General features: G+C 52.1%; 2 protein-coding genes across 3 annotated transcripts; both read right to left on the bottom strand.

The window, feature by feature from the left end:
* Positions 1-12091: 12091 nt before the first annotated feature.
* STX7 (syntaxin 7) lies at positions 12092-58435 on the bottom strand. 2 transcript variants are annotated; one of them, XM_054174108.1, is made up of 10 exons: positions 58377-58435; positions 46175-46327; positions 27727-27796; positions 23938-24028; positions 22114-22251; positions 21558-21610; positions 20709-20799; positions 16937-17009; positions 15958-16040; positions 12092-13166 (listed from the first exon to the last, which is right to left on the bottom strand). In XM_054174108.1, the coding sequence occupies exons 2-10, from the start codon at positions 46254-46256 to the stop codon at positions 13074-13076; spliced, it is 774 nt and encodes a 257-aa protein (XP_054030083.1). In that variant the 5' UTR covers positions 46257-46327; positions 58377-58435; the 3' UTR covers positions 12092-13073. The 2 variants fall into 2 exon arrangements, with proteins under 2 accessions (XP_054030083.1, XP_054030082.1); XM_054174107.1 differs by lacking the exons at positions 12092-13166; positions 15958-16040 and having other exon boundaries at positions 16543-17009.
* Positions 58436-90361: 31926 nt separating this feature from the next.
* Positions 90362-91378, bottom strand: TAAR1 (trace amine associated receptor 1). Its single transcript, XM_009906419.2, has one exon. It carries the CDS (start codon positions 91361-91363, stop codon positions 90362-90364), a length of 1002 nt encoding a protein of 333 aa, XP_009904721.2. The 5' UTR covers positions 91364-91378.
* Between the last annotated feature and the right edge of the window lie 42195 nt (positions 91379-133573).

Raw genomic sequence — 133573 nt, 5'->3', positions numbered from 1 at the left:
TCTGTGGAGAGTTCAATTAAGTTCTAATCACAACACTAAGCCACTTGTGGAATGTATTTCACGAACGTGCACTAGAACATGGATATAAGTTGGTGATGCATTGGGTATTCATAATTTTTATCATTAATAAAATAATATTTTCATAATTCATATTTCATATTATTTAATAACCTCTTCATCACAGTGCTACAGGCTGGGGTCAGAGTGGCTGAGAGCAGCCAGGCAGAGAGGGACCTGGGGGTAGTGGTTGACAGCAACTGAACATGAGCCAGCGGTGTGCCCAGGTGTCCAAGAAGGCCAAGGGCATCCTGGCCTGCATCAGGAGCAGTGTGGCCAGCAGGAGCAGGGAAGTCCTTGTGCCCTGTGCTCAGCACTGGTTAGCCCACACCTTGAGTCCTGTGTCCAGTTCTGGGCTCCTCAGTTTAGGAAAGATGTTGAGATGCTGGAAGGTGTCCAGAGAAGGGCAACAAAGCTGGGGAGGGGTCTGGAGCACAGCCCTGGGAGGAGAGGCTGAGGGAGCTGGGGTTGCTTAGCCTGGAGAAGAGGAGGCTCAGGGGAGACCTTCTTGCTCTCTCCAACTCCCTGAAGGGAGGTTGTAGCCAGGTAGGGGTTGGTCTCTTCTCCCAGGCACCCAGCAGCAGAACAAGAAGACACAGTCTCAAGCTGTGCCAGGGGAGGTTTAGGATGGATGTTAGGAAGAAGTGCTTCATAGAGAGAGAGATTGGCCACTGGGCTGTGCTGCCCAGGGAGGTGGTGGAGTCCCCATCCCTGGAGGTGTTTAAGAAGAGCCTGGATGAGGCCCTTGGTGCCATGGTTTAGTTGATCAGATGGTGCTGGGTGAGAGGTTGGACTGGATGATCTCAAAGTTCTTTTCCAACCTGGCTAATTCTCTTCTGTTCTATTCTTAGAAAGCAAAGGGAGGATCCTGCAAGTGCAGCCCAGGAGCACACAGATTGGGTTCCTCTGGAGACAAGCCACAGGTTCTTTGCCTGATGCCTCTGTGCTTTGTCCCAGCCCTCTTCACTACCACAGCCTGCAGTGCAGGAGCTCCAGCCCTGTCTCACATCCCTCTAACATGAGGCAATCCAACTCAACAAGGCTCAGATCAGTCAGGAAGAGCAACCTGACAAGGAGCCTGCACACAGGATCAGCACCTGGGGCTCTCCCTGTGACCTGGCCTCCCACCACAACCACCAGTTTCAAACAGGAGCTGCTCAGCTGCTGCAGGTACCAGGGTGAGATGAATGCCAAGCACTGAGAGGACATCCCAGCAGCACCTCTGCCTTGTTTTCCCTTCAGGCTGTGCTTTGCTTCCCCAAGCCCCTACCTGTCACCAGATCCTGGAGCTGCTTGGCTCCTGTACTAACTGTAGGCAGACAGAGATCTATGGAAAGGGTTTCCAGCATGCAAGGAAAATACTGCTCTGCTCCTCTCTGTGTGAGCCTGAAGGCTCCCAGTGCATGCCAGACACCTGTGTGGAGAGCACCTACAAGTGGTCATTGTGCCCTAACTATGCAAGTGCCAAATCTTTCCAAGGCTTACAGGACAGGTATTTGGAGGAAGAGTCTGCTGAAGGCTGCAAGGCAGTCACTTGGCTCATTCTTCCCTTTTGTGCTCAAGCACATTGGTTGTAGCTCATGCATGGGCTCAAGCACATGCACCAATTCCTCTCTTTCTGTTTATCTTTCAGCCACACTTTGTGTGCCCCCTACATGATAGAAAGGTGGGCACAAAGGTAGATTTTTTTTCCCAATTACTCTTAAAGATTGTAATGATCAAACAGGCAGACAGGGCTCCCCAGTATCCAGCACCCCAGCATAGCAGCTGGGTGGTGTTTTGCCACTGGTGAGACAATGATGCTGATGATCAACAGCTGCACTCCATGTCCAAAGCAACACAGGCAGGGACCCAGCCCTTGTCCTCCCAGGCTGTGGCTGCCTCCTTCCTGGAGGTGTTCAAAGCCAGGCTGGATGAGGCCTTGAGCAAGCTGTGCTGGTGGGAGGTGTCCCTGCCCATGGCAGGGGGTTGGAACTGGATGACCTTGAAGGTCCCTTCCAACCCAACCCATTCTGTGATTCTAATAGTCACTCAGTCAAGCAGCTCTCACATCTAGCTCCCCATGATACATTGAACTGCCTCTGAATCAGATTGGCTGTGAGGAAGAAGTTGTTCCCCAGGAGGGTGGGGAGAGCCTGGCACAGGTTGCCCAGGGAGGTGGTGGAAGCCTCCTGCCTGGAGGTGTTTGCAGCCAGGCTGGAGGTGGCTGTGAGCAACCTGCTGTGGTGTGAGGTGTCCCTGCCCATGGCAGGAGGGTTGGGACTGGTTGAGCCTTGGGGTCCCTTCCAACCCTACTACACCTTTCTGGAACACCTCCAGGGATGGGGACTCCACCACCTCCTTGGGCAGCCTCTGCCAGTCCCTGACCACTCTTGCACCAAAGAAATTTTTCCTCCTCTCCATCCTAACCCTCCCCTGGCACAATTCCAGGCCATTTCCTCTCCTTCTATCACCTGAGACTAGGGAGCAGAGCCCAGTCCCCAGATCACTGCAGCCTCCTCTCAGGGACCTGTAGAGAGCAATGAGGTCTCCCTCAGCCTCCTCCAGGCTGAACACCCTCAGCTGCTCCTCACCAGGTCTGTCCTCCAGACCCTTCCCCAGCTCTGTTGCCCTTCTCTGGACCTGCTCCAGCCCTCAGTGTCCTTCTGGGAGTGAGAGACCCAAAACTCAACCCAGCACTCAAGGTGCAGCCTCACCAATGCCCTGTCCAGGGGTACAATCCCTGCCCTGCTCCTGCTGCCCACACCATTGCTGATCCAGGCCAGGCTGCTGGTGCCCTTCTTGCCCACCTGGGCACTGCTGGCTCACATTCAGCTGCTGTCACCCAGCACCCCCAGGGCCTTTCCTGCTGGGCACTTTCCAGCCCTCTGCCCCAAGCCTGGAGGGACCTCAACAGGCTGGACAGATGGGCAGAGTCCAAGGGCAGGAGATTGAACACATCCAAGTGCCAGGGGCTGCACATTGGCCACAGCAACCCCAGGCAGAGCTACAGGCTGGGGGCAGAGTGGCTGAGAGCAGCCAGGCAGAGAGGGACCTGGGGGTGCTGGTCGATGGTAGGCTGAACATGAGCCTGCAGTGTGCCCAGGCAGCCAAGAGGGCCAATGGCATCCTGGCCTGCAGCACGACGAGTGTGGCCAGCAGGAGCAGGGAGGTCATTCTGCCCCTGTACACTGCACTGGTTAGGCTGCACCTTGAGTCCTGTGTCCAGTTCTGGGCTCCTCAGTTTAGGAAGGAGGTTGAGCTGCTGGAAGGTGTCCAGAGAAGAGCAACAAAGTTGGTGAGGGGTTTGGAACACAGCCCTGTGAGGAGAGGCTGAGGGAGCTGGGGTTGCTTAGCCTGGAGAAGAGGAGGCTCAGGGTGACCTTATCACTCTCTACAACTACCTGAAGGGAGGTTGTAGACAGATGGATGTTGGTCTCTTCTCCCAGGCAGTCAGCACCAGAACAAGAGGACACAGTCTCAGGCTGTGCCAGGGGAGGTTTAGGTTGGATGTTAGGAAAAAGTTCTATACAGAGAGAGTGATTGCACATTGGGATGGGCTGCCTGGGGAGGTGGTGGAGTCACCATCACTGGAGGTGTTCAGGAGGAGACTTGATGGGGTGCTTGGTGTCATGGGTCAGTTGTTTAGGTGTTTAGGTTGATGGGTTGGATGCAATGATCTTGAAGGTCTCTTCCAACCTGCTCTATTCTTTGTATGTATTCTATGTATGTATGTATTTATGGGGTTGCTGTGACCCAAGTGCAGCACTCAGCCCTTGCCCTTGTTGAACCTCATCCCACTGACCTCCACTCATCCATTCAGCCTTTCCAGACCCCTTTGCAGAGGCTTCCTGCCCCCCAGCAGATCAACACTCCTGCCCAGCTTGGTGTCACCTGCAAACTGACTGAGGGAGCCCCAGATTCCCTCATCCAGGTCATTGACAGAGGCATTGTGCCTGTAAGAGCCATGGCTGCAGGGGGGGATTTGCTGCCAAGCCAGCAGAAGCATGCTTGGTGTGCCCAGCAGAGCCTGAGAGCTGCTCTCAGTGCTCATGAGGGAAAATACCCTGAACCAAACTGGAGACAGCTTCTGTGTCTGTGCAGCAGCACTGCTCCCAGAGCACTGCACTGCTCATAACACTCAGTCTCATAGCACATGAAATGTGCTCCAGCTGCTGCCTGAGGAAAGGAAATGAGGCAAGAGTTCTCATGTTGTGGAAAGACTGAGAGGCAGCTCCAGCCTGAGCTCACCTTTCCCAGGGGTCAGCAGCTGAGCTTTTAGAAGTCCCAAGGAACAGAAGCTTGAACATTCTGACAGAGCTTTTGCTCTGCCTTTCTTCCCCCTTGGCACTGGAGGCTGATCTGAAATGCTCAGGGGTGTGGGGAGACAGCCAGCCTCTGTAACCTGAACAGCAGTGGAGTTGAGAAGCTGTGGACAATGCCCCTAGGCAAGAGGGGAAGGAGAGCTGCAGCCCCTTTGGAATCTGCTGCTGCAGGACACTCTGCTCCCAGCTGCAGCAAACATCCTCTTGACTGGCACTGAGGAGAAACTCCTCAGGAGCAAGGAGAGGCAGCTCTCCTTCCTGAAGCACTTGTGAATGCCTGGTGGGGAGGACACCCTGCCAGTGGCCTGGGGCAGGCAGAGATAGTATCATAGTATCCCAGTATCAGTCAGGGTTGGAAGGGACCACAAGGATCATCCAGTCCCAACCCCCCTGCCATGGGCAGGGACACCCCACACTAGATCAGGCTGCCCAGAGCCTCATCCAGCCTGGGCTTAAACACCTCCAGGGACAGGGCCCAAACCACCTCCCTGGACAACCCATTCCAGGGCTTCACCACTCTCATGGGGAAGAACTTCCTCCTCACCTCCAGCCTGAATCTCCCCACCTCCAGCTTCATTCCATTCCCCCTAGTCCTATCACTACCTGAGATCCTGAGCAGTCCCTCTCCAGCCTTCTTGTAGCCCCCTGCAGATCCTGGAAGGCCACAATGAGGTCACCTTGGAGCCTTCTCTTCTCCAGACTGAACAGCCCCAACTCCCTCAGTCTGTCCTCACAGCAGAGCAGCTCCAGCCCTCTGCTCATCCTCCTGGCCCTTCTCTGGACACCTTCCTGATGAGAACAGAGACAGGGACGACAGCACTCAATATGAGTGATAGTAATCATCCAACTTTATTGTTCCACACTTCATTATTTATAGTCTTATACATAGTTAATTCTAGTCTAATTTAACACACACTATTGGTTTCTCTCTAAAAGGTTACATCATTGTTTTCACTACTCTGTGGAATTTCTCTACTCAGTCTAATTGCTCTTTTTCCCAGCTCTTTGCCTACTCCTTATCTTGTTTGCCTCCCTTCTCAGGGGCAGCTCGACTTCAGCATACCAAGCAATCAGAACTTTTCCACAACTCCTACTCCATTGCTATATTAATAACAGAAAATCCTTCAAGGCCTAATTTGCACAGGTGTTCCTGGGACCCATGTCCCCTCTTGCTCAAACCAATCCCCAACACCTTCCAGCACCTCCAGATCCCTCTTGCAATAGGGGCTCCAGGACTGGAGGCAGTACTCCAGGTGGGGTCTCAGCAGAGCTGAGCAGAGGGGGAGAATCCCCTCCCTGGCCCTGCTGGTCACACTTCTCTTGCTGCAGCCCAGGCTCTGGTTGGCTTTCTGGGCTGCAAGTGCACACTGAGAGCTCCTGGTGAGCTTCTCCTCCCCCAGCACCCCCAAGGCTCTCTCCTCAGGGCTGTTTTCCAGCCAGTCCCTGCCCAGCCTGGATTTGTGCCTGGGATTGCCTCCACCCAGCTGCAGGACCTTGCCCTTGGTCTTGTTGACCCTCCTGAGGTTGGCTTGTGCCCACCTCTCCAGCCTGTCCAGGTCCCTCTGGATGGCATCCCTTCCCTCCAGCTGTCTGCTGTTGAGGCAGACCCCTCCCCACCACGGGCAGGAATAAGAACTCGGACAAAGGGAAGGCAAAGGTGGAAAGTCTCAATGGGGAGCGGTGAGTGTGTGCAGAGAGCCAGCAGCACAGTGACAAAAGAGATCCCAAAGCAGACCCAGAAACATCCCATCCCCACCTCAGGGTACACCCAAGACCCCCCCAGGGCTCCTTCTTCCCCCCCCACTGCTAGGCTAGTCTCAGCTGGCCAGGTCTGAGACTGCCCTTCCCCCTTGCTTTGGGCCTAGCCAGGCCCAAGGCTGGGAGACATCTGCCCCAAGTTACCAGGTGGTGAAGAGGGAAGAAAGAGAAAGTGCCAGACCCCGTGCTGGATCTCATAGTGGTGCAGGGAATTAGGGGATGAAAATATCTGGTTTCCTGTGTCCACCCACTGGGCTGGACTTCTGGACACAGGCAGCACCCCCTGTAGCAGAGGGCACCCAGCCCAAACTGCTACAGATGGGATTCACAGCTGCAGCTTGGGCAGACACAGCTCTGTCAGCTTCCCTCGCAAAGACAAACAGCAGTGGCAATAAAGAGCTCCAAAGCAGAAGGGCTGGGGAGGTGGAAATGGCATTCCCTGGCTGCCTTCCTGTGTCTCCTCAGCCATTCCCCAGCAGTACTCTCTCCTCCCCTGCAGCTGCTGCTTCCTCCTGAGGCTGCAGAGAGAATTCTGTGCCTCCTCCTGCTCCTGATGTCAAGAGAAGCACAAAAAGATTCCTGCTTCCCATGGGTGAGAGGAAAAGGTTTTCTGGTTGCTCAAATGGAGCAGCAGCTGCTGCAGCTCACACCTGTGCTGAATAGCTGCTCACACACAGTTTGGCACATTTGAAGGGCAGGACTCGGGGCAAACTCTTTCTTCCTGCCTAAAGAGCCACAGGCTGGTGTTCTGCCACCAGGAACATTTGACAGCAAGGAATAAGCTGCAGCAGGGACATTTAGGTTGGACATCAGGAGGAAGTTCTGCACAGTGAGGGAGGTGAAAGGCTGGAAGAGGTTATCCAGAGAGCCATTCTGGCTCGCTAGCCGATCGGCACCTCTGCTTCGGGACAGCTCCGCTTGGTCTGTGAGCTTCCTGCTCGGCTCCTCGCCTTGCTGCCGGGGGTCTGCGGGTCGGGGGAGTGCTGGTAGGCAGGGGTGCCGGCGGGACCGTGCCCGCGGGAGCGGGAGCGGGAGCGGGAGCGGGAGCGGGAGCGGGAGCGGGAGCGGGAGCGGGAGCGGGAGCGGGAGCCTGCCGGCAGCCGCGGGAGCTTTCAATCCCGGCCGGGCTGTGCGCGGCGCCGCGTTGGCTGCAGAGCCACGTTGCACCATGGTAGAAAAACAGCATCTACCCAGACAGAGCTGTTTCATCAGCAAGCCGGAGTCCAGGCTGCCAGCTGCAGAGAGTGCTTCAGCCTGGCACTTGGAATAGAGGGGGAGGGAGAGGACGCCTGTGTCAGGTGTGAGCAGGTGAGCTTTCTCCTCAGCCTGGTGGCAGAGCTGACGGACAAAGTGGCCGAGCTGAAGGAGGAGGTGTCTAGGCTGAGGACAATAAGGGAAAGTGAAAGGGAGTTAGATTTGTGGGAGAAGGCTCTGCAGATCTCCCCTGCTGAGGGAAGGGCCCCTGGAAACGGAGAGGGATGGACACAGGTCCTTGCCAAGGGTGGCAAGAGAAATCCACCCCGGCCCTCTCCTCCTCCTCCGCTGCCCTTGCATAATAAGTATGAGGCCCTGCAGGCCAAGGGCAGTGGGGATGAGAGGGCTGAGGAGCAGCCATCCAGAGGGGAGACTAAGGCCAAGTGGTCCCCACCAGCTATAATGACCAGCTCCGGAGAGGAGCCTAAGGCCAAGCCTAAGGCCAAGCAGTCCCCACCAGCTATAACGACCAGCTCCACACAGAAAAGGAGAAGGGTTATAGTTGCTGGGGACTCTCTCCTGGGGGGTACTGAGGGACCCATATGTTGTCCCGACCCATCCCACAGGGAGCTCTGCTCCCTGCCCGGGGCGCGGGTCAGGGACATCACAAGGAGACTCCCAAAGCTGATCCAGCCTCTGACTCTTACCCTCTGCTGGTGATACAGGCTGGGAGTGATGAGATCGACAGGAAGGGCACCAGGGCGATTAAGAAGGAGTTCAGGGCCCTTGGACAATTGGTTGATGGGGCAGGAGCTCAAGTGGTGTTCTGCTCAGTTCCCTCAGTGGCAGGGGAGTACACTGAGAGGAACAGAACCCACACCATGAACAATTGGCTCAGGGGATGCTGCCAGCAGCGGAACTTTGGCTTCTTCGATCATGGGGCAACTTTTACAGCACCCAACCTGCTGGGTCCTGCTGGGGTGCAGTTATCTAGGAGGGGCAAGAGAGTCCTAGCACTAGAGTTGGCAGGGCTCATTAGGAAGGCTTTAAACTAGGTCTGAAGGGGGTGGGTGAGCCTCCCCCCAGCACAGCACAGCCTCGCCCCAGCACAGTGCAGCCTCTCCCCGGCACAGTGCAGCCTCTCCCCGGCACAGCGCAGCCTCTCCCCAGCACAGCCTCTCCCCGGCACAGTGCAGCCTCTCCCCGGCACAGCCTCTCCCCGGCACAGTGCAGCCTCTCCCCGGCACAGCCTCTCCCCGGCACAGTGCAGCCTCGTCCCAGCACAGCCTCCCTCCGGCACAGCGCAGCCTCTTCCCAGCACAGCCTCTCCCCGGCACAGCGCAGCCTCGTCCCAGCACAGCCTCTCCCCGGCACAGCCTCTTCCCAGCACAGCCTCTCCCCGGCACAGCGCAGCCTCGTCCCAGCACAGCCTCTCCCCGGCACAGCCTCTTCCCAGCACAGCCTCTCCCCGGCACAGCGCAGCCTCGTCCCAGCACAGCCTCTCCCCGGCACAGCCTCTTCCCAGCACAGCCTCTCCCCGGCACAGCGCAGCCTCGTCCCAGCACAGCCTCTCCCCGGCACAGCCTCTTCCCAGCACAGCCTCTCCCCGGCACAGCGCAGCCTCGTCCCAGCACAGCCTCTCCCCGGCACAGCCTCTCCCCAGCACAGCCTCCCCCCGGCACAGCGCAGCCTCGTCCCAGCACAGCCTCTCCCCGGCACAGCCTCTCCCCAGCACAGCCTCCCCCCGGCACAGTGCAGCCTCGTCCCAGCACAGCCTCCCCCCAGCACAGCGCAGCCTCTCCCCAGCACAGCCTCCCCCCGGCACAGTGCAGCCTCGTCACGGCACAGCCTCCCCCCAGCACAGTGCAGCCTCGTCCCAGCACAGCCTCCCCCCATCACAGCCTCGTCCCAGCACAGCCTCCCTCCAGCACAGTGCAGCCTCGTCCAAGCACAGCCTCCCCCCGGCACAGTGCAGCCTTGTCCCGGCACAGCCTCTCCCCGGCACAGCGCAGCCTCATCCCAGCACAGCCTCTCCCCGGCACAGCCTCTCCCCAGCACAGCCTCCCCCCGGCACAGCGCAGCCTCGTCCCAGCACAGTGCAGCCTCATCCCAGCACAGCCTCTCCCCAGCACAGCCTCCCCCCAGCACAGCGCAGCCTCTCCCCAGCACAGCCTCCCCCCGGCACAGTGCAGCCTCGTCCCAGCACAGCCTCCCCCCAGCACAGTGCAGCCTCGTCCCAGCACAGCCTCCCTCCGGCACAGTGCAGCCTCATCCCGGCACAGCCTCTCCCCAGCACAGTGCAGCCTTGTCCCGGCACAGCCTCTCCCCGGCACAGTGCAGCCTTGTCCCGGCACAGCCTCTCCCCGGAACAGCCTCATCCCAGCACAGCCTCTCCCCGGCACAGTGCAGCCTCGCCCTGGCACATCCTCTCCCCCGGCACAGCACAGCCTCCCCCCAGCACAGTGCAGCCTCGTCCCAGCACAGCCTCCCCCCAGCACAGTGCAGCCTCGTCCCAGTACAGCCTCCCTCCGGCACAGTGCAGCCTCGTCCCAGCACAGCCTCCCCCCAGCACAGCGCAGCCTCGTCCCAGCACAGCACAGCCTCTCCCCGGCACAGCCTCTCCCCAGCACAGTGCAGCCTCGTCCCGGCAAAGCCTCTCCCCGGCACAGTGCAGCCTCGTCCCAGCACAGCCTCCCCCCGGCACAGTGCAGCCTCGTCCCAGCACAGCCTCTCCCCGGCACAGCGCAGCCTCGTCCCGGCAAAGCCTCCCCCCGGCACAGTGCAGCCTCGTCCCGGCACAGCCTCCCCCCAGCACAGCGCAGCCTCGTCCCAGCACAGCGCAGCCTCGTCCCAGCACAGCCTCTCCCCAGCACAGTGCAGCCTCGTCCCAGCACAGCCTCCCCCCGGCACAGTGCAGCCTCGTCCCGGCACAGCCTCCCCCCAGCACAGCGCAGCCTCGTCCCAGCACAGCGCAGCCTCGTCCCAGCACAGCCTCCCCCCGGCACAGTGCAGCCTCGTCCCGGCACAGCCTCTCCCCAGCACAGCACAGCCTTTTCCCAGCACAGCCTCTGCCCAGCACAGCCTGATCCCATCACAGCCTCTCCCCCGGCACACCGCAGCCTCGTCCCGGCACAGCCTCTCCCCAGCGCAGTGCAGCCTCGTCCCGGCACAGCCTCTCCCCAGCACAGTGCAGCCTCGTCCCAGCACAGCCTCTCCCCAGCACAGCCTCATCCCGGCACAGTCTCTCCCCGGCACAGCCTCATCCCGGCACAGCCTCTCCCCGGCATAGCGCAGCCTCGTCCCGGCACAGCCTCTCCCCAGCACAGTGCAGCCTCGTCCCAGCACAGCCTCTCCCCAGCACAGCCTCATCCCGGCACAGTCTCTCCCCGGCACAGCCTCATCCCGGCACAGCCTCTCCCCGGCATAGCGCAGCCTCGTCCTGGCACAGCCACTCCCCAGCACAGTGCAGCCTCGTCCTGGCACAGCCTCTACCCGGCACAGCACAGCCTTGTCCTGGCGCAGCCTCTCCCCGGCACAGTGCAGCCTCGTCACGGCACAGCCTCCCCCCAGCACAGTGCAGCCTCGTCCCAGCACAGCCTCCCCCCATCACAGCCTCGTCCCAGCACAGCCTCCCTCCAGCACAGTGCAGCCTCGTCCAAGCACAGCCTCCCCCCGGCACAGCGCAGCCTCATCCCAGCACAGCCTCTCCCCGGCACAGCCTCTCCCCAGCACAGGGCAGCCTCGTCCCAGCACAGCCTCTCCCCAGCACAGCCCAGCCTCGCCCTGGCACAGCAGCACACGTGCAGACACTGCTGCTTTCTCCGGCCGGCATCGGTTCAAATGCACCTCGTGTGCTGGGGACGGCTGTGCAGGGGCCAAATGCACTTACTGAAGCCACTTAAGCCAGTGACCCAGCAGAGCTGATTTGTTTACAGGCATCTGTTAAAGGTTCTGATGCCCTGGCCGCTCTGCTGGGCGAGTTCTGGAGGGCCCTGCGTGGGCAGAGCCGGCAGGGTGCCCAAGTCTTCCTTTACAGATTAATTTGCTGTTTGCCTTTGCTGGTTTTTGCTAACGTTGTTTAGATTGCTACCTGTTCCTCCACCCTTGAGCATTTCCAGCCAGCAAAGAGGTTCTGTTAATGTTTCCTGGGGGATTTTTCAATGTCAGGGTTATGCATATTTTTATTAATCGTTCCACCAACTCTAAAACATCAACAACCATCACAGCTCTTCCCCTCCCCTGCCTCTGGAGCCCAAAGACAGCAGCAAAAGCTGCCTCCTTCCTGCACCATGGGTTGCCACTCTTCATGTGGCTGCTGCTGTGCTGAAGGAGTCGTAAAGGTCTAACCCTTGGCACCCAGTGCCAGCAGCCACCCAGAGCAGGCTGTCCTCTGAGCCTGGGCTCACACAGGCAGGAACGCAAGGCCCAGGAGAATCTTCATTACCCATGAGAAGCACAGAGCAGGAACAGAGGCTCTGTGCTGAGGAGCCAGCAGAGCTGACATTCTCTGGAGCTTTCAGAGGAGCTTCCCTGGTGTCTGAAGGCAGAGCTGATGTGCTGGTGAAGATAGGTTCTGAACAAAGGAACTGCCAGAATGGACTCTTTAAAAGACCTTTATTGTGGCTGCATGGTTACAATTGTCAAGTCCATTTATGCTTACAGTTAGCTTGTTCCCAGATGCTCACCCTGTAAGCAGTGCATTCCCTATCAGCCCAGTGTGCAAGAATTCAGAAACACAGAGAAGGGACTCCCCACCCGCAGGCTGGTCAGGTAGGTTAGCTCACCAAGGCCAGTTCAAAAGGCAAACAGATGAAGCCTTGTCACATTTGTAATGTACTGGTACAAAATGGCACAAAAGGGTATCACTCTGAAGGCAATGCCTTGGGCACCTCCTTTCAAACACTGCTGAGGATCACTGCAAGCTCTTTTCTTCAGCTGTGTGAAAGATCTCTCACAGCATTGGGGATGGGCATGCAAAACCAGTCACAGCAGTTCCAGAACATTGAAGTGCAGTTAGGAGCTGGGAATTTTTTCCCAGGAAACTGAAGAATTCAGTTCTCACCTAGCCAAGCTCACTGATGCACACTCGGGTGGGAAGATCCCAGAGGTGCAGACAGAACACAACAGCTCTCACTGCAGGAACTGAAGAGAACGATCCCCATTGTGCCATCAGCCACCCTGCCTTGGCAGCAGGCTTCCTGACATCGCCACACTCGATGCCAGCTACAGAGACATGAAGCAGCAACAAGATTTCAGGCAAACTGAAGGCTTGATTCAAAGGCTTCACTTGAAAAGACAGATCACAACCCACATGTTATTTTTGAGCCACCTGTACTGGCTGGGCAGGGGGATGGCAGCCAGAGATGAGAACATTTCTAACTTAAAAATCAGTTCTGAGATGTGACTCCATGGCCCCAGGCAGCCCTCCAGAAGTTTGCTTTGGAATCAACATTTAGCCCAGAAGATAATAACTCACCCTGCCAAAATGAATGATCAGGGTTTTGATTAGCCCCCTAAACCTTCACTTAAAGATAAAAACCTCTTCACAGAACAGTCTGTGACCTGGCTGAGGTAAGAGCACCCAGGAGGGCAGGCAGTGACACCGACAGCAGCACTGAGAACCTCACTTCTCAGGTGCCAACAAAAATGTCACATAAAAAGTGTGAAGAACAGAATCATTGTTTCACTCAGTTCCACAATCAGCAAACTGGGCACTTCCTTTCATCACTGACAGACCGATCCACCACCTCCTGCAGACACTTATCTCATAGATAACAAGACGATCAGCACCACCAGCAGCACTCCGACGCCCAGGATGGCCAGCAGGATGCACATCTTCTTGCGGGACTTTTGCTGCCAAGAGAGGAATAACCAAGGTGATCGGAGACTGCACCACCGCAGCAGAACACTCCTCAGGTGCTGACGCTGTCCCACTGCTCCTGAGTCTAAGTGAGCTCTGTTCTGACTCACAGGGCACAGGAAGTTGTGCAAGCAAACAGAAGAGCTGCATCACCCAGCAGGTGCTTCCATGGCTGTGTCATTCAGCAGGGTGAGCTCAGCGGCATAGCCTGACACCCACAGTGACTGGGGGCAGAGAGCAGTGACAGAGGAATGGATGAGAGAAAGACAACAGGAGAGAGCAAGTGGCCACAGACAGAGGACAATGGACAAGGAATCTGCACAGCAGAGGAGGTAGAAATGGTCTGCTAGGGAAAAAAAATCATTCCAAAATGGAATTGTTTCAGCTGCAGAAACCCTTTCAGATCACCCAGTCCAACCATTCTCTGACTGTACCAAGGCTGGTGCTAAACCACCACATCCGTGGCTCTGAAACACCTCCAGGGATGGGGATTCAGCCACCTCCCTAGGCAGCCTGGGCCACCATTTAATAACCCTTTCAAGGAAGAAGTTTCTTCTAATGTCCAACCTAAACCTCCCCAGGGACAACTTGCAGCCTCCTTTCAAGTAGCTGCAGAAAGCCAGAAGGTCTTCCTTAGGCTGAATACTCCCAGCTCCCTCAGCTGCTCCTCCCCAGCCCTGTTCTCCAGACCCTTCCCCAGCTTTGCTGTCCTTCTCTGGACCTGCTCCAGCCCTCAATGTCCTCCTTGAAGTCCTCAAAACCGAACCCAGGGCTCAAGGTGCAGCCTCAGCAGTGCCCTGTCCAGGGGCACAATCCCTGCCCTGCTCCTGCTGCCCACACCACTGCTGATCCAGGCCAGGCTGCTGGTGCCCTTCTTGCCCACCTGGGCACTGCTGGCTCACATTCAGCTGCTGTCACCCAGCACCCCCAGGGCCTTTCCTACCAGGCACTTTCCAGCCCTCTGCCCCAAGCCTGGAGCATTCATGGGGCTGCTGTGACCCAAGTGCAGGACCCAGCACCTGGCCTTGTTGAACCTCACACAGCTGACCTCAGGACATGGATCCAGCCTGGCCACAACTCTCTGCAGAGCCTCCTACCCTCCAGCAGATCAACACTGCCACCCAGTCTGGCATCATCTGCAGAATTACTGAGGGTGCCTCAGTCCCCTCACTCAGATCATGGATCAGGACACTGATCAGTACTGGCCCCAGCACTGAGCCCTGGGGAACAGCATCTGTGGCTGGCCACCAGCTGGATTTGACTCCATTCCACACCACTCTCTGTGCCCATCCAGCCAGCTCTTAACCCAGCAAAGCCTCCCCCCCCCCAAGCCATGAGCAGCCAGTGTCTGCAGGAGGATGCTGTGGGACACAGTGCCAAAGGCAAACCCCACCACAGCCTGCCCCTCACCCACCCAGCAGCTCACCAGAACAGAATACCAGGCTGGGAGGGACCTCAAGGCTCATCCAGTCCAACCTTTCAGGGTAAGCATACAACTGAAATGAGCTGGCCCAGCACCCTGGCAAGCTGGGCCTTGAAACTGCCTCATGTAGGCGAATCCAGCACCTACCTGGGGAGCGTTGCAGGACAGGAGGTTGCTCAAGCAGGACCTGCCCTTCATGAGCCCTAACTGACTGGGCCTGACCCCTGGTTGCCCCACACACAAAGGCTATCTAAAGACTACTCCTGTGTGCACAGGAGGGGCAGCAGACTGTGGGTTTAGACTTCTGGAGGAGGATTTTGCATCTATTCACAGAGTTATTTTCAAGTTGTGCTTGTCAAGTTCTCAGATAGAAGAAGGAAAAGAGCAAGACGTGATACAGCCCCAGATATGGAGATGTCTCTGCAATAGAAGTTAGGAGCACACCCAGAACTCCCACTTGTCCCATACAGGTCTGTAACTTGAGACAGCAGAGCACCCAAGACTAGCTGCTCTCCCTCTTTTTATCTGAAGATTTCCTTCACACTAGGAAGGAAATGAACCCCAGTGTTCCACAGGCCTGTGCTGACAATCAGTTCTTGGGATTACAGGCCACAGCTCCAGAAGCAAAGCTGTGCTCTGTCTGCTTCTTCAGTTCATGGATGCATCCACTCCTTGCTCCTTGCCACTTCTGAAATCAGCAGACAATCCTTCAGACATTCTGTCACTGATTTGATGTCCTGCCTGTCTCTAAGGATGATGAGGATTTAAAAAGGACTAACTCTGACTTAAGAGAGAAGATTTATTGCTAATAAGATTAATCAGATTCTTTCTAATAAGTTTCAGAACTGTTCTACAGAAGTGGCAGTTGAAGATCTCTGAAAGGCTTTTCAGAGAAGCTTGAAAGCTGCTTCTGGCACCAGCGCAGCAGTTACCAGAAGCTGGAGATTTATAGCTCTGAGAAGATTTCAGGCAGCAAGAATTGGTGTTGAGTGGCAGCATCTTCAGAAGACTTCCCTGCTCCTCCAGTGATCTTTAGAGTCCTGATCTCCACAATCAGGAACCTTTTACTTCCTGAGCTGAAAAAAGGAAGGGTTTGGGTTTGGGTTTTTTTTTAAATCAAGGTTTAACTGCAGGTGCTCTGCAGCTGCCTTGCTGATTTCACAGGGAACCCAAAGCTTCCAGAAGTCACTGCCTTTTGTTTTACACTGACCTAGAAATGCCACTGCAGCCTAACACCAACCTGTGGTAAGTCTGCAAGCCCTGAGGAAACTGACAGCCAAAGCTGAAGAGCAGCAGGAAGTGGGGATCAGGGCTGGTGAGGGAGGGCAGCCACTCCCCACTGGAGCTGGCATGGCCATTACCTGGTAGCTTGCTGCTCTGGAGAGCTGCTGGCTGGCTTGCTGCACGTGCCCCTCGGCGTGTTCCACGTTGGCCTCTATGCTGTCTTCATTTCAAAAGGAAGGAGGTCAAATTGTGGTTAGTCAGAACCCAGCCACTCAAATACACTTTAAGAGCAGGTCAGAGCTGCTTCCCATCTGCTGGGGACTTCACCAACACCCAAACACCTACACCTTGCACTGTGGAGCTTGGACCCTTCCTGCACCTCTGTGTGAACTCCTTTCAGAAGTGGCCAGGCCGTGAGTGGCAGAAGCCACACCAGGGCCAGCTCCTCTCAGCCCTGGGGCTGACCCTTGGACACCAACTTTCAGGAGCTCTATATTTTAAATTTCATTTCTCTCTCTTTTAATGTCAGTGTGAATTGTCTTCCAACTCCCAACCCTCTGCTCAGAATAAAAAAGTCCTAAGGCCTACAAGGTCAGAGGAATCAGACCCCCCGGAGAGGCACAACTCAGGGTGGCTTTCTCTCATCCTAACCAGAAGTTGGTTGGTTTTTCCAGAAAAAAATCTGAACAGGTTCTTGCCTAAGGCAGTAGAGGAAGCCCTGACAGTGTGTGCTGGACATAGACAAGAGCAGGGCCTAGCAGCAGGCTCAGGAAATACCTTTTCCAGTCACATTTTGTTCAAAGGATAAAGCTGTCTGCTTGCAGGGCAGAGCAGGAAGCTGTGCTGAAGCTGTGCTCTTTCATCAGCAGCCCCACACTAAGCCTCCCCAGATGGACTCTGAAAATGAGAGGAGGTTTGAAACTACATTTTCAACACACTTCCTTTGTGTATTCTCAGCTGCCTTGGCCAGGCTAGCCATGCTGAGGTTGCACTTGATTGGCTCTAGAATTCCCCTTGCCATCAGAGGAGTGCTTCCAGCAAAAGGCAGCTCTGGATTGCTGCTCTGTGGAGAAACAGGAGAAATAACAACCCTAAGATGCTCTGATGTGGACTTACCTATGACATCACCCTGCTCATGAATCATCATTCCCAGATCTTTGAAGATTTCGTTGATGTCCATGATATCTGCCTGCAAGAGAACAGTCATCCTGTGAGCAGACAACAAACCCCAGCATCTCTGAGACTGCTGCTGCTGCTCCTCCCATGGACACAGCCAGCACTGCTTACAGCCTTCAGCCCTTTGTCTGCAGGGGGCTTTCTGCTACTATGAGCCCATTTTTTTGCTTAAAGCTTTACATTTAGCCCAGTTCAGAGAATGGGTAGGCTTGGAAGGGACCTTAAAGATCATCCAGCTCCAACCCCCTGCCATGGGCAGGGACACCTCCCACCAGCACACCTTGCTCAAGGCCTCATCCAGCCTGGCCTTCAACACCTCCAGGCAGGGGACAGCCACAGCCTCCCTGGGCAGCCTGTGCCAGGCTCTCCCCACCCTCACTGGAAAGAATTCCTTCCTCATCTCCAGTTTCGTTCTGCCCTGCCATGTTTCAAACCACTGTCCCTCGTCCTGTCACCAGAGGTCCCTCCCCAGCTCTCCTGCAGTGGGGGTTCTCCAGCCCTCTGATCATCTTCGTGGCCTCCTCTGGACCACAGTTCCATCTCCTTCTTTTGTTTGGGACACCAGAACTGGAGGCAGTGCTCCAGCTGGGGTCTCATGAGGACAGGCAGAATCCCCTCCCTGTGCTGCTGCTCTCCCTGCTCTGGATGCAGCTCAGCACTCAGCTGGCTCTGGGCTGCCAGGGACCATTGCTGGCTCCTGGGGAGTTTGTCACCAACTGACACCCCCAAGGCCTTCTCTGCAGGGCTGCTCTCAGCCACTCCTCATCCAGCCTGGATTTGTGCCTGGGATTGCCCCAACCCAGCTGCAGGACCTTGCACTTGGCATTGTTGAACTTGAAGTTGGCTCCAGCTGGCCCAGGTTCCTCTGGATGAATCCCTTCTCTCCAGGGTGTCAACCAGGCCACTGAAGTTGGTGTCACCTGCAAACCTGCTGAGGCTGCCTTCATCCCACTGTCCATGCCACCCACAGAGCAGCACTGGTCCCAGGACTGACACACTTGTCACCACTCTTCATTTGGACACTGAGCCATTGACCACAACTCTCTGAGAGCAGTTCCTCATCCAGCCTGTGGCCACCCCCCGAGTCCATGCTTTCCCAGTTTGGTGACCAGGATGCCATGTGGGACAGCTGCACTTTACAGAAGTCCAGACAGATGCCATCAGTTGCTCTTCCCTTATCTACTGATGCTGTAGTTCCATCACAGAAAGCCACCAAGCTCATCAGGCAGGGTTTGCCCTTGCTGAAGCTGTGTTGGTTACCACCAGCTGCCTCCTGGTATTCCATGTGCCCCAGCATAGTCTTCAGGAGGATCTGCTCCCTTACCTTGCCAGGCACAGAGGTCAGACTGACAGGCCTGTGGTTCCCTGGGTTTCCCTTATCTCCCTTTTTGAAGGTGGGGGTGATGTTTCCCCTTTCTAGGCAGTGAGAACTTCATCAGTTTAATACAAGTATGTGCAGGCTGAGGGAGAGGCTGAGGTTGTTCAGCCTGGAGAAGAGAATCATAGAATCAATAAGGTTGGAAAGGACCTCAAAGATCATCAAGTCCAAAGGCTCTGGGGAGAGCTTACAGCAGCCTTCCAGTACCTGAAGGGGCTACAAGAAGGCTGCAGAGGGACTGTTGTCAAAGGCCTGCAGGGACAGCACCAGGGGCAATGGTTTGAAATGAGAGCAGAGCAGATGGAGATTGGATGTGAGGAACAAGTTCTGCACCAGGAGGCTGCTGGAGCACTGCAACAGGTTGCCCAGGGAGGGGGTTGAGGCTCCATCCCTGGAGATCTTCCAGGTGAGGCTGGACAGGGCTCTGGGCAACCTGATCCAGTGGAGGATGTCCCTGCTGAGTGCAGGGGGTTGGAGTGAATGACCTCTGAGCCTTTCCAACCCAAAGCCTTTGAAGATTTCAGCACCCTTGTTGAACACACATGTCCCACAAGCACCACAGCTCCCATGGTCAGGCTCCTGCACCTACATGACACTGTCCTGTCACCATCTGGCTAGGATGCAGTGACAAATGTCATGTGGGACTGTACATCTGATCTCTTCTCAGCCAGTGACTGACATCTTTAGTTCAAGTCACTGTAATTAAATAGGGTTGGTAAGGTGGAGATTATTGAAAAATGAGGGCTGTGACCAAGGGTGCAGAGCCCAGTTGGAGACCTGGAACCAGTGTGCTTCCTGGGGTCAGCACTGGGTCCAGGCTTGCTCAACATCTTCATCAACAACTGAATGAGGGTGTAGAGTGGACCCTCAGCCAGTTTGCTGATGATCCCAAACTGGGAGGAGTGGCTGACAGCCACCAGGCTGTGCTGCCATTCAGCCAGACCTGGGCAGCCTGGAGAGGTGGGCAGGGGGGAACCTCATGAAGGTCAAGTGTAGAGTCATGCACCTAGGGAGAACAAGCCCCTGCAGTAGCACAGGTGTGGGGTGACCTGCTGGGAAGCAGATCCATGGAGAAGAACCTGGGAGTGCCAGGAAGCTATCCATGGCATAGCAATGTGCCCTTGTGGCCAAGAGGGCAAATGGTTTCCTGGGATGTAGTAAGAAAAGTGTGGCCTCCCCCTCTATTCTGCTCTGCTGAGGCTGCACCAGGAGTATTGTGTCCAGTTCTGGGCTCCCCATTTTAAGAGGAAGGGGGACAGACTGGTCCAAGGGAGGCTATGAGAATGCTGAAGGGCCTGGAACATCTGTGTGAGGAGGAAAGGCTGAGAGCCCTGGCTGTTGAGCCTGGAGAAGAGAAGGCAGAGAGGGGATCTGATCAATGTCTATCAATATCAAGGGGTGGGGGTCAGGAAGGGGCCAGGCTCTGCTCAGTGGTGTCCTGGGATAGGACAAGGAGCTAGGGACACAAACTGGAACCCAGGAAGTTCCACCTCAGCATGAGAAGAAACTGTTTTGGTGTGAGGGTGCTGGAGGCCTGGAGCAGGCTGCCCAGAGAGGTTGTGGAGTCTCCTTTCAAATCCCACCTGGATGTGTTCCTGGGTGCCCTGCCCTGGGTGACCCTGCTCTGGCGGGAGAGCTGGACTCAATCTCTGGGGGTCCTTTCCACCCCCCACCATTCTGTGATGCTTAATTTACACACAGAATGGATTTTGCCACAGTTATCAGCAAGACTTCCTGACAAACTCCAATTCCAGCATCTTTCCTCATGGTAGAGATGTGGCTGGAACAATTTCCATGTGTCTTCAGAGAGGTCTCTTCATGTGCATGTGTCATCACGCTCAACATGCTTTAGTGTGCTTTACATCTTGGTTTCAAATGTTTTGAACTTTTGTCCCAGTCCTTGATTACAAAAGTTGGAATGAAACAGTCTCTGTGTTTTCAGAGCTGTTCCAAAGGCTGCTGCCAAAAGGAGGATGCTGACCAATAGACTGGGAACACCTGGGAGGAAAGGAATCATTTGGGTTCATGTCCAGCCACTGTCGAAGAGGTTGTGTTAGCTGACTGCTATGCTCTGTGTATGAGCTCTCTCTCATCCCAGAACTGAGCCTCTGAAGCCAAAGACAGCATCAAGCCCTCCACAAAGGGGACTTCTAATGCACGTATCACAGCTAAAGGCAACTTGCACTAGTTCTGGTTTGGAAGGAAAGAACCAATGGCAGCAAACCAACCCTAACTTCCCCAGGTAAATGCCTGCAGTCCATGCTGACACCACTCTCAAATGGATTCCTTTGGGAAGAAGGGAAGCCCATTCTGCCCTGGCATCCTGGCACTTACCTCCAGCTGCCTAATGGAAGACTCCCGCTCCTCGATGAGCCGCAGGTCATCCTCTGTGATGTCTTCATCCTGCACTTGTGCTTGGGCCTGACTATCAAAACAAACACCCAGAACTGAACAGGCAGGGTGAGAACTGACTGAGAATGAAAGACAGCTAAGTACATGCAGACACTTTACCCACAGTGCACATTTTCACCCTTGCCTGTGAAGCTAGCAGGGAAGGTCTAACAGTCCAACAGTCCCCACCTTTGCTCAAGGAAGCTGCTGCTGCAGCAGTGCTGCACACAGCACTGACCTAGCTGGCTGGAAATTCCAAGCATAAATACAAGGGCAAAGTCTCTTCTGAATTACAAGCTCTAAAGTTTACATCTGTCTGAGGCAGAGCAAGTTAGCCAACAAAAGAGTCTGAGACTGAGAAGCAGTTCTTTGAGCGCAGGAAAGCAACAGGAGATACCCCAGGAAACACTGGACCCTATCACAAGTCACCAGTTTGGCTCTGCTCATAGCTTGACTTTGCTTAAGTTTGGGTCTCAGAAAGCCCTAAAGCAGTTTTAAGGCAGCTTAAGGAGATAACTAAATGGCGGGGGGGGGGGGGGGGGGGGGGGGGAGGGGGGAGTGGGACAGAGGATGTGAATTGCAGCTTTAATCCCCACCTGTCCCACCAAAGCCTCTGCTCTGCACTTGCCCTGTGGAACACAGCCTGGCTACACCACCCAGCCCAGCCTCCTCCAGGAAAAGGCAAGGGATCAGAAACCCAGTAACAATCATTTACATCAGCAGCTGGCTTCCCTGCAGGCCACTGATTCTCATTCTGAGCTAGCTGAAGCCTTGTTAACACATTCAGCCTACCTGTCCCAGGAGACAAGTGTTCCTGCTTTGCTGCCGTCCTCAGGAGCACCGCCCTACATGAGCAGCGTTTAAAGACACAAAGAGAACGTTAGGGGGCTGGAAGCAGCACTGGCAGCATTTCTGCAAAGACTGAGTGTTACCAGGTTTAGAGTCAGACCAAAACATGATCTTACATGTTCCCATAACATGTTCCCAGCCTGATTTTGCTTTCTGCACACACAGAGCAAAACCATTGGGCTGGGTAACTGCCTGCTGAAAGGGACAGGTAAGGCAAGGGGTGCTTGGCACAGCTGCTGCACAGAAAGGACAAGCTCAACAGCCAAAGCTCCTCAGCACTTCTCCACTCTAAGACTGCACAGTAATCTGGCAAGTGTAACAGGGGCCAGGGGGTGGGAGCAAGTGCTGCAAAGTGAATTCAGCCTTTCCTATGAAATCCTGCTTCAGTGCCGCAGGGCTCATAGCGAGCTGCTGGGGAGCGGCGCTGTGGAGAGGTGAGGCACCAAGCACTGCCAGCAGCGCTGCAAACAGGGTCTGACAGCACACCTGTGAGACTTACAGACACCCTGGAGCTGGCTCTCACTCTGGCCACGAAGTCCTTTTCTTTCTCAGCAGCTTGTCTTTGGAGCCTTTGGAAGTTGGTCAGTGCTGAGGTGAACTCCCCCACCAGGCGGTCCTTCTGGATCTTCCTTTGGCGCTACAGGAGCAGGGGGCAGAAGAGAAGCAGCAGGACACTTCACATGGACTGACAGAAAGGTTGGGGACACACAGCCAGAAGGGGATTCACAGCCTCCCTCACAAGCTGGTACAAAGACGTGCTCTAACCTTTCAGGCTTCTTTGAAGATGTAGAGGAGTCAAGAGGAGATCCTCCACCATCTTTCCCAGGTGTCTACAGGACACCAAGCCTTCCTTCAAGCCTTCCTTCCACCTTCCTGAGAGGCTACCACCTGCCCCTCCCCAGCCTGTGATTCTGTATTTCATTGGCAGGCAGCTTTGATGAGGTGCTCATGATAAAAGCAGACAAATAAAACAGTAAAACATCTCACTGCCACCTTTTCAGTTCCAGTAACACAAAGCCATAACAAACCCCAAACATACTTTGCCTGAACTAGCAGCTACACACGGAGACCAAGCTGCAACACCTCCAGAAGTTTCCACCTTGCCAGAAGGAGCACATGTGGCTCCTGGTGTGCCATTTGGATTCAGTCCTTCTTAGGGACTCCTTGGGAAACTGCCACAGAGCGGGCAAGTTCTTAGTGGCAATAACCTGGGTTCATGTTTTCTGGGATGCTCCTTAGCTAGGCTAGGATAAGAAAACACAGGACAGCAGCCAGGAGTGAGCTAGTGACAGCAGTCGCTTCACACACGTTACAGTGGGAAGGGGGAACTTTAGCCTAGATCCTGACTGCAGAGACTGAAAATAAATGACAAGGAAAACAATGCTAAGGTCTGCAGAAGTCACTGGATTGCTAATGGGATACAGAGCAGAGGCAGGAACAGTTCTTGCTCTCTTTTCTTCTCCTGTCACTTCTGCTTGCAACTTCTCTCTCTCTCTTCTATGTTCTTGCCAGGGGATTTCTGTTTTGACTGCTGTGTGAGGTAGAGGGAAGGAGCGGGGGAGGGGGGGGAAGAAGTGAATGGTCCCCCTGTAGCTGTGCAGGAGGGTCTGAGGAGTTTCTATGTTGTTTATTGTATAGCTGTTGTACACATAGTGTATATTCTGTACATATTAATTGCATTGCATAGTTCTAGGTTGCAGTTTGCTTGTGAGTAGAGCTCCACTTGCTTCCAGCCCCAGCTGAGCTGTCTGCCAATTGCACCTGGGGGGATTTTCCTCCAAATCAGTTGGGGTGCAGTTCCAACCCACCACAACACATTACCTCCTGATGGGACTGATTTACACAGACCTGGGAAAGAAGCAGTCTGAAGACTGCACAAGTTGCTTTGGTAACAGCTCCTGCCCACTGCTCTTAAGAAAGGAAAAGCCTGTGGACAAGCCCTAGCACATCTGCTGACCTGTCTGATACACAAGAGATCTCTTGAGCATAACAAAATCTCACTTTCGACACAATTCCTTCCTGCTGGAATCAGTCCTGGGACACAGCCTGCAGGGTCAGACTCAGCATCACTGCAGGGGATCATAAGGTGCACAGCTACCCAAACCCAGGGGCAGGGTGCCTTGCTTTGAGTCCTGGCACTTCAAACTGCCTTATTGCTGATACATAACATTGACTTTGGAACGAGTCTGGGCTGCAACAAAATACTTTGAGGTTGTAAGAGTCCCCACAGAGCTAAGGCTCTCTGGGAGTCTGGTGTGGAGCAGGGGGGCAGGCCTGAAGCCATGCAAATCCCCCCCATGAGCCATGCCCTGTGGTTTCATACCTGTTCACTGGCTGCAGGCAGAGATCCAAACTCTTTGACATATTTGTCAGTTTCTTTGGCAAGCTGGTTGGTGTACTGCTGCTTCTGCTGCCTGGAAAAACAAATGCACAGTTTATTAGAGAGCAGTGAGTTCCTGTTTGAAGTCACTGGCTCAGGAGCACACAAGGCTTCTCTCAAGTGCATGAAGCCATCTTCATTCTCTTCTGCCCAGTGGCTGGGGAGATGTTCAATGCCAGGTTGGATGTGGCCTTGAGCAGCTGAGTCTAGCTGAGAGGTGTCCCTGCCCATGGCAGGAGGGTTGGAGTAGATGGTGTCTGAGGTCCCTTCCAACCTGGGCCACTCTCTGCAACCAGCTTCAGCCCCAAGCGCCTTCCTGAGTCGCTCAGCCACACGCCGTGCACGCAGAGCTGCAAATGTGTCTGGTGTCAGAGGTGTGGGCTCAGTTTGTGCATGAAAAGTCCTTTGAAATGATGACAAACAGATCAGCCTGGGGAAGTAAGGGGTCAGAAGGCAGAGGGAGGGAGGTAAGGCCATGATTTGCTAGTGAAGTTGAAAGATCAAGCCCCTGTGGCTCCTCACTGGTTGGGGACGCTTCAAGGCCTGTCTGCGGTGTGGGAGCACTCACCCGCACTCACCACTCACTGCGGGTGGCTGCCTTTGCTTTTGGCTAGGTCTGGTGGAACCCACTTGATGCTTCAGGAGCAGAAGGGTGGTGAGAGAGGGAAGAGCAGAGGTTTCCTTGTGGCTAGATACCAGCATGTGATGATTTTCTGTTTCTTATGACACGTGTGGTGCAAAGTGGCGCTTGAGTGGAGAGCAGGCAGCTTTCTGTTTCACTTTGCAGTTAAGTCTTGACTGCAAAGCTGTGACACCATGGGCTCCAGGCAGGTGCTGCAGGAGGTCTGTTCCCCAGGGGCACAGCATCATTACTCATCTTTATTTTCCTGTTCTTCTGTTTTTTCCTGTTTCCCTTATGTGCAGCAGTAAGTTTCCAGTTACTGTGGGGATCTGCACATGCTGTTTGTAGCCCTTCTGAGGCTGCCCACAGCTGGACACACAGAGTCCTCCTGAGTGCAGGATAACTGAGGCAAGGACCAAGTTCCTGCTGTGTTGGACGAACATCCAGTGGTGGCCTAACAGAACTGCAGTGCCCAGCCCACAAGAGGTCAGTTCCTGCTAAGCACATCCAAAGAGACCTCTTTTCCTTATGACCCAGCAGCTGCTGGGGTACCTGAAACCATCCCCATTCACTGGCAGCCTTAGCAGTGCTTTAAAAAGGAGAAAATAACACAAAGCCTTCCCTTCAGCTGGGGATTTCTGGTTGCATTTTTGTATGTTTGAGGAGTTTGTTGGTGGTTGTTGTTGTGTTTTTGGGGGGGTGTTTGGGTCTTGGTTTGGGTTTCTTTTAACTCTTTGCTTCTGATATTATCACACACTCCTTTACCAATCTTCACACTTTCTTCCTGAAGCAACTCAAATTCTTTACCTGCCTTTGCATCCTCCTCCTCTTCAGTGCATGTAGAAAAGTTTGATCTGGGAAGCTATTAGCCAACAATCAACACCAACACTGAAACCAGTCCAGATCCATACCAATGTGAAAGGGAAGACCAAACATCCAGACCAGAGCAGAAAGAGACAGCCTGACCTCTTTCATCTTTTATCAGTGATCTGGGTGAGGGCATTGAGGCAGCCTCAGTGAGCCTGCAGATGGCACCGAGCTGGGTGGCTCTGTCCCTCTGCTAGAGGGCAGAGAAGCCTCACAGCAGGGTCTGGGCAGGTGAGAGCCATGGGCCAAGGCTCAACAAGGCCAAGGGCCAGGTCCTGCCCCAGGGTCACAACAACCCCCTGGGGAGCTCCAGACCTGGGGAGGTGTGGTTGGAAAGCTGCAGCTTGCAGAGGGCCCTGGGGGTGTTGGGTGGCAGTCACTGCCCAGGAGCCAGCAGTGCCCAGGGGGCCAAGAAGGCCAATGGCCTCCTGGCTTGGGTCAGAAGCAGGGCCAGGAGGTGACCATCCCCCTGTGCTCAGCACTGGGGAGGCCACAGCTGCAGTGCTGTGCTCAGCTCTGGGCCCTCCCTGCAGGAAGGACACTGAGGGGCTGGAGCCTGTCCAGAGCAGGGCAGGCAGGCTGGAGAAGGGCCTGGAGCCCCTGGGCTAGAGGAGGGCTGAGGGAGCTGGGGGGGGTGAGGCTGGAGAAGAGGAGGCTGAGGGAGACCTCCTTGCTCTCTGCAGCTCCCTGCAGGGAGGTTGGAGTGAGGAGGGGGCAGCCTCTGCTCCTTGGTGCCAAGGGACAGGAGCAGAGGAGATGGCTCCAAGGTGCCCCAGGGCAGGCTCAGGCTGGATGTGAGGAAGTATTTCTGCCCTGGAAGGGCTCTCAGACATTGAAGAGGCTGCCCAGGGCAGTGCTGGAGTCCCCATCCCTGGGGGTGTTCCAGCAGCATGGAGCTGGTGCTTAGGGACCTGGTTTGGTGCTGAGCCTGCAGTGCTGGGGGGAGGGCTGGGCTGGGGGAGCTGGGAGGGCTCTGCCAGCTGGGTGGACTCTGGGATGGTGTGAACACTCAGGGGACTCACCATATAGATCACCTCCATACAGGGACTGCCATATGCCCTTCACAATATTCTCTATCCTGATCAGGTGTGAATTGATGTCTGCATCCTATTCATTGTATAAATTCACCTACCCACAGTCTCTGGTAGACTCACCTGTGGATTGCACCTGGCTGATGTTATGGCCTCTGACCTTAGGCTATCAGAAAGCCATCTGTCTGCTCACCCCTCATGGGTGTCACTGCCTTCGCTCCAGCACACAGCTCCTCCTGCTGTGCAGTGGCCACAGCACTGACCACACTGAAGGCTGCCACTTTCCTCACCCCAGGTTTAGAATGTGTGGCACATGTGCACTTCTGATGCTGAGCTCAGGGTGGGAAAGCAAGTGAATGGAAAAAGATGAAAAATGACATCCCACAGGTTCATTAGGTCATACTCTGAGGTGAAGAGCAGCTGCCTCTGCTGGTGCTGTGCTCAGGACAGCTCACCTGCAGGGGAATGAGCTAGAGGACAGCACCTGCCTTGGAGCCTTGTTGCACTGCTGGGTCCGGCAGATATCTCCTTCACTGCAGATTTCAGCAGTAACACGACCCTCTTCCCCTAACCAGGGCCACCTCTACCAAAAAAGCCCCAATGTGTTCATTCCCTGGTGGAACTCACCCAGACAGACCTGAAGAGCTGCCTGGGGCAGAGGTTTGCTTTCCAAACAGTGACCCTGATCTCTGCTTCTGACACTTCCTCTTTGCTGGCTGTCGCACAGGTTTTGTAGCTGCACCAACACAGAACCATAGAATGGTCTGGGTTGGAAGGGACCTCCAGAGGTCAGCCAGGGCAAGCCCCCTGCACTCAGCAGGGACATCCTCCACTAGATCAGGTTGCCCAAAGCCCTCTCCAGCCTCACATTGAACATCTCCAGGGATGGGACCTCAACCCCCTCCCTGGGCAACCTGTTGCAATGTTCCAGCAGCCTCCTGGTGCAGAACTTGTTCCTCACATCCAATCTCAATCTGCTCTGCTTTCATTTCAGACCATTGCCCCTGGGCCTGTCCCTGCAGGCAGTGTGCAGGGGCAAGCAGCTGATTCTCACTGACACCTGTCCAAGATGCATTTCAAAAAGCATATCTAGACAATCTTAGTTTCAAACATTTCTTTACATTTGCCTCTCTCAGCAAATTCAAACACTGCCCAGCAAACCCCACCTCAGCACCTCCCAGGAGCCTGTCTGCAAGGCTCTCAAGTACTCACAGCTGCAGCCTCAGCTCCGGCGTGTCCTGTGGGGTTCCCAGCTGGTGCAGCAGCCTTTGTATTTCAGCAGCTGTTGGTGAAGAGCAAGAGAAATTGGAATGGGGCACAGACCATTCCTGCTTCATTTGATTTGGTTTTGCTTGACAGTTCTAAAGCCATGGAAGCTGACAGAAACTGATGGAAGCTGACAGAAACTGATACTGCAAACTCTTCCAGCCTGCTACAAAGACTCCACGTAAGAAGTCCCAGAACTGGTGAAGAGTTTGCATCAAGCCAAGGACAAGCCCAGGGCTTCTTCACAGGCCAGGAAGGTGCTCACCTGTCTGGTTAGGAGCTGTCCATTCAAAGCTCCCTTAATAGTTTCACTCTAAAAAGGATAAACCAAGCCTTCAAAACCCAGTAATTGTAACATTAATTATTTTAATAAGCAGCACTCTGGTTCAGTCAGGCTTGACTCCTGTCACTCTGGAGCCTTTGAAACCTGCCAAGGCATCTTCATAGCCAAGCAGAGCCAGCTCATCACTGACAGACAGCAACAGCACTGCTGGCTGTGCAGCTCCTGAAGGCACCCAGGCAGGTCTGCAAGGTGGAGGTCCTTGCATGTCAAACTGTGGCACACAGCTATAAACCCCTGCTGCCTTCTAGCTCACCACATCTCCTAGGTTTGAATACAAGTGACAGCACCTGAGCCTGATTTTCAGTTCAATGTGTTTTGCTGTCACAGGAGAAGGCAAGAAGAGGAGTGGACAGAGACTTCACTGACATTCAGCAAAATCAGTACCCTCAGTGGCTTTTATCACAGCTTAATCCCCTCACATCTTCTAAAACAACAGAAAAAGCCCAAACATACACAAAATAACTCACTTTTGCTTGACCTCTGCTGGAAGCAGACCTCTCTTCCCTGTATATCTGTGGCACTCCCCATGCACACTTGTGTGCCACAGGGTAGGTCAGAGAGGTTCTTCTCCCCCTCTACTCTGCCCTGGTGAGGCCACATCTGGAATGTTGTGTCCAGTTCTGGAAGGGACTTCCAGAGATCTCCCAGTCCAAGCCCTGCCAGAGCAGGGCACCCAGGGCAGGGCACACAGAACACATCCAGGGGGGGCTGGAAAGGCTCCAGAGCAGGAGACTCCACAACCTCTCTGGGCAGCCTGCTCCAGGCTCCAGCACCCTCACAGGGACAAAGTTTCCCCTCCTGCTCCCCTGGCACCTCCTCTGCTCCAGCTTGCCCCCAGTGCCCCTTGTGCTGTCCTTGGCCATCCCTGAGCAGAGCCTGGCTCCAGCCCTGCACATCTTTATCCCCAGCCATGAGGGCAGCCCTCAGGCTGCTCTGCTCCCAGCTCCAAGCCCCAGCTCCCTCAGCCTGGGCTCACAGGAGATGTTCCACTGCCTGCAGCAGCTCTGTGCCTCTGGGATGGACTCTCTCAAGCAGTTCCCTGAGGTCCTTCTGGAGCTGAGGGGCCCAGAACTGGACACAAGATTCCAGCTGTGGCCTCATCAGGGCAGAGTAGAGGGGCAGGAGAACCTCTCTGACCTACTTACCATGGCCCTTGTAATGCACCCCAGGAGGCCCTTGGCTTTCTTGGCCACCAGGCCACATTGCTGGCTCAGGGGCATCCTTCTGTCCACCAGGGCCCTCAGGTCCCTCTCCTCTGCTCATCTCTCCAACAGCTCAGGCCCCAACCTCTCCTGCTCCCTGGTGTTCTTTCCCTTGCCCTAGCTGGGATTCCATTCCATTTCTCCCCCCCCCACCTCTCCAGCCTGTCCAGGTCGCACTGGATGGCAGCACAGCCTGAAGGGTGTCAGCTCCTAGTTTGGTGTCATCAGCAAACCTGCTGACAGTGCCTCTGTGCCCTCAGCCAGGTCACTGATGAATGTATTGCACAGCTCTGGTCCCAGTACTGACCCCTGAGGGACTCCACAGGCCCCCAGCTAGGCTCTGTATTCCTTCCCAGGCATTCTCCTGCCCGATGCAGGAGCAGAGGAGCTTGGTGACTCCCAGGTCCCTGTGCAGGCAGAACCCAACAAGCCCAACGCGAGCACAGGCAGCGGCTCCGCGGCCCCCAGTTCCAGTGCCCTGCTGCCACCTGCAGCTGCTTTCTCCAACTGCCAGTGCAGAAAGCCAGCCCAGACTCTCCTAGGAGCAAAGCCTGTACTTCAAACACCTGTGTTCCAAGCTCCACAGCTCTCTACCTTACTTCTAAACCTGAGCACAAGGAGGTAACTGAGGAGAAAGTAAAAGCCAGAAAGGCTGTGGAGTCGTTCCTGCGTGACCTGCCCTGTGTGATGCTGCTCTGGCAGGGATGGATGATCTCTAGAGGTCCCTTCCAACCCCACCATTCTGTGTCAGCTGTACAATTCCAGACAGAAGGAAGTTCATCCTAGGCCTTCTGATTATTCAGCTCAAGATTAAAACACATTTCACTAAGCAGTCTGTAAGTGAGCATCAAGACAGCAAAGTGCTTTCAAAACTCAAGGGGGGAAAAAATACCCAAGGAAACAAAAACCCTCAAGGACTGAACTGCCATCACTTCTTCTGGGCTTCCTGTAATTTTTCCACCTTAATCTTTCACACCAAGGATGTTATTGAGGAAAGAAATGGCATTTCTCTTCTCCATTTCCTGCCCAGCTGAGGCACGCTGCACTGCACAGTAAAAGATTGCTTAGCCAAGTAAGCAAGCAGAAAAAACACTGACCAGTGAAAGCCTATTTTGGCCAACAGGCTTTAGCAGCCCTCCTCAAGCTGTCTTCATAAAAAAGCCCAAAGCAAGTTGGTAGGAGCAGTGCAAAACAGAGAGCAGAGAAGCTGAGTCCACAGCTGCAGACTGGGGAGCTGAAGGCCACCCTCTGCTCCTCACAGGAACACAAACACACTGCAGAGAGCACAGGCAGAGCCAGGCACTTCTGGAGGGTCTGGCAGTTCTCATGGCCAGCCTGTGCTCACACAGACTTCTGACTGCAGCTGCTGCCCACTCAGACACCTGACACACCATCGGTGAAGGCTCCAGGGAGGCCCTAGAGCAGCCTTCCAGCAGCTGAAGGAGGCTACAAGAAGGCTGCAGAGGGACTGTTGTCAAAGGCCTGCAGGGACAGGACCAGGGGAAATGGTTTGGGATGACAGCAGAGCAGACTGAGATTGGATGTGAGGAACAAGTTCTGCACCAGGAGGCTGCTGGAACACTGCAACAGGTTGCCCAGGGAGGTGGCTGAGGCTCCATCCCTGGAGATATTTAAGGTGAGGCTGGACAGGGCTCTGGGCAACCTGATCCAGTGGAGGATGTCCCTGCTGAGTGCAGGGGGTTGGACTGGATGACCTCTGTAGGTCTCAACCCAGCCCATTCTGTGATTATCCAGTCACAAACCCACCTGGGGCAGGCATATGCCCAGACTCCTGGACTCAAGGCAGCTTTATTGATAAAAAGGCTTTCAGACACTGCCTGGATCACAGCAGCAAAGTGTCTCTTGCCCTTACACGTGCACATGAGGATCTTGGAGAAGCAAGGCTTGGCTTCAGAACTTCTTATACAAAGTAGGGTAGCCTCAGCCTCTCCTCCTGAAGGTTGGACTGTAGAACCTCTGCTGGCTCCTTCCACTGCCCCCTCTACTCAGCACTGGTGAGGCCACACCTTGAATACTGGCTTCAGCTTTGGGCCCCTCACTCCAAGCAGGACATTGAGGTATTGGAGCAGGTCCAGAGAAGAGCAACAATGTTGGGGAAGCATCTGGAGAACAGGGCTGGGGAGGAGCAGCTGAGGGAGCTGGGGGTGTTCAGTCTTCAGAAATGGAGGCTGAGGGAGACCTCATTGCTCTCTGCAGCTACCTCAAAGGAGGTGGGGGTTGGGGTCTTCTTTCATGCAGTATGAGACAGGACAAGAGGAAACAGCCTCAAGCTGTGCGGGGGGGGTCAGGTTGGACGTGGGTTAGTGGCAGTGGCTCAGCAGCAGGGGTGGGGCTGTGAGCTCTGGGGGAGTGCTTGGACTTGGAGATCTCTAAGGTCTCTTCCAACCTCAACAGTTCTGTGGTTCTGTGATCTGGGAAACAAGCCAGGAATAGAATAGAATAGAACAGAACAGAATAGAATAGACCAAACCAGGTTGGAAGAGACCTTCAAGATCATTGAGTCCAACCCATCAACCAATCCAACACCACCTAAACAACTGACCCATGGCACCAAGCACCCCATCAAGTCTCCTCCTGAACACCGCCAGTGATGGTGCCTCCACCACCTCCCTGGGCAGCACATTCCAATGGGCAATCACTCTCTCTGTGTAGAACTTCTTCCTAACATGCAGCCTAAACCTCCCCTGGCACAGCCTGAGACTGTGTCCTCTTGTTCTGGTGCTGGTTGCCTGGCAGAAGAGACCAACCCCCACCTGGCTACAACCTCCCTGCAGGGAGTTGTAGACAGCAATAAGGTCACCCCTGAGTCTCCTCTGCTGCAGGCTAAGCAACCCCAGCTTCCTCAGCCTCTCCTCACAGGGCTGTGTTCCAAGCCCCTCACCAACTTTGTTGCTCTTCTCTGGACTCGTTCCAGCAAGTCAACCTCCTTCCTAAACTGAGGGGCCCAGAACTGGACACAGGACTCAAGGTGTGGCCTAACCAGTGCAGTGTGCAGCACTGAAAAGGGAAAGCAAAACTGCTGCAAACCTGGGATTCCTTTTCATAAGAGCCCTCCAAGCTCTCAGCATTGCTGCTGCTGCTATTCATAAGGCACTGCCTCCTTCACCCCTCTGCAGGGGCTCCAGGTGGCACCAAGCCCCCCAGCAGCTACTCTGGTACCTTGTGATCCACCGGGAATGCTCGAGTGTCCTGGGGAGCCAAGGCCTTAGGCCCAGCTCACAAAGTCCTAGCTCTGCATTGTAAACATTCTGGGAACAGTCAGGGAGCAAAGATCAGGGCACAGTTTGATGGGTTCCTAGGTTTATGGTTTTCCCCTCCCCACTTCCTCCAGCTAAGGAACTCCAAGACAGCAGCAGTGTGACTGCCAGAGGTCCCTCTATCATTCTAGGCTTCACTGATGCCTAAGAGAACCTGACTGGTTTCATCCACTGCAGTGCCAAGTCTGACACCTGAGCTCAGGTGTCTTGGGTACACAAAGCTAGCTGCTGGACTTTGCTCAGGAGCTGCAGAAAGACACCATGTGCAGGTGGGCATTCTTCAGTCACCAGGGCATGGTGGCAGCCTCCACCAGAGGTGCACGAGCCCCTCAGCTGCCTCTGCACTGAGCAGCAGGGTGGATGTTTGCATATCGTGAAGCTCAGCTCCTTCAGGGCCCAGGCTGCACCCTGCAGGAGCAGCACCTTGGAGCTGGGGCCTGGCCATGAGCCACCACAGAGGCAAGTCCCCCTGGGGCACTGGGCAGCGCAGCGAGCAGGCAGCGCTGCTGTCTCACACACAAAGGAAGCTGACTTTTCCCACCTAAAATGAGTCTTGTCCTAGGAAGAAGCACTACCCTAGCACTGTATCAGCAAGGAGGTTTCACTTCCCTCCTGCTGTTCCTGACCCAGCTGTCACAAGGCACAGCTGAGGAGAGCTGTGAGGCCATTCTCCAGCAGTCCTATGTCCAGCAACAGCTCAGCCATGGTTAGTGATGAGCCAGAGACACCATTAAGGCCTAACCTGAATTCCTACAGAGAAAATCACTGAAGAGCCAGCTCCTGTTTACCTCTGCTAAGGCAAACAGTGGGCCCATTCCCAGGCAGTGCAAGTTCTCAAGTGAAGGAACCCCAGAAGCACAATAAAAACCCGTCAGTGTCTGTGTAAAAGGCCTCCTTTCTCCACAGCAGGGCCAGGGGTACTGAGAGTTACACTGTCAATACCTCCATTTTTACAGGGAGGAGCAGCTGAGAACTGTCCCTGCCAGACCTCCAATCCACACTGTTTGCTCCCTAAATAAACCCCTGTTTCCCACACTGGATCACACACTATCCTTGCTTAACAGCTGGCTTTTGGCTGCCTCGGACAGAAGACAGTTTCATCTCCTTCCTCCTCATCTTTCCTTGGTTTTCAGCCAGCTCTGCAAAGATGTTCCACCAGCACAGGTAAATCCACGCTGACACAGCTGCTGCTTCTGCTCCTTGATCATAAGGAATTTAAGATCACACAGGAAGTGTCAAACTTTAAATAAGTGAAGTGATGCAATGAAGACCGAAACATGAAACAGAATCACAGGACACAGAGCTGCTTTTGGGGCCTCCTCTGGACCCACTCCATCAGGTCCATGTCCTTCCTGTTCTTGCCTCTAAGAACACTGGAGCAAACAAAGTCCTCTTCAGCTGAGACTTGGCCATCACTTGACAGGTTGCATGCAGCACAGCATCGTTGCAGAAGAAGAATCTCCCAAGCATTGAGTAAAATGCTGATGTCTGAGCTAAGAGGAGGGAAATGAAGAGCAGACTGCAGAGCACCCACCCTGCCTGGCAGCACGGAGAAGTGCCCAAGCACCACATTCATCCCAAGCATGAGACAAGGGAGGTGGAGGATGGTCCTCTGAGCACCTACCTGTTACTCCAGGCACAGGAGAGCAGCTTTCCCTGTGCACCTACAGGCCCCTGCCCTTCCATCTCAACCTCTATTCTAATGAACACTAGGAAACCAAACAGTAAACCCCCAATGACCATGACCAGCTTTACACTGCATCAACACATAACCCATCCTAAGAAGGCCTGAACACAGAAGCATGAAATTTGGGGGGAAATGCCCGAAACATGCAGTGAGTGCTGTTTACTACCCTGTTGCTGCCAAGAGCCTCACTTGTATCACACAAGCCTGCATTACAGCCACCCAGCTGCAGTTCCCTTCAGTGCTCCAGTTCCAGTCAGTCCCACTCCACTGCCCAGTTTGATAAAGCTGCAGCCTGCTGTTTCCACAGCAGAAAAAGCCACCAGCAGCAGCAAACATCAAGGGCTGCCCTGCAGAGGGCAGGAACCAGCCAAGCAGGCAGGGCGAGTCTGATGAGACCTGCCCTGCAGAACAGCAAGGCCTTGGACCTTTGACAGGAAGAAGGAGCAGAGCTCTGCTCCAACCAGCAGCTTCAGCTGCTCCTGAATATGAACTGCAGTGCTGAGAGCCTCCCGTGCCTCTCTGTTTTACTTCAGAAGGGACACAGAGGGGTTAGCCACAGCCTGAGGTTCACAGGACTCAACCCTAAAAATGGCCATTTAAAGCCACTGATCCTCAGGTACCTTCGCAGCTCCTCAGCCCAAGCAGAACAAACAGCACGAGCAAAGCATTCCTCTGGGCACAGATGTAAAGCCTGCTCCATGTGAGGCTGACAGCTGTGGCTTCAGACAGCAAACAATGAGTGCAACACCCTCACAGTCAGCAGCCAGGAATGCTGCACCCAAGACCTCACCTTCGCTGCCACCAGTTGTGTGAAGGGATCTGCTGCTGCTCCCAGCTGAGCAAATGAGTCAGCGAGCAGCACTGCACTGCCAGGGAGTTGTGTGGAACCTAACCAGCTTCAGCCACTGCAGAGCAGCTCCTTGCAAGGGAATCATCTGTGAAAAAGGCACCAGCTCAAGCTGCTTTTGCCTGGGCACAAGACTGCCTCAGATCATCCACATGTGTCTTCCTTCTGCCCTTCAGCTGAGGGCACTTGACTCTATGGACAGCCGCTGCAGAGAACATTCCTGCATCACTCTTCCACAAAAGCTCTTCCTCACAGCAATCCAAAGGAGCTGGAATCAGTTCAGCAGACTGCAGCATTCTGTATGAGGTTAAGTGCCTCTTTGAAGCTACTACTGTAGTTCACACCCTCTAAAAGTAAGTAACCCCCAGTACCACAGTGCTGCCCACCTTGCCAATCCTGATCTAACCAGGACACTTTACCAGGGCAATCAAATCCAGGACAGCAGCCCAAAGGCCCCACAGGAAGAAAGCCTGGGGTTTGGAGAGCTCAGCTCATGAACACAGGAAGCCAGCTCAGGAGCTACCATGGCAAAGACATGAAACACATTGCAGTTTGGAGGACACAAACTGTCACTCTGGGGTCACCAACAACTGACCTGGGCTTATTCTGAGCCCTAACTGGAGTGCACAGCAGTTATACAGGAGATTTGAAGGAGGTATCTTGAGGAGAAGGCCTTGGGGGTGTCAGCTGGTGACAATCTCCCCAGGAGCCAGCCATGGTCCCTGGCAGCCCAGAGCCAGCTGAGTGCTGAGCTGCAGCCAGAGCAGGGAAAGCAGCAGCACAGGGAGGGGATTCTGCCCCTCTGCTCTGCTCTGTTGAAACCTCACCTGCAGCACAAGGACCTGGAGCTGTTGGAAAGGGTCCAGAGGAGGCCACAAAGACAGTCAGAGGGCTGGAGAACCTCCCCTATGGGGACAGGCTGGGGGAGTTGGGGCTATTCAGCCTGGAGAAGACTCCAGGGAGACCTTAGAGCAGCCTTCCTGAAGGGGCTGCAGGAGAGCTGGGGAAGGACTTTCGCCAAGGGCTGGGAGTGACAGGACAAGGGACAATGGCTTTGAGCTGGGAGAGGGGAGATAGAGACTGGAGAGGAGGAAGAAATTCTTGAACGTGAGGGTGGGGAGACCCTGGCACAGGTTGCCCAGGGAGGCTGTGCCTCCAGCAGAGATAAATCTCTGCAGCTCCTGTGCAATGCCATCCACACAGTTGCGTGTCATTTCCCACAGAACCAAAATGTTTTAAGAAGACAAAACAGAAAATTACCCAAACTCTGTGAATTCGTAAACAAATCTGAGGGACAATCCCCAAAACACAGCTGCTGCTTGAGAGAGCAGACCATGCAAATCAGTGTCACAGAAGGCATCCAGTCCCTGGAGGGCCCCAACAGGTGCTTAAAACCCCTAAACAACCACCAAAGCTTCATCCTAAATCAAAGAATCCTTCCTGACAACAGTAATAATAATCACAGAATCCTAGAATGTTTTGGATTGGAAGACAACTCCAAAGGTCATCCAGTCCTGCACCCAGCAAGGACATCCTCCACTGGATCAGGTTACTCAGAGCCTGTTTGAGCCTCAGCCACCTCCCTGAGCAACCTGTTGCAGTGTTCCAGCAGCCTGTTGGTTCAGAACTTGTTCCTCACATCCAATCTCCATCTGCTCTGCTCTCATTTCAAACCATTGCCCCTGGTCCTGTCCCTGCAGGCCTTTGGCAACAGTCCCAGCATGGATTTAGGAAGGGCAGGTCCTGCCTGACCAACCTGATCTCCTTCCATGCCCAGGTGACTGCCTGGTGGATGTGGGGCAGGCTGTGGATGGAGTCTACCTGGACCTCAGCAAGGCCTTTGACACTGTCCCCCACAGCAAGCTCCTGGCCAAGCTGTCAGCCCCTGGCTTGGACAGCAGCTCTCTGAGCTGGGTTAGGAACTGGCTGGAGGCTGAGCCCAGAGAGTGGTGGTGAATGGTGCCACAGCCAGCTGGCAGCCAGGCACCAGTGGTGTGCCCCAGGGAGCAGTGCTGGGCCCCAGCCTGTTCAATATCTTCATTGATGATCTGGAGGAGGGCATTGAGTCCATCAGCAGTGAATGTGCAGCTGACAGCAAGCTGGGGGCAGGAGAGCTCTGCAAAAGGACCTTGCCAGGCTGGGCAGATGGGCAGAGGCCAAGGGCAGGAGATTGAACACATCCAAGTGCCAGGGGCTGCACATTGGCCACAGCAACCCCAGGCAGTGCTACAGGCTGGGGGCAGAGTGGCTGAGAGCAGCCAGGCAGAGAGGGACCTGGGGGTGCTGGTTGATGGTAGGCTGAACATGAGCCTGCAGTGTGCCCAGGCAGCCAAGAGGGCCAATGGCATCCTGGCCTGCATCAGGAACAGTGTGGCCAGCAGGAGCAGGGAGGTCATTCTGCCCCTGTACACTGCACTGGTTAGGCTGCACCTTGAGTCCTGTGTCCAGTTCTGGGCTCCTCAGTTTAGGAAGGAGGTTGAGCTGCTGGAAGGTGTCCAGAGAAGGGCAACAAAGTTGGTGAGGGGCTTGGAACACAGCCCTGTGAGGAGAGGCTGAGGGAGCTGGGGTTGCTTAGCCTGCAGAAGAGGAGGCTCAGAGGTGACCTTATTGCTGTCTACAACTCCCTGGAGGGAGGTTGTAGTCAGGCAGAGGTTGGTCTCTTCTCCCAGGCAGCCAGCACCAGAACAAGAGGACACAGTCTCAGGCTGTGCCAGGGGAGGTTTAGGCTGGAGGTTAGGAGGAAGTTTTACACAGAGAGAGTGATTGCCCATTGGGATGGGCTGCCTGAGGAGGTGGTGGGGTCGCTGTCACTGGGGGTGTTCAGGGCGAGGCTTGATGGGGTGCTTGGTGCCATGGGTTAGTTGATTAGGTGGTGTTGGGTGATAGGTTGGAAGCGATGATCTTGAAGGGCTCTTCCAACCTGGTTTATTCTATTCTATTCTACTCTATTCTATTCTATTCTATTCTAGTCTACTCTATTCTAGTCTATTCTATTCTCTCTGCAGCCTTCTTGTAGCCCCTTCAGGTACTGGCAGGCTGCTATTAGGTCCCCCCAGAGCCTTCTCTTCTCCAGGCTGAACAACCCCATCTCCCTCATCTGTCTCTGCAGATGAACACAGCTCCCATTTGGCTCCCTCTTAGGAACAACTTTTTAAAACAAAGAGCTTTCCCTCCCTTTGCTACACACAGAGAATCAGCTCTTGAATAAGAAGACTACTCTTGGATTTCATAAAAACTGCTCCCCTTCATCTTCACAGTTCCAGGAAGCCTGAGATGCCCAGGGAGGTGCTTGAGCCACAGACCCTGGAAGCATCTAAAGGTTGTTTGGATGTGCTGCTTGGGGAGATGGTTTAGGGGTGAGCTTTGCAGGGTAGGATTAATGGTTGCACTTGATGATCCCAGGGGTCTCTTCCAACCTGAATGATGCAGTGAACATATTTCAAAGCTTTTAAATTGGGCTTTTTGCCTGGTTTACTTATTCTGCTTTCATCCTTCCATTTGTTGAAAGATCAGATCCCCTCTTGTACAATTTGCTCTTCAAGAGAAGAAGGGAAAAGAATAAGATCCCAAGGTGGGCTCATTGCTCTGCAAGGCATGGCCCGAGGAAGGTAAAGGAAGATGTCTGGCAGAAACACAGCTCTGTGAGCAGGCAGGGCTTGTTTTGTCACAAAGAAACATTCCAAGGAAATACTGGAGGGAGGCACTGAGATGTCTCCCGAGTTATTAACAGCTGCCATTAAGCTGCCACATAAATGAGAGTGCAGCCTATGAAACCCAGTTCTGGAACTAGTGCTCCTGCAGTAAACACCAATTCAGACACCTTGGTAACAGGTTCTCCACCTGCAAAGCCCAGACAGCTTGGAGCTGGCAGCACTCCTCACACTCTGCTCTCCACATTCAGACAATCACAGAACAGCAGGGGTTGGAAGGCACCTCTGCAGAGCATCCAGTCCAAGCCCCCTGTCAGAGCAAGGTCACCCAAAGTAAATCCCCCAAGAACACATCCAGGTAGGTTTTGAATGACTCCCAGGAAGGAGACTCTACAACCTCTCTGGGCAGCCTGCTCCAGGGCTCTACCCCCCTCAAAGCAAAGTGGGTTTTTTTGATTATATTTAGGTGGCAATTCCTGGGCTCTGGATTGTTTCCAATGTCCCTTGTCCTGTCACTGGACACCACTGAGAAGAACCTGGTTCCATTCTCCTGAAACTTGCCCTTTAGACATTTCTAAGCATTAATGAGATCCCCTCTCAGCCTCTTTAAAGCTCATCAGCCACAGCTATCTCAGCCTCCCCTCATCAGACTGATGTTCCAGGCCCCTCAGCATCTTTATGGCTCTCTTCTGGACTCTTTCTACTAGTTCCTTGTCCCTCCCTCGACCTGCTGACCACACTCTCCTTCATGAATCCCAGGATGGCCTTCTTGGCTGCCAGGGCAGATAGCTGGCTCATGGTGAGCCTCCCAGGTGCTTCCCCCCAGAGCTGCTCCTCACCTGTACTGGTGCAGGGATTATTCCTCCCCAGCTGCAGGAGTCTGTGCTTGTCCTGGTTGAAATTCACAGGTTTCCCCTTCCCCTGAGTCTCCAGCCTGTCCAGGTCTGGCTGGCTGCACAGCCTGATGGGGGGTCAGCCACCCCTCCCTCACCATCAAAGTGGCTGAGGGAACATTCTGACCCTGTTCTTCATATTCAGGCACCTTTAAATTAATATTTCAAAAGCCATCTAGATTTTATAATAGGTACAAGCTAGGCCCAGAACAAGAACTGCAGATTGCAGACAGACTGACATTCAAACCTTAATCATAAGTTCTGTTAAGACAGAAATTTAGCAGCTGCCTGAGCCACAGAGTTGCCAAAGCTCATGATACACTTCCCTGGTAGTATTATTGCAGCCTAAAGCTTTCCCAGATGTTTGCAGCTCTGTTTGTAACACAGCTGCAAAGCCAAACCAGCGAGGCACAGCTTTGCAGGCAGTGCTGAGCTTGCTGAAGCCCAGGACACAGCACTGCAGCCCATGCAAAGAGACAGGGTTCAGCTCCCCAGGTCCTATAGCACTGCTGCAAGTGAGCAACAATGGCAGCCTGGCTTGGGTCAGAAGCAGGGTGGGCAGCAGGGCCAGGAGGTGACCATTCCCCTGTGCTCAGCACTGGGGAGGCCACAGCTGCAGTGCTGTGCTCAGCTCTGGGCCCTCCCTGCAAGAAGGACACTGAGGGGCTGGAGCCTGTCCAGAGCAGGGCAGGCTCTGCCAGCTGGGTGGACTCTGGGATTCTTTGACTCTCTAAAGAACAACAGGAGTGGGGCTGAGAGCCAAACTCTCTCCTGCTTGAGGCCTGCCATTGAAAATGGGATTTCAAGAGTAGCCCTAAGTTTTGCAGTCCCAGCTGCTCAGTGGAACAGTTTTGACAAGAAACAGAAAAACCCTCCCCAGGCTAGTTCCTGAATCTCAGCTGATAAAACCTGAGCTTCAGGCTGAGGGAAGCAAGACTCCATTCCCTAGATGTTGCTGAGTGGTGAGATCACTGAGATCTGCAGACATGCTGGAAATGCAAACCAGAGCAGGGGTCTGTGTGAAAAGAATAGCTGAAAGCAGAGTCTGTGCCCAGAGAGCTCTGGGGTTTGGTATCCCTAACACAGCCAGGTATTCTCCTGCCTTACATTTCCAAGGGAGCTCAAGGTGCAGGCCAGCAGGGATGATGCTAGGTCAGTTGTATCTCCGAGGCCTTGAATGTTCTCTCACATCATAGAATCCCAAGATCCTCAGATCTTCCAGTTCCAACCCCCTGCCATGGCAGGGACACCTCCCACCAGCCCAGGTTGCTCAGGCCTCATCCAGCCTGGCAAGGGAGGAGGCATCCAGAACCTCCCTGGGCAACCTGTTCCAGGGTATCCCTCACTGTCGAGAATGTCTTCCACATCTCCAGTCTCAATCTCCCCTCTTCCAGTTCAAAGCCACTGTCCCTCAGCCTGTCATCACAAGGGCTCTCCACCAAAGAAACTCAAACATCCCACTGCAGACAGGGGCTCAAGCACACAGAAGCACTTTGCAACTCTCAACACATCTGCAACATTACAATCAATCTCATGACTGGATCAACAGGTCAACAGAATCCTTTCTTTGGAGTTAAAGGGGTGCTAAGCTAACCCAGCTGCTACCTGACACAAATAGAGGTCCTCTCCATCACCACAGAACACCCCAAACCAATCAGAACACCATCTTGCAGATGATTTAATTACTGGTGTGCTACGCCAGCACAGTGCTGAACTTTGCTTCTCAGTCAGTACCAGTGGGCCAGATGAGCAAGGGAAGAAGGGAGGTAAGGCTCACAAGTGTTACTACACCAGCAGCATCACACAACCACAGACCTGCTGAGGCTGGAAGAGACCTCTGAGATCCTCCAGTCCAAGCACTCCCCCAGAGCTCTCAGCCCCAGCCCTGCTGTGAGCCACTGCCACGACCCCACAGCCCTCAGCACCACATCCATGCAGCTCTGAATCCCCTCCAGGGATGGGGACTGCAGCACCTCCCTGGGCAGTCTGGGACAGTGCCTGAGAGCCCTTGCTGGGAGGAGATTGTTCCTGATATCCAACCTGAACCTCCCCTGGCACAGCCTGAGGCTGTTTCTCTTCTCCTGGCACTTGCTGCATGTGAGAAGAGACCAATCCCCACCTCACTACAACCTTCCTTCTGGGAGCTGTAGAGAGCAATGAGGTCTCCCTTCAGCCTCCTCCAGACTGAACAACCCCAGCTCCCTCATAGAACTTGTCTTCACAGCTCTCCACCAGCCTCACTGCCCTTCTCTGGACCCACTCCAGCACCCCAATACATGATGAAACGTGAGGTATTCCACGGCTCTGTTTTATCCTGTACAAGTTTGGCATATTAGAAACAGATCCAGCGTATTTGGAGAGTGTGCCACAGCCGGTCCTTGAAGGAAGCTGACCGCTCAGCCGGCTGCTTGCCCGCTGCTGGGGTGTGTGATGCAATCTCGGCAGCACAGTGCTGCTGAATGCAGCAAGTTCTTCTGGCCTCCTCCCACAAGTTAAAGGGCCAGCTCCTGCCTCCGGGGAGAGGCAGCTGCCTGCGACTGCTCTGTCTCTAGATCTCCGCAGCAGCACTGCCTGCTTGCATGTTAGCAGAAGTGTGAATTCCTTTTGAGCAAACTCCTGAAGGGTTTGCTGATCTGAAACAAACCCCTCTTCCTCTATTAATCTCACTCTGAAAACCAGAGTGTTTACACAGCTCTGGATTAACCAATAAAATTTCAGGTCTGGTGACACCCCTCACAAATTCCAAGCATTTCTGGACAAAAGAACCAAATGAATTCAAGTGCTTAGAAGGCATAAACAGATTTAGGGTTAGTCTCCCCCTCCCTCCCTAACCAAGGCCACAAAGTGCAGTCTAAGACAGCTGACCAGCAGCTGACCAGCTCTAGAGCTCCCAAAGCTTGCAGGTTTTCCCCCTTTGGCTTGGAAGTTCTTGCAGCTCACATCTTCCAACAGAAAGCTGGGCAGGTAATACCCAACAGAACAAAGCAGCCAGAAAACAGAGGGCTCAGGTCAGGGGACATGTTCAGCAAACCTGCAGGATCCAGACCAGAAGCAGAGCTGAATACAAGAGCCACTGAGTGCTACAGCTCAGGCAGGCTAACTGGAGAGGGGTGGAATCCACTTGGGTGCCTACCAGTCCTAGGAAAGTGTTTCACAGCAGGTTCTGAAGGCAAAGCTCTTTCTGAAGCCATGCAACACCCAGGACTAAGAGAGACCTGGACCTGGATCTTGGAAGGCCAGAAGGCCCTGACTACTGCTCAGACATCAGTCATCCAAACTCCAACGAGGGAAGGAAAGCAGGGCTGCAGGTAGCTTGTGCAGCATGTCTCCTGCTGTCTAAGCCTGGCCTTTAACATGCCTTGGGGTTGCTTAGCCTGGAGAAGAGGAGGCTCAGGGGAGATCATATTGCTCTCTACAACTACCTGAAGGGAGGTTGTAGCCAGGTGGGGGTTGGTCTCTTCTCCCAGGCAAGCAGCAGCAGAACAAGAGGACACAGTGTCAAGCTGTGCCAGGGGAGGTTTAGGCTGGATGTTAAGAGGAAGTTCTTCATGGAAAGAGTGATTTGCCATTGGAATGTGCTGCCCAGGGAGGTGGTAGAGTCACCATCACTGGGCGGGTTCAGGAGGAGACTTGATAGGGTACTTGGTGCCATGGTTTAGTTGATTCGGTGGTGTTGGATGATAGGTTGGATGCAATGATCTTGAAGGTCTCTTCCAACCTGGTCTATTCCATTCTATTCCTTGTTTGTCACAAGGGGAGGGGGACACAGGACACAGCAGAAGCAGAAGAGGAGCTGGAAGAGGAGGATCAGACTAAGGACTGGCCATGACTAGCATCAGATGGTTAATTCTGTTCAATGACTGCTTCACAGCACTCCAGCTTCAGCCACTGATTTCACTTTATGTTTTCACCTGACAACAGAGACTTTTTTGGGGTTTACTCCTTGGTTCCTCAGGGTCTGTGACAGCTTGCAGGTGCTTCTGCAGGACCAAGTCAAAGTCAGCTGCCATGAGACTGAAGGAATTCAGGCAGATTTTAGGAAATAAAAGCATAACAGCTTTACAGAACATCTCGGTCCAGAGAGGGAAAGAGCCTTAGTGCTTTTGAATATTCCCCTGTTGTGAAATGAGAGACACAAACCAGGCCACAGTATCAACAGCCAGACTATTGATTACATAAATAAAGTGGAAATACATAGAATAAACCAGGTTGGAAGAGACCTTCAAGATCATCGCGTCCAGCCCCTCAACCAATCCAACACCACCTAATGAACTAACCCATGGCACCAAGCACCCCATCAAGTCTCCTCCTGAACACCTCCAGTGATGGCGACCCCACCACCTCCCCAGGCAGCACATCCCAATGGACAATCACTCTCTCTGTGGAGAACTTCTTCCTAACATCCAACCTAAACCTCCCCTGGCGCAGGGGAGAAGGAGAAGGGGAGAGGGAGAAAATAGAGAGAAGAGAGAGAGAGAAGAGGAAAGGAATTATATTACCACCCCCCTCACCCCCCCAAGACAGTTTGAGTCTGTGGAGGAAAGGTGCTGCGGAGATGCTGGGTCTGTAAAAGGTGTTGAGGCTTTGGCTGGAGAAGAGATGTGGTCCTCTGGGCAGCCTCTTCAGCTCCATGAGTTGCAGCAGGTGGAACTTAGGACACGAAGTGAGGGTTCAGTCTGCTTCTCCCAGGCTCCAGGGCCGCTTTTCCCCGGGGCAGCATTGTCCCGGGCTTTTCCCTCCCAGCGGCATGCTCCTTCTCCTGTGTTTGCCTTCATCTCTCTTTTTCTTCTGCGTTTTTCTTCTTCCAAGCCAGTAGTGGCTCAAGTCTTTTATCCTTAGGTATGTGTCCAAGTATTGTCCCTCAGCAAATCAGGGGCCAGGCCTTAGGTAAATACCCAGGTATCATTCCCCAGGAACTCTTTCTGTGCATTCCTGTGTGTTTGGGCAGGGGTCTGGACGGAGGGAGGAGGCCTCCGCCTCCTCCTTCTCCACCTACATGCCCCCACACTCACTACACATCAGGAAACAGGTGGTGAAGCCATTGCCTCACCCTTTCCAGGGTACTTGATGGGTGGAGATTATCTTGTCCTGAAGGCGTGGTGGCTGGGTCCTGGGGCCATTGTTGTAGGCCAGCTGCAGTCAGTGTTCTCAGGATGCCATCGCAAGGTGATTTGCAGCCAGGATTGGTGGACAGGATTCCTACCTGATCTTTGCACCTTCCTTCCAGCTGCTCTGCCCAACACATATTGTCTGGGCAAGCAGCAAGTGATTTTATCTTTGTTGAGTCACACCAGGAGAGACAAGAGTCTCTCACACAGAGCCACTGTTAACTTCAGATTGAGGAAATACAACTCTGATGGACAGAGTTAAGGGGGGGGAGGGAAATCAGCATTTTTCTTCCTGTCTGTTGAGATATAAAGGATTATTTTCTCAGAGAAAATACAAAGTGAAGCTGAAAACCAGTAAAAACTTCCAACTGGTGCCACTAATCTGTGGCACAAATATCACCTCCTAAAATTTGTCTTAAACAACAGAGACCAAAGCTGTATGAAATCTGCCCTAGGCCAGAATTGATGTCCAAGCAGCCATTTGTGCATGCAGACTATGTCCTGCACAACAGAAAAACACAGCCCAAAGCCCAGCCACACGCTGCTCCTGGCTAGCTCCCTTCTGACAAGCAGAATGCTTGGTGTGATGTGTGAGCTCAGGCTGGATTTGCTTTCTGCATCACACACAATCACAGAATGCTAGGGGTTGGACGGGACCTCTGGAGGTCATCCAGTCCAACCCCCTGCCAGAGCAAGGTCACCCATGGCAAGTCACACAAGAATACATCCAGATGGGTTTTGAAAGTCTCCAGAGAAGGAGACTCCCCAGCCTCTCTGGGCAGCCTGCACCAGGGCTCAGCACCCTCACAGTGAAGAAGGCTTTCCTCATGTTCACACATATAGACACACATACTTATGAAAAACAGGGGGAAAGGGAAAAGGACTGAAAAGCTCAGCAGCCTATCTTAGCACTCACATGCCCACCCCAGCTGCGAGGTGGCACGAATCCAAGCACAAGCACATTCAACTGGCACCACCTTCCCTACACATCTAATGAACTTCCAAGGGCAAGCTGCAAGGCCACAGCTTCTGGCCCTGCTAAACACCTTGAGCTCCAGCAAATATTGATGCAATCCTTGGTCGGCAAACATCTCAGCCTGCCCTCTTAAGGTGCCACACAAGAGGCCAGAACAAAGCTGGCTTATTAGCAGCACCTTCAGAATGATTATTTGTTCAGTGAATGCAGTGATCATTACCTTCCCAGGACAGCTCCCACCTAACCCACACAGAGGAGTGGAGCTGCTCTGTGGGGTGCCAGAAACCTGGCAAATGAGCCAATAAAATCAGAGTGAATTCCCATGAATGAAAGCGAGCAGCTCAGCTCAGCTCAGCTGGGGGGCAGCACCATTACCAAGGGCAGTATGAGACATGCACAATGAGACTCACAGCTCTGGGTGATCTTCTGGATGTTGGAAGTGATGCGCTGGGCCAGCTGGTTGGGATCCCCGTGGCTCGCACCGTGCGACATGGCTGAGAAGGTTCACTGGCAAGGGCCTCCACGATGGCAACAGGGCAGACAGCCTCCACCTGCCCAGGAACCTAAACCCCCTCCCCAGAAAGCAGAGTTAGGGCTTGGCCATTGCTTTACAGTCTTCATCACTGTAATGAACAGCCAGGCAAAGATTAAAGCAAGCTCCATGCACTGCAGTGTGTCCTCCTCACAAACACAGCACCTCAGAAGGAATTTCAGGGAATGCTTCCTTGAAAAAAGTATTAAGTAAGAACAGGACACACTTCTGGAATCTCCTACAACCCTTACTAGTGAGATTCATGTTATTAAACACAGGCTAAGATCTGCAACATCACAGGAGCTCTGTCCTTTGCCCAGCCTGTTACTCACTTCCCTCACTGTAGAGCAGAAAAAGTTTGCACCTTCCTTTGGGTCAGATCAGAAGACAGCTGCACCTTTCACCTGTCAGTGCCCAAACCCCTGATGAATTACAGCCCCCCAAACTTACAAGGGTTATTGCCATCCATGTACCACCCACCCCCAGCAAAAACCCCAGCAGAGGCCACAAGATATCAGTGAGGGAGGCACCCAGCTCTGCCTGAATAGCTCTCACCTGTGCCAGTTTCAGTTCTGCTGTAGAGCCACAGAACTGCTGAGGCTGGAAGAAACCTCTGAGATCATGATCTCGCAATCCACCACTGCTGCTAAGCCACTGCCACAAAACCATGTCCCTCAGCACCATATCCACACATCCCTGCAGCACCTCCCTGGGCTGCCTGGGACAGTGCCTGAGAGCCCTTGCTGGGAAGAAATTGTTCCTAATGTCCAATCTGAACCTCCCCTGGCACAACTTTCATCTGAATTATCTGAATTGCCTCTTTATCCTGTTTCAGCTGCTGTCACTCTCAACATGAACTCGCACAAATACAGTTTAGGAGTGGGGTTTTTTCACCCAGAACTATCAAAGCTTATCCAACAAATGTCCACATCCAACCACACAAACACTCACAAGCACATCTGCCCTGAAAGCACACAAATACATTGTGTGGTATCTGCCTCTCAGGGGGGTCTGCTTTACACCCCTACAGATCAAGTTTCAGCACAAGCTCAGAGGTACTCTAAATCTAAGTTAGCAGGACACAGGCACCAAGCACCCCTGGCCACTCACTGGCTCTGCAGTCAAGAGTGCAGAACAGTCCAGCAGATCTGCAGCCAGCAGAGCCCCACAACTTCCTCCAGGCTGTGCTTAGGCTTAACATCTCCTTTCCAACCTCCTGCACATCACCTTCACAGCTTCAACATCTTACCCTCACCAGTTTCCCACAGTTCCAACAGGGCCTGGCCCAAACCATGTGCCTCCAAGCAATGCCACAGAAGCACAGAAAACAGAATGCATCCAGTTGGCAGAGCCCTCCCAGCTCCCCCAGCCCAGCCCTCCCCCCAGCACTGCAGGCTCAGCACCAAACCAGGTCCATAAGCACCAGCTCCATGCTGCTGGAACACCCCCAGGGATGGGGACTCCAGCACTGCCCTGGGCAGACCATTCCAATGGCTGAGAGCCCTCTCTGGCAAGAAATAGTTCCTAGCATCCAGCCTGAGCCTCCCCTGCTGCACCTTGAAACCATTGCCTCTGCTCCTGTCCCTTGGCACCAAGGAGCAGAGGCTGCTCCCTCCTCACTCCAACCTCCCTGCAGGGAGCTGCAGAGAGCAAGGAGGTCTCCCTCAGCCTCCTCTTCTCCAGCCTCAACCCCCCCAGCTCCCTCAGCCCTCCTCTAGCCCAGGGGCTCCAGGCCCTTCTCCAGCCTGCCTGCCCTGCTCTGGACAGGCTCCAGCCCCTCAGTGTCCTTCCTGCAGGGAGGGACCCAGTCCTCTCCTCCTCACCTCTCAGCTTCTGCTTAAGAAACACTGCTAAAAGCCAGTTTGAGGGAGAGAAAGAGTTAAATATTCAAAGAGAAAAGAAGGAAGTGGAAAGGCCAGCTGCTATCAAAGTGTGATAGCAGCTGTGCTGCAGTTTGCAAACTCAAGTCCTCAGGAACTCTTTAAAAAAAACTCCTTGTTGCCAAATTCTTTCCCCTTTGGCAGTGCCAGGATCACACAGCACAGCAGCACCCTGCTTCCTTTGTAGCCTAACTGCTTCACCTCTCTGTGGTAGGAAGTGACCTGCACTTGAGCTGCCAATTCTGCTCAGATCCATGACACATCCCACCAGGACTTCGTCGTGGCTCCAGCTGCAGAGGTCTGGCTCATCCCTGCTGCCTGTGCCAGACAAACAGCTGCCAAGCCCTGCAGGGCTCTGAAGTGCCTGCTCCACCAGGCTGCTAAACCTTGCTTGGAGGCTTTAGGCTGCCAAGAATCCCCTAGGAATGGGCAAGCTGGCTGCTGCTGAAGCAACAGGGAGTGGATCTGCATTCTTTCAGGTACCTGCTGCACCTCCCTACAGCACTGCTTCCTGTCCTTGTCTGTACCACAGGCAGATTTGGGTCATTCTGGGTCGCTGCCTGAAGTCTGGAGTCAGCCAGCCATTCTAAGCTCACCTGCTTCAAGGCTGGGAGAACAACCCTTGCTCCTTTTGGAAACTGCAGGCACTACTGCATGGAACTTCTGTGGTATGCCCACCCCCCTGCAAACTTGATAGCAAACAAGTAGCTCCATGCCGTGGTGTATTGGCCAATGAAAGTATTAGCTCAGCAGCAAACAGTGCAGGAAGGAAATGCAGAGAGCTCCTAAAAGGAGGCAGAACTGTGGGTATTGTTTCTTTCCAAAGCTGGGACTAGCTCTAGCCACACTGGTACCCACAGCACCAATGCTGGGTAAAAGTACTTTTTAGTTAAATATCAGATGGAATGTTAAAAGTTACACACTGATATGCAGCTGCAGGGGAGACGAGACAGCAAAAGAGCAAAGCACCTGTGCACAAGGGCTGCAGAACTGAAACTGCTTCAGGGCTGCTGCTTCTCCCTTCACATTTGCATTCAAACAGCTGCCTGTGACCATTCTCAGCAACAGAACTGCAGTCAGGAGGCACACCCCAGGTATTTCCTCCTGGTCCTGACAAAAGCAGTGACCGACTTCTTTTGTCTTCAACACTTCTAAGTTAACCTTCAGTGTCTTTAAAGGAGTTACAGAAGTACAGATTGTACAACTATCAGACATGGAGCTTCTCAAGCTGCTGGCTACAGAGCTGGGCAGCCCAACACAACACATCATGGGAGGATGCTCAGGTGACTAACTGAGAAGCCTACAGGCGCTATTCAGCTTTTCCTCTGCACACGCAGATCTCTCAGTACAATTCTTGGTACCCATACATATCGCAGTGAAGATTCACAGTAGCTCTGAAGGCCAGCAGTGTAAATTCACAGCTGGTTCGCTCCACACAAATTCTTCCACCAGCAATGCTGTGCCAGAGCATGTTAACCACAGAGGCTGTGGCCAGGATAAGTCACTAGACTGCAGAACAGATAGAGGGAGAGGTAAGTGGTCGGTCATCAGCGTTGGTCACCTCCCAGTCTTCACCACAAACTCTCAAAGCCAAGAAAAAACAAACTGAACAGCACCAAGAGAAGAAAACTTTTGCATTTGTTAACTTTTTTAGACAGGAGGTGTGAATTTCCTCCTCATTCCAGCTCTCACACAACAGGGGCACCTGAACCAAACCAACTCCTACTTCAACCCCACACTCCCTTTGCTTGTTAGCTGAGTTACTCACATGCCCCTGAAAACATACTGGCGCTCCATAGCCAAGCAGAAAAGGAACCCTACCACCAGCTTGTCTTCTAGAAAGGAGTTTGTCAGAGAAAAAGTCACTTTCCCTTTGCCTAATTCCAGTCTTATCACTGTCAAATGTAGACAAGAGAGTGGGAACCCAATAAAAGAGCAGCTGCTAAATGTCACTGAATGGTCTATCAGGACAAAAGGATGTGATGTGACAGCACACAGCACATCTTGGATCTCAGCAGCACCCACCTTAAATACCTTGCAGGCTGCAGGCAGCTGCAGTTAAAAAGCACCTGCTCTATTCTGCATGTTCTCGTTCAGGCACTCTGAGACTTTTCCTTCTATCAATGTATCCCACAGAGACTAGGACCAGAACCCTTCAGCAATATTTGTACTGTTCAAGCAACCTTTTAGCATGATCTAGACACAGATCCTTAACTTTCCAAAAGCAAAATGCAGCTGCTGCATTTCATAGAAATACTTGAAAATGTAAATCTGATCTGAATGAGGATTTTATGCCTTGAAATACCCAGGCCTGGGGCTTTCCTGTTACAGAAACAAAGCTTCTCCAAAACAGCCCCTAGCTGCGACTTCCTTTGCAATCTACTGCCAAAAAAGGGCAACAAGTCCTGCAGGCAGAGCGAAAACACAGGCAAAAATGACCAACTGCTGGAAAAACTAATGTGGCCAGTCACAATTTTCAGCACAAACACATTTCTTCCAGCAGCAGCCATGAGCAGTGAGACTGCAACGAAACAGTGCACCTGTCTCTCTCAGTAGGCTTTAAACCCAAAGAATGAGATGAGACAAGGCACACTTGTGGGATGCTTCTGGCACCTGCCAAAGACACCTACACCGCACAACCATCTTTGGACAGCAGCTGCTGATGACTTTTGCAGCACCTTGGCAAGAGGTGGAATCCCCTGCGTGGCAGGGTGAGCAGGCTGAGTGTGGCAAGGGGGAGCAGGCAGTGTGTGGCAGGGTGAGCAGGCTGAGTGTGGCAAGGGGGAGCAGGCAGTGTGTGGCAGGGTGAGCAGGCTGAGTGTGGCAAGGGGGAGCAGGCAGTGTGCGGCAGGGGAAGCAGGCTGAGTGTGGCAAGGGGGAGCAGGCAGTGTGTGGCAGGGGGAGCAGGCAGTGTGCGGCAGGGGGAGCAGGCTGAGCGTGGCAAGGGGGAGCAGGCTGAGCGTGGCAGGGGGAGCAGGCAGTGTGCGGCAGGGGGAGCAGGCTGAGCGTGGCAGGGGGAGCAGGCTGAGTGTGGCAGGGGGAGCAGGCTGAGCGTGGCAGGGGGAGCAGGCAGTGTGCGGCAGGGGGAGCAGGCTGAGCGTGGCAGGGGGAGCAGGCTGAGTGTGGCAGGGGGAGCAGGCTGAGCGTGGCAGGGGGAGCAGGCTGAGCGTGGCAGGGGGAGCAGGCTGAGTGTGGCAAGGGGAGCAGGCTGAGCGTGGCAGGGGGAGCAGGCAGTGTGCGGCAGGGGGAGCAGGCTGAGCGTGGCAGGGGGAGCAGGCTGAGTGTGGCAGGGGGAGCAGGCTGAGCGTGGCAGGGGGAGCAGGCTGAGTGTGGCAGGGGGAGCAGGCTGAGCGTGGCAGGGGGAGCAGGCAGTGTGCGGCAGGGGGAGCAGGCAGTGTGCGGCAGGGGGAGCAGACTGAGCGTGGCAGGGGGAGCAGGCTGAGTGTGGCAGGGGGAGCAGGCTGAGTGTGGCAGGGGGAGCAGGCAGGGCGCGGCAGGGGGAGCAGGCTGAGCGTGGCAGGGGGAGCAGGCTGAGCGTGGCAAGGGGGAGCAGGCTGAGTGTGGCAGGGGGAGCAAGCTGAGTGTGGCAGGGGGAGCAGGCTGAGCGTGGCAGGGGGAGCAGGCTGAGTGTGGCAGGGGGAGCAGGCAGGGCGCGGCAGGGGGAGCAGGCTGAGCGTGGCAGGGGGAGCAGGCTGAGCGTGGCAAGGGGGAGCAGGCTGAGTGTGGCAGGGGGAGCAAGCTGAGTGTGGCAGGGGGAGCAGGCTGAGCGTGGCAGGGGGAGCAGGCTGAGCGTGGCAGGGGGAGCAGGCAGTGTGCGGCAGGGGGAGAATACATAGAATACATAGAATAAACCAGGTTGGAAGAGACCTTCAAGATCATCGCGTCCAACCCATCAACCAATCCAACACCACCCAAGCAACTAACCCACGGCACCAAGTACCCCGTCAAGTCTTCTCCTAAAAACCTCCAGTGATGGTGACTCCACCACCTCCCCAGGCAGCCCATTCCAATGTGCAATCACTCTCTCTGTATAGAACTTTTTTCTAACATCCAGCCTGAACCTCCCCTGGCGCAGCCTGAGACTGTGTCCTCTTGTTCTGGTACTGCTTGCCTGGGAGAAGAGACCAACATCCGTCTGTCTACAACCTCCCTTCAGGTAGTTGTAGAGAGTAATAAGGTCACCCCTGAGTCTCCTCTTCTCCAGGCTAAGCAACCCCAGCTCCCTCAGCCTCTCCTCGTAGGGCTTATGTTCCAAACCCCTCACCAACTTTGTTGCTCTTCTCTGGACACCTTCCAGCAAGTCAACCTCCTTCCTAAACTGAGGGGCCCAGAACTGGACACAGTACTCGAGGTGCGGCCTAACCAGTGCAGTGTACAGGGGCAGAATGACCTCCCTGCTCCTGCTGGCCACACTGTTCCTGATGCAGGCCAGGATGCCATTGGCCCTCTTAGCTGCCTGGGCACACTGCAGGCTCATGTTCAGTCTACCGTCGACCAGCACCCCCAGGTCCCTCTCAGCCTGACTGCTCTCCAGCCACTCTGACCCCAGCCTGTAGCACTGCCTGGGGTTGCTGTGGCCAATGTGCAGAACCTGGCACTTGGATGTGTTAAATCTCATGCCGTTGGACTCTGCCCATCTGCCCAGCCTGTCGAGGTCCCTCTGCAGAGCCTCTCTACCCTCCAGCAGATCAACTCCTGCCCCCAGCTTGGTGTCGTCAGCAAATTTACTGATGATGGACTCGATGCCCTCGTCCAGATCATCAATAAAGATGTTAAAGAGCAAGGGGCCCAGCACTGATCCCTGGGGCACACCACTGGTGACTGGCTGCCAGCTGGATGTGGCACCATTCACTACCACTCTCTGGGCTCGGCCCAGGCAGTGTGCGGCAGGGGGAGCAGGCTGAGCGTGGCAGGGGGAGCAGGCAGTGTGCGGCAGGGGGAGCAGGCAGTGTGCGGCAGGGGGAGCAGGCTGAGCGTGGCAGGGGGAGCAGGCAGTGTGCGGCAGGGGGAGCAGGCAGTGTGCGGCAGGGGGAGCAGGCTGAGTGTGGCAAGGGGGAGCAGGCTGAGCGTGGCAGGGGGAGCAGGCAGTGTGCGGCAGGGGGAGCAGGCTGAGCGTGGCAGGGGGAGCAGCCAGTGTGCGGCAGGGGGAGCAGGCTGAGCGTGGCAGGGGGAGCAGGCAGTGTGCGGCAGGGGGAGCAGGCAGTGTGCGGCAGGGGGAGCAGGCTGAGCGTGGCAGGGGGAGCAGGCAGTGTGCGGCAGGGGGAGCAGGCTGAGCGTGGCAGGGGGAGCAGGCTGAGCGTGGCAAGGGGGAGCAGGCTCAATGCCATGGGCGATGGCTCTGCCACAGCACCTCAGGGATTCTCCCATCTGTGTCACAGCAGGTGACTGCTGACCTGCCAGCCCCACCTCTGTGCCTGGGAAGATCATGGAACAGATGCTTCTGAAAGCTACCCTGGAACACTTGGGGATTTGAACCAGCCAGCATGGTTTCAGCAAGGCCATGTGCTCCTGACCTAACCAGTGGCTTTCTACATCACTGGACAAGGGAAGGGCCATGGATGTCAACTATCTGGACTTCTGCAAGGCCTTTGATGTGGTCCTCCACAAGATCCTTCTCTCTAAACTGGAGAGATGTGGATTTGATAGGTGGACTATTCAGTGGATAAGGAATTGCCTGGATGGCCACGTGCAGAGGGCAGCTGGGTGACAAGTGGTGTCCCTCAGAAGTCTGCAACCAGTGCTGTTCAGTATCTTCATCAATGACACAGTGACATGCAGGGCACCCTGAGACAGTCTGCAGGCAACACCAAGCTGTGTGGAGTGGTCGATGTGCCAGAGGAACCTGGACAAGCAGAAGCAGGCCCAGGTGAACCTTAGAAGGTTCAACAAAGCAACCTGCAAGGTCCTGCACCTGTGTTGGGACAATCCTTGATAGCAGTCCAGGATGGGGTATGATGAAATTGAGAGCAGCTCTGCAGAGAAGGACTTGAGAAGCAGCCTGGGCTGCATCCAAAGCAGTGCAGCCAGCAGGTTGAGAGAGGGGATTCTGCCCCTCTGCTCTGTGCTGCTGAGATCTCACCTGCAGTGCTGTCTCTACCTCTGGAGCCCTCAACACAGGAAGGACCTGGACCAGCTGGAGCAAGCTCAGGGGAGGCCATGAAGATGATGAGAGGGCTGGAGCACCTCTGCTATGCAGACAGGCTGGGAGAGTTTGGGCTGTTCAGCCTGCAGAAGAGAAGGCTCCAGGGAGACCTTAGAGCAGTCTTCCAGTACCTGAAGAGGCTACAGGAGAGCTGGGGAGGGACTTTTGACAAGGGCTGGAAGTGACAGGACAAAGAACCATAGCTTGAAATTATAGTGGGGGAGACTGCACAGTGAGGGAGGTGGAACACTGAAACAGGTTAGCCAGAGAGGTTGTGGTGGCTTAAGGCCCATCCTGAGAACAAAGGGGAGAGGGCTTGCGGGTGCCTTGCCCTCCCTGCTGGGTGTTTTCCCCCTGGGAAACTCAGTCTGTTCCACTGCCCCCTCCCTGCCCAGCTAGGGTGTAAAAGGGAAGGCATTGGGGTCATTAGTTCTCCTTTTGGCTCCTGCCTCCCCTGGATGAGAGCTGCTGCGGCTGCCCTCCTGCTCCTCTGCCACGTGGTCGGGCCTGATCCTTCTCCCTGCTGCCTCTGTGCCTCTTCAGAGAGAGACTGGGTTTGTATTCTTCCTCTTTGTCCCCCTCCCATCCATCCTTGTCCCTTGCCCTTGTGAACCTTCCCTGTCATTGTTATATATTGTTTAAAGAGAACTCTTTACCTCCCTACCTCCAGGCCGACTCCAAGTTATTGTTTGGTGGATTTGCTCCTATCTTTTTTTTTTCCCCTCTGTGCTGGGACGCGGGGGGAGGGGGGGGTAAGGGGGCGGCGCCAGGGAGAGATTCTCAGCCTTGTCCCCATCTGAGCTCTTAACTCCCAGTTAAGGCTTAAACCACCACAGAGGTGATGAATGCCTGACCCCGGGACCATTCGAAGCCAGATCTGACAGGGCTCGGAGCAGCTTGGCCTGCTGGGAGATGTCCCTGCTGACTGCAGGGTGTTGGACTGGATGACCTTTGAAGGTCCCTTCAGGTTGGAATGCACTAGGTTGACTGCCTGATTCTACAACTTAGTAACACAAGTGAGTTATTACATGTCACTGTTTCCTTCACTGGGCTTCAGGGGGTAAAGTTCCTTCTTAGAGGCAGAGATCATATTCTTCACTTTGTGCTTTTATGGCTCCTAATGTGCTGGAGTCCTGGTTCACAAAGGCAGCTGGGGTCTTCCAGAATACAAAAGCAACTCTGAGCCAAAACAAACATGCAAACAAAATCCCAGTAAACGAAATCCTTCCTGTTTTCTTACAGGAACTACTAAAGATTCCAGTTTTTCCTTTATCATCTGCTTCAGGTAGACATCAAATTTAAATCTGTATGGGGTACAGAAAAGCAAGCAAGGTTTTATAGATTCATAGAACAGTTTGGCTTGGAAGGGACCTTAAGGATCATTCAGTTCCAACCCGCTGCCATTGGCAGGGACACCTCCCACCAGCCCAGCTTGCTCAAGGCCTCATCCAGCCTGGCCTTGCACACCTCCAGGAAGGGGACAGCCACAGCCTCCCTGGGCAACCTGTGCCAGAGTCTCCCCAGCCTCATTCTCAAGAATTTCTTCCTCATCTTCAGACTCAATCTCCCTTCTCACAGCTCAAAGCCATTGTCCCTTGTCCTGGCACTCCCAGCCCTTGTCAGAAGTCCCTCCCCAGCTCTCCTGGAGCCCGTTCAGGGACTGGAAGGCTGCTCTGAGGTCTCCCTGGAGCATTCTTTTGCCCAAGCTGAACAATCCAACTCCCTCAGCCTCTGATTCTCCAGCACTCTGATCATTTTCATGGCCTCCTCTGGACCCTCTCCAACAGCTCCAGGTCCTTTTTGTGCTGGGGGCCCCAGAGCTGAAGGCAGTGCTGCAGGTGGGGTCTGAGCATAGAATACATAGAATACATAGAATAAACCAGGTTGGAAGAGACCTTCAAGATCATCGTGTCCAACCCATCAACCAATCCAACACCACCTAATCAACTAACCCATGGCACCAAGCACCCCATCAAGCCTCACCCTGAACACCCCCAGTGACGGCGACCCCACCACCTCCTCAGGCAGCCCATCCCAATGGGCAATCACTCTCTCTGTGTAGAACTTCTTCCTAATCTCCAGCCTAAACCTCCCCTGGCACAGCCTGAGACTGTGTCCTCTTGTTCTGGTACTGGCTGCCTGGGAGAAGAGACCAACCTCTGCCTGACTACAACCTCCCTTCAGGGAGTTGTAGACAGCAATAAGGTCACCTCTGAGCCTCCTCTTCTGCAGGCTAAGCAACCCCAGCTCCCTCAGCCTCTCCTCACAGGGCTGTGTTCCAAGCCCCTCACCAACTTTGTTGCCCTTCTCTGGACACCTTCCAGCAAGTCAACCTCCTTCCTAAACTGAGGGGCCCAGAACTGGACACAGGACTCAAGGTGCAGCCTAACCAGTGCAGTGTACAGGGGCAGAATGACCTCCCTGCTCCTGCTGGCCACACTGTTCCTGATGCAGGCCAGGATGCCATTGGCCCTATTGGCTGCCTGGGCACACTGCAGGCTCATGTTCAGCCTACCATCAACCAGCACCCCCAGGTCCCTCTCTGCCTGGCTGCTCTCAGCCACTCTGCCCCCAGCCTGTAGCTCTGCCTGGGGCTGCTGTGGCCAATGTGCAGCCCCTGGCACTTGGATGTGTTCAATCTCCTGCCCTTGGACTCTGCCCATCTGCCCAGCCTGTTGAGGTCCCTCTGCAGAGCTCTCCTACCCCCCAGCAGATCAACTCCTGCCCCCAGCTTGGTGTTGTCAGCAGAGCAGAGCAGAGGGGCAGAATCCCCTCCCTGTGCTGCTGCTCTCCCTGCTCTGGATGCAGCTCAGCACTCAGCTGGCTCTGGGCTGCCAGTGCTATCTTTGCTCGAACACAGCAACGCCAACAGAAAAGATGTCTGATGGTAATTTTCTGCTCCACTCTGCCCAGTTTCCCCAGCCTTGCCACATCAGTCACACTGAACCACACCAAAAGAAACTTGCATTATCTAACAGCCAGAAGTAATTCTTGTAAAAGAAAAATAAATCATTATTAGATAGTGCTAGAGGTCAGTGTTCTATCCATGTTCCCTAGGAACAACTCTGTCAGACAAAGATGCAATTTGAAGTGGTGGCATTTCCAGCTGCCCAGTGTGGAAAATCACATTCCTGAAGCCTGAAATGCTGTTAGGCCTTAATGCATCTCCAGCACTCAGCATCTGTGGCTCAAAAATATGCCTGGCATGGTTTGATTCATCCTCATGAATGTCTGTAGCTGAAGGAAGCACACAGCTTTCAGAAACCTAACAGAACATCTTTGTTCTTGGGAAAAGCCTGAAGTAAGGGAATTACCTTTTCCAGGAGCACACAGGGGCCTGACAGTGAAGCAGGAAGAGAAATAGGATGGAGAGAGACTATTTCCAAAACCCTGCAGGGACAGGACCAGCGGCAATGGTTTGAAATGAGAGCTGGGCAGATTGGATGTTAAGACTCAGTGCCTTGCATTTCATCCGAAGCAGAGTGAAACCTTCCACTTCCTTCTACAGTTTACGAAGTGCCCACTTCTGAAACAGCAGCAAGTGATTCACCGGGAGAGGAGAGCAAACGCGAGGCCAGGGCTCGGCTGTCACCTCCCTCCGTGCTGCTCAAGGGCCCTGCTCGCCCCGGCTCGGCAGGAGCACGGAGGGCGTTTCATTGCGCTGAAGGCGAGGATCCGACCCTGCAGCTCGACATCAGCTCCTGTAAAACACCGGCTGCAGGCCCCGAGTTTCTGTTTAAGGCATCAGGGCCAGCGTCCACCCCAAAGCCATGGGGTCGGGGGTGCCCCGGCGAGGGGCGGCGGGGAATGAGGGTGGTGGTGACACAGCCGACTGCAGCCCTAGCCCACGGCCCGGCAGCCAGCCCCTGCCGCAGCCGCCCCGCTCGCCCCAGACAGGCACAGGACCGAGCCGGTAGCGGAGGCGGCTCCGACCCCAGGAAGGACTCACGGCTGCAGCCCCTCCAGCCGCCGCTGCCCCCCAGCGCCACCCTGCGCACCCTGCCCGCGGGCAGTGCTAACCCCTCCCAGCTCCCCAGCTGAGCGCCGGCCGCTCTTACCCGGCCTGGCGATCCTGCTGCCCCGGGCGCGGCAGGGACGGCAGCGGCAGACAGGGCGGGCAGGGGAAGGGCAGCCCCCTCCGCCCGCCCGCCCCGCCTCCGCCCGCCCGCCCCGCCTCCGCCCGCCCGCCCCGCCTCCGCCCGCCCGCCCCGCCTCCGCCCGCCCGCCCCGCCTCCGCCCGCCCGCCCCGCCTCCGCCCGCCCGCCCCGCCTCCGCCCGCCCGCCCCGCCTCCGCCCGCCCGCCCCGCCTCCGCCCGCCCGCCCCGCCTCCGCCCGCCCGCCCCGCCTCCGCCCGCCCGCCCCGCCTCCGCCCGCCCGCCCCGCCTCCGCCCGCCCGCCCGCCCGTGACGGCGGAGGCGTGGGGGAGGCGGAGCCGGACCGCGGCCGCACCCGGCGGCGTGGGTGAGCGGCAGGGGCGCGTTGTGCGCCGGCGACCCGCGGCTCCTGGGGGCCGGAGGGGCTGGAACCTGCGGGCGGCCACCTCCCTTCGGCCTCCCGGGGGCCGCAGCGTGTAGAGTGCGGCGTAGGGTAAACGGGCAATGGCCTCGGGAGAAGATGAGCAAGGGACCAATGCTGCAGAGCCAAACGTCGTGTTCTGCGCTGGAAGCACTGCCCTCAGCTTCAGTCGCTTTGTCTCCAAGTGAGAAAGGACACTCGGAAGGAAGTGCCGTGTTTAGAGCAGCCTTTGAACGAAGGGACTTGGGTTGGAGAAGCAGCCTCAGGAGATTTTATGAAGTTCAGCAAGGCTAGGTGCAAGGTCCTGCACCTGGGTCGGGGCAATCCTCGCTACCAATCCAGGCTGGGGGTGATGAGATTGAGAGCAGCCCTGCAGGGAAGGCCTTGGGGGTGCTGGGGGTAAGAAGCTGGGCAGGAGCCAGCAATGGGCACTGGCAGCGCAGAAGGCCAAGGGCAGCCTGGGCTGCATTCAAAGTAGTGTGGCCAGAGACGGAGAGAGAGGATCCTGCCCCTCTGCTCTGGGGAGACCTCACCTGCAGGGCTGTGTCCAGATATAGGACCCTGACACAAGAGACACCTGGACATGATGGAAAGGGTTCAGCCTGGAGAAAAGAAGGCTTTGGGGGGACCTTAGAACTGCATTTCATATCTGCAGGGGACCTGCAGGCAGGCTGGGTAGAGATTGTTCAGAAGAGGCTATGGGGATAGGACGAGAGGCAATGGTTTAAAGCTGGAGCAGGGCAGATTTAGGTTGGACATCAGGAGGAAGCTCTGCACAGTGAAGCTGGTGAGACACTGGAACAGGTTTCTCAGGGAGGTGGTTAAGGCCCCATCCCCGGAGAAATTAAAAGTCAGGCTTGATGTGGCCCAGAGCAACTTGCTCTAGTTGGAGGTGTCCCTGCTGACTACAGGGGTGTTGGCTGAGATGCCCTTCGAGGGTCCCTTCCATCCCAGTGCATGCTGATTCACACTATGTAGCTGAAAGAGGGGCAAGTGACACCAGGAACAACAGGACATGAGGGGTGCATTCACATGGCTGCCAGGAGCAGGCCTGCTGGAGAAGCAGGCCAGGCCAGGAGCACTGGGGAGGGATGACAGGGATGAGTCCCTTCAAGAGGAAAGGACAGGCCAGGTGCTCCCCAGAGCCCCAGGGCTGGGCTGCTGCAACTGCAGGATACCCCTGTGTGCATTAAATCCTGCAGGACACAGCCCTCCATTGCTGGGCACCTTGTCTCCTCCAGACAGGCCAGCCCTGCCCAAGGAAGGGCTGCAGAAACTGGGAAGTGCATATTGATATCTGCTTGAGGGCAGGAATGCTCTACAGAGGGAGCTGGCCAGGCTGGCTTGATGAGCTAAGGACAGTTGTATGACATTCAACACAGCCAGGTGCTGCGTCCTCCATTTGGCTCACAACAACCCCATGACTGCTCCAGACTTGGGGCAGAGTGGCTGGAAACTGCCCAGCAGAGACAGACCTGGGCGTGCTGGGTGACAGCAGCTGGGAAGGTGGCCAAGAAGGCCACAAGCATCCTGGCTTGGATCAGCAATGGTGTGGCCCGCAGGAACAGGGCAGTGATTGTCCCCCTGGACTGGGCACTGCTGATACCACACCTTGAGTCCAAGAAGGACATTGAAAGGCTGGAGCAGGTCCAGAGAAGGGCAACAAAGCTGGGGAAGGGTCTGGAGAACAAGCCTGGGGAGGAGCAGCTGAGGCAGCTAGGGGTATTTAGTCTGGAGAAAAGGAGGCTGAGAGGAGACCTCATTGCTCTCTACAGCTCCCTGAAAAGAGATTGGAGTGATGTGGGGGTTGGGCTCTTCTCCCTAGGAGTAAGTCAAAGGGTGAGAGGAAATGGCCTCCAACTCCACCAGGGGAGGTTTAGATTGGGTATTAGAAGAAACTTCTTCACTGAAAGGGTTATTAAACACTTGAACAGGTTGCCCAGGGAGGTGATTGAATCCCCATCCCTGGGGTGTTTACAAGACACAGAGGCTGAATATTAGGTTGAATATTAGGAAATATTAGGTTTAGGTGGAGATTAGGAAAAATGTCTTTGCTGCAGGAGTGGTCAGGGATTGGAACAGGCTGCCCAGGGAGGTGGTGGAGTCCCCACCCCTGGAGGTGTTAAGAAATGTGTGGCCATAGCACTTGGGGCCATGGTTTGGTAGCCATGGTGGGGTTGGGTTGCTGGTGGGACTGGGTGATCTCAGAGGGCTTTTCCATCCCAAACAGTTTTCTGATCCCCTGATGTCTGCAAGAGTTGGATGTTAATGCAGCCCAGCAAGAAGCACTCCTTCTTCCTGGCCCCATTTCTGACTCTGCCCTACCTTCCTGACTGCATTCCTGCCACCCACCTTTTGCTCCTGCCCTGGCACCTCCAGCAGGCACACAGGCCCAGCAGGGTGGGTAGCACAAGTGCCAGGGCTGCCAGTGACACAGTTTGAGGCACTCATTTCCCTGCAGCTTGCCCTGCCTATGTGCTGTGTGATGGAGTGAAGGGGAAGCAGCCTAGCCTGGCCTCATGTTCTTAGGAATATTCTGTCCCCAGGGCAGTGTCTAAGTGCTGTGTAGTTTACCTATAGACAGTTTCAATTCGCTGCTGCCACGCTGCACTTGTGTCTCTCTGACTTCAGACAGGGAAAGCACCATGCTGGCATTTGGTAGCAATGGCAAACTGCCTGTCAGAGCCTCCCGAGCAGCTGCTGCTGCTGCTGCACTGCACCACCAGGAAGCATTCCTGTGATGGCTGTCATCAGCTGCAGCTCCTGATTTAACTGAAGTCTCTGCTTCAGACCCAGATCCCATTCCCCCACAGTGCTGCACTTGTGATGGGTGGCAGTTCCCAGCCGGAACAAGCTTCTGGGTTACCTGTACTGCAGAGGGCTGCAGACCCTGATGGTTTGAAACAAAAACCTGTACTGACCCCTTGCCTGCAATTTAGGTTGCTGCTCACTGCATGCAGCTGTAGTTAGCATGGTGGTATATGTATCAAACAGAAAAAAGTCTGTTCCAAATACTGATAATGTTCCCTAAAATAACAACTTCTGTACAAATCTTGCTTTGTTTTTCTGTCTAGGTTTCAATGCCCACATCAGGCTTTCACCCACACTAGTGCTGACATTTTCGTTTCAGTTAAGTAGTACCTGCAAATACAACAGCTTTCTAACTTCAACCACAGCCTTTTTAAATGATAAAGATCCATAAAGGTGTCACAGAGCCCCCCCAACAGACAGCAACAGACACCTCAAAGTGTGGATTTCTTGTAATTACTTGGCACTCCTTCCAACAGTTAAATCATAGAACCACAGAATGTTAGGGGTTGGAAGGGACCTCTGGAGATCACCCAGTCCAACCCCCTGCCAGAGCAGGGTCACCCAGGGCAGGGCACACAGAACACATCCAGATGGGGCTGGAAAGGCTCCAGAGCAGGAGACTCCACAACCTCTCTGGGCAGCCTGCTCCAGGCCTCAGCAGCCTCACACCACAGAAGTTTCTCCTCGTGCTGAGGTGGAACTTCCTGGGTTCCAGTTTGTGTCCCTAGCTCCTTGTCCTATCTCAGGACACCACTGAGCAGAGCCTGGCCCCTTCCTGACCCCCACCCCTCAGATATTGGCAATCATTGATCAGATCCCTCTCAGCCTGCTCTTTTCCAGGCTAAGTCACAGGTTTGGATGTCAATTTGGAATCACAGACTCACACAGCATCATATCCTTGTGCACCACACCTAGATAGCTTTTAAATATATCCAAAGATGGGGACTGAATCACCTGCCTGGACAGTTTCTTAGGCTTGTTTCAGAGAGAGTACCAACAGTGCACTCGCACACTCCCTCCTGAAGGGACAACCTCCCATTTAGAGTACCCAGGATATAGACACTCACCAAAGGGGATGAGGGCTCCTTAGACAAGGTTCCAGTAAGGGGAGAGGATCCAACTGCCAGGCTGCTTGCTGTATGGGCACCAGCTCCAAATGACTCCACAGGGGCCTCCACTTAAACCCTACACTGAGAGTCCGCTGTGGTCAGTTCCTAATTAGATGGAGTTCTGGGTCCTCCAAACAACACAAAAGCAGGGTGAGAGCTTCTGGGTCCAGAGATGCCAGTTAGTGTATGATGGCATCAGTCTGATCTTCATCAGCTCTGGCAAATCTTGGCCCTTTGTCAGGCTTTAGTGTTTGTCAGGGCAGTCATACCTGCCACTGAAGGGCATAACAGGAGAAGGCAATACTGTGTGCAGGGAAATACTAAGAGAGGGAAAATAAGGAAATCTACTGACTTTGAGGTTAGCAGCTGGCTCTGATAGAGCCCAATAGAGCCTCATTTGGAAAATAAGGTCATTGTTGAGCAACCTCTTCATTGGTCTACAGCTCCTCCTCACTTCACAATTCATAATTACCTTAATTGCTTTTTGAAGCCTTGGAGAAAAAGAACAGATAAAGGAATTGTGACAGAATTTGGCTAGGTAAACCAGACATCAAAGGCAAGGGGAGAGAAAGGGAGTTCTAAAGATGAGGAAAACAAAATATCAGAAAATAGGGAAAGTGATCCTGGCTGCTCCAAGCTGTAGCAGATTTCCCTTCTCACTGCAGGCATAAGGCTTCATAAATGTCTCAGTTTAATATCACCAACGTTTTTTGGCCACTCTTTATTCAGGACATCCCTGAAAAGAACACCTAAGCTCACTTTCTCTTCTTCCAAACTTGTGCTTTAAAGATTTTAAGTACTGACATTTTTTCTGACTGAAGTCTTAAGACAAAAATGTTTTGAGATGATGTGGCGAGGGCACCTGTAATGGGTTGGGGCAGGTCCCCTCCCCACCACAGGCAGAAATAACGACTCAGGCAAACGGATTGCAAAAGTGATGAAAGTTTAAATAGGAAAACAATAACCAACAACAATGAAAGTTTTACAGAGACCCACAAGCACCATGACAAAGAGAGAGATCCCAGAACATACCCAAGAACATCCCATCCCCACCTGGGGGTACACCCAAACCCCCCCCAGGGCTCTTTCTTCCCCCCCCCCCCACCCAGCCTTGGGCCTGAGCAGGCCCAAGGGAGGCAGCTCACGCCATGTTACCTAGGCAGCAGCAGGGGACGAAAGAGAAAGTGAAGACCCCGCATGGCCTTTTTATAGGGGTGCAGGGCATTATGGGAATGGAATACCTGGTCCTTGTGACCACCCCCTGGGCTGGGCCCACCCCTTGGGACCTCCCAGGTGTGGCCTGCGCAGTGGCATCTGGGCCAGCACCCAGCCTAAACCACCACAGACCACCCCTTATTCCATACCATAATCCCTGCACCCAGAACATATCATCAAATTAGAACTCTTCTTATGACATATCTAGCAACAGTCCATGTCTTCTTCTGGGCGTCCTTCCACACAGTCTCTCATTCAGGCTCAAGCATCAGTCCATTCCAGTTGTTCTTCCTCATGTGATGGAACCTCCCAGCGACGCAGTCCTTCTCCTGCAGTGTGAATTCCTTGTGGACTCCTTGGGACATCCTGGTCACCTGGAAATACCTCACAACTTCTCAGCCAAGCCTTTATCTGCATTTACAGTTTCTCAGCGGCTTTTTCCACCCCTGGGGCAAGCCGGTCGGAGCAATCAGGCTCCACGACCGCTTTTTCCATCCCTCCAGGGAACCACAACCGACCGCTTCTGGCCAGTCCAAAGCTACACCAATGCACATCGCAGGCACATCGCCCCCCCATGGGGCGTTCACATACCGAGGCATCACCGCCTCCGGTTCACAGCCCTCCCCCGGAGGGGGAGGCTGCAGCACGGCTCGCTGAGAAGAGAGGAGGCGGAGCCAGGTGCTCGGCGCCGTTTTCAGAACATGCCCGAAAACACCAGGGAAAGATTTACAGCTGCCGCCGCCGCCTGAACGCAGCCCGGCTTGGGCGGTGCCGCCGCCGCCGCCTGAACGCGGCCCGGCCCGGCCCCCGCCGTCTCTGTCGCCGCGATGCAGAGTCCGAGTCACCTCCAGCAGTCGCTTGCCCGCTCGCCGCGGGTGTCCGCTCCCGCAGCGGCCGCGGGCCGACCACGCTCTGCTTGCCGCTGCCCCTCCTCCGCTCCCTGCCGCTCCGCAGAGAACGAGGAGAAGGCAGGTCTCGCCTTCTTAGGCTACTCGAGCATTTTTAAGCTACCCTGGGCAGAAAGTCACAGAAAAGAACCACCCCTCGCTGTTCCCAAGCAACAGCAGGGCCTTCCATGCCATTAGCCACGCACCAGCTATCCTTCTGCAGTCCACAGGAGTTCACACAGTCGCCCCGGCAACAAAACCTGAGCCCCAACTTCCCAAACCCAAACCGACGCCCAGAACTAAATTTAAACTCTCCATCTTTTGCAATCCGAGCTGCAGTTGGCCCCACGTTGGTGCGCCAAAATGTAATGGGTTGGGGCAGGTCCCCTCCCCACCACAGGCAGAAATAACGACTCAGGCAAACGGATTGCAAAAGTGATGAAAGTTTAAATAGGAAAACAATAACCAACAACAATGAAAGTTTTACAGAGACCCACAAGCACCATGACAAAGAGAGAGATCCCAGAACATACCCAAGAACATCCCATCCCCACCTGGGGGTACACCCAAACCCCCCCAGGGCTCTTTCTTCCCCCCCCCCCCACCCAGCCTTGGGCCTGAGCAGGCCCAAGGGAGGCAGCTCACGCCATGTTACCTAGGCAGCAGCAGGGGACGAAAGAGAAAGTGAAGACCCCGCATGGCCTTTTTATAGGGGAGCAGGGCATTATGGGAATGGAATACCTGGTCCTTGTGACCACCCCCTGGGCTGGGCCCACCCCTTGGGACCTCCCAGGTGTGGCCTGCGCAGTGGCATCTGGGCCAGCACCCAGCCTAAACCACCACAGCACCATATGCCCAGAACTATGCCCCAAATACTGAAAATTTGTCCCAACATGTTTGGCCACATCCCCCCTTCCACCCTCCTTTCCAGAGTGGGCACTCAGCCCAGAGCTGAGGGGCATGAAGGCCCAGGGTACCAGACAGACAGCAAAACCAACCCCAGCCTGCCTTCTGCCCCCATCCCATGGGATGCTCATGCTCCACCTAGTAAGGACATCATTCTGGCCTCACACTTTCTGTAGGCTAACGCTGGTTGTTTACAAGACTGCCCATCGGCCCAACCCAACGTTTTGCCCCCTTCCCCGCAGCCGCGGGAGGGAGAAGGAAAGCCACTGTCACCGTCTGGAGCTCCCACCTCCCCAGAACAGACCAGCCCAGGAGCCAACCCCAGTGCAAGCCGAGCAGGCTAGCGTGCCCTAGCCTAGCAACTTGCTTTGCTATAAACCAAAGACACAGTGTGTCCTTCCGTGCTTTGCTCTCGCCAGCACGCAGCAAGAAGCACCCGCGCCTGCCGCATGGCACCTTCTAGCTGAAGCCTCTGCTCTGTCTGTGGTGCACGCAAAGGCTCTCTGGAGAGAGTTGAGCAGCCGCAAGCGTTTTGTCGAGTCGCCATCTGATGGACAAGCAGTAGAATTGCACCCTTCAGTCAGTTAATTGACATTAATTCTGTAAATATTCTAATTGGGTCCAAATTGTACATCCTAAAGCAGTGATGGGGTTTATTTCACAATCGCGCACTAGTGTCTGCATGTAAACCAGTGGCCAACCGTTTGCTGATGATGGCAATCACCACAGGTTTATTTTTTATAATCCGTATGCCATCATTCACAACCTCTTCACCACAGATGACCCCAAGCTGTAGCTCAGTTGTACTAGCAGGGACTCTCAGAAAAGTCCCACAACTATGAGATGAAGAAAAGGGAAAAGATACCCTGCAGTGCATGCATTAAAACCCAGAGCTGTGCCAACAGTCGCTGCATGGCACTGGGGATCTGCTGTGCCGTGGCTTTCTTGTAGGGCCTGAGTCGACTGCCTACTGCATGCAGTGAACACACTCTGCTGCTTGGTTCAGTAGGCTCTGGGACACCTGCTGGACTCTTACTGTTAGCTCCATGCTCTCTGCAGCTGTCCATTCCTTCAGAGAACATGCAGCTCACTACAGCACAGAAGGACTTGTTTCAGAAGGCACCAAAATTCTGACCATCCTTCCAAACCAGGTATAGTTTTACAGACCATGAACAGAAAAAAGACAAACATCAGAGCTGTTCTTTGGCTGCTTGTTAGGGCTACTCAGTGCTGACTGCAGTTTAATTTTTTTTCTTTTTCTGATAAAATGTTCATATGAGTGAGACAGAAAATAACTCTCTTAGGAACAGTGTTACCATGCAGCTTGCTGCTGAACAGAGACAGCAACTCAATGGTCTTAAAGGTCTTTTCCACCCAAGACAATTCTGTGATGCTCTGTTCTGTGATTCCATGTTTGGTGGTGCTCTGAAATCTTTTTTTGAGTACAGGTCTACTGCCTGAGTTGAAAGTGTGAGATGTTAGATGAACCAGACAGGGAGGAGTCCCTCCGGTTGACTAATCCACCTCAGGGGCACTGCTGTGTGTTTGGCCTAATAGCTGTTTTCTGAGAAGATGCAGTGCACAGGCTCAGCTGCTGTTGAATCTCTGGAGATTTACATCATCTGCACCTCAGGTGCTCATGCAGCTAATGCCTCCTGGGACATTACTGACCTTCACCCATGGAGGCCTCCCCTGCCTTGGCCGCCCCCAAACCACATCTTTCACTCCAGCAGGCACCTCTGGACTTTCCCATAGCAGTGCCTATTTCTCCTGCAGGACAAGCTGACAGAGGGGATGGTACAGCAGCCCTCATTCCTTGATGGCCTGGTGGCACTTTGCTGATGCGGTGGAATGGTCTCTTTCAGCGTGGATATCACCAAGGCAAATATCCCTCAGCAAAGCCCTGGGGTTTACTCTCTGGGCAGGACTCAGCTTTTTAAAATGATCTTTTTAGTACTCAGTGGAAGTTTTCCTGGTGCTCAGATCATCCATTCTCATCACTCAGAAAGGAAACAGGAGAGCTGGTGACAAGTGACATGGAGAAGGCTGAGGTTCTCAATGACTTCCTTACCTCAGTCTTCACTGGCAAGGGCTCCAGCCACACTCCCAGAATAATGGAAGATAGTGGCAGGGACTGGAAGAAGGAACTGCCCATGGTGAGTAAAGATCAGGTTCATGATCATCTGAAGAACCTGAAAGTGTTCAAGGCCATGGGACTGTGATTAATGTGTGGTTATTATTAATATTTAATAAGTGAAATGATTAATAAAAATAGTAATAACTTTAGTAATAAAAAAAATCCCGTGGAAAATATTAATAAAATATATTTACTGGTTCAAAATATTTGGTTGTGGAACAGATATCTCACCAGCAGGAACAATTTAAACAGTATGAGCAAAAACCCAGAAACAACAAACAGAAACTTAAACTGTAATGTAAAAAGAGAAGCATATCGGCACCGTGCCGGCTGTGCCCACAGTGGGTGGGGGCTCTGAATTCTCTAGGGCAACAGACCTTGAACAGGTGCTTATAAAAATCAAATCTCCTGGATCACTCACTGCCAATCACTGCAGCGCAGTACGCTCAGCTGCAAGGTTTATAACCTACAGCTCCTGGCACCCTGCAGCACGTGCCGGGACTTAAACAAAGGCCATTCTGGCTCGCTAGCTGATCGGCACCGCTGCTTCAGGACAGCTCCGCTTGGTTTGTGAGCTTCCTGCTCGGCTCCTCGCCTTGCTTCCGGGGGTTTGCGGGTCAGGGGCGTCCTGGTGGGCTGGGATTGTTTAACCTGGAGAAAAGGAGGCTCAGGGGTGACCTCATTGCCCTCTACAAATACCTGAAGGGAGATTGTAGCCAGGCAGGGATTGGTCTCTTCTCCCAGGCAACCAGCACCAGAACAAGAGGACACAGTCTCAAGCTGAGCCAGGGGAGGTTTAGACTCGAGGTGAGGAGAAAGTTCTTCACTGAGCGAGTCGTTCGTCATTGGGATGTGCTGCCCAGGGAGGTGGTGGAGTCACCGTCCCTGGAGGTATTCCAGAGGGGATTGGATGTGGCACTTGGTGCCATGGTCTAGTCGTGAGCTCTGTGGAGACAGGTTGGACTTGATGATCCTTGGGGTCTCTTCCAACCTTAGTTATACTGTGAGACTGTGATACTGCAACAGTCGTGGTGTGCCTGCAGGCTGCAGGAGTAGTTTCACTTCCTGTTGGCTTCCGCAGCTTGCTTCTGAGGCACATACAGAGTTTATCTCTGAAGGCTGTTGGTCTCTTCTTCTAGTGTCAGGACACAGAAGGACAGGAAATGGGCTCAAGTTGTGTCAGCAGAGGCATGTCTTTTCCAACCCAAATGTTTCTGTGATTCTGTGATCCTGATCCATTATCACCACCCCCACAAAGATAAACCAATATCCCATTGCCCTTCCTGCACACATTACTCCTTGGAATCATTTTGCATTTTTTCCTTCTCTTGTCTTCTGAGCCTGGGAAAAGAGCTCAGTTCACCATAAAGAGAAGGTTCAACTGGTGCCAATGTAGGTCTGTGTGCTTTGGAACAAGGAGAGGTTGTGTATGAGCTTGGGAAGTAGGAGTGCTGTCATCACATAAGAAATGCCATCTGTGCTCAAGAACTTCCTTCTCTTTATCCTTCCTTCTTCAGGCCAAGCTACTGTACACAATGTCAGACTGAGCTTTTGCTGAGAGTACTCTGAAGTCCACTCATCCACCAGCCCAGAAGGACAGGTGTGGTATCTGATGGGGTTTGATCTGAAGTGAAGACATACAGAGCCAATATTTTCTTGTATTGGAACTGCTGTTCATAACCCCTGTGGTTGTTTAGGCTGGGTGCCTCCAAAAAAGAAGTCACAGAGTTGAGACCTCCAGGGTCCAGAGTGTCCAGCCCAGGGGGTAGGCACAGGAAATAGTGGATTGCTACCCATAAATCCTGCACCCTTATAAATCTGGCTGCAAAGTTATTTTCCCTCTCTTTCTTTCCTCTCTGTTCCTGTGGGGGAGAGATGCTCTCTTATCTGGTAGTGATGTAATGATAGAGGAGTATCCCACACCACTTTTTCTTTCCCTGAGCAATCTTGGCCTGTTTAGGCCAAGGGTAAAAAGGTGCAGGGGTAAAAATGTGCCAGGGTAAAAAGGCGTGTGTGTGTCAGGGGGAGCAGTTGAGCCCTGGGCAGCCTGAAACCAGCCTAGCAGTGGGGGGGTGGGGAGGTGGGGGGGGGGGGGGAAGATCCCTGGGGCTTTGGGTGAATCCCAGGTACAGAAAAGGGAAGTGCTGGGGTTTTGGTCTAGTGTAAAGGGACTTTGCTATGCTTAGTAGTTTTTGTTGTATAGGAATTGCATTTCCATTTCACCTTTCCATCACTACCCAATCCAGTTGTGTGAGCATTATTCTGCTGCCCCTTTGGGAGCAGCAGAGCAATCTGTCCTGCTCTGAACTAGGACAAGCTGAGATTTAAATTCCACTAAATGACCGTTGAATCTGAGCTTCTTAAAACAGACCCGAGGGTTTCAGAGCATTATGGACTGTCTTTTGGCCCTTTTGGGCCATCATTAGTGCCCCTCTGCTGTGAGTTTTTTTCTCACACCTTTCAAAAGAGTAAGTCTGGAGTCCTTAAATAGAGCATTATAGTATGAGAAGGCTGTGGGTTTACCAAGATGACCTGCACTAAGATGGTGAACCTGAACTTCAAATCTTCCATCACACACCCTGGTGATGTGTGATCAGCAATGGTGTGGCCAGCAGGAGTAGGGAAGTGATGATGCACCTCTACCAGGCACTGGTGAGGCCACAGCTTATATTCTGGCTTCAGTTTTGTTCCACTCACTCCAAGAAGGACATGGAGGGGCTGGAGCAGGTCCAGAGAAGGGCAACAGAGCTGGGGAAGGGTCTGGAGAACAGAGCTGGGGAGGAGCAGCTGAGGGACCTGGGAGTGTTTAGTGTGGAGAAGAGGAGGCTGAGGGAAGACCTCATTGCTCTCTACAGCTTCCTGAGGGGAGGCTGCAGTGAGGTGGGGGTTGGGCTCTTCTCTCTAGTCTCAGGAGATAGAAGGAGATTAAATGGCCTGGAATTGTGCCAGGGGAGGGTTAGGCTGGAGATTAGGAAACATTTCTTTACTGCAAGAGTGGTCAGGTATTGTCACGGGCTGCCCAGGGAGATGGTGGAGTTCCCACCCCTGGAGGTGTTCCAGAAACCTGTGGCCATGGCACATAGGGACATAGTTTAGTGGCCATGATGGTGGTTGCTGGTTGGACTGGGTGATCTGAGAGGGCTTTTCCAGCCAAAAGAGTTCTGTGATTCTATGACTCTACGTTACAAACATACAGCCTACAGTGCAGCCTCCTGCTCTCCCTTGTAGCAGTGGCCAGCCACCATCTCTAAGGAAGCCCTGTATGGCTGTTTTGTCCCTACTGCAAGGTGGTGCAGATGGTTAGAGAGTAAATACCCAATCCTGCTTGAAATTCTGCCAGGTGCAGTGCACTGCAGTGCCCATTGAAGACAGTGGCTCTCCACAGGATCTGGAATGCATTTTGTTTTCTCCCTATTTCCTGGAGAAACATCAGCATTTGGCCTTCAGTTCTGTCACCATGGAGAATTCTCACCACAGCCTCCTGGTTTTATGGAACTTCTTCTGGCTTCTTTCCTTGCTCTTTGTTCTTTTGCTCTGCCTTGTGCCCATTCAGCTGCTTATTTAGGACACTCCTAGCTGAGCATTTTAGAAGCATCTCCTCTTGGATTTACCTGTGGCAGCTACAAAAAGAGGAAATGAAGACAGAGACAGCTGGACCACTGGTGCCAGACCAGGCAGATGTCACTCACCAGTTTCCACTGAAGGAAGCAGAAATGGCCACTATAGTTGCAGACAGTTTCTTCCTTGCTGTGTCAGTGTGGGGCCTGCAGGACTGGAGGGGATGTTCTGGTTCAGTGCTGCTCCATGGGCATCAAATTCATAAGGTGGAGGATTAAAATCAAGCAGATTGTGGATTTGAGAAGGAGAAAAAAACACCATTAGTTCAGGAAGTGAATAAAATAAGGAATAAATTCAAATATTGTATCATCTGCTGTCTTTAAAATGCACAGCTCATAGATTTGTCTCTGGCTAGCACTGTCCTAACCCCCAATAAAATACTTTTCAGTTTAGCGATCTCATTATCCTTTTATTGCCTCCTCTCCCCGCCCCCCATTCATGTCACATATAAACTTACCAATATTATATCAATTAATTGATCAGTTTCTTTCAGTTTATTGATCTTGTTATATTTTATTGATCTTGTTATACATTTACTGTCTCATTTACCCCCCTTTATGGCAAATATGAAATCATTCATATCACAATAAAGATAAAAATCCCACTAGTTTGTCATTTTCAAAATATTCCATCTCAATTTTGTTTTCTGCCCAAACTTTTTGCTGAGTGCAGCCTCAAAGTGCAGATTTAAGTGAACTTGGTGTTTAGTGATACAGCAGAGCAATTGCAAAAGACAAGATGGAAGGAAAATACACAAAGAGGCTGACTGTAGCATGCTCTGGTTCAGTAGTTCTCTGCAGCAGAATTCATCACTAACGGTTGTCAAAGGTTGTTAAAGGCAGCCTGGAACACTGCAGTCTGGAGTTCTGGGCTCTCCAGTTCAAGAAGGACAGGGACTTGCTGGAGAGGGTGCTAAGGAGACTGGAACATCTCTGTGGTGAGGAAAGGCTGAGAGAATTGGGGCCATGTAGTCAGGAAAGGGAGGGGTCTGAGGGGGAAAATCATCAATGCTGATCAATAATTCAAGGGTGGGTGTCAGGAGGATGGGGCCAGGCTTTGTTCATTGGTGCCCAGAGACAGGACAAGGGGTAGAGAGCTGTGATGAAGAGGTTATTAAATAATATGAAATATGAATTATGAAAATATTATTTTATTAATGATAAAAATTATGAATACCCAATGCATCACCAACTTATATCCATGTTCTAGTGCACGTTCGTGAAATACATTCCACAAGTGGCTTAGTGTTGTGATTAGAACTTAATTGAACTCTCCACAGACCACTTCTGTATTTACAGACCGAAGGGTGCAGTTCCGCGGCTTGGCCACCAGATGGCGACCCGGCGGGACGCGGGCGGCTCCTGGCTGTCCACAGCAATGTTATAATCTCTCTGTACGCCAGCGCTTCCTCTGCTGGACGCGGACACTTGGAACTGAGTGCTAGGGGGTGGAAAGCACCTGGGAGATACTCTGTGGCTGTTGTTTGTGGCAAGGTGGAGGTCCGGCAGGCGACTGTGGCTGGGCTGGTTCCCAGTCGAGTTGGACGGCGGCGGCGGGTTACTGTCTCCTCTCTCCGCAGCAGTGCAGAGGGAATGATGGAGCCTGGGCTCAGCGCGGAAGCAGGTTCCCTGCAGGACTCGGTCCATTCCCTCCAGACAACAGGGATCGGTCCCGGTCGGGGTCGGCCCGTGGGGTCGGCCCTCGGAGTCGGCTCGCACGGCAGGGCCGGGCGACGGTTGCCGGCAGGCGGGCTCGGAGGACACGGCAGCAGTCAGGGCTGCGGGGTGGGCCCGGACACGGCGATTCTCGGGGCTGATGTAAACAGCCTCTGGCAGCGAATGCGGCTGCGGTAAGCGGCGGATTCTCCTTTGCTGGGCTTAAAGGAGCAGCGGGACGCGGAGCGGTCCCGGGTTCCGTGCAGTGTAGGCACGAACAGTGCTTTGGTCTTCCCTGAGGGTCACAGGGCTCAGAGCGGCACAGGCGGCGGCTCCTCTCCCGCCACGGTGGGGCTAGGCGTGTGGGGACTCGGTCTCGATCAAGTCCCTTCTCCCCGGCAGCTGGGCAGGTCTTACCCTCGGGGGTCGGTCCAGTCCTCCGGTGGCACGGTGGTAGGCTCTCCCGGTCGGTACGACTGGCTGTGGCGACGCTGCGCTCCTCGGGCTCAGCGAAGGTCCTCCCTCTGGAGGTGATCCTCACGACTGCTCCTCAGGATGCAGAGGCTTTCAGTATGTGTGCAGGTATGGCAGAAGCTAACAACAATCAGCTCAGTGGCAGAGGCTGCGGCTCGAGAGTTGTTCTCTCGAGCAAGCACAGAGACAAAGTGAAAGAGGGGGCAACTTGTTTACCAGCTGGGGTGGTACTTAGAGATTCCTGGAGGCTGGGTTTGACCAGTGGGCACTCTCATAAACAACTGGCTCCAGCCTAGAGAAAGCATGAAGCTAGAATTATGCCATGCTTGGTATTTGCACGAGCACTGCATGCGCTGGGTGCCTGCTGGCCTGGCTAATGCCTGGGCCTTTGTCTTCCTCCTGAAGAAGGGGGAACTTGTCCACACTTGTCCCCTCAGTTTAAGAAGGACATCGAGACACTTGAACGTGTCCAGAGAAGGGCAACAAGGCTGGGGAGAGGCCTTGAGCACAGCCCTATGAGGAGAGGCTGAGGGAGCTGGGATTGTTTAGCCTGGAGAAAAGAAGGATCAGGGGTGACCTAATTGCCCTCTACAACTACCTGAAAGGAGATTTTAGCCAGGAAGGGGTTGGTCTCTTCTCCCAGGCAACCAGCACCAGAACAAGAGGACACAGTCTCAAGCTGCACCAGGGGAGGTTTAGACTCGAGGTGAGGAGAAAGTTCTTCACTGAGCAAGTCGTTCGTCATTGGGATGTGCTGCCCAGGGAGGTGGTGGAGTCACCGTCCCTGGAGGTGTTCAAGAGGGGATTGGATGTGGCACTTGGTGCCATGGTCTAGTCATGAGGTCTGTGGAGACAGTTTGGACTCAATGATCCTTGGGGTCTCTTCTAAACTTAGTTATACTGTGATACTGTGATACACATGCTGGGGCAAGATCCAATATCTGGGTATAATGTGCCTTCACCACAAGAGCATAAACTTGAACATCAGAAGTTCCATCTAAACATGTTCCACCTGGCTGGAGAGCAGCACTGTGGTGAGGGACCTGGGGGTCTTGGTGGGCAAAAGGCTCAAGATGAGTGAAGAGTAAGCTGCAGGGGCAGAGAAAGCCACCAGGATGCTGGGGTGCATTGATAAGGGCATCACCAGCAGGGCCAAAGATGTCTTTGTCTCACTCTGCTCAGCGCTGGGCAGGCTGCACCTGGAGCACTGTGCACAGGTTTGGTCCCTGCTGTACAAGAAGGATGGGGACAGGCTGGAGAGGGTCCAGAGCAGGGCCACAGGAGTGACCGGAGGCCTGGCAGCCCTGCCTGTGAGGGAAGGCTGAGAGCGCTGGGCTTGTTGAGCCTGGAGAAGAGAAGGCTCAGGGGACACCTCCTAACCATGACCAAACACCTAGAGGGCAGCTCTCAGGAGAAGGGAGACTCCCTTTGAACAGAGTCCCACAGCAAAGACCAGGGCTGATGGGCACAGGTTGCTGCCAGAGAGATTCCAACTGGATGCCAGGAAAAAATAATCACCATTGTACTATGAAACACTGGAATAAACTCCCAGGGAGGTGCTGGGGTCCCCTGCATGGGACAGTTCCAAGGCTCACCTTGCCAGGGTGCTGGGCCAGCTCCTTTCTTATTCTTATTCAACCTGAAAGGTTGGACTGGATGAGCCTTGAGGTCTCTCCCAACCTGGTATTCTATGAATCCATGAATCTATGAACAAAAAATGGAATATTGAAATACAAGCCACCAAGCAGTCTGGCTTGGGAACAGCATCAAATGTCATTCAGCCATCTGGATGTGACACATGCAAAGCTGCTTTGTCACACTGGGCAGTGGCACAAACTGCGCAGAGGTAGCTGAGCTTTGGAGGAAAAGAGCAGGTTAAAACATAGCTCATTTTCTGCTGGTTGGAAGCACCTGCACAGCACTGACCTGCAGCTGGGCCACTGGGCCACTGGAACACTCACTTCTTGCAGTTCCCACCAGAGGAAGCAGGAGTGGCCATTTGTGTGCACACAATCTCTTCCTTGCTTGGTCAGTGTGGGGCCTGCAAGTCCAGAGGGGATGTTCTGATCATGCTGCCCCACGGGCACCACTCTCACGCTGTGGAAACTTGGCAAAGTGGCACTGCAGGTAGCATTACCTGAACGAGGTTCTGATTGCTTCTGAATTGCCACAACGAGGAATAAAAATCCCTTCTGTGCACTGGAACCTCCTGCATCATCAAATGAGAGCACACTCACACTGCTCACACAGCAGAGCAGCTGCCTGACAGCACCAGATCCTCACTTTGCTGTCTTGCCTGTGGGGCTGGAGCACTGAGGACAGACAGAAGAGGAGCTTTGCCCATGAAATCTCTGACAGATGTGGCAGAGTTTCTTGTTTATGTTTGATTTGCTCCCTTCCCAAAACATCAACCTCTCATTCTTCTGAAGGACTTCCCCCACCCTTGCAGGTGGCTGTTTAAGTGAGAGCTGCTTTGCACAGGCAGTGCAGCACGTGGGCAGTGGGGCAGCTGTTCAGATCCTGGCCCATCACACTCACAAATAGTTTTCAGTTACAGAAAAAGCAGGATGAGGTTGGTTTGCCATTGCTGCCTGGATTCCTGTCAGGACACTAAGGCAGCAGAGTGTTTCCAGCTATGAAAAGTGTTCTGGCTCCATCCTGCTCCCCTGGATCCTTTGGAACATTTGGCTAATGGACCAGGATGGCTGGGGTGCAATTTTTCAGACAATGATATCTAAATAGTTACCTCATGTGGCTCAAACATCAGAGTTCCCAATGGTCCTTGGACACAAGGCTTCTTCAGAGCGGTGGCCACGTGTCCCATGTCTGTGTGCATGACAGAGTATCTGGGAGATGTTTCCTGCAGAGGTCAGAATGCTGGGGCCTTGCCTGACACCTGGACCCAACAATTTTCAGGCCCAGGATCATAGAGTCACAGAATGGTTTGGGTTGGAAGGGGCCTTAAATATCATCCAGTTCAACCTCCCTGCCAGAGCAGCATCATCCATGGCAGGTCACACAGAACACATCCAGGTGGGTTTGGAAAGTCTCCAGAGAAGGAGACTCCACAACCTCTCTGGACAGCCTGCTCCAGGCAACCCCAGCTCCCTCAGCCTCTCCTCACAGGGCTGTGCTCCAGACCCCTCCCTAGCGTCGTTGCCTTTCTCTGGACACCTTCAAGTGTCTCAATGTCCTTCTTAAGTTGAGGAGCCCAGAACTAGACACAGGACTCAAGGTGTGGCATAACCAGTGCTGAGCACAGGGCAGAATTACTTCCCTGCTCCTGCTGGCCACACAAGAGCAGAGCAACCAGTCAAATCCCTTGAGCTATCTGAAGAGAGCAGAATGGGTCCTTTCTCAGCTCTATCTGCTGGAGATGGAGCTCTGCAGGAGGGTTTAACACTCACAAGTCTCCAAAAGACTCCAAATCCTAGCACGGGAACACAAGATAAAGTCAAGAGCTTGGATCAGTTACTAGGTGAAATGCAGCAAGTCAGAGGCAAGGTTCCCCTTGGCTTAAACAGGAACCAGCTGCAAGCTCTTATTTGTCTGAGATGAAATCTGGTAGCTGGAAGCTCTTATGAAATCCATTGCAAATATTTGAAACCAGTTAGAAGTAAGCAACTGCCTCTCAAATTAGCTAAATTATCTAACCTGCCTCTCATTCTGTTGTATCTGAATGGCTCAAACTGGCATGTGTTGTAAACTGAATTCTTTGGGACTTATGTAGTTTCTTATATTAGTAATTTTCAAGTGTTAGAAAAAGATACAAAGAAATTCCTCAGGTCCTTTCAGGTTGTAAATGCTCCTCAGAATTTATCTCTCTCTTCAGTTTTACAGTGTTGATCTTTTTTTAGCAGGAGAAACATTGCATGAGGTGCCCTCTGTCAGCTTTCTGGAGATTTCATTTAACCTACTGTTCACCCAAATGCTCACCTTAAGAGTCATAAATCAGCTGCCAAAACCCCCTTTCCCAAATTTCTGATGCTAAACTCACCTGCTGGGTGTTATGAAGCACTGGCATGAAGGCTTCTGCTGGAAATTGATTGTGATGTTACGGTGAGCAATACTCTTTCCTTTCCCCAGATGCAGACTTGGTTTCTGTCATTCATGTGCTAGTGCAGGCCTCTGTCCTAAGGGGGATGAAGCCCATGAGAAGTGCAGTTAGGACTCTACAATTTAGGAAAGCAAAATTCCAGCTCTTCAGGGAATTAGTAAATAGGACCCCATGAGAAATGGCCCTCAGGGACAAGGGAGCAGAACAGAGCTGGCAGATCCTTAAGGATGCTCTCTGTAGAGCACAAGAGATCTCAATCCCCACATGTAAGAAATTGGTCAGGAGGGCAAGAGACCACCATGGCTGAGCTGTGACCTGCTGGTCAAACTAAAGGGCAACTGGAGCTTGACAGGAAAAAAAAGGGGGCACAGGGATCCTGGGAAGAGTATAGGGACATTGCCTAGCTGTGTAGGGACAAGGTCAGGAAGGCCAAGGCACAGCTGGAACTGAACTTGGCAAGGGATGTAAAGAAAAACAAGAAAGGCTTCTACAGGTATAGAAACCAGGAAAGGAAGGGTAAGAAAGTGCAACCCCCTGGGGTTCCCTGTGGGGAACTTGTAGCAATGGAGGAGAAGGCTGAGACTCTCAACAAGTTTGGGGGTGTTTTATCCCCATGGCTCTCATGGCGATGGACCACAAGCTGGACACCAGGACAACATGGTCCCTCCTGCTGTAAGCTCAGACAAGGGGAGTGATCATCTGAGGCACCTGAGCATAACTCCAAGGGGCCTGACAAGATACATCCCAGAGTCCTGAGGGAATTAGCTGATGTAGTTGCCAGGCCACTCTCCATGATATTTGAACAGTCCTGGCAGTCACTTGGGGTCCCTGGGGACTGGAAGAAAGGAACATCACAGCCTGTGTTAACAAGGGGAGAAAGGAGTCCCTGGGAAATGCCAACCTGTCAGCCTCACCTCCATGCCTGGGAAGATCATGGAGCAAATCCTCCTGGATGCCAAGCTGAGGCACATGGAGGGCAGGGAGGGGATTCAAGACAGCCAGCATGGCTTTGCTAGGGACAAGGTCCTGCCTGATCAACCTTGGGGCTTTCTATGACACAGTGAACATGGCAGTGGATAAGGGATGGCCTCTGGATGTGATCTGTCTGGCTTCTGCAAGGCCTTTGACACAGCGCCCACAGCATCCTGCTGGCCAAGCTGGAGAGCTGTGGATTTGCTGGGTGGATGTTCAGTGGGTAAGGAACTGGCTGGGTGGTTGCATCCAGAGGCTGGTGCTCAGTGGCTTGAAGTGCAGATGGAGAGCAGTGACAGTGGTGTCCCTAAGGGGTCTGTACTGGGAGCTGTGCTGGTCAATATCTGTATCAATGACAGAGAGAGTGAGATTGAGAGCACCAGTAGCAGCGTGCAGATGGCACCAAGCTGAGTGGTGCTGTCCATGTGCCAGAGGGACAGGAGGGCATCCAGAGGGAGCTGGACAAGCTGCAGAGGTGCTGCCCAGGGGAACCTCATGAGGTTCAATGAGAGTTAAGTGCAGGATTCTGCACCTGGGCTGGAACAATCCTCGCTGGCAATCCAGACTGGGGGAGGAGGTGATGGAAAGCAGCCCTGAGGAATAGGACTTGGGGGTGCTGGTGGGGGAGAAGCTGTGTGAGCTTGCAGCACAGGCCAATGGCAGCCTGGGCTGCATCCACAGCAGCATTGCCAGCACAGCCAGAGAGGTAATACTGATGCTTTTCTCTGCTCTGGGGAGACCTCACCTGGAGTACTGTGTGCAGGTCTGGAACCCTCAGGATAGGAAGGATATGGAGCTGATGGAGAGGGTCCAGAGGAGGGACACAAAAATAGTCATGGGGTTGGAGGAGCTCTCCTACAAGGACAGGCTGAGGGAGTTGGGGGTGTTCAGCCTGCAGAACAGAAGGCTCTGGGGAGACTTTAGAGCAGCCTGCCAGTACCTGAAGAAGGCTGCTGAGAGACTGTTGCCAAAGGCCTGCAGGGACAGGACCAGAGGCAATGGTTTGAAATGAGAGCAGGGCAGATTGAGATTGGATGTGAGGAACAAGTTCTGCCCCAGGAGGCTGCTGGAACACTGCAAGAGGTTGCCCAGGGAGGTGGCTGAGGCTCCATCCCTGGAGATCTTCCAGATGAGGCTGGACAGGGCTCTGGGCAACCTGATCCAGTGGAGGATGTCCCTGCTGCCTGCAGGGGGTTGGACTGGATGAGCTTTGGAGGTGCCTTCTAACCCAAACTATTCTGTGATTTCTGTGATTCTAATTCTTCTAACTAAAAGGGAGTGGAGTGGGATTGAGTCTTGTCTCCTGTAACAGGCTGTGGCCCAGCTGCAGTAGCTACAAATGAGGATGCTGGTGAATATTTTCAAGGGGAAAAAAGATCCCTTTATTGATCAGTGGACAACTAGACCCATTTTTTTCACCTTTATTCCTAATAACCAGGTTTGGACTAAGAGCTAACTCAGAAATAGAAAGAAACACTCTTCTCCACAGCAATTTAACCCATCTAAAAGGAACTTGGGAAGCAGCTCAGTCCACTGACTTTTCCCAAGAGGTGTCACCTTGGGGTGAAAAAAATGCAGAAAGAGAGGATCAAAAGCTTAAACAGAATGCTTGGCAGGCAGCCTCATAGGTTAATGCTGCATACAGCTCTTGAAGTAGGCATTTCCCTGTTTTTCTACTGTCCTGCAAAACTCCAAGGTCAGTAAAGGCTCAGACTAATGACAGGTGGGAATTTATTTGTCTTGTGTGCCATTATCTTTGGGTCTCAGGAGATTTTCAGCTAAAAAGATGTGTATGATTTAGGGGTTTGCAGCAGCAGGAGGTGATCAAAGCCAAGCATCTCTATCCCTAAAGCCATTAGCTTTGTTTGCCCTTCACCCTCATGCACAGGGGAGCTATTCTGGTGATTAAAGGAATGAGTCATACCAAAATGAGTCTTTCAAAGGAGAGGATAAAGGTGAAGGGAAAAAGTTGTGGCTTTATATCAATTTTAGAGGCTAGTACAGTCTTTCACAGAATCATAGAAAGGTTTGGGTTAGAAGGCACCTCCAAAGCTCATCCAGTCCAACCCCCTGCAGGCAGCAGGGACATCCTCCACTGGATCAGGTTACCCAGAGCCCTGTCCAGCCTCATCTGGAAGATCTCCAGGGATGGAGCCTCAGCCACCTCCCTGGGCAACCTCTTGCAGTGTTCCAGCAGCCTCCTGGGGCAGAACTTGTTCCTCACATCCAATCTCCATCTGCTCTGCTCTCATTTCAAACTATTGCCCCTGGTCCTGTCCCTGCAGGCCTTTGGCAACAGTCCCTCTGCAGCCTTCTTGTAGCCCCTTCAGGTACTGGAAGGTCATTACTAGGTTTTCCCAGAGCCTTCTGTTCTGCAGGCTGAACACCCCCAACTCCCTCAGCCTGGCCTTGTAGCAGAGCTGCTCCAACTCCCTGATCATTTTCATAGTCCTCATCTGGACCCTTTCCAGCAGGTCCAGGTCATTCTTGTGTTGAGGGCCCCACAGCTGGACACAGCCCTGCAGGTGAGGTCTCCCCAGAGCAGAGGGGCAGGATCCCCTCTCTCCATCCCTGACCAGGCTGCCCTTGGCCCCCCAGCGCCCCCAAGTCCTTCTATGCAGGGCTGCTCTCAGCCTCATCACAGTATCACAGTATCATCCCCAGCCTGGACTGGTAGTGAGGGTTGTTCCAATTGTTCAGATTTTGTAATAATTACCATTTCTAATGAGATTTAGAAACTAAATATTTAACTGCCCCAAAGATGTTTGTCACCTGCTAACTGAATGGCTGCCACAGCCCTTTCTCTCATGGCAGCTCTGTCTGCAGCTTATGCAGGACCTACAGAATGGCTTCCCCACACATTACAGAAACTGATAAAAGGGAATGGGAATTCAGGTTAATCTGTCATCTGTGCTTGGGCAATCTATTTTGTATAAAGAATAGAAAAGGTAGTGTTTGTTTTGTTCCAAGAGAATAAAAGCGAGTTCTCTTGTTGTGAATAAGTGGAGTCCTGAGGTGATGCTCAGACTCAGTGGTGACCTTTCTGCAGGTGCATTACAGATGCATTACAAATCCCAGGGTAAATGGCTGCTGGGTAGCAGAGACTGGGTTTTATTGCATGTTATACACAGAGTGTGTGAGGAACAGGGCAGGAAATAAACATGGGTTTTAACATGGATTAAGAGAAAAGGAAGAAAATGTTAAGCAGCTTTACTTTTATGGCAGCATGTGGGAATAAAAAGCAAATCTCAGGGACTATCTACAACAGAATAATTTACAGACTCCAAAAGCTGTAGAATTGTGTCAGTGTGTGCAGCAGAAATATTGTACTCTTTGGGATCTGTCAGTGAGACAGCATGCCAATGTTGTCAATGAGGGCTGTGCAAGCTTCACTCACACATGCCTATATTAAAAGAAACTGCTAAAACATGAATCTGCAGAAATCCAGGCAGACACAGTTGTATCAGATAAAAAAAGCTCTGTGGGAGGAGGCTGTACCTGCAGAAAGCAGTGTCCTGTGTGCCTGACTACTGGCTCTCTTTCCAGTGTGGGCCAGGGAAGAGTTTGACACCTCACTTCTCAGCAGCATGCTAACAAAGAAACAGGAACAGAAACCTTTGCCAAACAGTTTAATTGCAAAACAATTAGAACAATTACAAAACAAGAGCATTAATTGCAGAGCAAGTAGTTTGATTACCAAACAAGGAGCTTAACTGGGCCAAAGCAGGACTGCAAAGGCCTTAGGATCTGTGAGAATATACAGAATACATAGAATAAACCAGGTTGGAAGAGACCTTCAAGATCATCGTGTCCAACCCATCAACCAATCCAACACCACCCAAACAACTAACCCATGGCACCAAGCACCCCATCAAATCTCCTCCTGAACACCTCCAATGACAGCAACTCCACCACCTCCCTGGGCAGCCCATCCCAATGTGCAATCACTCTCTCTGTGTAGAACTTTTTCCTAACATCCAACCTAAACCTCCCCTGGCACAGCCTGAGACTGTGTCCTCTTGTTCTGGTGCTGGCTGCCTGGGAGAAGAGACCAACATCCATCTGTCTACAACTTCCCTTCAGGGAGTTGTAGAGAGTAATAAGGTCACCCCTGAGTCTCCTCTGCTGCAGGCTGAGCAACCCCAGCTCCCTCAGCCTCTCCTCACAGGGCTGTGCTCCAAGCCCCTCACCAACTTTGTTGCCCTTCTCTGGACACCTTCCAGCAAGTCAACCTCCTTCCTAAATTGAGGGGCCCAGAACTGGACACAGGACTCAAGGTGCAGCCTAACCAGTGCAGTGTACAGGGGCAGAATGACCTCCCTGCTCCTGCTGGCCACACTCTTCCTGATGCAGGCCAGGATGCCATTGGCCCTCCTGGCTGCCTGGGCACACTGCAGGCTCATGTTCAGCCTACCATCAACCAGCACCCCCAGGTCCCTTTCCACCTGACTGCTCTCCAGCCACTCTGCCCCCAGCCTGTAGCTCTGCATGGGGTTGTTGTGGCCAATATGCAGAACCTGGCACTTGCATGTGTTCAATCTCCTGCCCTTGGCCTCTGCCCATCTGTCCAGCCTGTCGAGGTCCCTCTGCAGAGCCTCTCTACCCTCCAGCAGATCAACTCCTGCCCCCAGCTTGGTGTCGTCAGCAAATTTACTGATGATGGACTCAATGCCGTCCTCCAGATCATCAATAAAGATGTTAAAGAGCATGGGGCCCAGCACTGATCCCTGGGGCACACCACTGGTGCCTGGCTGCCAGCTGGCTGTGACACCATTCACCACCACTCTCTGGGCTCAGCCTCCAGCCAGTTCCTAACCCATCGCAGTGTGCTCCCATCCAAGCCATGGGCTGACAGCTTGGCCAGGAGTTTGCTGTGGGGAACGGTGTCAAAGGCCTTGCTGAGGTCCAGGTAGACTACATCCACAGCCTGCCCACATCCACCAGGCAGTCACCTGATCATAGGAGGAGATCAGGTTGGTCAGGCAGGACCTGCCCTTCCTAAACCCATGCTGGCTGGGCCTGATCCCTTGGCCATCCTCTAAGTGTTGTGTGATTGCACTCAGGATGACCTTTTCCATAATCTTGCCTGGCACTGAGCTCAGGCTGACAGGCCTGGAATTCCCTGGCTCATCCAACCTGCCCTGCTTGTGGATGGGCACCACCTTGGCAGCTTCCAGTCCTCTGGGACCTCTGCAGTGAGAGTGGCTTGGCAGCTCATCTGCCAGCTCTCTCAGCACCCTAGGATGGATCCCATCTGGTCCCATGGACTTGTGGGGATACAAGCGGCTGAGGAGAGCTCCAATCTCCTGCTCATGGAACACAGGGAAGCTATGCTGCTCCCTGGCTCCTTCTGCCAGCTCTGCAGGCCAGCTGTCTGGTAGACATTCTGTCCTGCTAGTAAAAATTGAGGCAAAGAAGGTGTTAAGTACCTCTGCCTTTTCCTCATCCTGTGATACAACATTTCCTTCCATGTCAACCAAGGAGTGGAGGTTGTCCCTGCCCTTCCTCTTGCTATTCAGGTATTTATAGAAGGACTTTTTGTTGTCCTTCACAGCAGAGGCCAGGCTAAGCTCCAAATGTGCTTTTGCCTCCCTAATTTTCTTCCTGCATGATTTGGCTACATCCTTAAACATTCCATGGGTTGCCTCCCCTTTCTTCCAAAGATGATACACCCTCTTTTTGTCCCTTAGTTCCTTCAGAAGCTCATTGCCCATCCAGGCTGTCTGCCCCAGGGCTCATCTCCGGCACATTGGCACAGCCTGTTCTGAGCCTTCATCAGTTCTTCCTTGAAGCAGGTCCAGCCCTCCTGGACCCCTTTATTTTTAAGGGCTTTTTTCCAAGGAACCCTCTGAATTATTTCCTTGAGCAACCTGAAGTCTGCCCTCTGGCAGTCCAGAGGGGAGGTCTTCTTGCTGCCCCTCTTAGCTTGGCTGAGGACTGAGAATTCAATTCTCTCCTGGTCACTGGCCCCTAAACAGCCTCCAAGCACCACATCCCCACCAGCCCTGCCCTGCTGGTGAAGAGGAGGTCAAGCAGAGCCTTGCCCCTGGCAGGCTTACTCAGCACCTGGGATAAGAAGCTGTCCTCCATGCATTCCAAGAACCTCCTGGACTGTCTCCTCTCTGCTGTGTTGAGTTCCCAGCAGATGTCAGGCAGGTTGAAGTCACCCATGAGAACAAGGTCAGGAGATCTTGAGACAGCCTTAAGCTGTCTATAGAATGCTTCGTCAACATCTTCCTCCTGGTTGGGTGGTCTAGAACATACTCCAACCAGGAAATGGCCCATATGAGGCACTGTTGTACTGTGAGAGCAGTGTGGAGGGCAGAAGTTTGTAGTCATCATTTTCACTGGTAAAACAGTTTAGGTTTGTTACTACAGTTCTGAGTTTTCTTACTGTTGTATTTCATCATTTCCATGTTCTTATTGATGGGCTGGAACTATTGGGTTCCACTCTTACTCCTCTGGGCTGACTTCAGTAAAGCAGAAAGCATGGCAATAGAGAGCAAAAAGCCCAAACTGTCTCTTCAAATTTCTTTCTTCTGTTGGGAACTTAAAGTTCAAAGGCTATAGGATGCATTCTGATTTCAGAGATCTCTCTTTGACTGACAGATAACTTTTGTTCAGTGTGCTGAGGGTGCTCAGTGTTTAATGGGAGTGGCTTTTCCTATGGGAAATAAGAATGTGAGATACCTCGGTGTAGCTTTTGGAGTCCCTACTGCCTAAGTTATCTGTGGGTCTGGTCTTGTGGGAGGTGAATTTGTTTCACAAATGGAACTGCACAGGCATCACACAGAAACATTTTACAGCACCATGCACTTGGCTGGAGTTCAAGTGGCAGCAGAAGCTGAAAAGATCTTACTAAAACCCTAACAAGTGGGAAATAAAATGTAATTGGAAAAAGCTGGTAGTGTAAGACTCAGTAAATATAATGGGAATTAAATGTCACAGAATCAGAGACCCTAGGAATGGCTGAGGCTGGAAGGGTACATTCTGCTCCATCACCCAGGCCATTAATGAAGATGTTGAACAGGAATGGTCCCAGTAATAACTGCTGGAGTGTGTCATGAGGTGCTGGGCTCCAACATGATCATGTGTCTATGATCACCCTCCCTCCAGGCCTGGCCATTCAGCCAGTTTCCAATCCCCTTCACTGTCTTCTCATCCAGCCCATACACCACCACCTTCTCTGTAAAGATCTCCTGGGAGGCAGTGCTGAAAGTCCCACGGAAGTCCAGGTGGGCCAACGACCACTGCTCTCCTCTCATTTACCAGGCCAGTTCTTTTGTCATAGAAGTTTATCAAATTTAGGTCATGTCAAATGGGAACAGACCAATCAAAGAGTGCCCACACACAGGCACAGCCATGTTCTGAGTTATGTCTTTAGATGCAGGAATGTGGAAGCAGTGTTGTAGATAACTAAGATGATCAGAAAAACTACAGAAGACATGAGAGGAAATGGCCTTGAGATGCTTCAGGGAAGGTTTAGGTTGGATATTAGGAAAAAATTTCTTCACCAAAAGGGTTCTCAGGCCCTGGCAGAGGCTGCCCAGGGAGGTGGTAGGTTCCCATCCCTGGAGGGGTTTAAAGTGTTTGAATGAGGAGCTCAGGGACATGGTCTAAGAGCTGTGTACAGGGAGATCTTAGGTCATGGTTGGACTCAATGACCTTAAGGGCTCTTCCAATCAGGTGACTGATTCTGTATCTATGTTTGACTGTATCTAGTATTTTCTTCCTTGTTGAATGGCTTTCAATGCATTGCAGGGGACAGAGTGTGTCCAGATACAGAATCTGGATGAGTTAACGATTGAAGGAAAGCCACCCTCTGCAATATCGACAGTTTGAGAGCTCCGTTTTTATGTTTGAGCAGAAAAATGTTCTCATGAGCTAATGGGCTGCATTTTTGGAAGAAATTTTCCTTGTGAGTGTTCCAGAAGTGTCTTGCTTGGGCAGCCTGTGTTCCTTCTCTTCCCATGTCCTGGCTGCATCTGCTGTCTGAGGGGAAGACCGCGAGACCTGGCTGCAAGCTGGGACCACTGTGCATAAAGCTATTGCAGGTGGCAGCCCACAGACTGCAGCACCATGTTACAGCCACCAAAAGAGTAGCTGCAGGCCCTGGGGCAGGGGGGACAGGCAGCAGGCCCTGACTCTGACACCTATGTAGGTCAGTTTTGTACAAAGCATGAGGGGAAGGTGACGTTGCAGATAGTGCTCACTGAATGTATAGGCACAGGTTGACTGGCCCCAGGTTTCCTTGCCTTTCACCATGCTAGAGTCATTGCTCTGCACAAGTTTGCAGGGAAGATGATCAGAGAGCTGGAGCAGCTCTACTACAAAGACAGGCTGGGAGAGCTGGGGGTATTCAGCCTAGAGGCCTCCCTGCAGGGGGGCTGGGCAAAGTGACCCCTGAGAGTCCTTTCCAACCTAATGATTCTGTTCTCATTCTGTGAAGTCACCCACCAGAGACTCCTTTGTGGTGCAAAAGGTAGCTCTCTGGGAAGTGCTTAATAAGGTCACTAATTAAAAGTGTTGATAAGGAATTTGGCAATACCCTTTGCATTTCATTTGCACAGTGAGACTTGGGAACTGCAGTAAGGTGCATTCTACTCCACCAGCTCTAACTCATCATCTGGTCAGACAGCAGCATGAGGCTCCCACAGTGTTCCTCCCAGTGTCCTCATAATTTGTCAGTCTTGAGTTCAAATGGAGTCCCCACTGGCCTTGTTAACACACCTCATCTGTACAACCCCTTCACAGTGAGAAACAACATTGTGCTACCTGTGATTAGAGCTAATGAGAGAAAGTAACCTGGGACTTCATTAAAGTTGCCCTGCTAGATGAGGCCTTCTGTAAACAGAAGGCAAGGAGGCTCTTTGGGACAGTGCTACCTTTGGGGCATGGGACAGCAGAGAAAAAGTTATTGCTGAAACTTTATGAGCTGGGCTGTGAACAAAGCTGATTTACATTGGAGGTTATTAACTACAAGGAAGACTGCCTTCCAGGTGTGGGTGAAGGTCACCAGCGGTCTGTGTGTGGAAGTCCCTTGTTACCTCTACAGAGACTAAATATTGGTGACATCTTTGTTAGCTTGCAGGAGAGTTGTTGTTGGTCTCTCCACTGAAAATTTCTGCTTCTGCTGTTTGCACTTATACTAAATAGATTGTGGTGATCTTGTGCAGCCACCATACTGGGATGCCCTCTGTACTGGTTTCAGCTGGGACAGGGTCAGTTTTCTTCACAGTAGTTGCAGGGTGCTATGCTTTGGATCTGTGATCACAGAATCACAGAACAGATCTGGCTGGAAGAGACCTCCAAGCTCATCCAGTCCAACCCTCCACCCAGCACTGCAGGGTCAACACTAAACCTTGAGCACCAGGTCCATGCTGCTTGAACACTCCCAGGGATGGTGATTCCAGCACTGCCCTGGGCAGCCTCTTCCAATGTCTGAGAGCCCTTCCAGTGCAGAAATAGTTCCTCAGATCCAGCCTGAGCCTCCCCTGGGGTAGCTGGAAACCATTTGTTCTGCTCCTGTTGCTTGACACCTCAAATCCTCAAAACATGTATTCTAGGGACTTGAAGAAAAAGAATCTTTGCAGGAACCTAAATGTAGCTGGTGAGATAAAATCCCCTGTGGAGGTGACTACTTTTCTACAGTGAGAGTGAAGTGTTACCAAGGACTAGAGCAAAGGCAATGCCTTGAGATATCTAAATTGAGGGCTGATGGCTATCAGCCTTCAGGAGTGCGACTCTGGATTTTATGCTTGTGAGTGGATTAGCTTTGCACTAGGGTCTAGGCACAGCTTGCAGGGGTGTGTGCTCTGCTTGGACTGAAGGCTATCTGGCATGCAAGTTGGCATTACTTTCCTTCAGAAACTCCTTGTGCAATAATGGCATAAAGATGCCAGAACAAGTTTTGAGGAGAAACTAAGCAGTTGAGAACTTTCCAGGTGTTCAGGGAGACAGTGATAAGAGGGAAGAAAAGCTTCTTCCCTGGCTTCCTGAAAGGACTATGTTAGTATACACTGAGCTTGCTATACTTGAAAAGCCTCAGGTGGGCAATGCTCCTCATAGGAGAGATCACTTCTTTCAGTCTGTAACACACCAGAAGGAAGGAGGTATCACCTGGGGGCACTACTGAAACTGCCACTTCAAGAGAGACATGCATGCAGTTCATTTCAGAAGGGAATATTGAGTGTACAGAAGATTAATTGAGTCAGGCCAGCCTCACTGGGAATGAAGGAAGAAGAGAATTATCCATGAATTTATCAGAAAGATAGATTTAATTACTCTTAATTTACTTTCTGTGAGGCAAGGTATCAAAGAAATCACATTGTCACAAGCAAGGCTTGTCCTCCTCAGCACAAGCTCTGATGTGGTGCACATTCCATCCTTCCTTTTGTATCACTTTGAAGAGAGCAAACTCACCAGATGGCAACGGAACAGAGAGAGAAGATCCTGCTGGAATGTGACATCATTCAGTTTTTAAGTCCTACAGCACAGAGTGCTTCAGTGCTCTACAAAGCACAAGATAGGCCTTTGATGTGCATTTACACATGTGACATGGAAGGAGGGCATGGGTTACTGCTGAACAGAGCAGGAATATGCTAACTCCAGAAGAGCCAGGCCAGAGATTAAAAAAGTGCAGTCTGTGGCTCTTCAGCTGGTAGCCATCTGCTAACTTTGACTTACTCTCCTGTCCTTTGTTCTCCTGCCTGTGTGTCCTGGAGAAGCTGCCCACACTCTTGACAGGCTGCTCATGTGGGCACCATCACCCCAAGTCACTCTTGCAGCCATGCTTCCTGGTGTTACCACATCCACCTTGCCCCATTCACCCTCCATTCAGGCCAGCCACAGCATTGCTTCAACATTTTCCATCTGCTGTCCTCACCAGCTGCCACAGTATTGCCATCTGACAAAGTTACAATAGGGCCAGGCTAAAGAAGGTTCTGGAAGATGCAGCTTGGCCAACATTGTAATGTTCATGAGACAATCATCATTTTGCAGCACCCTCAGGTTCATGGTGCTTTTGGCTGTGGCTTTGCATTCCACATGTCCTGTCTGCCTCTGTCTTTAATCTAGTTAAAGATGCTTTTGATTTCACTGGGCAGCAAAGCCTTTAAGTGGCAAATTCCTAAGTGACAAGCATGAGCTGAAATGGAAACAGAAGGAGCAGGACAACTTTTCTCTGTGCCATCTTCCCACCATGGAATGTGCTGGTACAGCTGGTCAGGGACCTGTTTTGGCTTCTGCAGGTGTACTGAAGGGGAGGGACAAAGTGTAAAAACTTTGTGTGATTGCTCAAAGATGTCTAGGAGTTCCAAAGGAGAGGCTTTGCTGCTCTTTCTCAAGGGCAGTAAACAAACACAAAGATTGTGGTACAAGAATCCTTTCTTCCAGAAATGAATCTGTCATTGGGATGATTTCTCAAGGATTAGGGACAGGGATAGAAACTGCTGTGGGTTTGTTGGTTTTTTTCCTGACTTAAGTCTTGCTTTGCTATACATTGCACATAGAAAGCTATAACCAAAACACTAGGTACAATTTCCAGTCTGTAATGGAAGAAGTAAAGCACTACAGTTGCTTATCTGATGGAGGCAGATTTGATAACAGAGTACACAAAGAGGTATTTCCTTCTTACATCAGCCTCCAGACAAAACTTCAAAGCCATGGATCCAGCTGTGCAAAGCATGCTACTCTAAAAACAAATGAGTCCTGGAAGAGTCCTGCTGAAAAACTTTTCCAAACAGAATCATCTTTAATGCCCTGCGAAACCACATATAAAAAAATGCATAAACAATTGGGTTAAGTGTAGAATTTAAATAACCAAACCAAACCAAAGCATCAATGAGAACAGGAGGTATCACATAATTCATGAATGGGTTGGTTGCTGTAAAGAAGAAGAATGGACTCCAGCAGATGAGGAACACTCCCATTATTATGCCCAATGTCTTTGCAGCCTTTCTTTCTCTGCAGAATGAAACGTGGTGCTTGGTTTCACACTGCATCTTTCTCTGGCTAATGGCATCAATGGACCTTGCTTGTCTCTTGGCTATGGAATATATTTTTCTATAGATGCACAGCATTACAAATCCAGGGATGTAAAAAGACACTACAGAGGCCACTACCCCTGCAGTTTCACTGAAGACGAGAAAGCATCCTCCTGCACAATGGACATGATTATAAAACTCTTCTGCCCCTTGCAAATTGAGGTCTAGAAAGATCATCCCAAAAGCGAACGCAGCAGGGAGCATCCAGCTGATGAATATCATGAGCAGGATAATGCAAGTGTTTATCTTTGATTTGTACCTCAGAGGGTCACACACAGCGTAGTAGCGGTCAATGGATATGAAGGACAGGTGGAAGATGGAAGCTGTGCTCAGCATGATGTCCATGCTGCTGTGGATCTTGCAGAGGAGCTCTCCAAAATACCAGCAGTGCTCAACTGAGCGCACCATGCTGCAAGGCATGATGAGGAATCCCAGCAGGAGGTCTGCTGTGGCCATGGAAAGTATCAGGAAGTTGGTAGGCGTATGGAGCTGCTTGAAATGCGATATGGAGATGATGACTGTCAGATTCCCAGCCACTGTGGCTAGGATAACACAAACCATGAGAGCATACATGGAGGTTCGGATGCTGTTGGACCAGCTGCTCCTTATGCAAGAGCCATTTATGGATTCACAGCACAGCTGCATCCTTACTCAAGTCTCAAATCCACTCAGGGATGCAGCACAGGCACCACTTGTCCTAATGCTGAGACACACTGACAACTCTTGTTCTCTTTTTCACACAGGGAGAGCTGCAGGGAAGAAGGAAAAAAGCAATTCTAAACACCTCCATTTGTCTGGGGCCGGTGTGTGTAAGAATTCCACATCTCATTATGTAGGAAGAATGAAACTATTTTGTAATCATACTTTTAACACTTTTGTCATTAGCCTTTCCTTGGCATGGAAACATCATTTGATGACAAACTGTACAAAGGAGTGGGGAGATCTTATTAATAAGCTTTGATTGGAAGAAGAAGCTTAGCTAAACCCTCGGTCAAGGCTCAAAAGCACTGGTCAAAGTGGTAAATAATTCCATACTGTGCTGTACACCTTCAGTGAAACCTTAAAATTACATCATCAAAATGTGCTATGCTGCTACCACTGTCCAGCTGAAGTGTGAAACTCTTCCAGTAGTGATGGAGAGAGGCCTTGGGCTGGTTTCATGCAGCTGAGAAACTCCCAGGACAGAGGCCAATGTGTGTGGCTGAGGATGACCAAGAGTGAGTTAGAAAACACCACAGAATTTAATGGTAAAAGTAGCACTTGGGATAAAGGGATTAAAGCTGAAAGTGAGTAGCATAAAGTAAATTGTTCTTCACTCCTCTGGCTTCAAAGTGGATCAGTTCAAGTAAGCCTTTTGTGCCCAGCTGTGATTTATATGATTTTTTTTGAAGTGTTTCAAGGCAGGTGGAATGAGGCCTTGAGGTGTCCCTGCCCATGGCAGGGGGGCATGAACTGGATGATCTTTAAGGTCTCTTCAACACAAAGCATTCTGTGATTCTGTAATTCGGTGTCCTCACACCTGAACAGCAGTGGCACCAAGAGCCCTTCCCTGGGCAATGTCCTGGCGAGTGGGCAGGTGAGAAGTCTGTTGTATTCTTCTCAGTTTCAGTAGTCCTAGGCTAATTCATCCAAACTGGTCAGGGTTGGGAAGAGCCAGACTGAGCTGGAGGATTAGCTGCTGTACAGGCAAAAATCTTTTTGTTGGGCTCCACTTTCATAGAATCACAGAATCGTTTGGACTGGCAGGGACCTTAAAGACCATTCAGTTCTAACCATCTGCCATGGGCAGGGACACCTCCCACCAGCACAGGCTGCTCAAGGCCTCATCCAGCCTGGCCTTGAACACCTCCAGGGAGGAGGCAGCCACAGCCTCCCTGGGCAACCTGTGCCAGTGTCTCACCACCCTCATCTCCAGTCTTACTCTCCCCTCTCCAAGCTCAAAGCCATTGTCCCTTGTCGTGGCCCTCCCAGCCCTTGTCAAAAGTCCCTCCCCAGCTCTCCTGGAGCCCTTCAGGTACTGGAAGCTCTAAGGTGTCTCCAGAGCCTTTCAGGTCTTGCAGTCTAGCATTGCTAATGCTGGATTTAGCCAAGGGGAGAAAGTTCTTCTGAACATTGGATTAGTCTGAATCTGAGCAGACAAAGATTGCTGTCCTATTGTGTATGCAGCGGTATGGCCCTGTTGCAACTCTCTTCTTACAAAAGCATTTAATGAAAGTACTTAAAGCAGCTGGCAAGCAATCTGGGTTTCCTCTAATTAACAGCAAAGTAACTGAAAATTAGCACTAGCATCATGTTCTGGTGTGAAGTGAGAAAAACACTGACATGGCCCTTCAGTCAGTACTGACTCAACCCATTCACTTCAAGATTTTGCAGCCTTGGATTATTCTCAATAGAACACAGAACAGATTTTCTTTTTCTTATATCAACCCCAAAATTAATCCGATCACACCATCCATTAGAAGCTAAATAGAAGCTGAGTTTAGTGGAGAGCCTGCAAAACCCTGGCAGCCACTGCTAACAGCCTGCATTATACAGGGGTTTTCCAGCAGTGTCAGCCAGTGGCAGCTGAGTGCATTAGGAGGCACTCTCAGTGAAACAGGAGGCTTGGAATCTGAGGATAACCTTTTTCTGCCTGCTAATGTTTAACACCATCTCTGCTCTTTTCCACCTCACTTATCACTTCATGTATTTTATTCTTCAGTCTCAGTTCATAATTCTTCTCCTCCCTATAATCCTGTCTTTCGATGCATTCACATCCAAGACACAGAGAGCAAAGCCAGCTGGATCTTAACTAACTCAAATTCTCACAGCACAAAGAATTAAATGTCAATTTAACCCTTGCCCACTGGGCGTAATTGTAACAGCTTCAAGCACCTTCAGGTTATAAATAGGCAACATACTTAAAATCTTCATTTGCTTTGTGTGTAAATAAATTAAACTAATATGGTAAAGCAGGCTAGGAGGACAACCAGAATGATTTAGGTGGTAGCTCTAGTTTGGATGGCATTTTGGTTTTTTCATTAAACAGAAAGAGGAAACACTGAGATCAAATGAGTGGCTTTTTCTGAAATGGAAACAAAACAAATGAAGGTCATGTAGCAGACTGTCCAAATGAAGAAGTTTTCAATAAGAAAGCAGAATAGTTCTCTTCCATAATTAATTAGGAAATTTACAGTTCAGTAATATGGAAAGACAAAGAAGAAGAAGCTGCTGTCCTCCTACCTTTCTCCTCTCATGCTGCATTGTGCTTTGCTTCTGATGCTCATTTGCTGGTCGAGGGGCTCTCCTTCCTTCTAAAGACAGCTCAAAAGACAGCTCAGTGTCTTTGCTGTCCACACCCAGTGCAGCCTGCAGAAATCCTGCTGCATTGCAGGAGGGTGTTGAATGTACTGAGAAGCAGTCTCAGCCCTTCATCTGAGGAGCATCTACTGATGTGAACAGAAGTTCAAACTGTTTGTTTTGTCACCCACTTCAGATTAAAATCCTGGCTCCCACACTCACATTAGTTTAACAGGCCTCATTTATAGGCAAACTGAACTCATTTGAAGTACATTTATTTGTTTGATTAAACTTTGGGGGTCACATTGTGAGCAGCCCAAGATTAAGCACAGGAGACTCATTCAAAACCAAAGAGTGCCCCAGACCAGCATATCAGTAGCTCACCGTGTTTCCGTGTGACACGTCAGTCCCTGCCCGGGAGCTGCTCCCTGCTCAGGAAGCACCGCAGCCTGCGGACCCAGCCCGCAGTGACTCCCCGCATCCAGCCCTGCCAGGCTTAGTCTGGCTGCTTAGCAGCCTGCTGGGAAACCTGAGGACGAGCTGACGTCACTCTGAAATATTCAGAAAACAGAATCAGATAATCACCCTATGGGGACAGCAGGCACTGGCTTATGCAGATGAACCCAGCTGAGGGAAGTTAAAGCCAGGCTCATGGGAAGAAGTGCACAAAGACAGGATGGATGTTGATTGTGGTCAGTCTGAGCTGAGAGAGCACTAAATGGTCCTTCAGGCAGCCTGAATGCTCATCACACTCCTTTCAATTTTGTGTCATTTTGACAAACGTTTAGCTGTTCCTGTTATCATTAAAAATTGGATTTGTCCATCCCAGACTGGATCAGAGAGTCACAGACTCACAGAACGGCAGGGGTTGGAAGGGACTCCCAGAGATCATCGAGTCCAAGCCTCCTGCTAACACAGGTTCACCTAAATCAAATTTCACGTGAATGAGTCCTGGTGAGTTTAGAAGTCTCCAGAGAAGGACTCCACAACCTCTCTGGGCAGCCTGCTCCAGGGCTCTGCACCCTCAAAGTTTATATTTAAAATGTTATATTTATATTAAATATTTAGATACTTCAACAGCATCTAAGAACAATATTGATTAAAAATGTCCCCATGAAAACAACTTGCTTGCTCTTCTATGATGTCCTGGTGTTTCTACGCTTAGCAGCAGGGATTTAAGGGATGTTGATTTTCCATATATCTTTCACCATACCAGAGGAACTACACCTAATTATGGCCAAACTGCAAATCAACCAAACTGCAACTTGTTGCTCTTTCAAGCACAGCTTGTTGCCCAGCTTCTGTACCTTCAAGCAGCAAGGGTTTAGTACTGCTGTAGAACCTGAGTAGCTTCTTCCAGAAAGAAGTAATCCCAGGGAGGAAAGCTGCCCCACTCTGTGCCAGTTTGTGTGTATTGGCTGGTGGCTTGTGCTGGTGGAGACTCGAATCTTCCAGCTTCCGCTCCCTTGAAGTTTCTCTGAGCCCTGAGCAAGTCTGGAGGCTAGAGGAAGTTCTCCCTGGGGATATGAGATTAGGGTGGTTTTAGGACCATATGGCCCTGGCAAGCTGAACAAGAGTGACAGCTCTCGGTGAAAAAGGTCTTGAAATTCTGCTCTGGAAGCCTGGTTACTGGAATCCACCAAAACCTAAAACTGCCTGCAAAGGTTTAGATACCAATAAGCAATCTTCTGGTGCCTCTCTTCTCATGGACTACTCTCTGTTGCCTCTCACAAATGCTGGATTTGGCTGTAACAGACAAATGAAACTAGTTAAATTGCTTCTAATTGTCCATTTGCAAGCCCAACAGACTGTGGATACCAGCAGTGCTGCACTGAGGACCATTTTTAAGAGGGACATCAGCCAGGGCTGCCCTTTGCTTCCACAGTCACTTGCTGGTGCAGGAAACAGCAGCACGGTGTGTGAGCATCACTGGTATCGTGGCACTGCAGCATCTCAGCTGGTGCAGAAGCTACTGGTGTCAGAGGCTGTGTGCTCCATTGCCCAATGTCAGGAAGGCATGCATGGGAAGCGTGACTGTTCACCAGAAGAGCTACACTTGACACACAGCTGCTGTGTGTCATTTTGATATGCTTTTCAGACTACCACAGCGTAGGTAAGTGTGCATCAGTGTCAGCTGGAATCGATTACTTGTTATCAGGGTCCTGGTTGCCAGCCAACTCCTGCCCAGTACACATGAGACTAAGAGGGACAGATGGCAGTAACAGGAGGCTTGGCTGTTTAAATATGCCTCCACCAGCTTGCATAACTTTCTGTTTGTGCAGGTGAGGATTGGTGAAGAAAAAGTAAATGTCTTTTTTCTCTTCCCTCCTCCACACCCCAACCTCCTCTAGTACAGTCAGGAATCAGAATCTGGACTGGGAAGATACTGATTTGCTCTTAGGAGAACTGGCAGAGACTGAGAAGCAGCTCATCCTGCAGAGTGCATGTGGAGGCTCAAATTACTGGTGGGACCCTGTGGAACAAGCATTTCCCATCAAGAAATGCCTCTGTGAATATAATAATCCTTTGGATTGTGAAAAACTCCAAAGTTACAGAGGGTGGCTAAAATTTCACATTGAAAATGCAATTCCAAGATCAGTTAATTATTCAATGTTGTATAAAATAAAGCAGAGACTCCAGGAAGCCTGTTCTGATTTCTTGGAATGACTTTGAAATGCTATGAGAAAATACAGTAACCTGGATACTGCCTCTGATGAGGGTAAAGGGCAGTTGGTTACCCTAATCTGGGGCAGTCTGCCTTGGACATGAGAAGGAAATTACAGAAACTGAACCAGCCTGATATAAGGGATCTTGAGAAGTTGTTGGAAGTAGCTTGGAGAGTCTTAAGGAATAGGAGAAGGAAAGCAGGGAAAAGTTATCTAAGACCATAGCTGCTGCAGCTGTGGCAGCTCTGGAACAGAAAGGCAAATTGGGTAGAGGAGATTTTGGAAGTAGGGGCAGAGGAAACGGTCATGGGGTTGGGGGAGGCTTCAGGAATGCTTTGGTTCAAAATCATTGTGCATACTGTAGAAAGGAGAGGCACTGGAAGAACGGCTGCCACAGACACAGGGAAACCTGCAAACAGTTATAGCCTCAGTGGGTCAGGACTGACAGGAGGCAGCTACCCTAGAGGGCTCAAAATAAAGCTAGGGAGTGAGGAGAAGGAGGAGCTGGGATATTTGGTAGATATTGGAACATTGTTTTCAGTTTTAAATCAGAAACCTATCCCCAAAGACAATGAGTTAGTGAATACAGTGGGGGGCAGTGGCTATATGGAAAAGGTGTTCTTTTGACAGCCCCTAAGATTCGAGCTGGGGAAACTGGCTGAGCTGCACCAGTTCTTGTATCTGCCCAGCTCCCCAAAACCCCTATTAGGAAGGGATTTGTTAGAAAAAATTCAGGCAAATATTTCTTTTAAACAATGCAAAATGGAAATTAAAGTGAAAAGTAATAAACTTGTGGAACTTATGAGCATATCCCTGGCAAACCTTGAGGTAAGCTCAAAAGGAACCCCCTGGATAACTGAGATTTTGAACCAAGTTTATCCAGGAGTCTGGGCCATTGGGATGCCTGGAAGGGTGAAAAATGCAATCCCCATAAAAACTGAATTAAAAGAGGATGCCTCTAGGCTCTGTCTAAACCAATACCCCCTAGAAATGAAGGATAGAAAACAGATGGAAGAGGTAATAAAGTTCTTTGGCTACTTGAGGAACTTGAATCAGAATATAATACACCCATCTTGCCTGTTAAAAAGGCTGATGGATCTTACCATAGAGTTCAGGATTTAAGGGCCATCAACAGAATCACTAAAGATTTACACCCTGTACTACTGGGACCAGTTTTGATTAACATCTCAGCACCAAGCACCCTCAGCACCAAGCTGTGTGCTGTGGCTGACAGCTGGAGGGAAAGGATCCATCCAGAGGGGCCTGGACAGGCTGCAGAGCTGGGCCCAAGCCAACCTCATGAGGTTCAGCAAGACCAAGATCAAGGTCCCGCACCTGGGTTGGGGCAATCCCAAGCACCAATGTAGGCTGGAGAGGGACTGGCTTGAGAGCAGCCCTGAAGAAAAGGACCTGGGGGTGCTGGTGGAGGAGAAGCTCAACATGAGCCAGCAGTGAGCACTTGCAGCCCAGAGGGCCAACCAGAGCCTGGGCTGCATCAAGAGAAATGTGACCAACAGGTTGAGGGAGGTGATTGTGGTGGGTTGAAATTACCTCCCAACTCATTTGGAGAAAATACCCCCCCAAAAAAATGCCAGATCAGCTCAGTGGAAGTAAACAAAGCTCTGTTTACAAGCACACTACAACTGAGAAATATGGAATGCAATGAATATGTACAAAATATACAATATCTACATATATTTACAGTTTATAAACAACACAAGAACCCCCCTGGACAAAACCAGGGGGCTACCAACAGGAACAGAGCCAAGGTCAGCAGGCCAGCAGGAGCAACCAGCTGGTACCAGCTAGAGCAAAGAAGCAAAAAAGAGCAAGAGTTAGTTTATACAACTAACTTCATGTTATCAAACCAAAGGGATTATCTAAACCTTATCAGTATTTTCCCTTTACATCCAGTGGTAGTTTATTTACATTCTACAACTTTCTGCTAAGATTTGTGGAAAATTTCCTAGGCATCAGCCTAAAACTGCCACAGTGATTGTCTCCCCTCTGCTCCACTCTGCTGAGACCACAGCTGGAGCTCTGTGTCCAGCTCTGGAGCCTCTGTTCCAGGAAGGATCTGGAGATGCTGGAAGGTGTCCAGAGAAGGGCCACGAGGAGGAGCGGAGGGCTGGAGCTGCTCTGCTGTGAGGACAGACTGAGGGAGCTGGGGTGGTTCAGTCTGGAGAAGAGAAGGCTCCCTGGAGACCTAATTGTGGCCTTGCAGTATCTTGAGGAATCCCTTCCCTCCAGCTGTCAGCCACACCACACAGCTTGGTGCTGAGGGTGCCTCACTGCCACTGTCCATGTCATCAACAAAGGCATTAATAAAGACTGGTCCCAGTACTACAGGGTGTAAACCTTTAGGGATTCTGTTGATGGCCATGAAAGCTGGGGAGGGACTTTTTGTGGTGTCAGGGAGTGATAGGACTGAGGGGGATGGAACAAAACTAGACATGGGAGATTCAGATTGGATGTTAGGAAGAATTTCTTCCCCATGAGGGTGGTGAGAGACTGGAAGAGGTTGCCCAGGGAGGTGGTGGAAGCCTCATGCCTGGATGTTTTTAAGGCCAGGCTGGATGTGGCCTTGGGCAACCTGATCTAATGGAAAGTGTCCCTGCCCATGGCAGGGAGGCTGGAACTGGATGATGCTTGAGGTCCTTTCCAACCCTGACAATTCTGTGGTTCTGTAATTTCATGATTCTATGACACCACCACAGCTACCAGACTATGTCTTCATCAAAATTAGCATTAGAAGCAGCAAAGTAAGATGGATAGGGAAAGCTAAAATCATAGAGTCATTTTGGATGGAAGAGACATTTAAGATCATCCAGTTCAACTGTTAGCCCAGCACTGCCAGGTCACCACCGAATTGTGTCCCTCAGCACATCTACACAGCTTTGAAACCCCTCCAGGGATAGGGACTCCTCCACTGCCCTGGGCAGCCTGGGCATGCAGTTACAAAGCATTCCTTGTATTGTACATATCTGTAGTGGAAATTCACTGCTGCCGCGAGAATATCTGGACAGACACTGGAGAACTTCACTTACAACTTGATAATCACCAATAACTACAAGAAGTGCTTTAACACTTTCACAGAGGGAGACTAGAAGTGTACCTGCTAATATAAGGAATTATTTGATAAAGTGAGAGAGACACTAACATCTTGTCAATATTTGAAGTTTCTCTTTGACCAAGACTGATCTCTGTGTCTGATCCACAGGTGGACAGCACTGGGCAACGGTGCTTTGTCCGTGGCCTCAGCAGGAGGTGATGTGTGCCTACAGTACTGAGAGGGCAATTTTCAGAAGGCACATTGGAACTGTTTCTCTGTTGGGCTCCATGACATCTCATAGACCCTCACAAGACACTGGGAAACATTCCTGTAGTAGCTGTGGTAAGCCTCAGAATAATTGCTGCTGTCTCCATTGACCTGTGCAAATGAATCCTCTCCTTTAGCTCTCTGGCCCCACCGGTGGATGCTGGCATTGCAAGCATTCTCTCCGTGAGGTGGGGTTATCATTTTATTCTTGATTAATTAGAAATGTATAAACTGTTTAATTCAAATTCAGTTCATGGTCATTCTGCCCAGCGCTCATGAGACCTGCCCTGATTCTGTGTGCCTTGGATGGGTGTCCCACACTGTCAATAATTCACCTGGGGTAACATAAACATTAAGTATTTCATTGCTGGGTCTAATAGTTGCACAGTCTCTGAGTGCACCTCACTGTTCCACATTATTTAATTAATAACTTGAAGTTATGGGGAGTGAAATGTGCATAGAAGGACATGGCTGTAGTGTCACAGAATGTTAGGGGTTGGAAGGTGTGGGAAACTTGATGAATCTGTGGACCCTTTGATGGACCAAGAAGAGATTGACCTCCAAAGTATTGCTGTGTATCTGTGAGAAAGTACTGTCATGTACCCGTGAATGAATACATTGTCCTGTGCCTTAGGCTATCTGGAAAGTCCCTGGAATGAATGTGGAGTTTGTTTGAGGCTGAGAAACTGCAAGAAGAAACCTGGACTTAGCTCAGCAAGTAACTGTAGCAATGCTATCACTAACCAATAACAATCTTGAGAAAAGTTTGTTACCCAGTCAGACACAGCCACGCTGACAGAACAGACACGCAGGTATGCCTTGCTTGCTAGAACAGACGCAGTCTTTCGTCTCGACACTCTGCTTGCACTTATTTTCGTTGCTTTTGGCCGTCACCTTTCTCCCTATACAGCGACAGGAAGGCACCTCAAAAGATCATCCAGTCCAACCCCCAGCCAGAGCAGGGCACCAATGGCAGGGCACACAGAACACATCCAGGGGGGGGTTGGAAAGTCTCAGGAGAAGGAGACTCCACAACCTCTCTGGGCAGCCTGCTCCAGGCTCCAGCAGCCTCACAGGGACAAAGTTTTCCCTCCTGTTCCCCTGGCAGCTCCTCTGCTCCAGCTTGCCCCCAGTGCCCCTTGTGCTGTGCTTGGCCATCCCTGAGCAGAGCCTGGCTCCAGCCCTGCACATCTTTATCCCCAGCCATGAGGGCAGCCCTCAGGCTGCTCTGCTCCCAGCTCCAAGCCCCAGCTGCCTCAGCCTGGCCTCACAGGCAGATGTTCCACTGCCTGCAGCAGCTCTGTGTCTTTGTGCTGGACTCTCTCAAGCAGTTCCCTGAGGTCCTACTTGAGCTGAGTGCCCCAGAACTGGACACAAGATTCCAGACTTGGCCTCAGTAGGGCAGAGTAGAGGGGCAGAAGAACATCTCTAGACCTACTCACCACAGCCCTTCTAATCTACCCCATGATGGCCACCAGGGCACATTGCTGGCTCAGGAACATCCTTCTGTCCACCAGGACTCCCAGGTCACTCCCCTCCGCACTGCTCTCCAACAGCTCAGTCCCCAACCTATCCTGGTCCATGGGGTTGCTCTTCCCCAGGTGCAGGACTCTGCCCTTGCCCTTGTTGGATTTCACTCAATTTCTCCCCACCTGTCTAGGTCCCATGGAATGGCAGCAGTGTCTTGTTCAACATAAAAGCACCCCAGATTATTAATATTCTGTTACTCTGTTTTTGCTCCAGGTGCATTAATTAAAGTGTCCTTAAAACTGTTCCCAGCCTTATTTAAGTCTGCTGTAAGGTCTGGATCATCCTTGTTCACTCACAGTATTTGTCTACCTTCATCTGAAGCCTCTGTCATAAAATCTATCAAAGACTTGTTTTTCCCACTGTGTGATCCAAAACACTATGAACAGGTGGGTCCTGTTTGCTTGGCCAGCACCAAGGTATAAGGAAGAAATATTGCTATGTGAAGAGCTAATGTTCTCTCTTTTCTAACCCCCACCTAGCAGGTAGCACAAGTGACTTATGTTTGAGGCTGTTGACAACAGATCCAGGCTGTATAGCTCTGCCTGATGACAGCAGGACCTCGTGGATGTGCTCTTCATTGCACACATAGAATCATAGAATCAATAAGGTTGGAAGAGACCTCAAGGATCATCAAGTCCAACCTGTCACCCAAACCTCATGACTACTAAACCATGGCACCAAGTGCCACATCCAATCCCCTCCTGAACACCTCCAGGGACGGTGACTCCACCACCTCCCTGGGCAGCACATTCCAATGGCTAACAGCTCTCTCTGTGAAGAACTTTCTCCTCACCTCCAGCCTAAATGTCCCAATGCACAGCTTGAGACTGTGTCCTCTTGTTCTGGTGCTGCTTGCCTGGGAGAAGAGACCAACCCCCACCTGGCTACAACCACCCTTCAGGGAGTTGTAGAGAGCAAGTCACCCCTGAGGTGGAGTCATTCTGTGCTGCCTCAGCATCCAAGTATCAGAGAATCTGCTCTGGTGCTGCTGGCTGCTGAGAGAGCAGCTGGGGCAGAGGGGCTGGCTCAGCTCTGCACTTTCCTGGCTCTGTGCCAGTTGTGCTGCAGGAGGGAAGGGTCCCCAGGGGCCCAGGGGCTGCTGCATCTCTGCCTGCAGCTGGCAGCCAGCCAGAGCCCAGCAGCTTTCCTTCTGCCCTGGGGCCAGCACTGCCTGCAGCCTGCTGAGGCTGTTTCTTTCCCTGCAGGACTACTGCCACCAGCTGCTGTGTGTCACCCAGAGGGAGGAGTTCCCTGTGCCCATCCGGGCTGTAGGTGCCCAGGCTGTGCTGGACTTCCCCCAGCAGCTGAACTTCTCCCTCTGCGTGGTCAGGCACAGCACCCAGAGGAGTCTGCTGCTCTGCACCGTAGGTGAGTGGGAGGCTGCCTACAGCATCAGCACTCAGAGGTGAGGAGCTCAGCATCCTGCTCTGCTCTTCAGGCCAGACTTTGCTTGTCCCTGGCTGCTTTCTAGGCTGTGATCTCCTGGCCCAGGAGGTGCCTTGCCATTTGCAGCTCTTGAGGGGAGGTTTCTGGGTGGCAGCAAGGCAGGGTGAGGCTCTGAGTGCCAGCAGCTCTTCCACCCCTGTGCTCCCCAGCAGCCCTGCTCTGGTGGCATGGCCAACAGCTGGGCTCTGCAGCCCCACTGCAGGGAGCTGGATGCAGTGTATGGGGCACCTGGGGTCATTCTCTACTTTAGGACCTTCTGAGGGCTTAATCTCTTCAGCACTGAGCCAGGAGCTCTCTTTCTGATCCCCTGGGATTGGTTTTCCTTCTGCTTTCTTCAGTGAATGGAGCTAACTCCACTTGGTGCCTGCCTGCACCCTGTGTCCCTGGCTGCCCCCTGCAGAGGCTGAGCTTTGGTTCCCAGCCAGTGCTGGGCCTGAGGAGTGGCAGGAGGAGGGCAGGGCTCTGTCAGACGCTGTGGTACCAGCCCAGGGCCTCTGGCACTCCTCTGTCTTGTGCTCCACTTCTCCCTTGCCTTGCCTCAGACCCTTTTTCTGCACTGTCCTCTCCCCATCTCCATCCCACACCTCACAGCTCCAGGACTAAAAGGCTCTTGGGCTTGGGCAGGAGGTGCTCAGTGCCTCCTTGGATAGGTGTCAAACTCATCCTGGGGTAGGAGAAGCCAAGAGCAAGCCCCAGGAGAAGTGTCAGCCTCAGCAGGCCCTGGAGGAGTAAGTGGGGAGCCAAGGGGTGACCTCCCAATGCTGTCCCCAGCCTTGGCTCAGCAGAGCTGATGCTGAGGCAGAGCCTTGCTCACAGGTGCCCTGGGCCTGTGTTGTCTCTGCCTGCAGCAGAGCTTTGCTTTGTGCCTGGTGCTGCCCTGGGCTCCTGGGCAGCCTGATGTGCTCTCTGTGTGCTTCTGTGGTGCTGCAGCCCTGCAGGGAGCGCTGCAGCTTTCTGGAGCTTGTAGAAAGGATCCAAATGCTGCTCCAGCTGACAAGTGAGATGAGCAGAGGCTCCCCTTGGCTCTTCTGCCAGGGTGGGAACCCTGTGCCCCTGGGGCAGAAACTGTCCTAGAGTCCAGGTCCCTGTGAGCTGAAAGAGGAAAGCCAGGAGGTTTAACTAGGCAGTCAGTTAATGTTGCTCCTTGATTCCTCTAAGCCCCTTGGCTGACCTCCTCATACCTCCAGAAGGTTTGACACTGAGGGTGGTGAGACCCTGGCCCAACTTGCCTAGGGAGGGGTAGGTGCCCCACTCCTGGAACCACTTCAGGTCAGGTTGCTTGGGGCTCAGAGCTCCCTGCTGTGCCTGCAGCTGTTCTGCTGAGTGCTGATGCTTGGGCTGGCTGACCTTGGAAAGTCCCTTCCCACCTCAGGCCCTCAAGGAGTCAGTGCAATGGAACTCTCTCTCCAGGCTGTGAGGCCAGGCTGCCTCTGCACATCCAAGGGGAAGGCCAAGGGCCCTGGCTCTGCTTCAGCCTTGAACTGCTGGACACTGGGCAGGTGTTGGTTGGATCCAGCAACAACTATGAGGTGAGCAGCAGGGGCTGGCAGGGCTGGGGGTGAAGTCCCCCTGTGGAGACAGGCTATGGGAGCTGGAGCTGTTCAGCCTGGGGAAGAGAAGGTTCCAGGGAGAGCTCAGAGCAGCCTTCCAGTAGCTGAAGTAGCTCCAGGAGAGCTGGGGAGGGACTCTGGACAAGGGCTGAGAGAGAGAATGAGAGGGAATGGGGTGAAGCTTGAGGAGGGCTGATTGAGACTGGAGATTAGGAAGACTCTTTAGAGTGAGAGTAGGGAGACCCTGGCACAGGCTGCCCAGGGAGGCTGTGGCTGTGTGACCATTTCAGGCGGTGCTGTTAAGAAAGGGACAGTGCTGGGACACTCTGGCTGAATGCTTGGGGATGAAAATGAAAACATTCAGATATTCTGAACGAATTTCAGTGGTAGATTGGTAGAATGCAACTTCAAGTTTTAGTTCTGGTTGAGTCTCAGTTCTGTTCTGTCTGTCTGTCTTTTCAGCCTGTCTGCTTCTGAGCAACAGCTGCTGGACAGAGTTAACCTTGAGTAACAGATAAGAAACTAATTCTTGCACAGGCTTTGAGCTAACAGAATCTCCTCCTTAATAATGACCTTTTCTCTCTCTCTAACCCTTTGTGGGAAAGAAGGGAGGTGGGGGGAGAGAGGGGGTACAGGGGGGCACCCTCCTCTGGCTGGAGGAGGGAGTTTTGTTCTGTATTACTTTCTTTGCTGTGTATTTCTGTATATATTGTAAATGCTGTATATTGTGTATATATTCACTGCAGCTCAGCCTGCTTGTAAATAGAGCTTTAATTCATCTCTGCTTCTCCGACTGAGTGAGCCGTGGTTTCTCTGTGCGGGGGGGAGAACTGAACTTTCTCTCACCACCACAGGCTGCCCCCTCCCTGGAGGTGTTGAGGGCCAGGCTGGATGAGGCCTTGAGCAGCCTGGGCTGGTGGGAGGTGTCTCTGCCTATGGGGGGTTGCCACTGGATGATCTCGAAGGTCCCTTCCAACCAAGCCATACTAGGATTCATTCTATGAAGTCCTGGCTGCTTTGCATCAAACCCCCAAAGGCTGAACTTTTCCTTTGGCTTCTGCCAAGCAGCAGCAGGCAGCATCCTCTGCCTTTCCCAGCTGTCAGCTTGTGCTGCTTTGGGCTTTACCTGCAGTCCAAAAGCCCAAACAGAAACTGATGGAGATTCCCTCCCCCTCTCCCTTTCCTGGTAAGGTAAAGCAAATCAGGCAGGAGAAAGAAGAGGTAAGATCAGGAATAAAAATGGTCTGGAATCTGTTTGGAAGTGAAAAAGGTGAATCTGTATATATATCTCAGTAACAGGGAAGGTTACAAAGGGATAGGGTGAAGGGCAGATGGCAAAGCACCCAAAAGGCAGCCCCAGCTGGCAGTGGATTCCCTTGGTGCCAGGGGCTGCAGCTCTGCAGGAGGTGTGGATGCAGCAGGGAGCAGCAGGTGGGGGATGCAGGAGCAGTGGGGAGCCTTGTGTGCAGCAGTAGATGTGCAGGGGAAAGAGACGGCAGGAGCAGAGGTCTGCCCTGCCTAGCAAGGCTTGCTGGGCAGGGAGGAGGAGTGGCATAGACCACCCTGGAGCCAGGGGACCCCCCCTCCTGGGAGGGGGAAAGCCAAGTCTCTCTCTGCCCAGCCAGAGCAGCTGGGGCTGGGCTCTTGTGACAGTGGACACTTTCGAGACTGTCCAGCAGTCAGGCAATTTTGATTTAAAGTACCTAAGTTTCCAGAAACACATTGATTTCCACTCAGGTTGTTTGCCTTCTGGATCCCCCAAATCCCCCCCAAGAGCCCCCCAAATCATTGCCCCCCGCCCAACCCAGAACCCAGCTCGTCCTTTTTACCCTGCAACGATCCCATTCAGGCCCTTCCAGTAGCCCCCCCCAGAACACTGACACCCCCAGACAAAGCTCTCCCAAATGATGGGGACCCTTCTGCAAGATCTAAAGCCATTTGTAGCCTACCTGAACCCCGCCAGAAGCCTCCAGCCCCTGAAATCCATGCTCCACCCCCACTCTGCCCACTTCCCTGCTCATCCTTTCAGGCCAGCTATGATCCACTTGAGGACCCCCCATCACCCCCCCAAACCCTGACACCCCCAAAACGAACCCCTAGGGTATACCAAGGACCCTTCTACCCACCCTCAAACCCTTTCAACTCTCCCTGGTACCCCCAATCATGCTCCAGAGCCCCCCAAATCATTGCCCCCCGCCCAACCCAGAACCCAGCTCGTCCTTTTTACCCTGCAACGATCCCATTCAGACCCCTCCAGTAGCCCCTCCAAAACATTGACACCCCCAGACAAAGCTCTCCCAAATGCTAGGGACTCTTCTGCACAACCAACAGCCGTTTGTAGCCTGCCTGGAACCCCCAGGGACCTCAGCCCATTGAAATCCATGCTCCCACCCCGCCTTCGACCAGTTCCCAGCTCATCGTTTCAGGCCAGCTATGATCCACTTCAGGACCCCCCCATGGCCCCACGAAACCCTGACACCCCCAGATGAAACCCTAGGGTATACCAAGGAGCCTTTGGCCCACTCTCACACCCTTTGGACTATGCCTGGGCCCCCCCAGTCATGCTCCAGAGCCCCCCAAATCATTGCACCCCCGCCCAACCCAGGACCCAGCTCGTCCTTTTCACCCTGCAATGATCCCTTTCAGGCCCCTCCAGTAGCCCCCCCAAAACCCTGACACCCCCAGACAAAGTCCTCACAAATGCTAGGGACGCTTCCAGAAATCCTCAAACCCTTTGGACCCAGACTGGACCCCCAAATCCACCCCCACAGCCCCCCAAACCATACCTTCCCCTCCTGCCCACTTTCTACCTCCTCCTTTTTATCCTGCAACGATCCCATTCAGACCCCTCCCCACAGATCCCCACAAAACCCAGACACCCCCAGACGATCCCCTATGGAATTCTCAGGACCTTTCTGCACACCCTCAAACCCTTTTCAGCCTGCCTGGATCCCCCAAATCATCCCCCAGAGCCCCCCTAATCATTGCCTCCCGCCCAACCCAGAACCCACCTCCTCCTTTTTACCCTGCAATGATCCCATACAGACCCCTCCCGTAGCCTCACCTAAACCCTGACACCCCCATACAAACCCCTAGGATATACCAAGGACCCTTCTGCACACCCTCAAATCCTTTGGACTCTGCCTGGACCTCCCAATCATGCTCCAGAGCCCCCCAAATCATTGCCCCCCGCCCAACCCTGAACCCAGCTCGTCCTTTTTACCCTGCAACGATCCCATTCACACCCATCCAGTACCCCCCCAAAACCCTGACAACCCAAGACAAAGCCCTCCCAAATGGTAGGGACTCTTCTGCACAACTTAAAGCCGTTTGTAGCCTACCTGGAACCCCCAGAGCCCCGCAGCCCCCCGAAATCCATGCTCCCCCATTGCCTTCGTCCAGTTCCCAGCTCGTCATTTCTGGCCTAGCTATGGTCACCTTCAGGACCCCCATCGCCCCCCCCAAAACCCTGACACCCCCAGGCGATCCCCTATGGAATTCTCAGGACCGTTCTGCACACCCTCAAACCCTTTTCAGCCTGCCTGGATCCCCCGCATCCCCCCCAAGAGCCCCCCAAATCATTGCCCCCCGCCCAACCCACAACCCAGCTCGTCCTTTTTACCCTGCAATGACCCCATTCAGACCCCTCCAGTAGCCCCCCCCGAAAACCCTGACACGCCCAGACAAAGCCCTCCCAAGTGCTAGGGACCCTTCCAGACATCTTCAAACCCTTTGGACCCAGACTGGACCCCTGAATCCACCCCCACAGCCCCCCAAACCATACCTTCCCCTCCTGACCACTTTCCACCTCCTTCTTTTTACCCTGCAACGATCCCATTCAGACCCCTCCCAAGAGATCCCCCCAAACCCCTGACACCCCCAAACAAAGCACTCCCAAATCATAGAGCCCCTTCCAGACATACTCAAACCCTTTGGACCCAGACTGCACCCCCCAAACACCCCCCAGAGTCCCCCAAATCATTGACCACCACCCAACCCACAACCCAGCTCGTCCTTTCTATCCTGCAACAATCCCGTTCAGGCCCCTCCAGTTGCCCCCCAAAACCCTGACACCCCCAGACAAAGTTCTAGGGACCCTTCTGCACAACCTAAAGCCTTTTGTAGCCTACATGGACCCCCCCAGAAGCCCCCAGCCCCCGAAATCCATGCTCCCCCTCTGCCTTCGTCAGTTCCCAGCTCATCATTTCAGGCCCGCTATGGTCCACTTCAGGACTCCCTACCCCCCCCACCCCCAAAACACTGACGCCCCCAGACGATCCCCTATCGAATTCTCAGGACCTTTCTGCACACCCCTCCCCACAGATCCCCCCAAAACACAGACACCCCCAAACAAAGAACTCCCAAATGCCAATGCCCCTTCCAGACATCCTCAAACCCTTTGGACGCATACTGCACCCCCCAGAGCCCCCCAAATCATTACCCACCACCCAACCCAGAACCCAGCTCGTCCTTTTTACCCTGCGATGATCCCATTCATTCCCCTCCAGTAGCCCCCCCAAAACCCTGACACCCCCAGACCAAGTTCTCTCAAATGCTAGGGACTCTTCCAGACATCCTTAAACCCTTTGGACCCAGACTAGACCGCCCAATCACCCCCCAGAGCCCCACTAGTCATTGCCCCCTGTGGTGGTTTGAAACGAAAGGCTCTGCTTTCCCTCCCCCACTGAGAAAGTGACCACGGCTAAACCCAGTCGGAGAAATGAGAGTATATTTTACAAGGAAACAGATTCTATGTAACGCAACAAATACAGGCATTTTACAATATATACAGGAATATACAGCCAATGAACTCAACCAGAAACCAGACCCCCCACAGAGGGGGCTTCCCCCTGTGTCCCCTTCACCCCCCTACCTCCCTTCTCCCCCAAAGAGGTAGAAGAAGAGACGAGGACGGTTAACAGGGCAGGAAAGGAAGAAAGGCCTGGCACAGGGAGTTAGTATCTTATCTTCGTTGGCCAGAATCCCAGAAGCAGATCCAGCTGAGAGGGACAGTGAAGGAAGGAAGACTGAGAGAAAGTTCCCAGCTCCCCCCGGGTCCAATCTGACCTCCCACAATCCTTGGCCAATGAAATTCGTTTAGAATACCAAAATATTTTACAAACATTTAGCCAGTGTGCCCCTTTCTTAAAGGCACAGCGTCAAACGGCCACAATCCACCCCTTCTAAACAATTTCATTGGTCGTTCGCACTGTCCATCCAATCAGAAACAATATTTACAGTTTGTGAGTAAAGTTCATAGTCCGTTCCGGCTATACTCTGATGTAGATGATTCATAAGTCCAAAAAAAGTCAGGAAATAAGAAAATGGAAACCAGCTTGTCTCTCTGCAGACGAAGTGAAGAAAAGGCAAACAGGAACGCAGGGACTCTCAGTTGACTCAGGGCTCTCAGGGTTCATGCACTGTAGATTCTTCAGGGATTCTTCCTTTGGGCGCATTGAAGCTGTACAACAATCTGAAATTAAACTCTTTCAGCTAAAGTTACATTTCTTTGTGGAATACACTGAATTTGACCATTCTCCTGCATTACCCAATAAGTGTGACCCAGACCTTCTGCTGAAATCACCCCTCGGACAGGTTTAGCCTCTCCTGAGGGCGAAAATACCCAAACAGTTTTACCTAACAGGTTCTTTTCTCTAACAACAGGAACTCTATCACCTTCTACTCTCCGTAGCAGATCTGAATGTGCCGGTCCAGCTCGGTTCACTGAACCTCTACTATTCACCAGCCAGGTTGCTTGTGCTAAATGTTTCTCCCAGTTTTTCAAAGATCCACCTCCCATGGCTTTGAGAGTGGTCTTCAACAAACCGTTGTAGCGTTCAATCTTCCCTGCAGCTGGTGCGTAGTAAGGAATGTGGAACATCCACTCAATGCCGTGCTCTCTTGCCCAGCTCTTTACAAGGTTGTTCTTGAAGTGAGTTCCGTTGTCTGACTCAATCCTCTCTGGAGTTCCGTGTCTCCACAGGATCTGTCTCTCCAGACCGAGAATGGTGTTGCGTGCAGTTGCATGTGGAACTGCATAAGTTTCCAGCCATCCAGTGTTTGCCTCTACCATAGTAAGCACATATTGCTTACCAGAACGAGAACGTGGTAGAGTGATGTAGTCAATCTGCCAAGCTTCACCATACCTGTACTTGGACCATACCACAAGGGCTTAATTCACTTTGCCTGCTTGATAGCAGCACAAATGTCACAGTCATGGATGACTTGTGTGATGGCCTCCATGGAAATGTCTATGGATCTGTCACGAGCCCACTGGTATGTTGTATCTTTGCCTTGATGTCCTGATGAATTGTGAGCCCACCGAGCTAAGAATATCTCACCTCGGTGTTTCCAGTTGAGATCAAGATCAGAGTCCTTGTCTACTTGAGAAACTCTTGCAGCTAAATCTGCCTGATGGTTGTGCTGCTGTTCCTCAGTAGCTTTGCTCTTAGGAATGTGAGCATCAATGTGTCTCACTTTCACTGGAATTCTCTCGATTCGATCAGCAATGTCTTGCCACAGGTCGGCTGCCCAGATGGGTTTTCCTTTCCTCTGCCAGCCATTCTTTTTCCAGTTCTTTAGCCAACCCCATAGAGCATTGGCTACCATCCATGAGTCGGTGTAGAGATAAAGCTTTGGCCATCTCTCACGTTCAGCTACGTCGAGAGATAGCTGGACAGCTTTTACCTCTGCAAACTGACTGGATTCTCCTTCTCCATCCTTCGCCTCTGCAACTCGGCGTGTTGGACTCCACACTGCAGACTTCCACCTTCGCTTGTTCCCGACGAGACGACAGGAACCGTCTGTGAACAAAGCATATTTCTTCTCATCATCTGAAAGGTCATTGTAAGGAGGAGCTTCCTCAGCACGAGTTACTCTCTCCTCTGGAGGTTTGGTACAGTTGGTATCTTCAGGCCAACTTGAGATCACCTCCACCAGACCAGGTCTTTCAAGATTTCCCATTCGGGCTCTCTGTGTTATCAGAGCCATCCACTTAGACCAGGTGGAGTCTGTGGCATGATGTGGTGTGGAACCCTTACCTTTGAACATCCAATTCAAAACTGGCAATCTGGGAGCTAAGTTGTGATTCAGTTCCAATCACTTCAGAAGCTGCTTTCACTCCTTCATAGGCACCTAGAATCTCTTTCTCTGTTGGAGTGTAATTAGCCTCTGAACCTCTGTAACCTCAACTCCAGAAACCAAGAGGTCGTCCACGTGTCTCACCTGGAGCTTTTTGCCACAAGCACCAGGTTGGACCATTGTCACCTGCAGCCGTGTACAAAACACAGGTCCCAGTCCCACTGCTTGAACTACCTCTTGCTTTATCTGGTCAAAGGCTGCTTGCTGTTCAGGTCCCCAGTGGAAACTGTTTCTCTTTCAAGTCACATAATACAGAGGTTTCACAATCTGGCTGTATCCAGGAATGTGTAGTCTCCAAAATCCCACTATCCCCAGGAAACGTAGAGTTTCTTGCTTGTTCGTGGGATTTGCCATGGTAGAGACTCTATTTACCACATCCACTGGAATGTGTCAGCGTCCATCCTGCCACTGCACTCCCAGAAACTGGATTTCTGTGGTAGGACCTTTCACCTTGTCTCTCTTGATGGCAAAACCAGCATTCAGAAGAATGTCCATGATTTTGTTGCCTTTCTCAAAGACTTCCTCAGCAGTTTTACCCCAGACGATCATATCATCGATGAACTGGATGTGTTCTGGAGCACCACCTTCCTCCAGAGCATCATGGATTACTGCATGACAGATGCTGGAGCTGTGGATCCAGCCCATTGGCAGTCTGTTGAAAGTGTACTGGATTCCTCTCCAGGTGAAAGCAAACTGAGGCCTGCATTCCTCTGCTATGGGAATAGAGAAGAAGGCATTAGCAATGTCTATGGTAGCATACCATTTGGCCTCTTTGGATTCCAGCTCATACTGGAGTTCCATCATGTCTGGTACTGCTGCACTCATAGGCGGAGTTACTTCATTCAGGGCTCGGTAGTCCACTGTCAGACGCCAGTCTCCATTCGGCTTTCGCACAGGCCACACTGGACTGGTGAAAGGTGAATGAGTTTTGCTGATGACTTTCTGACTCTCCAGCTGACGAATCAGATTCTGAATGGGCAACAAAGAGTCACGGTTGGTTCTGTATTGTCTGTGATGCACAGTCTGAGAAGCAACCGGCAACTTAATGTCCTGAATCTTGTGTTGTCCCACAACTGCAGATTCATCAGAGAGTTCAGGCCTAGCAGACAGCTTCAGCTTTTGTCCATCAATTTCTACAGAAGCTACTCCAAAAGCCCATTTGTAACCTTTAGGGTCCTTGAAACGCCCTTCTCTCAGAAAATCAATTCCCAAAATACAAGGTGTATCAGGTCCGGTCACAACTGTATGCTTCCTCCACTGCTTACCAGTTAGACATATATTAACCTCTACCTTACTTAACTCTTGAGATCCACCAGTGACTCCCAGAATAGTTATAGACTCTGATCCCTGATAATTTGATGGCATTATGGTGCACTGAGCTCCTGTGTCAACCAAGGCCCTGTACTTCCGAAAGTGTGAAGTGCCAGGCCACTGGATGTACACATCCCAATAGATTCTGTTATCTCTATTATCCCTCTCCTCCCCCTGGCGGGAGGCAGGGCACCCCTAGTTATGGGGAACATGCCCACAGGTGCAATGAGCACACTGTGCAGTGTTGGAACTGGAGCCACTGTTGCAGCTACTAGAGTTGTCCTGGGGAACTGTGGAAGTAACAGCTACCCTTCTGGTATTGCTACCCTGGGTTCTGCCACTTTGCAGTTCCCTCAGTCTCCTGAAAAAATTAAAGTTGGTTGACCATCCCATCTGTTCATGTTCTCACCAAACTGATCATGTAGAGTTATCCAAATAGTCCTACATGATTGCCTTGGTGGTCTGTTTTGGTTTGATCTGTTTTGGAATGACCTCCTTGGAGGATGTCTATTCCTCACAGATGAAACCTGTGTCCACCTGGAAGAAGAACTGGAATTATCTCTTGGTGCCAATTGGGATATGGTGTTTTAAAATTCATCAGCTCTTTCTTGCAATTCTCCAGTTTTCCAGACAGAGTTTCAATGGCTGAAACCAAAGAAACACGTGTCATGCTATCATCCAATTGTCTCAATTGATCAGTGAATTGGCCAACCGTAGGAGGAGCTCCACCATAATTTCTTGCTACAATTCTGCTTGCCAGAATATTTGCATAATTAGAAGGAGCAAGCTTGATGAGCTTTTTAGCAAGACCGTTTCCTACAGGAACATCATCAGGATTCAGAGATTCATGTTCACCATAGAGTATCTCTCTAACAGCAAATTCTCTCAGATGCTTAATTCCCTCATCTATGGTAGTCCAGGGCTTAGGATTCCATGGAAGATCATCTCGGGAAGGGTATCTCATGAGAACCGCCATTAAAAGGCAAATCCACAGATTAACCTTACCGAGAGCCTTGCCTAGATGTCTATCTATTCCATTATCCTTCGAGAGAGTTCCTAGCTGAGCTGCTGACTTGTCTCCGACCATTAGAGCTGGAGCACCTGTTTCATAACATCTACCAAGCCAAGTGAGAGCTGGTTTCTTATCTGCTCTGAAGTAATCCTTACATACATTTCTAAGTTCCTCACGTGGTGAAGAACAGTCAGATATATCATCTTGTTCTTCTTCCTTGGCCTCCTCTTCCTCAACTTGTGGTCCAAACAACCTTTCTGTCACTCTCTCAAGGATCCCTTTAAGCTGAGAAGCACCACCACTAGCTGCTGTCCTACCAAGAGCTGCATCTCGATCCTCTGATGATCTCAATAACTCAGCTATATTTTTAAGACAAATTTTCTCTTCCTCCCCAGCAGAAGAACCTTGCTGTGCACCCCCATCAGCTCCTGAATCAGCTTTAGGCTTACCACTCCTTGTTGTTAAAACTGCTACTTGCTTTACTGGGGCTGTGTTTGGGTTTACAGCTGCCTTATCAGAAGCTGATAGGCTTTGAGACAGATTAGCTGCTTTGGAGGATGCTTCCGCTCCTGCCATGGAAGAAGGAGGAAATGACTTTGCCTCGTTAATGGTGGCAGCCAGGGACGTGGGAGCCGCCATGTTTGGAGCTGTTGCAGCCCCTGGCTGCTTGCCAGAATCAGCAACAGTGCTGTTCAAAGCTGCCTTGCCAATTGACTTTTTAGCTTTATCTTCAACTGACACAGATTCTCCACTCTCCTCATCACTAGAGATCTCTGGGGTCGAATTAGCGCTATGCTTCCTTCTCTTTGGTCTATGCTTAATAACGAAACAAGCCTTAGATACCTTCTTTTCCCGGTACAGTGCATATAACAAGTACATAATCACTATCACCAGCAGCACATTCACACACATCAAATAAATCACCTTTGGATCCCAGCCATCACTTAAAATTACTCTTTCACCTACTGGAATCTTAAACTCCTTTATCTTGATTGGCAGAGTGGTAGATGTTATATTTCTGTATCTATTAAGCCAAAAGAATCCCAGGCACTGGTCACAGAGAAGCTGAATCTTATACTTAAACCATAAATATAATTTATACATTAAGTACCTGCCTAAGCGATCACAGATCAATCCTAGAAAATCCTTATGGATCAGGACAGAGCAAATTGAGAAGACTATATGCTCTAAAATCCAAAACACTTTCATGTTTGCAACTGACTCGAGCAGACAATCAGTCAAGCAATTTTTGCCCTGCTTCTGGACAGCAATTATCCACAAGCCCCGAGCTGGGCGGCCAATAAATTATGTGGTGGTGAGAGAAAGTTCAGTTCTCCCACACACACACAAAGAAACCATGGCTAACTCAGTCAGAAAAGCAGAGATGAATTAAAGCTATATTTACAAGCAGGATGAAATGCAGATGGATTAATACACAATATACAGTATTTACAATATATACAGAAATACACAGCAAAGAAAGTAATACAGAACAAAACTCCCTCCTCCAGCCAGAGGAGGGTGTGTCCCCCCATACCCCCTCTCTCCCCCCCCACCTCCCTTTTTCCCAAAAAGGGTTAGAGAGAGAGAAAAGGGAATTATTAAGGAGGAAGTTCTGTTAGCTCAAAGCGCATGCAAGAATTAGGTTTTTTTCTTATCTGTTACTCAAGGTTAACTCCGTCCAGCAGCTGTTGCTCAGAAGCAGACAGGCTGAAAAGACAGACAGAACAGAACTGAACTACCTGAGATTCAAACTGAACTAAAACTTAAAGTTGCATTCTACCTATCTACCAATGAAATTCGTTTAGAATATCTGAATGTTTTCAAAACATTCAGCCAGAGTGTTCCAGCACCTGTCCCTTTCTTAAAGGCACAGCCTAAAACCTCAGAGACTGAGAAGCAGTACCTGAGTACCCCCAGGTCCCTCTCCGCCTGGCCATTCTCCAGCCACTCTGCCCCCAGCCTGTAGCACTGCATGGGGTTGCTGTGGCCGATGTGCAGATATATATTGGCTGTTAGGCATTGCCTGATACCCCTGTGTCATCCTGGTTTAAAACATCCTTGCTGGATAGTAGTCTTAGGCTGTGAGTAGAATCTCAGGAATAATGTGATTTACTGTATTCTGAATGTCCCCTGGTACTCTGCTCTGGTGAGGCCACAGCTCAAGTGCTGTGTCCAGTTTTGGGCACCTCAATCCAAGAGAGATGTGGAGGTGCTGGAGCCAGTGCAGAAGAGGGCAGGGAAGCTGGGGAAGGGCCTGGAGAATAAATTCTGATGAAAAGTGACTGATGGAGGCTGAGGGAAGACCTTGTGGCTCTCTACAGGTGCCTGAAAGGACATTGTGGAGAAACCTTGATGTTGGTCTCTTCTCACAGGTAATTAGCAGTAGAACAAGAGGGAACAGCCTCAAGCTGCAGCAGGGGAGGTTGGGACTGGACAGTATGAAATATTTTTTGTCACTGAAAGAGTGGTCAGGGACTGGAATATGCTGCCCAGGGAGGTGGTGAAGTCCCCAACCCTGGTTGTATTTAAAGGTGGTTTGGATGTGGTGCTTGGAGATATGATTCATGGGTGACCCTTGTAGAGTAGGGTTCTGGGTTGGACTTGGTGATCCTCAGAGTCTTGCACAACCTGAATGTTTCTGTGAGTCTGAGACACTTCTACCAATTTCTAAGACTGTTACTGATTCTATTTGCTGCTTTTAGCCAGTAGTTTATTGTCCCTGTGCTGGTAGATGGCATCATACATATGCCTCACTTGCTGAAACTTCATCTTCTGTTCAGTCAGCCAGGGTTGTTCTTGGAGGGGTTTGCACTTCAGAGGCTGTGTAGACTTAATTTATCTTCTAAAAACTGTTTGTGCATTCATCCCAGCTCTTGAAGGGAAAGAGCTGCAGGCATGGGACAGTTTAGGAGAGGCTGCAGGAGGGATGGCCAAGGGCTCTGGCAAGGCCAGTGGCCCAACAGGACCAAGGTCTTGGGCTCCTTGGCTCTGGCAGTTGCCTCTGCCACCAAGGCCTGTGAGGAGAAATCTTTGCATTGAGGCTTTGAGGTTCTTCTAGTCCAAGGGCAGTGGTCAGGGCTTGGCCTTTCTGCTTCCTAGACCAAAGGCAAGTTTTTCTGCCCTGTACTTTGCCTTTGTCTGCCTGCAATCCTGGCCTCTAACAAGCTGCTCTAACAAGTCCCTGGGGAGCCTTTGTCAGTAACAAGCCTCAGTGAGGCCAATCAGTGCTTCAAGGTACTTTGGAGTTTGCTTCTGCCTTGGACTTCTTGAGAGACTTCTTGGCAGTACCTTGGCAGAGTCTCCTGGCAGTACCTGAGGATGATGTAATCAGCCCCAGATACTCCATGGGGCTCATTAAATACTGCTGAACCTCTAATTATTGCCAAGGTTTCTGCAGATAATTGGAGAGGCTTTTATTGCACAAAGCATCTCATGAAAAGTACAGTTCATTACTTTTCAGCAGCAAACCACAGCAAAATCTGTCAAGGTCCCACCCTGGTCACTGCTCACCCTCACTCCCCACTGCTCCCAGCAGAGCCCTGAGCCCGAGGTGAAGGACAGGATCTGCCTTGCCAGGGGCTGGAGGTCAGGGCTTGGCCCTTTGGATCAATGAAACCCCTCCAGGTTTCCTCAGCAGCAGAGCCACCTTGAGCTGCTTGTCCTGACCTGTCAGCACTGCCTCGGTTCTCTGCTCTCACCACAGCCTGGAGATGCTTCAGTGCCTCCAGTGATGCTTCCCTTGCATCCACTGTCTCCTTCTGCTCTAAGCAGACCCTGGGGACCCTTTCCCAGTATGCTTCACTGGGACCCATTAACAGTAGAAGAAACTTCAGAGTTTGAATCTGACTTTGACTTCTGGAGAGGTTTCATCAGCTTCTCAGTCTCTGAGGTTCATGGACTTGGCACCAAAGCCACCAGAGGGCTCCTTTAAAATACCTGGGCAGGTTCTGTTGTGCTGAGCTGAGCCAGGCTCCTGGGCTGGGGGGAGCTGCTGGCAAGCAGACAGCGCTGCAGAAGAGAGCTCTGGCCAGGAGCATCTCCTCTGCACAGCACAGCAGGGCTGAGGACACTGCCAGAGGATCTCAGGGAGATGAGGAAGGCAGAGAGAGCTTCAAGATGGCCAGGACTGGAAGGATGCTGAGAGCTCACGAGAGGAGAAGTCACTGCAGTCACTGACATGGTGAGGCTGTGGGTGCAGGGCAGTGCAGGTACAGTTCTGGGAGGCATCTCCTAAAGCTGACACAGCCACAGCTGATGCTGGCTGTGGGGAGAAGCTGTGGGTGGCAGGAGCCAACCCTGGCAGTGCAGAGCAGGGCAGGGTAGGGCAGGGTCCTTCTGCTCTGCAGAGGCTGCTGCGTGGGTCAGGGCTGCTCACAGCTGCAGCTCAGCATCAGGAATCTTCCAAAGGTTTGTTTCAAGGACAAGGTCCAAGCAGGGTCTACTCTAAAGAGAGAAGAGTTCCTGAGTCTGTGTTTGCAGTTTCCTGTTCTGAGGACAAGGGAAAGTGGGGAGTGAAGGAGAGGAAGCAAAGGACCATTCAAGTTGGAACAAGTCCTTGAAACTGGGGAGGTGTATCCTGGAGTGGTCAGGAGGTCTGCTGGGAGCCTCCTAAAGAGCCTTCAGCCTCTGCCTGTGGACAGCAGCACCAGCACCCTGGCTGGACTCATCAGGATGCCTCCAGCCAGTGCCCTGCAAACAGGCAGGTTTCTGTAGGTGAGTGCAGAGGGGCTGGGCTGGGCTCTATGAGCAGGGCAAATCCATCACCCAGCACACTCCTGCCAGGGTGAGAACCTCCAGGCAGCAGGGATCTGATCAGGGAAGGGGAAGAAACTGAACCCAGCAATGTTGTGGGAGGGAGCATTCAGACATCTCCATCTCATCCCCTCCACGCCAGACTCTTCTTATGAGCATGGCCCTTGGCCTCCTCTTCCCCCCAGAAAAGCCTCTGCCCTCAGGGTCATGGGCTCCAAGGTGTGAAGCACCTCCTCTGCAGCCAGAGCTGCAGCAGAGGCAGAGCTGCCACAGGAGAGGAAATGCCACTGGGTGTTGCAATGAGCCCTGAGTGTGCTGGGCTGCAAGTGTGGTGCTGAGACCTTGAGAGAGGCTGAGACACTGAGTGGTCTGTGGGGGATCCCTCTGCTCTCAGCAGTGTCTGGTGACTTTTCAGGGGGGCAGGGGAGTGTGATCACCTCCAGCTCAGCAGGGCACAAGCCCAGAGAAGTGGGGAAGTGGCAGAAGGGCCAGAGCAGCTCCCCTCACTCTGCTCTGAGCCACAGGCAGCCTCTTGCCTTGCAGGCTTCTGCTCTCTCTGCTCCTCCCAAGGGCAGCAGAAATGCTGTGTGTGAGAACTTGTGACAGCCATGACCACTCTGGGGGTGAGATGTGGGCAGCTGGAGTACAAAAGCCTAAAATATTCAGGAACTGCCTTTTTCTACCCTCTCTCCTTAGCATTGGGAGATGCTGAGAAGCCTTTCTGCTTTGGGACCCTTTCCTCTTAATGTGGACACCAGAGCTTGCTGCTGCCTCCACCACTCCCCTCTGCAGAGCAGGAATGACTCAGCAGCAGGAAGCAGGAAGAGTCTCTGCTCTTCCCTGCATGCTCAGCCGGCACAAAAGAGTCCAGCAACAGAGCTGGAGGGAGGTCTCCTCAAAAAGAGAACTTAAGACTCTATCAGGGGCTGAGAAATGGCTTTGGTTGTGCTCCATTGACTTGTGACTGCCTTTGCCTTTTGGCTACTGCACTGTGCACAAAGGGCACAAATGTCCAACAGCAGCTCCAGCACCCACTTCCTCCTCCTGCCATTCCCAGGCACAAGGCAGCTGCAGCTCCTGCACTTCTGCCTCTTCCTGGCCATCTACCTGGCTGCCCTGCTGGGCAATGGCCTCATCATCACCACCATAGCCTGGGACCACCACCTCCACACCCCCATGTACTTCTTCCTCCTCAACCTCGCCCTCCTTGACCTGGGTGCCATCTCCACCACTGTGCCCAAATCCATGGCAAATTCCCTGAGGAACACCAGGGACATCTCTTACACAGGATGTGCTGCTCAGGTCTTTTTCTTTCCCTTTTTCATTTCAGCAGAGTATTTTCTCCTCACCACCATGTCCTACGATCGCTATGTTGCTATCTGCAGACCCCTGCACTATGAGACCCTCCTGGGCAGCAGAGTTTGTCTCCACCTGGCAGCAGCTGCCTGGGCCTGTGGGCTTCTTGATGCTGTGCTGTACACAGCCAATACATTTTCCCTGCCCCTCTGCCAGGGCAATGCTGTGGAACAGTACTTCTGTGAAGTCCCCCAGATCCTCAAGCTCTCCTGCTCCACATCCTACCTAAGGGAAGTTTGGGTAACTGTCATTGCTGTCTCCTTAATATCTGTCTGTTTTGTGTTCCTTGTGGTGTCCTATGTGCAGATCTTCAGGGCAGTGCTGAGGATCCCCTCTTATCAGGGACGCCACAAAGCCTTTGCCACCTGCCTCCCTCACCTGGCTGTGGTCTCCCTGTTGCTCAGCACTGGCATGTTTGCCTACCTGAAGCCCTCCTCCATCTCCTCCCCATCCCTGGACCTGGTGGTGTCAGTTCTGTACTCAGTGGTGCCTCCAGCAGTGAACCCTCTCATCTACAGCCTGAGGAACCAGGAGCTCAAGGCTGCCCTGAGCCATCTGATCCCTGGATGCTTTCAGAAGCAATAAACTCTTTGTCTTCTCCTGCAGAGCAGTTCTGATGTCACTCAGTGCAGGCCCAGCCTGGCTGCTCGACTTCTGGCTGCTGCTGGTGCTGTTCCCCTTGGGAGAATGTTGTTGCCACACAAATGTCTTTCTTCAGACCATTTCTGGTTCAGTGTTGTTCTGTCTGGTGTGACCCAGAGGCTGCAGACATGAGGAGCTGTGCTCCCTGTGTGTTCAACACAATAAAGAGCCCTGCAGGGAGTTGTTTCTCTGAGTTCCTTCCTCCAAGGCTTTTGTGGAGCTGCAGGGCAGTGCCTGTGTGCAAGGGTGGAGGGGCAGAGTCCCAGCACAGCAGCAGTGCCAGAGAGCTCAGGAAGACTGTGGCAGCTCTGGGACTGCAAGCAGGGACAGGCCAGGGCAGCTTCGGGGACAGAGCTGTGCTCCAGAGCAGCACTGCCAGCAGCACAGGAGGTCTTCCCATGCCTTCATATGCCAGCCCCCTCCCATTACAGACTGCACCTACTCTGCATACTCTGACCCTATTCCAGTATAGACTCAGTCCAAGCATGGTTCCTTTAACTCCTCCCAGTACAGATGTGGCCTCATCCCAGTACAAACTGGATCCTACTGTCCTCTAGCACTGCAGCCTGGGTCCCATCCCAGCATAGAATGTATCCCCTGGCTCCCTTCCAGTACCATCTGCATCCATCCCAGTACAAACTGCACACCCTCATGCCCTCCCAGCACAGCTTGGACTCTGTCCCAGTCCAAACAGGATCCCTTTCATCCCTCCAGGTACACATTGGGCCTTGTCTCAATATACACTGCATCCCTTTATGCACTCCCAGTACAGACTGTATTCTATCCCTGTACAAGCTGCATTCCCTGACCACATTCTAGGACATTCTGGGCCCTGCACAGCACAATTTGAGATCATTTTAACCCTTCCCAGTACAGACCTGGTCACATCTCAGTACAAACTGCATCTCCTGAACACCTCCCAGCTCAGATGTGGTCTTATCCCAGCACAAACTGCATCACTTTGCCATCTCCCATACAGTTTCCTGTACCATTACAAAGTGCATCCCTTGGACCCCTTCCCAGTCCCAGATGCACCCAGCACAGCACAAAGTGGATATCTTGATCCCAGGGCAGCTGTGGCCTGATCCTGGTACAAATGGGATCCCATTGCCATCTCCCAGCACACTCTGAGTCTCATCCCAGTACAAAGTGCATCTCCTGAAACCCTGATTCCATCCCAGCACAGACCAGGACCCATCCCTGCCAAATGATCCCCTGATGCCATCCCAGTTCAGACTGGGGCCCCCTCCAGTTACAAACCTCTTTGAGTAGTCCCAGTACAGACTGGGCCTTGTTCCAAAACAAGCTGAACCCCTGGTCCCCTGCCAGAGCAGACATGGCCTCATCCCAACACAATCTGGATCATCTTGCTCCATCCCAGTACACTTTGGGTCCCATTCCAGTACAAAGTGGATTCCCTGGTGCCTTCCCAGTACCTACTGCAACCCTCCACATGTTAACTGTGTACTCTGGTTCCAACCCAGTACTGACTGGGCCCACTTCCAGTACTAACAGCAGCCCTTGGTGCCTCCTAGAAAAGTCTTTGACACCTCTCAGTGAAAGATGACCCCATGGCCCCTCCCAGTAACACTGGGCCTTGTCTCAGTGCGTTCTGAAACCTTAATCCTGTCCCAGTACAGACTGGGCCCTTCCTGTCCAAACTGGATCCCTGCAGTCTGGGGCTCCCCTGGTCAAGAGAGACAGAGATCTCCTGGAGAGAGTCCAACAGAGGCTATGAGGATGAGGAAGGGACTTGAACATCTCTGCTGTGAAGAAAGAGTAAGAGCCCTGGGGCTATATAGTCTGCAGAGGAGAAGCCTGAGAGGGGATCTGATCAATGGCTATCAATATCAGAGGGGGCTGTCAGAGGAAGGTGCCAGGCTCTTGGCAGTGGTGCCCAGTGACAGGACAAGGAGCAATGGGTACAAGATGGAACACAGCAAGTTTCACCTCACCATGAAAAGACTCTTGTGTGCTGTGAGGGTGCTGGAGCCCTGGAGCAGGTTGCCAGTGAGGTTGTGGAGTCTCCTTCTCTGGAGGATTTCAAACCTGCCTGGATGTGTTCCTGTGTGACCTGCCCTAGGTGATCCTGCTCTGGAAGTGGGATTGGACTGGATGATCTCTGGAGGTCCTTTCCAATCCATAATATTCTGTGATTCTGTGATTTAAGTCCTCCCAGTACAGGCTGGGCCATATCCAACACAAACTGCATCATCCTATTGTCGCTGTATAGGGGTCGGGGTATGGATAAGGTGACGGTCTGCGCGACAAGAATCAAACACAAGCAGAGCATCTAGAAGGCAAAAAAAGCCACTGATTTATTCCAGCACACAACTCATATATCGTGTGTATCGTTAGTGTGGCTGCCTGCAATTGGTTAATGAACTTTTCTCAAGATTCTCATGGGTCAGCGATAGCATTGTCATAGTTACTTGTTAAGCTAGTCCAGGTGGCCTCACATCTTATCTTGCAGTTTCTCCTTCCCACTCATTCTGTCCAGGGAGTTTCCAGATTCTCATGGGAGCACAGAGATGTTTTCTCACCAAAGCTCTTCCAAGGGTTCACAGATACATCACAGTCCCCCACAATTCCCCCTTTTTGTTTTTCTGTTACAAATGTCGCTTTGATCATCTGCTGCAGGGCCCTTTGCAACAGATTAATCAAACAGGGCAACATCAGTAACATTACAGTCACAATCACAATAACTCAGTCTTAACAATCAAAATAAACCAGCCAGAAAATCCCCATCCTTTAAACGATCCTTCAAATCCTTTACAATCATGACCCTGAACTAATAGCAAAAATTCTATCACACCCCTATTTTACAGAGGCGCATGTTGAACAGAACCCACACCAGGCAAGAGTTAAAATACACTAAGAAACACACACACAAAATATTCCTTTTGAACTCAAAGGTTCAGTCTTCTCGGCAATGTCCTTCCATCTGTTCACCGGAACACCCACCATGCAGGTGCTGAAAGGAGTCATAGGTGTTGTTACTGAGAGGCACAGCATATCTTGTTTTAGGATGTTAGCAAGTATGACCCACACATTCTTCTGTGGTAGCTTTGGAATCTGCATAACTCTTGCAACAGTCAGTGTCCAGAGGGTGATGAAAACACTGGTCGAACCCATCTTGCTGGAACTCAGCATGGTCCAGAATCTGTTGAGACACAAGCATACCCTCGTCCCCAAGTTATTAAATGCAGTAGATATTAAAGCACATATTTGCCCAACATAATCAGCATCAATTACCACTACATGTACATCTATTCCTTGAAGGGTGCCACTAGATCATCCTATTAATAAAGCACTGAGCCCGTTACCAATTGGCCCCCAGGCATCTAAAGGCACCTTGTGTGTCTTTGTGTCTGAAATAGTTATTACATCGGCTGTGATACATCCATCCCTGCTGACCCCCTTGTGCTGGCTGATAATTTGTCGCACAAGGTTGGACCTGCTGGGCTGGATACGCCCCGGTTGGAAATGGGTTGCTGATATTGGGGGGTATTTGTGTCATCACACGCCCTTTTGCGTTCTTTTTCCCGTTTCCCTGCAAAGGCTGACCACTTGCATGACATTTAGATTTGCAGTGCTTGGCATAATGACCAGGTTTACCACAACGAGCACAAGAAGAATTTTTCAAGTCAACTCCCAGCTGTGCTTTCACTTGCTTACAATTAGCTTTCACATGCCCCTCTTTCCCACACCTGAAACACCTTACTGGGCCTCCTGATTTTAAGGCAGCTGCAAGTGCAGTCATCTTAAAATCAGTGCTGCCGACCTTCGAACAGGCTGTTACCATATCAGCTACAGAGGGTTCACCTGGCAATGCTTCAATAATTTTTTGGCAGTCAGTATTTGCATTGTCTTTCGCTAATTGACGACACAAAATTTGCCTGAGATTCTCATCATCAACTTGTTTCTCAATAGCAGCAGAAATCCTCTCTACAAACTGCAGAAACGGTTCCTTAGTGTGGTGGTTTGAAAGGAAAGGCTCTGCTTTCCCTCCCCCACTGAGAAAGAGACCACAGCTAAACCCAGTCGGAGAAATGGGATTATATTTTACAAGGAAACAGATTCTATGTAACACAACAAACACAGGTATTTTACAATATATACAGGAATATACAGCAAATGAACTCAACCAGAAACCAGACCCCTCACAGAGGGGGCTTCCCCCTGTGCCCCCCTTCACCCCCTACCTCCCTTCTCCCCCAAAGAGGTAGAAGAAGAGACGAGGATGGTTAGCAGGACAGGGGAAGAAGCGGACAGGCATGTTACAGGGAAGGAGTTAGTTCTTATCTCTTGGCATGAAGCCCAGAAGCAGATCCAGCCGAAAGGGACAGCGAAGGAAGGAAGACTGAAAGTTCCCAGCTCCCCTGGGTCCAATCTCTCCTCCCACAATCCTACCAATGAAATTCGTTTAGAATACCAAAATATTTTACAAACATTTAGCCAGTGTGCCCCTTTCTTAAAGGCACAGTGTCAAACAGCCACAGTCCACCCCTTCTAAACAATTTCATTGGTCGTTCGTACTGTCCATCCAATCGGAAACAATATTTACAGTTCGTGAGTAAAGTTCATAGTCCATTCCAGCTATACTCAGATGTAGATGATTCAGAAGTCCAAAAAAGTCAGGAAATAGGAAAATGGAAACCAGCTTGTCTCTCTGCAGACGAAGTGAAGAAAAGGGAAACAGGAACACAAGGACTCTCAGTTGACTCAGGGCTCTCAGGGTTCTCAGGGTTCGTGCACTGTAGATTCCTCAGGGATTCTTCCTTTGGGCGCATTGTAGCTGTACAACAGTCTGAAATTAAACTCTTTCAGCTAAAGTTACATTTCTTTGTGGAATACACTGAATTTGACCATTCTCCTGCATTACCCAATAAGTGTGACCCAGACCTTCTGCTGAAACCACCCCTCGGACAGGTTTAGCCTCTCCTGAGGGTGAAAATACCCAAACAGCTTTACCTAACAGGTTCTTTTCTCTAACAACAGGAACTCTATCACCTTCTACTTTCCGTAGCAGATCTGAATGTGCCGGTCCAGCTCGGTTCACTGAACCTCTACTATTCACCAGCCAGGTTGCTTGTGCTAAATGTTTCTCCCAGTTTTTCAAAGATCCACCTCCCATGGCTTTGAGAGTGGTCTTCAACAAACCGTTGTAGCGTTCAATCTTCCCTGCAGCCGGTGCATAGTAAGGAATGTGGAAAATCCACTCAATACCGTGCTCTTTTGCCCAGCTCTTTACAAGGTTGTTCTTGAAATGAGTTCATTGTCTGACTCAATCCTCTCTGGACTGCCGTGTCTCCATGGGATCTGTCTCTCCAGACCGAGAATGGTGTTGTGTGCAGTTGCATGTGGAACTGCATAAGTTTCCAGCCATCCAGTGTTTGCCTCTACCATAGTAAGCACGTATTGCTTACCAGAACGAGAACGTGGTAGAGTGATGTAGTCAATCTGCCAAGCTTCACCATACCTGTACTTGGACCATCTGTCACCATACCACAAGGGCTTAATTCGCTTTGTCTGCTTAATAGCAACACAAATGTCACAGTCATGGATGACTTGTGTGATAGCATCCATGGAAATGTCTATGGATCTGTCACGAGCCCACTGGTATGTTGCATCTCTGCCTTGATGTCCTGATGAATCGTGAGCCCACCGAGCTAAGAATATCTCACCTCGGTGCTTCCAGTCGAGATCAAGTTCAGAGTCCTTGTCTACTTGAGAAACTCTTGCAGCTAAATCTGCCTGATGGTTGTGTTGCTGTTCCTCAGTAGCTTTGCTCTTAGGAATGTGAGCATCAATGTGTCTCACTCTCACTGGAATTCTCTCGATTCGATCAGCAATGTCTTGCCACAGGTCGGCTGCCCAGATGGGTTTTCCTTTCCTCTGCCAACCATTCTTCTTCCAATTCTTTAGCCAACCCCATAGAGCATTGGCTACCATCCATGAGTCGGTGTAGAGATAAAGCTTTGGCCATCTCTCACGTTCAGCTACATCGAGAGCTAGCTGGACAGCTTTTACCTCTGCAAACTGACTGGATTCTCCTTCTCCATCCTTCGCCTCTGCAACTCGGCGTGTTGGACTCCACACTGCAGACTTATACCTTCGCTTGTTCCCGACGAGACGACAGGAACCGTCTGTGACCAAAGCATATTTCTTCTCATCATCTGAAAGGTCATTGTAAGGAGGAGCTTCCTCAGCACGAGTTACTCTCTCCCCTGGAGGTTTTGTACAGTTGGTATCTTCAGGCCAACTTGAGATCACCTCCACCAGACCAGGTCTTTCAAGATTTCCCATTCGAGCTCTCTGTGTTATCAGAGCCATCCACTTGGACCAGGTGGAATCTGTGGCATGATGTGGTGTGGAACCCTTGCCTTTGAACATCCAATTCAAAACTGGCAATCTGGGAGCTAAGAGAAGTTGTGATTCAGTTCCAATCACTTCAGAAGCTGCTTTCACTCCTTCATAGGCACCTAGAATCTCTTTCTCTGTTGGAGTGTAATTAGCCTCTGAACCTCTGTAACCTCGACTCCAGAAACCAAGAGGTTGTCCATGTGTCTCACCTGGAGCTTTTTGCCACAAGCACCAGGTTGGACCATTGTCACCTGCAGCCGTGTACAAAATGTTCTTAATGTCTGGACCATCTCGGACAGGTCCCAGACCCACTGCTTGTACCACTTCTTGCTTTATCTGGTCAAAGGCTGCTTGTTGTTCAGGTCCCCAGTGGAAACTGTTCCTCTTTCGAGTCACATCATACAGAGGTTTCACAATCTGGCTGTATCCAGGAATGTGTAGTCTCCAAAATCCCACTATCCCCAAGAAACGTAGAGTTTCTCGTTTGTTCCTGGGATTTGCCATGGTAGAGACTCTATTTACCACATCCACTGGAATGTGTCTGCGTCCATCCTGCCACTGCACTCCCAGAAACTGGATCTCTGTGGTAGGAACCTTCACTTTGTCTCTCTTGATGGCAAAACCTGCATTCAGAAGAATGTCCATGATTTTGTTACCTTTCTCGAAGACTTCCTCAGCAGTTTTACCCCAGACGATGATACCATCGATGAACTGGATGTGTTCTGGAGTACCACCTTCCTCCAGAGCATCATGGATCACTGCATGACAGATGCTGGAGCTGTGGATCCAGCCCATTGGCAGTCTGTTGAAAGTGTACTGGATTCCTCTCCAGGTGAAAGCAAACTGAGGCCTGCATTCCTCTGCTATGGGAATAGAGAAGAAGGCATTAGCAATGTCTATGGTAGCATACCATTTGGCCTCTTTGGATTCCAGCTCATACTGGAGTTCCATCATGTCTGGTACTGCTGCACTCATAGGTGGTGTTACTTCATTCAGGGCTCGGTAGTCCACTGTCAGACGCCAGTCTCCATTCGGCTTTCGCACAGGCCACACTGGACTGTTGAAAGGTGAATGAGTTTTGCTGATGACTTTCTGACTCTCCAGCTGATGAATCAGATTCTGAATGGGCAACAAAGAGTCACGGTTGGTTCTGTATTGTCTGTGATGCACAGTCCGAGAAGCAACCGGCAATTTAATGTCCTGAATCTTGTGTTGTCCCACAACTGCAGATTCATCAGAGAGTTCAGGCCTAGCAGACAGCTTCAGCTTTTGTCCATCAATTTCTACAGAAGCTACTCCAAAAGCCCATTTGTAACCTTTAGGGTCCTTGAAACGCCCTTCTCTCAGAAAATCAATTCCCAAATACAAGGTGCATCAGGTCTGGTCACAACTGTATGCTTCCTCCACTGTTTACCAGTTAGACTTATATTAACCTCTACCTTACTTAACTCTTGAGATCCACCAGTGACTCCCAGAATAGTTATAGACTCTGATCCCTGATAATTTGATGGCATTATGGTGCACTGAGCTCCTGTGTCAACCAAGGCCGTGTACTTCTGAAAGTGTGAAGTGCCAGGCCACTGGATGTACACATCCCAATAGATTCTGTTATCTCTATTACCCCTCTCCTCCCCCTGGCGGGAGGCAGGGCACCCCTAATTATGGGGAACATGTCCACAGGTATAATGACCACACTGTGCAGTGTTAGAACTGGAGCCACTGTTGCAGCTACTAGAGTTGTCCTGGGGAACTGTGGAAGTAACAGCTACCCTTCTGGTATTGCTACCCTGGGTTCTGCCACTTTGCAGTTCCCTCAGTCTCCTGAAAAGATTAGGAGTTGGTTGACCATCCCATCTGTTCATGTTCTCACCAAACTGATCACGTAGAGTTATCCAAATAGTCCTACGTGACTGCCTTGGTGGTCTGTTTTGGTTTGGTCTGTTTTGGAATGACCTCCTTGGAGGACGTCTATTCCTCACAGCTGAAACCTGCACCCACCTGGAGGAAGAATTGGAATTATCTCTTTGTGCCAATTGGGATATGGAATCTTTGAACTCTTTCATGCAATTCTCAATTTTTCCAGACAGAGTTTCAATGGCTGAAACCAAAGAAACACGTGTCATGCTATCATCCAATTGTCTTAGTTGATCAGTGAATTGGCCAACCATAGGAGGATCTCCACCATAATTTCTTGCCACAATTCTACTTGCCAAAATGTTTGCATAATTGGAAGGAGCAAGTTTGATGAGCTTTTTAGCAAGACCAGCTGCCACAGGAATGTCGTCAGGATTCAGAGTATCATGGTCACCATAGAGTATCTCTCTAATGGCAAACTCTCTCAGACGCTTAATTCCCTCATCTATGGTAGTCCAGGGCTTAGGATTCCATCGAAGGTCATCTCGGGAAGGGTATCTCAGGAAAACCGCCATTAAAAGGCGTATCCACAGATTAACCTTACCGAGAGCCTTGCCTAGATGTCTATCTATTCCATTATCCTTCGAGAGAGTTCCTAGCTGAGCTGCTGACTTGTCTCCGACCATTAGAGCTGGAGCACCTGTATCATATCACCTAGCAAGCCAAGATAGGATGGGTTCCTTATCTGCTCTGAGGTAATCTTTACGGACATTTCTAAGCTCCTCCCTAGGGGAGGAGCATTCTAAAATGTCATCCATCTCCTCCTCTGCTCCTTCTTCCTCAAGTTTCTGTCCCCATAATCCTGCTGTCACTCTCCTGAGGATGTCTTTAAGCTGGGAGGCACCAGCACTAGCTGCTGCCCTAGCTGCATCTCTATCTTGCGGTGATCTCAGTAACGCAGCTATATCTCTAAGGCGAACCTTCTCTTCATCTCCAGCAGGCCCTTTCCTAGCCGAGGTTCCCTCACCAGGATCAGTCTGTCTAGCAGAGGTTCCCTCACCGGGATCAGTCTCCTGCTCTTTTCCTCCATTAGCTCCTGGATCAGCTTTGGCCTTTCCACCTCTGGTCTTTAAGACTGCCACTTGTTTAACTGGAGCTGTGTTTGAATTTACAGCCACTTTAATAGAAGCTGACAGGTCCTGATCTAAACCAGCCGCCGTGGGGGCCCCTTCCGGTCCTGTCATGGCGGACGGAAATGACCTTGCCTCATTACCGGTCACCATCTTGGGAATGGGAGCTGCCCCTGGCTGCTTGCCAAAGTCAGGGAGCGGAGCATTCAGGGCAGCCTTTCCAATAGGTTTTGCTATTTTCCTAACTGACGCAGATTCTCCCCCTTCCTCGTCACTCGAGGGCTCTGGGGCAGATTTAGAGAGACGCCTATGCTTCCTGGATTTTTGTTTAATCATAAAACATGGTCGAGAAACCTTTTTCTCTCTATGTAGAGCCCACAGCAGATAGACATTAATTATCAGCAACAGCAGGATTACACCCATCAAATAAATCACCTTAAGATCCCAGCCAGCACTTAAAGTTACTCTTTGACCTCCTGAAGCGTGAAACTCCCTTATCTCGATTGGCAAAGTGGAAGACGTTCTGTTGCCGTAATTAGTGAGCCGAAAAAAAAACAAACAGTGTTTATACAACAGCTGGATCCTATGCATAAACCACAAATAGATTTTACGCACTAAATATTTACCTATCTGGTCTAACATCAATCTGATGCAGTACCACTAGACCAACATGCCACAGACCGAGAAGAATAAACGTTCTAAAACCCAGAGCACCTTCATTTTGTTTCTCCGGCTGAGACAAGCAATAAATCAACTTAATTACTTAATTACCCGGCCCCACGTTGGGCGCCAATAAAAAAAAAGTGTGTGGTGGTTTGAAAGGAAAGGCTCTGCTTTCCCTCCCCCACTGAGAAAGAGACCACAGCTAAACCCAGTCAGAGAAATGAGATTATATTTTACATGGAAACAGATTCTATGTAACACAACAAATACAGGTATTTTACAATATATACAGGAATATACAGCAAATGAACTCAACCAGAAACCAGACCCCACACACAGGGGGCTTCCCCCTGTGCCCCCTTCACCCCCCTACCTCCCTTCTCCCCCAATAGAGGTAGAAAAGAGATGTGGATGGTTAACAGGGCAGGAAAGGAAGAAAGGCCTGGCACAGGGAGTCAGTATCTTATCTTAGTTGGCCAGAATCCCAGAAGCAGATCCAGCTGAGAGGGACAGTGAAGGAAGGAAGAATGAGAGAAAGTCCCAGCTACCCCTGGGTCTAACAATCTCACCTCCCACAATTCTACCAATGAAATTCGTTTAGAATACCAAAATATTTTACATTTAGCCAGTGTGCCCCTTTCTTAAAGGCACAGCGTCAAAGGGCCACACCCTCCCAGTCAGCCCTTGGAATCATCTCCCCAGGGCAGTGGTGGATTCCCCTGCAGGGCAGAGTTGGAAGGCTCAGCTTGGCAGGGTCCGGTGTCAGCTGGCAAGGTTGGAGCAGCTGAGCCTTGGGGTCCCCTGCAGCCTGGCATTGTGTGCCAGCAGAGCTGTGCTGCTGGTTTGGAGAGCACTTGGAAAGCTTCTGGAGCATTGGTGCAGAGTGTGCAACACATCCCTGAGCCTAGAAACTCCCTCAGCTCTCTGCAGAATGAACTCTGCAGAGCTGGAAGAGCTCTCCAGGGCTTTGGCAGAGGTTTGGAGGAGTTGGGAAGGGATTTTGGTTCTCCTCCTCCTTGTCCTCTTCCTTGTCCTCCTCTGCCTCATCTTTTTCCTGCTCTCCCTGGAGGCTGCCCTTAGACTCCTCGAATCCTGGAGTGGTTTGGGTTGGCAGGGAGCTGCAAAGGTGATGCAGTCCAAGCCCCTCTGCAGTCAGCAGGGACATCCTGCACTAGCTCAGGTTGCCCAGAGCCCTGTCCAGCCTGACCTTGAACCTCTGCAGGGCTGGGACCTCAAGCCCCTCCCTGGGCAACCTGTTGCAGTGTTCCAGCAGCCTCCTGGTGCAGAACTTGTTCCTCCCCTCCACTCTCAATCTGCTCTGCTCTGGTTTGAAGCCATTGCCTGTGGTGCTGTCCCTGCAGGCTTTGCAAAGAGTCCCTCTGCAGCCTTCTTGTAGCCCCCTTCAGGTACCAGGTGGTCACTCTTAGGTCTCCCCAGAGCCTTCTCTTCTCCTCTGCAGGCTGAACACCCCCAGCTCCCTCAGCCTGTCCTGGTAGCAGAGCTGCTGCAAGCCCCTGCTCATTTTTGTGTCCCTCCTCTGGGCCCTCTCCATCAGGTCCCTGTCCTTCCTGTGCTGAGGGCTCCAGAGCTGGCTGCAGTGCTGCAGGTGAAGCCTCAGCAGAGCAGAGCCAAGTGCCAGGATGGCCTCTGTCCATCTCTGGCCCTGCTGCTGTTGGTGCAGCCCAGGCTGCCCTTGGCCTTCTGGGCTGCAGGCTCTCCCTGTCTGTTCCTGTGCAGCTTCTTGTCCAGCAGCACCCCCCAGTCCTTTTGTGCAGGGCTGCTTCCTATCCCCTCCTCCCCCAGCCTGTGCTGCTTGTGAGGATTGTGCCAGGCCAGGGGCAGGACCCTGCCCTTGCTCTTGGTGAAGCTCAGGAGGTTGCCCTGGGCCCCCTCTGCAGCTTGTCCCCTTGAGCTCCTCCAGCTTGTTCTGCAGGGGATTGCTTTAGGTTTCAGGAGGCAGAGAGGCTCTCTTTGAGCCTTGTGAAAGGAGTTGCTGCCAAGCTGTGCCCAGAGGGTTGGATGGAATTGGGCAGTTCCCATGGCTGTGCTGTTCAGAGCTGCATCCTGCAGTGCAAAGCATCAAACCCACAACAATCCATAGTGCGCCTGGGCCACGGGACCCAAGCAACCTGCCTAGGCCAAAGCTGCCTGCAGAGCTCCACCAAACCAGGCCAGAGCCTCAGGCCCCAAATACCTTCCCCCTCCCCCATGCCTCTCTGCCTCTCCTCCCCCATGCCCAAGAGCTGCAGTTACAGCTTCTGGTAGGCAGCTCCCAGGTGAGCCAGGCTGCTCCAGGCCGCAGTTGGCAGCACTGCCAAGGCCTCAAAGCTTCTCTGCAGAGAGAGATCCCAGAAGATGTTGCTGGGAGCAGAGAGGAAGGGCAAAGGAGGTTGGAAAGCCTGTGCTGTTTCTTTGTAGAGAGTGGGTGCAGGCCTTGTGGGAATGAAGTGAGATAGATGACACTTTGTGGTGTCCCTCTGGACTCTGCTGTCCCTTCTGGAGGTCTCTGCTCTCTGGTGTAAGACATCCCAGTGCCTTCCACCCACCACAGGGATTCTCCTCAATGCTCTCATCCAGGGACTTCTGTTGGGCCCTACTGGTTGTGCAGATCAGCCCTGGAGACTTGGTCAGACCCTGGGGACTCTGAGAGGGCAACAAGTGAGTGGAGATGGAGCAATGGGTGGAGAGATGGAGGGTGAAGGCTGCAGGGGGTGGGAGGGCTTAGTTCAGCAGCTGTGAGGCTCTGCCTGGCTCCTGCCTCCAATGGTGCTGGCAGCAGCTGACCCCAGAAGCTCAAAGCCCCAAACCGTGCCTGGCTCAGGACAGTCCCCTGAGC

Source organism: Dryobates pubescens, chromosome 28, assembly GCF_014839835.1.
Source record: "Dryobates pubescens isolate bDryPub1 chromosome 28, bDryPub1.pri, whole genome shotgun sequence".
NCBI classification, from domain to species: domain Eukaryota; kingdom Metazoa; phylum Chordata; class Aves; order Piciformes; family Picidae; genus Dryobates; species Dryobates pubescens.
Note: the sequence above shows the minus strand (reverse complement) of the source record. Positions and strands in the feature narration are given on the sequence as shown.

Excerpts from the sequence above, each read along its gene's own strand:
- STX7 (XM_054174107.1), bottom strand. The coding sequence starts at position 46,256 with ATGTCGCACGGTGCGAGCCACGGGGATCCCAACCAGCTGGCCCAGCGC. Across the intron at positions 27,797-46,174 it reads CCAGAAGATCACCCAGAGCT|CTGCTGAAATACAAAGGCTG; the intron begins GTGAGTCTCATT and ends CTTCACCAACAG. Across the intron at positions 17,010-20,708 it reads CTTCCATTAGGCAGCTGGAG|GCAGATATCATGGACATCAA; the intron begins GTAAGTGCCAGG and ends GTTCTCTTGCAG.
- TAAR1 (XM_009906419.2), bottom strand. The coding sequence starts at position 91,363 with ATGCAGCTGTGCTGTGAATCCATAAATGGCTCTTGCATAAGGAGCAGC.